General features: G+C 43.5%; 2 long non-coding RNA genes and 1 pseudogene across 11 annotated transcripts; 2 read left to right on the top strand and 1 right to left on the bottom strand.

Annotated features, from left to right (window-relative positions):
* The first annotated feature begins 41,477 nt into the window (after positions 1–41,477).
* LOC136545396 (uncharacterized) lies at positions 41,478–68,886 on the top strand. Of its 5 annotated transcripts, XR_010781013.1 has the most exons (7): positions 41,478–42,421; positions 42,516–42,597; positions 42,796–43,006; positions 43,649–43,738; positions 47,075–47,147; positions 55,773–55,841; positions 57,178–57,192. It is a non-coding gene; the product is annotated as an uncharacterized lncRNA (long non-coding RNA). The 5 variants fall into 5 exon arrangements; XR_010781016.1 differs by lacking the exons at positions 55,773–55,841; positions 57,178–57,192 and adding an exon at positions 68,872–68,886 and having other exon boundaries at positions 41,479–42,421; XR_010781014.1 differs by lacking the exon at positions 55,773–55,841 and having other exon boundaries at positions 41,479–42,421.
* A 7,037-nt stretch (positions 68,887–75,923) lies between these two features.
* On the bottom strand, positions 75,924–82,830 carry LOC136541547 (uncharacterized). 6 transcript variants are annotated; one of them, XR_010780391.1, is made up of 8 exons: positions 82,515–82,830; positions 82,100–82,272; positions 81,396–81,467; positions 81,118–81,222; positions 80,847–81,025; positions 77,060–80,763; positions 76,728–76,881; positions 75,924–76,380 (listed from the first exon to the last, which is right to left on the bottom strand). It is a non-coding gene; the product is annotated as an uncharacterized lncRNA (long non-coding RNA). The 6 variants fall into 6 exon arrangements; XR_010780390.1 differs by lacking the exon at positions 75,924–76,380 and having other exon boundaries at positions 76,390–76,881; XR_010780393.1 differs by lacking the exons at positions 75,924–76,380; positions 76,728–76,881 and having other exon boundaries at positions 76,888–77,596; positions 77,840–80,763.
* Positions 82,831–110,891: 28,061 nt separating this feature from the next.
* Positions 110,892–111,502, top strand: LOC136543475 (probable N-acetyltransferase HLS1; annotated as a pseudogene).
* Positions 111,503–144,179: the final 32,677 nt, after the last annotated feature.

Here is a 144,179-nt window from a genome sequence, read left to right as displayed (position 1 = left end):
GGAACAATGAAAAAGATCTATACGACGTAAGACATGCATGTGCCTATATATAAAGCTACAGACCCGGAAGGGATAGAAGATATCACTTGCTTCATGAAGCAACAGTGACCACACCCAGGCGGAAAAAGAAAATCAAACTACCTTGTTGCGTGGAATGAATCATGTTCAAACTCAAAAGGCGATGACTGATGAGTATGCTATGGCCGTAACATTCTAATTAAATCAATGGCAACTATTTGTGAGCGAGGATCATTCCTGTTGGGAATGTGATACATCAGGAGCTTCAGTCTCAGGTTGTCAATTTACAAAGGTCATCTCTCCGTTCCAGCAAAGCCTTAACATCATCTTTGTGCATCATCAAGTAATCCCAAATGGCGAAATTTATGTGCACCTGGCCAGCGATGGCTGAGCATACACTCGCATTGGGAGCCTTGCCGTGCACTACAGACTACAGACCCACCATATGTCAGCGAAGCAGCGAATTAGGCTAGAATCAGACAATTCCATCATGGTATTTGGTATTGGTGGACAGATCAGATATTTAAGAACAGCTTAAATCACATATTGCTCATGTGTTGATAAAGGTGCAACATGTGCATAAAAAAAGAACACACTAGTGTCCAGGGTAATTTTTTCTTCGTCTCATCTAACTGTAGAGGAAGATGACCAAGTTAGCAATTTGAGAACTACTAACAGTTGTGTTAATTCCCTAATGAAGCATGTGGTTCCTTGTTCTTCTATCATGTATTCTCATTTAGCACCGTTGGTCTTCCATTTCCTCTTTCCTTGGCAATAGGACTGGTTGATGTCATGATCCACTCCGATCCGAATTAGTTTCCCCTGCTATTGCTCTATTGGCATTAAACGTTCTTCTCTTGTTCGTGAAAGAGTGAACAATGAAATAATTTCTGCAATTGAGGTCAATAATTGCTCTTAGCATATACAGAAATTGTATGCCAATTCTGTCATTTGTTGAATCTTTAAGCGAGTCACATTTATCTCCTTCAGGCCGGAGCCTGAGTAAGGGCTAAGGCCTGTCACTGCCCACATAAATGGCAGACACTTTTAATCGATACACATATTAAGAAACTCATCTGATCCATTATTCTCTTGCACTCTGTTTTGGAATGACCAAGTTCCTAGTCGTTTGTTCATGCCCTAGCGCCTCGGTGGTGACGGGTGATGGGTGTACCGTGCTCACGGGGTCGCACCGCGGCCGATGGCGGGGTTACCATCGGCAACGGGTGCTCGCGGTGGCGCTGCGCAGCGAACCCGGCCATACGTGCCTCTACCGTCGCAGCCGTTAACGTGTGCGTGAGTGCGGGTGAGTGGTCAGTGTGGTGGGGGTGGTGTAGTGCCCTGGGTGACCTTGCCGGTGATGGCCAACGGCCATGGCGGCTCGGCGGAGCAGGGCACACAGTGGCAGCGCAACATAGAGAGAGAAGCGACTAACTAACTAGCAAAGGAGATAGAGGAGGGGCTCTGGAACTCACTGGTCACTCCAATCAGCCAAGGACACAGCGGGGAAGGAGAAGAGGGGAGGCGGCACCTATAGCGCCGACGAACTCCTGATTTGGGGGAAATTGGAAGGAGGTGGAAAGGAGAAGGGGAAAGGGGAAACAGAGGGGGAGATGGTGTTTCCCCGCCCTCGGCGGAGCTGATGGTGGAGAGGGCGAGGCGAGAGCATCGCTGGCCAGACCTATTTATAGGCCGGCTAGGTCGGTTCTCGGCGGCGAGATATTTCTCATGGCCGCTCTTATCCACCACGCGCGCTCGTGGTTGACCTTGTCAGGTCGGTTCGCCACAGCTGGTGCTTGCCCACGCGCACGCGAGGTGCCTTGGCGGCTACACTGATGGTTCGGCGCGGAGGCGACCATGGCGTCGACGTTGACGAGCTCACAATGAGGGAAGAGAGGGGAGAAGAGGAGAGAAGAGGGGCGCCGTGGGGTCCTAGGGTCTCGTTGTGTGGCCATTTACCTTCGCTGGCACCAAGGTGGAGCGTGGTGGGGCGTTGACGCGCGGCTGTGCCGCGTACGGCTGCAGACCGCGAGGTGGACGAAGAAGCTGACGAGCGGGGCCCGGGCGTCGGTGAGAGAGAGGGGGAGAAGGGAGGGGCGCGGGTGAAGACGCGCCGAGCGCTGGGCTGTGGCTACGACTGCGCTGGTTGGGCTGGCCCACGCAGGGGAGAGAAGGGGAGGGGGAGGAGTGGAGCGGGCTGCTGCGGGCCGAAAGGGGAGAGGGGGAGAGAATGAGGCCGTGGGGCCTTTATCTATTTCTATTTCCTTTTGCTTTTTCTCAGCCTTCATATGCATTGTTTAAACATAGCTTTTGAATTTAAATTTGAAATGCAAGTATGCAGTGAGTACCACCATATGTCCAGCAAGTCAAGCAAACATTCACACACAAGGTTTCACACATAATGTTTTATTTCCTATGTTGATTTATTTATAAATATTACCTATGTTGGTCGTATATTCTAGTTCATATGCAAAGTTTTGAAAAGTTCAAATTTTTAGTGATTTTTTAAACTAGGTCAATTTTTAGGGTGTTACACTAGACTACGTACGTAATGCTCGGCACTCAACTACTATATTATAGGAATATTTGAGGGCCTTTTGGCCTTTACACGGCCTCAACGGTAACACTCTATATAGCTGCACCACAGCTTCCAATCCTACATATATAGCTGAGCCGACATCTACAAAACTAGCAAAAGTAAAATAATGTCATCTCTTGTGTATGGGGTGGGCTAACAAAATCCAAATTGGAGAGAGGCTAGGATTCACAAAGATTACAGTGTGAATAGCGTGCTCGTTGTCTTCCTGCGTGGCGGTTCATTGGCATTGGCGACTGGAGGCTAGGCTTCAGCTTAGGGAATGTGAAGCATTGGGAATTTAAACTGAACAATAAGGATGTGTTGCTCTGGAAAGCTGATTCACACAACAACTGTGTTTTTTGTGATGACCGAATGATTGCTTTCGTTCAGATAAACTGGTCCTTTTTTAGCGCAAAACGGTTTTTCGAGCAAAGCAATAAAGGATCCATGCTGTTGTTGAGAGGAGCTGATCGTTTTTAAGCGTGAAATGGTAAAGATCAACCGCCAAGCTATAGGGCTCCTAGGTCTTTCTCCTTCGGAGTTACCTATATGGCTTCTTTTTCAGTTTTTCTTCACAAATGCACTCCAGCGTGCATCAATCAATCTCAACCCTTGGCTGATCCGGTGAACCAATTGATCTGTGCAAAATACTTCCCTGGTCATCACATATACAATTTTTCCTTCTATGATTAGCATAGCTCTTTCGTCTGAGATCTCACTGGCAGCCACATCCATAGGCTCTAGCACATCCTATCCAGCGCTAGCACCTGCTATTCCTGAAGTCAGTCCATGTTCTTTCCTGCCTGTCTCCTGCTGCTTGCATTGGATTAGCTAATAGATCAATACAAAATACGTACTCATTAGCAGCCAAATTAGCTTGTTCACAAATTAAACCTGCTAATGGAAAATTTTCAGCTAACAAATAAACAAGCTATTGCCAATGAGGGTGTGGTAGTAGAGCAGAGCTCAATGTCGAGTCAAGTGTGTAGATATCTTGTTCATCAAGGTGCTCATGGATATCAAAAAGTCACAACTGTTTGTATTTTATAAGGTTCCTTTGATTTCTCGTTCCAAGTGTACATGTATTTTATAAGGTTCCTTTAATTTCTTCTATCTTACAACTAAAAAACCTCCAGCGCAATCGTCTAACCGGCAGAATGAAACCCTTTGCTGAGATAAGTATAATATATATCGTCCTTTTCAACTACCTGAAAATTCAGAAGTTGAAGGTGGATCTAAAAGGTTTGCAATTCAGAGATGATATCTTCACTGCAATCTAAACAACTTAGGTGCTGATGGTAGACTTTTAATCATTGGCTCTAACTATCTTCCATGTAGGCTCTTAGCTCAAGTGAACTACAAGCTGTGCTTGCAAGACGTTTGACCATGCAAGGTTTTTCGGTCGCCGTGCTTCTACTCAAATAGTAATCATGATACACATAAAACATTTTTTTTCATATGTGTTTGCTAGAAAAAAAATAGGATTCTGTGTATTTTGAAACCCGTAGCAACACACAGGCATAAACCTAGTGTCCCACAAAGAGTGATGTTTTGGTTCTGCCTAAGTTAAAATATTTTAAGTTGGACTAAGTTTATAGAGGAAATTATCAACATTTATAGCACCAAATAGGTTTATCCATATGTTTTTAACATAAACATATTCAAACTTAAAATTATTTAACTTAGAACAAAATTAAAATAATACTCTTTGTAGAACAGAAAGGTAGCACCCACAATTGCAAACCCGGGTGGGCATCCTATATTTACATGAAGTTTTTACGGTAAGACATAGCATTAACTATCCGCATTGATCCAGTCATGCTACCCTGCAGCCATTTAGCACATGTCAAACAATGTATGTCATGTCTTTAGTACTTCCTCTGTCACAGGTTAGATGGAAAACTCAATGGCCAGCTTGAATGCATCTTGGAGTCAAATACTTTATTCATACCATTGGATGAACCCTCAAACAGACGGTCCAACTGTTTCATCGAATCGAACTTAATTAAAGACTCAAAGTGGACGCTGTGCAAATAAGGAATTTAGCGCTCGATATATACTATTTAGAGTTTCTCGGTGTCTAAAGAAGGTAGCCGTGGATGTAGGGGCGGAGCCAGGATTTAGATATAGGAGGGTGGGGCAGCTCACCAAGTGTCGAAAAAAATTATACGATACGACCGCCAGAGCTTCATATTGGCTTAAAAAATATCAACTTTGATGATGAATAAAAAGAATTATAATAAATCATTTTTGTCTCATCATATTAGATAAATGCTAAATGTCAAAATTAAAGATAAAAGAGACTTACATTGTATTTATTTTATTTTTGGACACTTAATATTAGACAATCAACTGAATCAAGAGATAACATGAGATAATCAATAGATGTATTTGCGAAAAAACAATCTACGATTGATTGAGATGACTTGTTTACTTATAATTTCTAGTAATTACTGAGGACTAATGATATGTATTAATGAAGATTATGCAAATTAAGTTAGGGGGCACGTCTCCGCCCCTGCATGGATGCACGATGCACCAAACTAAGTGTCTGTTCCATGTAGCATGACCCCTTGAGCCTTCAAACAAAAAAGAATATTTAATTATTATATGGTTAGAGTACTTGTTGGTGGGTGAAACATTGAAAAAGATCGATAAAAAAAACTCGACCTGCGGGGGTTATGACGGCCCCCGGGTTTTTTTCTTTAAGAAGAAGATCTTCTCACACAGATTGAGAAAACCCCCGAACCCCCGCCCCCATCTTGACGCAGGAGGTACCATTACCCTGTGAGAACCGGGCCGGGGCCTTCCACTGCGCTTTGGCACATGGGAACGGGCGAGGGGATTTTTTTAACCTCAGCCTGAAATCCGCTCCCACGGGGAGTCGAACCCACGACCTGAGGAGTGCCGCTGGGTCACCTAACCGTTTGACATTCATGCGCCTATATATAAATCTACACCCCCAAGGGATAGAAGAAATCACTTGCTTCCTAAAGCAACAGTGGCAACACACCCAGAGAAAAAAAAGGAAACTACCTTTTTGCGTGGAGTTGCTCATTGTCAAACTCAGGTGGTGATGATGAGTATGCTATGGCAGTAACAAGATAAATCAAATGGCAACTATTGGTGAGGGAGGATCATTTCTGTTGGGAATGTGATACATCAGGAGCTTCAGTCTCAGGTTGTCTAGTTATAAAAGTCATCTCTCTGTGCCAGCAAAGCCTTTATTTCATCTTCGCAGATCATCACACGATCCGAAATGACAAAATTCATGTGCACATGGACAGTGATGGATGAGCATACACTCACTTCCGGAGCCTCGCCGTGCACTACAGAGTACAGACCCAGCCACCATCTATCAGCCAAGCAGCAAATTAGGCTAGAATTAGACAATTCCATCATGGTATTGGTGGACAATTCTGATATTTAAGAACAAATTAAATCACATATCTCCCGTGTGTCAATAAAAGGTGTCCACCATGTGCAAAGAAATCAAAGATAGCATATTCCACTGTAAAAAAACTAAAACATTAGTGTCCATGGTAATTTTTTCTTCTCACCTAGCTAACTGAAGAGGAAGATGACCAAGTTATTAGCAATTTGAGAACTGATAACAGTTGTGTTCCCTAACGACACATATGTGGTTCCTTGTTCTTGTATCATGTTTTCATTTAGCACCATGCGTCTTCCATTCCTCTTTCGCTGGCAATAGTAGGACTGATTGATGGCATGATCTTTTCTGATCTGTATTAGTTTCGCCTGCAATTGCTCGATCAGCATACATCGTTCTTCTCTTGTTTGTGAAAGAGAAAACAATGAAATAATTTCTGCAATTGAGGTCAATAGTTGCTCTTAACATATACAGCAAGTGTATGCTAATTCTGTCATCTATTGAATCTTTAGAGATGGACAGTAAACAAAGCAAGTCACCCTTATCTCCTTCACTGCCCATATAATTGACAGACACTTTTAACTTAATAAATAGTGATGATATTTCATCTTTGCTCTTGAAAAGTTTTACTTGACACTCATATTAAGAAACTAATCCAATCCGTTCTCTTGGGATTCGTTTTGGAATGATGAAGTCCCTAGTAGTTCGTCTGTGCCCTGGCGCCCCATCACTGGGTGTGGACTATCTACATGGGTATGGGTTGCATTCACGGGCCAGAATCTCTGGTTCCACATGGGACTGATCCTTGGCAATGACCCCTCCTCACCAACGACCTCCTGATCTATGAGGGGGCTCCTCAGCAACAACATTGATGTGGCGATTCCTAGCCAACAACCTGTGCACTGGCATCCATGATAGGCTCGACAGCAGGGCGTCCATGTCGGGCACGAGGCGGGGATTCCGTGACGGTGGGTCTCCAAGGGTGGCTGGGGGAGCCTCAGTGGGTGATGGGCTCAGTAGCGGGCATGAAGGAGGTCCCTGGCAGTGGCCTTTTTTAAAATTATTTTATTTTGTTTTACTGAGATGACGTCATTCTCAATTACCTCTGTTAATTTTCACTAATAGAGACCTCTTGCATGAGGCGCATAAACAGCCCACCCTCTAGAACCCTTTTTCGCCTATCTCTGAAAAATATGTATTCTAGTAGTGCATTTGACCTGTCACTTTTGGCACAAAAAAGTAATTCATTTTAATCTCGTCACACTTTACAACAAAATGAGACCTGGACTGACAATCTCTTTTAACCGGTCATTAGTGACAGCTACTGTACTGGATGATAGGTGTGGTGCCATCACTTTATAGTGTTGTCCACTAAAAAAAATAACTCGACCGGAGGGGCTGGGGGTATGGCCCCCGGCCTGGCATTTTTTAAGAAGAAGGATGATCTTCTCACAGATCGAGAAAACCCCCGAACCTCTGCCCCCATCCTAACGCTGCCCTGTGAGAATCGGGCCGGGCCGTTCTGCGCATTGGCTTATGGGGACGGGCGATGGGAATTATTTTACCGCCAGCTTGAAATTCGCTCCCACGGGGAGTCGAACTCAGACCCGAGGGGTGCCGCCAGAATTCCCTAACCACTTGGGCTAGAGTCCTTTGGCATAGTGTCACCTGCTTAGCCGCACTCTTGTAGTTTGTATATATAGGTTCATTGTTGCCAGCAGACGTATCATGTAGTATTAAACTACCAATTAGCCACATACTTGATCATATGTGTTGTGTTAGAGACTCGAACCCATGTGAACATGATGTTGGGATGACAGGTCTCGCGCTGCCCTCTTCAGAGGAAAATGGCTACATGATTTAAATATCAACCAAGTAAGTAATTCAGCAGCATCGGGTTAACAAGTAAAATGAGACATTAGAAATAAGAGTTTTATTTTTCAGATTTCAAATCGTACACAATGCCATCCCACATTTATAGCCTAGGTAAGGCAGGGAGGGCAAACAATCATATTCCAGGAATATCCGAGGGCCTTTTGGCCTTTACACGGCCCCAAGGGTAACACTCTATATATAGATGCACCATTTTGAGGGCAGAAGCACATTTCCTTCCTGGTGCAAAGTAGGAACACACAAGAAAACTATATGGACTAGTCTGAAACTGGAGAGGGCGATGAGCTAGTATGATGGACTGAAACTAGGAATGCAATGGTGACAATTGAAGAGATGTCTAATAATAGGGATGGGAACGGGGTGCATCAGCAGTTAAAGATCATTTCGAGTTGCCGTGCCAAGCCCTGTGCTAGGCGTCCTGATGGGTTCACAACGGGAAAACGTACTGCTTGTTAGCACCGAGGTGGCAAAGCCATGTAGTTGTATGAGCACCAACTTGTTCCCCAAAACTAGTCATTCCTCTGCTCTCCCGACGAATCCTAGCGCACGAGGACGACACAGCTAGCTGAGGAGCAAGCGGCCAGCCGTCTAAAAAATATATAGCAACACACAAATCAAACAAGTGCTAAAAGATCACTACGTGCATGACCAAAATGAATTAAAGAACCAAGCAGTGATCGGCTCTTGTAGATTGAAAGTGACTACTCACAAATTGATTGTCCAGGCCATGCACGAGCTGCTGCACTTGCTGCAAGCCACCAACTCTTAAGCTCGTTCAGTGAACACAGAGAAACGCATGCAGAGAGAAAAGCAGCGAGGGAACGGAGGAGAGAGGGACCAGGGATCGAGAGAGCACGCGCTCCTGGAAACGTACGGCGCTGGGTGTTCCTGCTCGACTCAGTCGAATGCGCTAGGCGTTGGACGACAGTGCTGCCTGGACAAGCGACCGGCCACGGCAAGCGTTGCTCAGGTGAGCTCCCACGGCACTAGAGCACTCGGCGCTCATAGTGTTGCCTCCCTACGACCCGCATCGAAGAACAGCAGAACGATGAACGGAGAACCAACTGCACGAACAGAAAAATAGCTGACCATAGAAATCGATGAAAACCAAACCAAATCAAAAGGATTCGATCCCTAACTTTGCACAGGCCATCACAAGTGGGTTAGTGAGGATACTCCAAGAGATCATTGCCCAATTTCTACCCAATCTCTAGGAAATTTCAGATCGAGCCAAAAACACGTAAAAGTCCCCCAAAACGAAAATCGTTGATTTATCCGTGCTCGAGTCGATTCAATCAAATTAACTCTTAGGATAGCTTCAAATCATGTCATAGCACAAATCAATGCAAAAAGAACGAACAGATTTGGTCTCAAATCAACGAAACAAAAAATCCCCAAAAATAGCTCCGAAAATCACAGCAAAAGAAAAAAGTCAGATTTAGAGAGGAGAACAAGTGGCACACAAAATTGATCCTTCTATTAGCTCAAGAGGTTAGATTATAAGCCACTCCTAGCCTAATCAAAACTAAGATGACAAAAAGCTAAAGAACAAGAGCCACTTTTCTCTCTAATTCTAGCCTCCTCTCAACACCACACAAATGATAGTGACCCTTACAAGGATGGTTGCCCAACCAACCCCTTCACATATATATAGGCGTCTGTCAAAAGACAGAAATACCCTTACATGAAGCACACAACCCAAATACCCTTTAGGGGTAAAACTGTCCAAGTTTTTCTTCGTCGATCCAACGGACCTGATGCCTTCTCGACTTCGCTTCGCCTCAACGCAAGCTTCGAGATGCCACCACGTGTCCGTCGATCCGCCACTCCCCGGCTTTGAAGCCCAAACCGGTCAAACCCGCCGCCGATGGTTTTAAGGCACAAACCACCAAACCATCCACGCCTAATTTTGAGACCTAAACCAGCAAATCGTTCTCCGATGGTTTTGAGGCCAAAACCACCAAACCCCCCGATGGTTTCGAGGACGAAACCACCAAACCCCCATGCACGCCTCGCTAGGCGTGACTAACCGATGGCAACGCGTGTCCGACCTCCGCCAAGCTTGACGCCTTCGCCTTCCTTCTTGACTTGACCAACACCATCTACATCTCCCATGTAGATGCGTGTCTGGCCTCTGCCAAGTGCCACGACGCCATCGTCCTCCTCCTTGACTTGGTCAATGCCGTCTTTATCACCCATGTACTCTTGCACTTGTCGATTGTAAGGGACCATGACGCCTAAGAGGGGGGATGAATTGGCAACTTAAAATTCTACTTCTAACTAAGGCCTCTAATTTCACCTAGTCAAAACCTCTGCAGGAAAGTAATCTATCTAAATGTGCAACTACGGTTTTGCTAGGTGTGTTGCTATCTCTACCGCAATAGAGTGATGCAACCTAGGTTCCAATCCTATCAACTAGCCTATCAACTGCTAGGGAAGTAAAGCACACAACCAAGGTAGTAATGTAAATGCGGAAGGTAAAGATGAGGTAGAGGTGCAAACTCCCATCGACGACTCTAGTATTTTTAATGAGGTATCGAGAAGCGCTCAAGCTTCCCCCTAGTCCTCGTTGGAGCCCCTCGCAAGGAATCCCTCGCAAGGGCCAAGCTCCCGGTCGAGTAACTCCATGGATAGCCCCGGGTCTTCCCCACACGCAAGTGGGTCTCCGGTGTGCCTTCTGGCAAGCCTCTCCTGGACCACTCCCCTCCATCTTCACTATCAAGCTTCCGGTCAAACCACCGCGTATCTTGTTCCCTTCGGTACACAGTGGCGGCCACACCACAAACGCGGTTGGTGTGATCTCGCAAGACTACAAGCCCCTCTGATGTACAACAATGGTGCACGCAAGCACCGAGTGATAAGAGTTGTACAAACCTCACTAAACACTAGGCCTAAACCTAGAGCAAGCGCATAAGCAGTGGTCTAATCAACCTAAGCACTTCGCAAAGCACCTACGCTAATCACCTAATGAATCACTAAAATGGTATATCAACACCCTTGGTATGTTTCCTCAGCTCTCCACCCCTCAAATGGCCGGTTGGAGGCATATTTATAAGCCCCACAAGTAAGAACTAGCCGTTGGACCCGAGACCCAACTTTCTGCTAGTGACCGGACGCTGATCATGTCCTAATCGTACGCGTTCGGTCCTGCCGACCGTTGGAGCGTGCGTGTTGATCGAACTCTTGGCCAAGTCCGGTCTCACTCGATCGGACACGTTCGGTCACGCTGGCGCCGCTCTGGAACCTTTCTAGACATGATCGGACGCTACTTCTTGGTGCGTCCGGTTGTCCTACCGTCGTGTCAGGTGACGCTGAGAATATTGTGATGGGCACACGTCTATGGATCACGTGTGACGAGTAGTTGTGTCCCGATCTTCTCGAAGGATCCACGAACTTGATAACTTGTCGCTGCGTGACCTAGTGAAGAGGCAATGCACCGCGAAGGCTGCCCATGCGATGAACTACCGAGACAATCACCCTTCCACATACCGACGAAACAGCCCACGCAATCACGCCGTATAGATGTGAAGGCACAAACTGGGTGAACCACAGTTTGGCGTTCTACAACTCCCTCAGGAATCGAAAGAACAAGTTTGCAAGCCTCTCAAGACTCACGCTAGAACAAGAACTCAAATAGTTTGTATTTCTAAATTTGTAATCTCCATGTTACTGTTCACGTCACCCATTACAGGGATATATAATACTAGTTGAGTTTTAGTTTGGAAGAAATAAATGAGAACATGTAGTGGAAAGTTGTAACACTACATTTATTAATAGCCAGGCCTAGTGGGACGCATGGATGGTTGGCATTCTTCTGCATGCATGCTGGAATGTGTGTGGATAGCAACCCGGTTGCTGGCTGCATGCATTCCTAACTTCCAAAATATTTGCTTGCACTCCAACGACTGTTATTCATGGTAGCTGAATGTTCTTTTCTCTCTCTCTTGCACGTCTAGGTTCCTTGCTTATATTTGGCGGGCAGAATCCATCATCATCCCATGCTTGTTCATGCACTCCATCATTCCTAAGAACATTGAAACAAGTACTCAAAAGCATAGGCCCATTCAACATAATCTGATTATTAAGCATAAGGTTAGCGTTCACCTGAGAATGAATTTCCTTTTCCAATTGTTTTGCTCTACTCCTTGTAATCGGACCAGCTATATCAAATGTAGTTTCATTTGGAGATGAGTGAATGCTAGGAATGCCCTCATTAGCCTCCCCCTCTTGAGAAGGAGTCATCCTCGATTCAGGCTCACCAACAAATGGAAGCAAGTCTTTGACATTGAATGTTGTAGTCACATTGGAATATTCAGGTGGCAGCTCAATTTTGTAAGCATTATCATTTATCTTGTGTAAAACCTTGAACGGACCATCACCCCTAGGAGATAACTTACTCTTGCGCTGTTGGGGAAATCGATCCTTGCGTAGATGCAACCACACGAGGTCTCCGGGCTAGAATGTAACCTTCTTCTTACCTTTGTTCGCTTGCTTTGCATATTGTGCTGATTTCTTCTCGATATTCCTTCTTGTCTCATCATGTAGCTTCTTGAGAAAATCCGATCTCTTTGCTACATCCAAGTTAACTTGTTCCTGTAATGGTAAAGGCAAAAGATCCATGGGAGTATGCGGCTTAAAACCATAAACAATTTCAAATGGACAAAAATTTGTTATGGAATGGACTGCCCGGTTATAAGCAAATTCAACTTGTGGAAGCCAGTCTTCCCATAGCTTCAAATTCTTTTTCAGCACGGCACACAGCATGGTGGATAGGGTACGGTTGACAACTTTAGTTTGCCCATCCATTTGTGGATGACAAGTGGTGGAAAATAACAACTTCATGCCAAGTTTAGCCCATAAGGTCTTCCAAAAATAGCTTAGAAATTTTGTATCTTGGTCTGAAACAATAGTCTTTGGCACTCCATGTAGACGAACGATCTCCCTGAAAAACAAATCAGCAACGTGTGAAGCATCATTGCTCTTATGGCATGGAATAAAATGTGCCATTTTTGAGAAGCGATCAACAACAACAAAGATAGAATCCCTCCCCCTCTGAGACCTAGGTAACCCTAGAATAAAATCCATGGATATATCTTCCCAAGGTACAGTTGGGATTGGTAATGGAGTATAAAGACCACGGGGATTAAGGCGGGACTTAGCTTTCAAGCAGATTATGCAGCGCTCAACATGTTGCTGGACATCACGTCGCATATGTGGCCAAAAGAAATGATCAGAGAGCATGTCCAATGTCTTTTTTATGCCAAAATGACCAGCTAAGCCACCAGCATGTGCTTCCTGCAAAAGAACTTGACGAATCGAACAGGCTGGAATACATAGTTTGTTAGTCCGAAATAAGAAACCATCATGCACATAATACTTGTCCCAGCCTTTTCTAGCAATGCAATGAGAGAAAGGTTCTTTAAAATCAAAGTCATCAGCATAAAGTGTTTTAATGGATTCCAAACCAAGCACTTAATGGATTCCAAACCAAGCACTTTTGTATCTAATTGCATAACCAAGCCACATCTCCATGATAAAGCATCAGCAACAATGTTATCTTTCCCACGCTTATGTTTTACAACATAGGGAAATGTTTCAATGAACTCAATCCATTTAGCATGTCGATGTTTCAGCTTGCCTTGGCTTTTGAGATATTTTAAAGCTTCATGATCAGAGTGGATGACAAATTCTTTAGGTAACAAATAATGTTGCCAAACTACCAAAACTCGAACTAAGGCATAAAGCTCTTTGTCATAGACAGAGTAATTCAGATGTGGACCATTTAACTTTTTAGAAAAGTAGGCAACAGGTTTACATTCCTGAAGTAGCACACCTCCAATGCCAATACCACTTGCATCACATTCGATCTCAAAGGTCTTACCAAAGTCTGGTAGTTGTAGCAGCGGTGCTTCACAAAGCTTTCTTTTCAACTCTTCGAAGGCTTGGTCCTATTCATCTCCCCACTTGAATGGAACATCCTTCATTGTCAAATTGTTAAGGGGTGCAGCGATTGCACTGAAATCTTTAACAAAGCGCCAGTAGAAACCTGCAAGACCATGGAAACTTTGAACTTGGCTCACATTTTTAGGAGTAGGCCAATCCTTTATCACTTTAATCTTCTCTTCATCAACCTAGATGCCATCTGTAGTCACAACAAAACCAAGGAAAACAACACGATCTGTGCAAAAGGTGCACTTAGAAAGATTTCCATACAATTTCTCTACTCTCAAAATAGCAAGGACTGCACGGATATGATCAAGATGCTCATCAAATGATTTACTATAGATCAAGATATCATCAAAATATACAACCACGAATTTGCCAATGAAAGCTCTTAAAACATGATTCATTAAACGCATAAAAGTTGAAGGAGCATTCATCAAACCAAAGGGCATCACAAGCCATTCATATAAGCCAAATTTGGTCTTAAATGTTGTCTTCCATTCATCACCAATTTTCATGCGAATTTGGTGATGGTCGCTGCGTAAATCAATATTGGTGAAAATAGTTGAGCCACTCAATTCATCTAACATGTCATCAAGCTGTGGAATGGGATGGCAATATCTAACAGTTATAGCATTGATAGCATGACAATCAACACACATGCGCCAAGAGCCATCTTTCTTTGGGACTAAAAGAACAAGAACAGCACATGGTGATAAGGATTCACGAACATACCCTTTGTCCAAAAGCTCTTTTACCTGTCGCTGAATTTCCTTGGTCTCTTCGAGATTGGTGCGGTAGGCTGGACAATTTGGAAGAGAAGCACCTAGTACCAAATCAATTTGATGCTCAATTCCGCGGAGTGGAGGAAGTCCAGCTGGCACCTCATCAGGAAAAACATCTTCGAAGTCCTATAAGAGATCAAGAACAACACTAGGCAGCGATGAAGGTAAATCGGTAGTTGAAAGTAGGACCTCCTTGTGCAAGAGCACAAAGAATGGGGCTGTGGTGTTCTTCACTTCTTTCAAATCACTCCTGCTCACAAATATGCACTCATTTTGGCGTAGCTATTTTGAAGTGGAATGAGGCTTTATGTGGCTGGATGGGTTAGGAGTCTCTCCCTTACTAGTGTTGGGGGGCCTCACTCAATTTTCTTTTCTCAGATTCTTCTCTTTTCATGCGAGCCACATCTAAAGCATAGATCTCTTCTGGAGATAATGGAACAAGAACCACCTTCTTGTCTTTGTGAATGAAAGTATATTTGTTAGACCGTCCAAAGTGCACCGAATCCACATCAAATTGCCATGGACGACCCAGCGGTAAATGGCATGCTTGCATGGGTACAATATCACAATCAACCTCTCCATGATAGTCACCAATGGAGAATGACAAGTGGACCATAGCTGAAACCTTCACTGTCCCAGAATTATTCAGCCATTGCATGTGATACCAATGTGGATGGCGACGTGTCTGCAAACCAAGCTTCTCAACAAGCAAAGCACTAACAATATTGTTGCAGCTCCCACCATCAATGATGAAGCGGCACACCTGGCCTTTCACTTTGCATCGTGATTGAAACAAATTGTCCCGCTGGTCTTGCTCAGCAGCAACAAATTGTGTTGAAAGAACCCGCCGAACCACCAAAGAAGGAGCTGGTGTATTCAGAATAGAAGGCGCCAAATCAGTAAAATCAGCAAGCAACTTATCAAAATCAGCACAAGTAATCTCAGCTGGATGCTGAAGAACATCATCTTGGGATAAGTCATCTTGAGCAAAATCTAGAAGAGATTGAATGGCTAAACAATTCAGACCTAGCTCAAAAGTACCATCCTCTGCTGAATACTCACAAGTGTCAAGAGAAAGGTCTGCTAGTGCTTGGGTAATAGGCTCATCCTCACTTTGAGAATCATAAGAACCATCTGCAAGTGCAATAATAGTGCGTCTATTAGGACATTCAGCTTGCTTATGTCCATGACCACCACACTTAAAACACTCAATCTTGCTTGTCTTCTGTTGGGCTGCTGTAATAGAAGAGCTGGACTGATTGGAATTTACAGTTTTGCCTCTTGAATCAAAATGTTTGGCAGACGTTGAAATTGAACGAGAAGTTGCACGAGATGAAGGTGTGTGCACCCCTGACCCGTGCTGCTGTGAATGGCGCCATGGAGTAGAACTATTAGGAGCTGAAAATGAAGCACGGTTCTTATAAGATTCAGCAAGCTACCATTCTGCCCTTTTTGCAAAATGTAGCAATTCATCCATAGTGTTGTAATTAGTCATGCCCACCTTGTCCGCGATTGGTTTATTAAGACCAACCAGAAATCGAGCCATCGTTGATTCCTCATCTTCAGTGATACCGGTATGAAGTAGACACATTTCTATTTCCTGAAAATATTCATCCACACTACGATGACCTTGGACAAGATGTTTCAGTCTCAAATGTAGCTCACGAGAATAATGGGCAGGAACAAATCTCCGCCTCATTTCTCATTTCATGTCATCCCAAGTAATACGATCATGTCCAACACGGCGGAAATCAGCACACACTTGATTCCACCAAGTGATTGCATAACCTATGAACTCAATTGCAGCAAGCTTTGCTTTCTTGACAGGAGGATAAGTATAGAAATCAAAGATCTGATCAACCTTGGTCTCCCACTCAAAATAATCATCAGCACTTTCCTTTCCGTTAAATTTTGGAATAGACACTTTCACTTTGCTTAAACCATCACCATCACGACGACGACGGCGGTCACGATAACCATGATGGACACCATGCCAATGATCATCCATGTCGGACAACATATCATCATCACTATCATAATCTCCACCTCCAACTAGAACGCACCGAGCACGACCAAAACCATGGCCAAACCCACCACGTCCATGTCCATGACCAGCGGAACGACGTGGTGCCTCGTTATCCTCATTGTCATCATCCTCATTTGATGGTGGTTCTCTATGAGGCATGTTCAATTGGAGAGTTTGTAGTTGTTGCATCAAATCATTCATTTGTGTACGCAGCTCCTGGAATTCCTCCACCGAAACAGCGACACCATCTCCACGTCCTGCCATATTAGTAGAGGGGAAAAAATAGGACAATATATATGTGGAATATATGTGGAATCACTCCCTCACCACTTGCTGAACAAGTTCTTTCTCTTCCTAGAAAGGGCAAGAACCAGGGCTGCAATCTATAGTGGAAGAGTGATTGTACCAGATACTACGGTGCAACAGCTCACAGTGCTTTTTAGTGGAGCTTGGTGGGGATAAAATGTACAAGTAGTGCGCTGAAATTAGTGATGCAAAACCGAATAATAATCCAATAGAGAAATAACACAAGTCTAAGTTGCTAAATAGAAAGAAAAAGATGCAAAAGAAAGGAACAATATGGAAGAAGTGGAAACAACTCGCACCAACCAAAGTGCTGCTCAAGCCCCTTTTGGCGTGCTGATCACAAGTCTCTTTTGTTTCTTCTTTTTTTATATATATACTCTTGTTTTTTTTTCTTTTTTTGATATCTTTTGAGACAAACGCAGCACAACTTTCAACTAAGGGGGCGCAGCAAAGACAACATAGAGGGGTGGCGCATCCCAAAGAACAAGAAAACTCAGGTGGAAAGGGTGGGAATTTGTGGCGGTTAAAAAGCAATCAAGGGTGGGGCGGTTGGGGCTTTTTTTAATATATATATTCAGCTGATCAAGGATGAAAGTTAGGACGATGTGGAAAAGAAAAATTTCAGCAACTAGACAAGTCTCAAAGGATTGAAAACTCGATAATGCAAACTACAAATCAGGCACAAATGAGAGGTTGTAGGTTTTCTATTTGTCTATGTGTGGACTGTAGTTATATAAAAAAAACTATCCTACCAAAATAAGAATGATCCTAACGAGTAAACAGAGGCTCTGGTACCAGATGATGGGCACACGTCTATGGATCACGTGTGACGAGTAGTTGTGTCCCGATCTACTCGAAGGATCTGCGAACTTGATAACTTGTCGCTGCGTGACCTGGTGAAGAGGCAATGCACCGCGAAGGCTGCCCACGCGATGAACAACCGAGACAATCACCCTTCCACGTACCGACGAAACAGCCCACGCAATCACGCCATATAGATGTGAAGGCACAAACTGGGTGAGCCACAGTTCGGCATTCTACAACTCCCTCAGGAATCGAAAGAACAAGTTTGCAAGCCTCTCAAGACTCACGCTGGAACAAGAACTCAAAGAGTTTGTATTTCTGAATTTGCAATCTCCATGTTACTGTTCACGTCACCCATTACAGGGATATATAATACTAGTTGAGTTTCAGTTTGGAAGAAATAAATGAGAACATGTAGTGGAAAGTTGTAACACTACTTTTATTAATAGCCAGGCCTAGTGGGACGCATGGATGGTTGGCATTCTTCTGCATGCGAGCTGGAATGTGTGTGGATAGCGACCCGGTTGTTGGCTGCATGCATTCCTAACTTTCGAAATATTTTCTTGCACTCCAACGACTGTTATTCATGGTAGCTGAATGTTCTTTTCTCTCTCTCTCTTGCACGTCCAGGTTCCTTGCTTATATTTGGCGGGCAAAATCCATCATCATCTCATGCTTGTTCGTGCACTCCATCATTCCTAAGAACATTGAAACAAGTACTCAAAAGCATAGGCCCATTCAACATAATCTGATTATTAAGCATAAGGTTAGTGTTCACCTGAGAATGAATTTCCTTCTCCAATTGTTTTGCTCTACTCCTTGTAATCGGACCAGCTATATCAAATGTAGTTTCATTTGGAGATGAGTGAATGCTAGGAATGTCCTCATTATATTGCCGTGACGATGAACATTGTCACCTGTGCGTTCAATCACTGCTTCGCTCAGCGTTCGGTCATCGTGTCTGTTACTACGGTTGCACGGGCAACAATCGGACGTGTCTGGTGCCTTCGTGGCAGCGTCCGGTCGTCTCTATCGATCCCCTTCTTCATTCATTTCTTTGCGATCCTTGCATCTGGCTTGATTCCCATCTTCGTGCTTGGACTTTGCTTGATATCTTGGGTCTTTTCTTGTGTTTCTAGGGTCTTGCTTAGTGTGTTAATCGTCGGATCATCATGTCGTCTTCGTCCAAGTCATGTCTTGCACCCTATTGAACTACAAAACAATTACTTGCAAATTCATTAGTCCAATTTGGTTGTGTTGGTCATCAAACACCAAAATCCAAAGTAAATGGGCCTAGGGTCCATTTTCCTTACAATCTCCCCCTTTTTTGGTGATTGATGACAATACGACCAAAGCAACCAAATAATAAAAATTTTGGAATTAAAAAACTATTTACTTTCTAGGATGCAATGCAAAGGGCAAGATTATATGATGCTAAAAGATACCACATGTAAACATCTTTGGAAACTTATCTTGCCCTTGCAAATGTCCTCATGTGGCATTATGGATTTAAGCCTCCCCCTAACTCCATAATCCACTATCCTTCCTTTCTCGGACTATTACCACTTGTAAATTATTATGATCGGGCTTGCTTTTGGTCCTACAAATTCTTCCCCTTTGGAATCAAACACCGAAAAGGAAGATATTAGTAGCACAAGAGAGGGTCAAACTTTATGATCCTTTGTATGTGGAGTGGAATAGGTTACAAAATTTGACTCTCACATTACATAGACTAAGTTCCCCTAAATATATGCATACATATGATGGAGAATGTAGTTTATGCATAATTGGGAATTTAACGCTCGAAGGAGTTTAATCTATATAATGCATGGAGAAAGCATATAAATACCAAAGTGAAATCAACATGATGATATTGGTTTAGAAATACCATATGTGGAAACCAATTTGATTTATAGCACTTGCAATAGGTGGTGGATATTTGAAGTATGATGCTTAACTCCGGGGACTCCATTTTACTTGCAATGAGACTACTACACACATGATAAGCTTGAAAATGTGCTAGTCTCAAAGCATCCAACTTGTAGAGTAACCCCCCCCCTAAATTTGTGCACACAAGTATGGAATACTTGTAGGAGACATGCACATTGATTTTAGAATAAAAAATACCACTTGAAAGATGACATCACATGAATGTGAGAATCATTTTCAAAAGTGATATTCGGGAGAAATTATCTACAATTTGGACTTTGGCACATATTAGATGAACAATTGTAAAACAAGCTATGTGTCGTGCTCCTAAACAATTTAAACCATGTAGGTTTGCTCCAAGGGTTAAGAGTGAAACCGAGCAAGCCTACCATAAGATATACCTAGTGTATGCAAGACAAAAGATTAAACATGCAAATGCAAACCTAGGCATGAAAAGGAACTAGATGCTAATTGAAATTGCAAGAAATTAAATCTAGTTACATAACATGGGAAGTGGTCCATACTATTCACTAACCCACTTGGCAATTACCTTGTCCATAATGATGCACCCCATTAAATGCACCCATACTTTGCCAAGTCTCCAAATTCCTTGAAGTCCATTGGACTTCTCACTTCCCTTTCGGGATCCAAACTTCTTGGTGCTCTTCATGTTGGAAATGATCTCCTTTGGCACCCAAATGCGTTTGGCCCATTGTTGGCTTGCTTGTTCACCTTGATGGCCACCAACTTGTCATTTTTCTTCTTCAAGAGATAAGGTGTGGAGGCCTTTTTGTCCACCTTGTTGGTGTAGGTGTTGGAGAGCTTGCTTGTTTCCTTTTTGTTTTTCTCTTTCTTCTTAGTTCATCCCCCATTCTTCACCTTGCACTCATAGGACTTGTGGCCTTCCTTGTGGCACACGTAGCAAACCATGGTTTGTCCTTCATCAAGCTTCTTCACTCCGTTAATAGTGTTATCTTGATGATGTTGGGCTTGCTCCGTTTTGCCTTTTACTTGAGTCAAGTCCTTGGTAAGGCGAGCAACTTCTTGCTTGAGTTGCTCATTCTCCATTGTGACCTCTTGTGTGCATGTATCTACAACAACTTTCTCAACACAAGCTTGGTTGCACAAGGGTGAGTCTAAACATAAATCATTGCAAGAAGTAGAAGCATCCTTTTTAGGCATGTCAAATATAGAACTTTTCTTTTTAGGTGCCTTGGTGAGGGTTGTACCGATGGCTTCAAGATTAGCAACTTCATTAGATAGCTCATCATAATGTTTGTACATGGTTTCCATTATAGCAAGCAAACATTTATAAGCATCTTGTGAGCTAGCTAACTTTTCTTTTAATTTTTCATTTTTATTTACAAGTTGCTCATCATTGATTGTGCATGCATTTGTTGTTGCACTAGCCTCAAGTTCTCAATTTTAGTAGATAGTTCAATATTGATATTAGCAAATGTCTCATATTGTTCAAGCAAGGTTTTATATGCTTCTTGTGAACTATCTAGCTTTTCTTGCAACATTTTTAGCTTCTTTTGTTGGCTAGTGCAAGCCTTAGCATATTTAAGATTTTCTTGCACAAGTTCATTAAGAAAAGACATTTCATCATCACTATCACTCTCACTAGAGGATGAGCTTTCGTTACCACATGCCATAAGGCACACATGAGAAGAGCTTGATGATGAGTGCTTGTGGCCTCGCCTCTTGTGATGGTCTTCTTCTTCACTTGAAGAATCATCCCATGACCTTATTGATGTGAGGGCTTTATCCTTGCATGCCTTCTTCTTTGTCTTGGGTGTGGGCTTGTTTGGACAAACTTCCACAAAGTGCCCCAACTCGCCGCATCCATAGCATCCTTTCGTTATTTGCTCATTTCTTTGATTGGTGAAGATAAAATCTTGAATTTGGATGGGCACACCCTTGACATTGAGCCTTTGAATCATCTCTCCACCTTGTTGATAAGTTTGATTGATTCTTCATCAAGGTCAGAGGTGGAGGAGGAAGATTGATCATCATCACTACATCATCATCATCATCATCATCATCTTCTTCTTCTTCTTCTTCTTCTTCTTCTTCTTCTTCTTCTTCTTCTTCTTCTTCTTCTTCTTCGTCTTCACTTGAGGAGCTTGAGCTTGACCTTGTCTCAACTTGCTTGCCCTTCATCTTCTTTTTCTCACTACATGCGAAAGCTTTGCCTTTGCTCGATGACGAGGCTTCTTCTTGACCCATCTTCCATAACATTTCAAATGCCACTATCTTGCCAATGACTATGGCCGGGGTCATGGTGCTCAAGTCCTCCATGTTGTGAAGGATGGTGATGATGCTTGCATATTTCTTTTGTGGTAGCACGGAGATGATCTTCCTCACAATGTCCACATCATCTAGCTTCGTTAATCCTATTGAATGGAGCTCATTGATAATTAGATTCAAACGAGAATACATATCACGAACAAGCTCATCATCATTTGTTTTAAAGGAATCATAAATTTGTTTAGGTAGACAATGTTTTTACTCATGGACATTAGTTGTGCCATCATGGCGCTCTTGGAGTTTTAACCAAATTTCATGTGCCATATTTAAAGTGAACACTTGGTTAAACACATTCGTGCTAAAAGATTCAAACAAGCAATTTTTAGCTCTAGCATTAAAATAAATTTTTTTTTCTTCATTTTTTGTGGGTTTATCGAGATTCTTAATTGGTTTCATCCCATCACGAGTGGCTCTCCAAACACTCAAATCTACCACATCAAGGTGACAAGCCATTCTAGCTTTATAGTAGGGGAAGTTAGTGTCGTCAAAGTAAGGAGGCCTAGAGGTATCCATCCCAACCACTCTAAATAGCGTCAGCTCAATGGCGGTGAAGCCAAAGGTCCAAATTGAGCCAACTGGCTCTGATACCACTTGAAAGGGACCATGACGCCTAAGAGGGGGGGTGAATTATGCAACTTAAAATTCTACTTCTAACTAAGGTCTCTCACTTCACCTAGTCAAAACCCATGTAGGAAAGTAATCTATCTAAATGTGCAACTATGGTTTTGCTAGGTGTGTTGCTATCTCTACCGCAAAAGAGTGATGCAACCTAGGTTCCAATCCTATCAACTGCTAGGGAAGTAAAGCACACAACCAAAGTAGTAATGTAAATGCGGAAGGTAAAGATGAGGTAGAGGTGCAAACTCCCATGGACAACTCCGGTATTTTTACCGAGGTATCGAGAAGCGCTCAAGCTTCCCCCTAGTCCTCGTTGGAGCCCCTCGCAAGGAATCCCTCGCAAGGGCCAAGCTCCCAGTCGGATAACTTTGTGGATAGCCCTGGGCCTTCCCCATGCACAAGTGGATCTCCGATGTGCCTTCTGGCAAGCCTCTCCTGGACTGCTCCCCTCCGTCTTAACTATCAAGCTTCCGGCCGAACCACCGCGGGCCTTGTTCCCTTCGGTACACGGTGGCGGCCACACCACAAACGCGGTTGGTGTGATCTCGCAAGACTACAAGCCCCTCTGATGTACAACAATGGTGTCTGCAAGCACCGAGTGATAAGAGTTGCGCAAACCTCACTAAACACTAGGCCTAAACCTAGAGCAAGCGCATAAGCGGTGGTCTAATCAACCTAAGCACTTCGCAAAGCACCTACGCTAATTGCCTAATGAATCACTAAGAACTATGCAAGTGGAGATCACTAAAATGGTGTATCAACACCCTTGGTATGTTTTCTCAACTCTCCACTCCTCAAATGGCCGGTTGGAGGCATATTTATAGCCCCACAAGTCAGAACTAGCCATTGGACCTGAGACCCAACTTTCTGCTAGTGACCGAACGCTGATCACGTCCTGATCGGATGCGTCCGGTCTTGCCGACCGTTAGAGCGCGCGTGTTGATCGGACTCTAGGCCGAGTCCAGTCTCACTCGATCGGACACATCTGGTCGTGCTGGCGCTGCTCTGGAACCTTTCTGAACATGATCGTATGCTACTTCTTGGTGCGTCCAGTCGTCCTGCCGTCGTGTCCGGTGACGCTGAGAATGTTGCCGTGATGATGAATAGTGTCACCTGTGCGTCCAATCATTGCTTCGCTCAACGTCCGGTCATCGCGTTTGTTACTATGGTTGCACGGGCAACGATCGAAAGCGTCCGGTGCCTTAGTGGCAACGTCCGGTCGTCTCTATCGAGCCCCTTCTTCATTCGTTTCTTCGCGATCCTTGCGTCCGGCTTGGTTCCCATCTTTGTGTTTGGAGTTTGCTTGATATCTTGGGTCTTCTCTTGTGCTTCTAGGGTCTTGCTTAATGTGTTGATCGTCGGATCATCATGTCGCCTTCGTCTAAGTCACGTCTTGCACCCTATTTAACTACAAAATAATTACTTGCAAATTCATTAGTCTAATTTGGTTATGTTGATCATCAAACACTAAAATCCAAAGTAAATAGGCCTAGGGTCCATTTTCCTTACATCGATGTACCCAAGTGTCAGCCATCGCGGCTGGTCACCCGGCCTCCTGGTCCCTCGGTCCAAGCCTCACGTCCGTCCTTCACTGCTCCCAGTCCATCGGCATGACACGTCCCTACTTGACCTTCACCTCGCCGTCGACCACCGCCTCTGAGCTCCACACCTGCGCACCACAAGACAAGAGACATGTTGCACAACACACTTAACACAACACAACTCACACACAACAGCTACGGTTAGCCATTAGCGTAATCAAGCACAGATATATATATATATATATATATATATATATATATATATATATGACTTAACCGGGAAAGCCTCAAACCTTTCACACATGTGTCATCATTCATCACACACACATGGGCACATCTGCACCATGTGTTCACAGATTACATGTTGTAGTAGCAATGAACATTTGTTTAGATTAAACTTATCTTTATACATTTTTTCTTCACAGCGGCAGAAATATACATAATACCTCTGATTAATCTTATCTTCATACAATTTTTCTTTTCTTTTTAGATAATGGAAAGAAATATCTGGTTTCATCATCTACATGATTTAAATATCAACCAAGCAAGTAGTTATTTAGTAGCGTGGGGTTAACAAAAAATAATGTGACATTGCAAATAAGGTTTTTATTTTCTCAGATGTAAAATCAGATACAATGCCATCTTACTTATAGCCCACATAAGGCAGGTAAGGCAAACACCCATTCTATATAAAGCTGCACCATTTCGAGGAGCAGCAAAAAAAAACATTTGTTTCCTTGTGCAAGGTGGAAACACAAAAAGAAACTATAATTCAGACACCACAATATCAAATTGGAGAGGGCAATGAGTATGATTGGGTGACACCAGGAATTCACGATCGTGATCACTGAAGAGATGTCTAATTAATAATGGGGATGTGATACATCAGCAGTAAAAGATCAAGTGGATGTTCCACTACCAGTGCCAGCAGTACCCAACGCGTGCATCTTGGCTTTCCTGGAATTTTGAGATTGGGAATTTTGGTTCCTTCATCCACGGAAGCAATGGAGAAGACCTGTGGTCTGCCAGCTAAGCCAGAGGACTGGTTCGTAGCGATACATGTGGTTCCTTGTTCTTCTATCATGTAGTATTATTCTTGTAGCACTGTGCATCTTCAGTTTCCACTTTGGCTGGCAATAATATAGGACTGGTTGATGGCATGATCTGCTCCATTTCTTTTTTGTGGTTTCCCCTGCAATTACTCAGCCTACAGAGTTCGCTTATTCGGAAAAGGGAAAACACAATGAAAAGATTTCTGCAATTGAGGATTGAGTTCAATAATTAATATGAATCACTACCGGAGACCCGCTCTTTGCCGAGTGCCAAGTGGATTGCCGAGTGTTTTTTTCGGGCACTCGGCAAAGAGCTTCTTTGCCGAGTGCCAAAAAAAAAACACTCGGCAAAGAAGCTCTTTGCCGAGTGTTTTTTTTTACACTCGGCAAAGAAGCTTCTTTCCCGAGTGTTTTTTTTTACACTCGGCAAAGAAGCTCTTTGCCGAGTGTTTTTTTTACACTAGGCAAAGAAAATTTCAAAGCACATTTTGAAGCAGTAAATTAATTCAAATGAAAAAGTTTTCAACTACAAAGTTGTATAACCCATCAAGATGTGCAATGTTTGTTTTGGTCTTTTCTTTATATGACAAAGTGAAAGTAAATTTGTTCACAAATCTAACATATCTCTCTTGTAGTTTATAAAACTACAAGAGAGATATATAAGATTTGTGAACAACATTAGAACGACCATGTCGGATGAACAGATGACCAAACAACCAAAATAAACTTTGTAGATCTCAAAAAGTTATGAAACTTTGTAATTGGCAACTTTTTGATTTGAAATCATCTTGTCATGCAAAATTGTTTTTGAATTTTAAAAATTTAAAATTCAAACTTTTCAAACGACCTCGGATGGAAAAACAACCAAAATAAACTCTGTAGATCTCGAAAAGTTATGAAACATTGTAGTTGGAAACTTTTTGATTTGAAATCATCTTGTCATGCAAAATTGCGTTTGAATTTCAAATTTTGTAAACGACCTCGGATGGAAAAACTTCCTAAACTAAAAGTGTAGATCTCGAAAAGTTATGAAACTTTGTAGTTTACAACTTTTTTATTTGAATTCGTTTAGGGCATCAAACAAGCAATTTACACTCGGTTTAGTATAATATGTGGGGAACCAAAATAGAATCTAAACATAGGTGGCAGTGTGGTGCAGTGGTTAGAGGACATGACGCGCGAGGGAGAGGTCGCCGGTTCGAATCCCGCCGGCCTCGTAGCCATGAATTTTACGCGAAAAATGCCGGAGATGGGCGGGCGCTGGCCGGTGGGGCCTCCACCGATTAAAAAATTCCCATTTTTTTAGGTTTTTCGGGTTTTTTCGGTTCCAACTAGGCTTTGCCGAGTGCCCGACAAAAGACACTTGGCAAAGACTCCTTTGCCGGCCCATTTTTTGCCGAGTGCAGCACTCGGCAAAGCCTTTGCCGACTGCAAATTGGGCTTTGCCGAGTGCCCCTGGCATTTGGCAAAGTCACTGAGTCCGGTAGTGAGTCAATTGCATCCATGGTACAAAAAATAATCTAAAAGGTGTAAATTACCCCTAACAACATGTTAAATGCTTAATTTAGTTACCTATCAAACCGGTGCAAGTTCTGTCCTCAAGCTGCCAAAAGCCACAGTAGTCCTAGCTGTATTGCTCCGCTTGGCTTGCACATCGGCACTGCTAGCAGATTCAAGCATGTGCTCTGAACTAAAGGTTATTTTCATAAATCACCAACTGTGTGTGTGCGTGGTTAATTTAGACTAATTTTCATAAAAACGGTGTATTTTCCATGTGAGCACCGTTTTCATAAAAAATTAGTCTAAATTAACCCCATACACACACAGCTGGTGACTTATGATATTAGCCTTTACTAATCTCCTAGTATAGAAATCCATACAAAATTGCATACCTCTACCATTATAAAAATAAAAAATAATACTAGCCATTACACGAAGTTCTAATGCTGAGATTTAAATTTTAAAAATCTTCCAATTTTTAGTGAACTTTAACTGAGGTTAATAACTAGTGTTATAGACGCTTCATGTATTCCGGGTATTGATATACCTATTCTCATGTGCTGTGAGCTGTCGTGAAATGTACACACATCTGGTTCAGGTTACTAAAACAACCGTTCTAGCAACGTGCTAACGGTGCATAGCTCATGTGTATGTTCTCCATATATGCAACTTGCTCTGACTGTAACCTACCTGGTGGCTGGGTCAATCAATCAATGAGAGCATAATAAAATCTCAGTTTACTTCCTGTGCCTATATAGGTAGTTGTGCACCCTTTGAAGGGGGTGCACGTGAAATCACTTACTTCCTGGTTCAACAGAGAACAAGTTGCTGAGCATGATAATATAGCATGTCAATGGGGATTCAGTGGCGAACCGTGAAATGATTATAACTAGTGGGGATAGGATACGTCAGCAGTTTTAGATCCATCGATGAAATGGACGATTGAGCCAAAATACATCATAGCACCAGCAAGGCCTTTGGTGTAGTCTATTTTTAGCTGACCTCATGTGCAAATTGGTATGATCCTTCGAGATTACAAATTTGGGTTCCACCGTTCATAAAAAGCATAGCATGGAACAGTCAAGACATGAGCGGCGTCATCATTATGATCTGTAAGACCCTAGAATCCAGAGACACCACGGGAAGCTACTAAGCTTCACAAACAACAGCTTCACATGACCAATAAAGATTTTGCCAGCACCTCCTTTGTATCTGTAAGCAACGTGGAAGAAAGATATGTTGATCGATAGATGTAGCACTGTGCATATTTCATTTCGTCTTTGCCTAGCAACGGTGTCATGCCTTGATAGCATGATCTATTGATCTGTTCCTTATCTTGTTTGTAGTTTCCTGTAAAATAACTCAGCATACAGAGTTCTCTTGTTTGGAAAAAAAGAATACAATGAAATAATTTCAGCGGTAAGAGGATTGAAGTAAATAATTAATAATATGTGTACGTTGCATGTAGGGTGCAACAACCAGGATAGTAGTTGCAAATTACCCACTACGACATGTCAAATGCTTAATTTAGTGGTACAATCTAGCAAACAGGTGCCTGCTCGGCCGTCAAGGTACCAAGGGCCGTGGTATTCATATATAGCATATTGATCTGTTTCGGCCTTGCCTCAGCTTGCACCTATGTTCTGTTTGCTTTGCATGTGGCACGCCTGGCTGTTTGCAGCATGTGCTCTACACGATCTCTACTTCCATGTGAGTATCTGCAGCTCAGAAAAAATCACAACCAATGCAATTAGGCTGAATAAATTTGCCCTACTGGTAGCTGTGGACGTGTTACTCTGACAAACAGGTTACATATTCTGGTGATAGGAAAAATATATTTTTCTTTTATTTGTGACCTTGAACTACAAATATCTAATTTGATTACATGTTGTTGTAGCAATGAATATTTGTCTAGATTGAACTTATATTTATACAATTTTTCTTCACAGCGGAAAAAATATGCATAAAACCTGTGATTAATCTTATCTTCATACAATTTTTCTTTTCCTTTTAGATAATGGAAAGAGATATCGGGCTTCATCATCCAACAAGAGGACTACATGTTTTAAATATCAACCATGCAAGTAGTTATTCAGTAGCGTGGGATTAACAAGTAAAATGAGACATTGCAAATAAGGGTCTTATTTTCTCAGATGTCAAGTCATATATGATGCCATCGTATTTATAACCTAGGTAAAAGTCAGGTAAAGCAAACACCCATAGTCTAGACTACATCATTCTCTCGACTCAACAATCATATTCCAGGAATATTCGAGGGGCTTTTGGCCTTTACACGGCCTCAAGGGTAATACTCTATATATAGCTGCACCATTTCAAGGGCAGCAAAAGCACATTTGCTGCTTCCTGGTGCAAAGTGGAAACACACAAGATGTAACACCCCAAAACCTTCCTACCTAGGATGCCACCACAAAGGCTAGAAACCATAGCAATCTACAACAATTTTGGCAACATCTCCCCTTAAACAGGAGTAACGCGGAAGCAACAACGTAAAGAGATAATATAAGTAAGCTCAACAACAAGATATACCATCCTAATGAGCAGGTCATCATCAAACAAAGTCTAGAAATACTTCCCAATGACAACCAAAGCCAAAGTTAAGTTTAACCAATAAACAGGAACTCTATATTCTAGTAGTACTATTATTATTATTATACAACATGAGATTTCACACTAAAAGGCAACGTGAATGTGTTGAGTGTGCTGCTACATTCCCACCCTTCAAGCAAAAGCCACTTGAGTGCCTGGAAAGATAGAAATAAGGGGGGTGAGATACAAAAATCTCAGCAAGTAAACTGCTTTAACAAGCTATTTGAACTATATGTTCATTAAGCATCAATTTAAACGTCATTTTTGTTTAATCCAACAATAAGCATTTAGATGTGTCCAACAATTGATACAACCCAATACATGGTTAAGATTAATAACCACCAAACCTTGGAGAAAGAATAGCTTCTCACAAACTCTCCCAAAGCCTTAGTCCAAGGCTTTCATGCCATAGTCCAAAATCATAATGCATATGCAATGCAAATGCCATGTCTCCTGCCTTCATACCCAGCAAGGTATGAAGCCGCATCGTTGTGCCCAATAAACGATGCTATACCAGTACGGTCGCAGCTAACAAGCGGCGACATAACTCCATATGCCAATGAATGCATATGATGCAATGCAAATGTCATAAGAAGAATGATAAATCATCACATATAACACCATGAGCATCTCACCATGGGACAATGAGCCCCATTCCATTGTACCAACATAAGCATCATCAAACCATAATAAGTAGAGAAACAAAAGGATTCACATAGAAAGCATACTGGACAAGTCCAAATGAATAAAACATGATTTCAAAGGCCATATTATATCAGCTATGGATCTGGATTTTTAAGGTGGGGGTAGAATAATAACAAGTTCAAGCTTGTAGCAAACCACCGCTACGTTTACTTGCCTCCAATGAAGTGGTGATCGCTCTATGTGTGATCCGAAGCACTACCACCTGCTTAAGTAGTATAATGTCAGAGGTAGAATTCATTTCAACAAATATACATAGTAGGTAAAGCACTCCTATGCCCCAACCCGACATACAAGCAAAACAACGAACAATGCACCAAGTCAGATGCAGGAGTGCTGCTTCACTTTTTTGTATCTCCAATAATTAGTGATTGTCTTGCATAGTGAAAACTGGAATAAGAGTAGCTGCAGAACTAAGGCATCACTTAGTTGTTTTTCCAGAAATCATTCACTTGAGCATTTACTTGTACTTGAGAAGTGGACCATTTGTAAGATCTCTAATGGCGTAATAAAACCTTGCCGATGCAAGTCTTCTATACTTCTGCAGGTTTTCTTCAAACAAGTATGAACCTTGCGAAGACGGCACCGTGCAGGATAGGATAAATCAGTGGCGTGAAGATTCAATATTTTTTATAGATTAGAGTAGATTATTACTGTTTTGAGGCAAGTTGGTTTGTGCCAATGTACTTGTGAAATTACTAACTGTTGGTGCCATTTTTGAACTTGATAATTTACAACATGGATTGATTATTTTATACATGTATTTGAAGAATCTTGCCATGTGTGCCTTGTGTAATATGATCTCTTCATTGAATTTTAATGCAATATAAATGGTTCAAGTTAAATTTTAGATTATTCTATGGATTTCGGTATAAATTAACTGATAGAAATGGCTGCCTTATATCTGTCGGTTTATTTACTTTTTTCTTCCGGTTACATGTGATTCTAAACATAATGGGCTCAGAATTTTTCTGTCGGTGGCTCAGGATTTTCCTGTTGATGTCAGTACCAACAGGGAAAAATGGTGTACCAACAGAGAATTGGATTGAGCGACAGGAAAATTGTATTTTACTGTCGCTTTATTTCTGTCAGTGTTTTCCTATCGGTATATCGACAGAGAAATTAGTTTTCCAATTTTTCTGTCGGTTTTTGCTAGTTTGTTGTCAGTTTTGCCCCGACAGAAAAATTCGAGTTTCCAGTAATGTTGGAGGCATCGTTGAAGAGTTCATGTGCCTTGGTGTTTTAGTTTTTTTTCTCTCTTTTTTTGGTGTTTTGTGGACATCCCACAATCTAGCCCTGGTGTTGGGGCTGTTGTTTTGGCCGGGAATCAGGGCTCCATTAGCCCCTGATACTCAGGCTGTGTAATCTTAACCTTCTTACGAATCTTAATGAAATCCAGGCGGGGAATCTCTCCCCTTTGTAGTTCCTTTTCAAAAATAAATGAGGTGAAAAAGATTTTGTAGTTTTGTTCCTTGATATTTTCCTTATTAATCAATTCTCTCTAAATAAAAGAATGATTTGTTTGATTCTGTGAGTCTATCTTTCGACCTTCCTTCTTCGAGCGTCTCCCGACTTCAACAAAGTCTAGTAATGCCAAAGATAGCCCGACTTTCATCCACCTCACCTTGAGCCCTAGACTTGAGTCTCCTGGCAGCCAGCTTTCGTCAAGCTCATGGTTTCTTCAATCAGGGAATCGAGCAACATTTCAATGCTTTCTCTTTGACCTCTGTCCCTGTCTACGAGTTTACAACAGTTCGGGTTGCTTCTTTTGAGCAACTTCCATTTTTACAACTAAGAGGCAGCCATAGTACTAGTATATATGTAAAGGCCCATTATGCTCAACACCGTAGCAAACAATATAGCAGGGGTTATTATTTTCCTCAAACTCTTGGCTCATCGGCTCCCAATGTTGTCTTTGAGCTTGGTCTTTCAAGCTTGAGCTCTACCATGGCTAGATAGTTCTCGCTATCGGTATGTCGTGGAATTTTTCACTAAAACTATAGAAAATTGACAAATGGATCTAGAGAGACGATGAATAACAATGTCAATTGTGCCCAAGGGTTAGGTTTCTTGTGAGGATGGGGTACATCGGAAAATAAGATGAAGAGGCACAGTGTGAATTGAAAGCGATGGATGGGCCACAAAGGTAGGTTTTTACTTAGGCAGCTACACTGCACATCTCAACTGTACTGGAGAAGAACCCAACGTTGGTTCATATGGTTGCTTGGCAATGATTGAAGAGCTAATGGGATTTATGCATGAGTCCTCCGTTTGCAATTGTTACGGGTGTATGTAACTTCAAGGAGAAGTGTATGCATTTGTTACAGTTGTAGTGTATAAGTGCAACGAAAAGAAATAAGTTTATTGCAAATATTAATGTTTATAAGAAAATGTTTTGACCAGCTTGCTTAGACCAAGAGTTAAACAGACGATTAATATTCTGAGGGGTTTTGATGCCTAATACAAAATGAACCACGCACCACAAGGCTTTCGCATAATGACACTCAAAGAAAAGGTGTTGGATGGTTTTTGACTTACTGCAAAAATTGCATAGTTTGCTACCATTCCAGTTCCTTTTAGCTAATTATTCTTTGTGAGAATGACCCCTCTTTTAAAGTACCACAAAAATATTTTAATTTTAGAGGTAATTTAAAATGCCAAATTTCTTGTGTAACCTTAACACCGTTATTGACAAGATAACTATACATAGATTGGACTGTGAAAACGCCATCTTTGTGAAGACTCCACATAAAAGGATCCAAACCCTCTAACGGTGCTATTATTGTCCATGGCTTGTTCGCTTGAACTTATCAGCTAGAATCTACAATATTTTTCTCTCACAACAAAACAGTTTTAGCCGGCTTATTAGCTGGCTTTAATACCAGCCGAACATGGCAGTGACTGAACTAGATATGTTCTTGCTATATCGGACACCCACAAAATGTAGCAATATATAGAGTATACACTCAGGAAGTTTTACATGAATCCTTTCAAAAAAAAAGGAAGTTTACATGAAAAATCTCACTTCACCAATTTCCTCATCTGATTGGGAAAAGTTGTTAACACTACACAACGGAGAGAGGAGCTGCTAGGTCCCCTGCATCTGCCGGCTGCTTGTTGTCCCACAAATTAACTTGTTCGCCATTTGTGTATAGTCTCAATATGTGTTCTCTGTGGGAGAAAGCTCTCCACATACACCATCTGTTTTATAGTCAAAATGTTGCACCAGAGATACTAGAAGAATGTTTGTGAAGATAGAGAGATGCTAAAGCCAGGGCGCGCTGGTAGCAATATAATGCTATATGGGTGAATGGTGAATACTATAACTACCTGGTGGGAGAGAATTTTTTGCTGTTAATATTAGATATAGATATAGATATACAACATGCTGTCAATAATGTAACTACCTGGTGGACAGGTGAATAGTAAAAAAAGAACCTAAAATCTCAGTTTACTTCTTATGCCCCTATATATATAGCTAGCTGCACACCCTACAAAGTGGGTGTACGCGAAATCACACTTGTATATACTTCCTAGTTCAACAGAGGCAATAGTTTCCAAAATAGAGATGAAGGTGTTAATGAGCACAAGAATATAGGCATATAGCATGGCAGTGGGAATTGAGTGGCGACCCGGCTACAAAAGCATTCAAGTTAGTGGGGATGGGATGCACCAGGAGTTTTCGATCCAGCACAGATGTAAATGGTAGATCTAAAGAACCAGCAAGGCCTCTGCGGTAGCTTCTTCAATTGGAACTGGACTTCAGTCCAGGCCAAGCTTTCGCTGGCATGGTCGAGGATCGTTTCAAGAGCCCAGTTAGTTCCACCCCCTCCTCCCCCCGTTTTCTCCTTGTTGCAAGCTTTGGCCGATCGGCGATCCGCCTCAATGTCAACTTGGTGAGTCTCCTTCTGCAGTCTTGCCTTGGGGGCACTGACAAAGATTTTCATGTTCAACATCTCTCTGGATGGATGTATCGCTTCAGTGTCTCTTGCAAAAATGTTGGCTTGATGATTTATAAACTCAAATCTTTTCTCTGCAAATCTTTTGCGGTATTTGTCTTTCTCTGGGGCAATGGTGGCCCAAATTGGGTGGTTAAGGATTTCTCTCTAGCAAGGAGAGCAAGAGGCAAAATGGACTTATGTTGGCTAAATGTAACACCCTAAAATTTGATTCTTTTGAAATATAGCTAAAATGATTTAATTCTATATTTTTGTGCTCATGAAAGCATAGGAAAATAATATTTTTCATTAAAATAAAATTCATCATAAGGTAGCAACATGTTCGAGCATACATGCCGTTGCATTTTATTTATTGTGATGAGTGGTCTTGACCAAAGTTCAAAATGATTTCAAAGATTTTTGATATGTTTTTAAATGGCTTTGAAATAAAAGAAAAATAAAATAAATAGGGAAAAAACGCTCCCTCACTCTCTCTCTCTCTCTCTCTCGGCCTGCTCTTTCTCCCACCCCGTAGCCCACTCCCCCCATTCTGTAGGCCTAGAAGCTAGGCCTGCTCGCCTTCCCTCTTCCTTCTTGGGCCGAACCAGGCCAAGGCCCATGTCGAAGAGCACCTCCTCTCTCCCTCGTGTTGGCTCGCCGGCAGCCCGGCCCCACGCCCTGTGCCACTGCCACCCCAGGCCCACACGTCAGTCGTCCCCTACCTCCAGTCGGCACCGAGCGGGACTGCCCGAGTCGATTTCCACCGCCGTGCGCCGCAATCCACGGGGGTTTTGGCGTGCGTGCCACGCTGAGGCCCCTATAAAACGTAGCCACGTGCGCCACCTCCCCATCTAGCCTTAGTGTAGCGCCGCTGCAAACCCTAGCAGTCGTTGCCACCGGGCTCGCCTCGCTGTTCCACCGCTCCGCCATCGTTCAGGACTGCTCGCCGAGCTTCGCTAGGAGGTAAGCAAGCAGATGGTACCACGCTAGCTCTCTCTCTCTCGCCTTTTGTTACCGTAGTGCCATCATCGTTGTTTCGTCGGAGTCCCAATCCACCCGATCGAGCTCACGCGCGCCTCTGTGCCCTCGCATGTCTTCCCGATCCCCTAATCGAGTTCGAATCGCTCCGCTCTCCCTCCCCATGCTAATCCTGTGGCCGATGATGCCCGAAACGTCGAAATCGATGAACTCCGGCAAGGTCCGATCGCCGTCGGCCCTGGTGCCACCGCCTGGAAGTAACCGCCGACGACCCCATCTCCCTCCTTTCTATCTCGATCGTTCGATGTGTGATTTACGGCCCAGATTAGAAGATACCCCTTCGCCGGCCTTTTTACTAAAGAGACCTCCAGTTTCTAGAATATTCCGCCCATAGTCCCTGGCCCGAATTCAAAATCTGATTTTATTTATTTTAAATCAAAATTGAGTTCTGTTTATTTACAAAAATGCCACTGATCTTGTTTTAGCCATAAAATCTCCGTTCTAACTCCGATTTGATCCGTTCAAGTTGTGTTAGATTCATAATTATGTAATCTACATGTTCAAGCTACTATTAAATATACTTTCAACTTTTGAAATTCGAGGCTAGATTTAATCTATTATTTTATTAAAGGAAATCTTGTTTAATTCGTAACATCTTCGTTATAGCTCCGATTAGCATGCTTTTCACGTCTAAGTGATCGTAGTAACGTGTAGAACTTCTTTAAAACCTTTTTACTTACTGTTTCATATGTTTTGTGTAATGTTCTAATTTAGTTCTACTGTTTGCTTTGTGTATGATTGCATGGATATTTGTGTGGTGCTCTATGATCCTGTCCAGTCGGTAAGCTTTACGTGTTGATCAAGGAGTTCCTTGGAAGCTTTGGACTAGAAGAAGGATCAGAGTTTAAGACAGGTATATCATGGGATCTTCCTTGTTGTCCTATTCACCTAAATATCATTTTAATCATATGCATGTGTCTACCTTGGCAACCGTAGTACTTTTCCTAGCTATTTGATATCCTGGATTCCTTGACACCTTTGGGTTATTGCATTGGGTAATATGACACTAGTGTTCAACTGGAACCATGATCTTGTAACTTGACCAATGGATTATGCAATAAACATTAAAAGATGCTTTTTAGCAACGTGGAACCAGGGGGCTAGAGCATTGGACTATTTTTATGGTGCTCTAGATTTCTCTCCCTAAGGACTTATCTGTAAGTGATCATCCAGGACTTACAGTACAACTGTGAGGGCGACATGGCTCTGGCTTTAGTTCAGTATGAGGACCTTTTCGAGCTTGTTAGTGGTTACCTTTATTGACGTAAGAATGGCTTGACAAATCGGGTATAGTGCAGCCTCTGTCCCCTTGTGTATAGGTTGCGCGTCATTGTGCCATCGGGAAGGAGGTCTCTACATCCGTTTGCCGAGTGAATCTAATGGCCCTAACTTGTTAGACGAACCTTTAAAAGACTTCATAGTGAACCCTGCCGACCTTCCTTGGTAGTGGGTCAAGAGGCTGATCACCTCAGGCGAAAAGGTAAATCACGACTCATAGTGAAATTATACAACCTCTGCAGAGTGTAAAACTGGTATATCAGCCGTGCTCACGGTCTCGAGCGGCCTTGAAACCCTTATAGAATAGATGATGAACACTGATGATATGGATGATGAAGATGCTCACTAATGATTACTGTTTATGCAATTCATTATTCATGTTTACCTGATCATGTGTTTATGTGGGCTTGTGGATAAACTTATTGCCACCCTATTGCTAAAATCATGACTCATTAAAAGCTAATCGCAGTTAACCAGTGTCACCCTTTTGAGCATCATGAACCCAATGTTATATTTGTTGAGTACGACATGTACTTACGCTTGCTTTATTTTTTCAATTATTTAGATAAAAATCTCGGATGGGTAACAGATGGGTAGAGTTTGGAGAAATTAGGCTTGTGATCAATCAGTTAGTTGTCCTTGTGGAATTAGAGTCTTCACCCGAAGATTGGAGTTGTTTTTCCGCTGTTTGCTATCTAAGGTTATATTCTTTATACTAAGTACGTTATATATTGAGCATTGTCTATTGATATTACCCTTATTTATAGCTATATGTGAGATTTGACTTCCTAAGCTCACATATGGTGTATATCTGGTTTGTTCTCAAAACCGGGTGCTACACTGAAATTCAAAACCCCTCCCCAGACCTCCTGTTAGATCCTTTGCCGATGCCGTCAAAACCATGGCTAACAAACGCAGGGCTCCTTCCTCAAATCCCAATGTTTTCATCATTTGTCTTGTCGAGCCAATTACATGGAAAATTTCTCATAGGATCAAGCCTTTCAGCGTGTTCTTCGCAAGATTCTTTTTTGGATCCCAAAAAGGCACGTTAGTAACAGGATGTATCCCCGCGGATGCTGATCAACGCCCTGCTCAAATTTCAAATTTGAAGTCATCCTCATCTGTCGGCCCAAATCCCTCCCATGTTAACGGTGCTGCTGTTGGGCCTTTCCGCTCTAGATGCTTGGCCCATGGCCATCATTGGAAAGAATGCCGAAATTTGATAAGATGCAAGGCCTGTCACAATTATGGGCACAAATCTGCAAACTCCCTTTACAAAGCCCGTCAGCTCTGCATTTACAGGCCCAATCTAAAATATGCAAACTACCAATTATGGGCACATTATAGCTTCCTTCATCTACATATGCAAACTACCAAGTGAGTATGACCTCACATGGCGCATAAATCAAAAAAATCCACCATTACTCCCAATCTAAAATACCATAATTTTTTTCTTTTTCTAAACCATGAAATGAGCCATACCAGCAATGAAATAGGAGAGGATGAAGGTGCTGACCTTTAGAACCCAAGAATGAATAAAGGAATGAAGTCTTCAAAAATCCTGCAAGCATGAACTCCTTCCACGAGCAAGAACAGAGAGAAGCAGAGCTCGAAATGGCTTAGGCTAGGGGAGGAAGAAGGATAAAGTATATAGCCCGGGACCTGTAGCCCCAATTTATGGTTCAAACCCGGATTACAGGTCGCTTTATAGTCCCGGTTGGAGCCACCAACCAGAATTAAAGGTTTAGCCACGGCTAGTACCTCTAACCGGGACTAGAGGATGACCATTAGTCCTGGTTGGAGCCACCAACCGGGACCAGAGGTCCCCTCCTAGCCGTTGGGCAGGGGACTTTAGTCCAGGGTGGTGGCTCCAAACAGGACTAAACTCTCTTTATTCCTAGGCCTAAATATGCCCAAGACTAAAGCCAAAAACTAAAAGTCTGTTCTCTACTAGTGCACGGCCAGAAAATAAAAACTACAGGGATGCCTCCCTGACTCCCTACACAATTCACTACGGGAGAGATAAAATTCCCCGAGTGTCGCTGGCTTCCCCGAGTGCCAAAAATCGGGCACTCGGGAAAGAGAATCTTCCCCGAGTGTTGCACTCGGGGAAGAATTGCACTCGGGGAAGAGAGGCTTTCCCGAGTGCCGCAAAGATCCTGGCACTCGGTAAAGATCAGCACTCGGCAAAGGCCCTCTTCCCCGAGTGCAACACTCGGGGAAGATCGGCACTCGGCAAAGAAACATGTAACTTGACGGTTCACCCCGCCCACGCCGTTAAAACTTAAAAAATCAAAAATTCTTCCCCGAGTGCCAGGGAAGGCACTCGGGGAAGAGGCCATTTCCCGAGTGTTAGAACAGGACACTCGGGGAAGAGGCTGCCTTCCCCGAGTGCCCTGTCCTGGCACTCGGGAAAGGGCCTCTTCCCCGAGTGCCAGGGAAGACACTCGGGGAAGAATTTTTGTTTTTTTGTTTTTTTACCTCATTTTTTTTGTGAGGCCTTCCCACATTATTTGAAACTGCCTGTTCAAATTTGGGACAATTTTGACTTTTTTTGTTATATTTCGTTAGTTTTTTTCGTTTCGTTGAATTTTTTTGCATACTTCAAATTTGAACTGCAGGTGCATGAAATAATGGAATTTGGTGATTTAAAAAATTATATTAATGATATTTGGTGTATGTTGATGCCTTATCCAGGAACTCGCATGAAATGTCGAGCATCTTGTTGACGTAACATGACGAACAACTTGCAGGAAAAGTGTATTTAAATTATATAAAATCCGAACGAAGTCCGAAAATCACGAAACTTGTCTGGGCGTCGTGTTATCGCATGTAGAGGCTATGATAAAAAATCAAGAAGGTTTCGACGAAGTTGCGACGTTGGATGCCTAAAACCCAGACATCTCTGCATGCCTCTACAAGTGATCACATGCGGAACATATGTTCTACATATGTTCCACATGTGATCACTTGTAAGCCGGGATTGTGGGCTATGGTGTGGAATATATGTGGACTCATAAGCTGGGATTGGAGAGGCTTCCCTATTTTGATGACCTTTTCCTTCATGTGAACTTTATAACTAGTTTTTCTTCCTCATACTAACTCCAAATCTGATGATTTTTTTCCTAAAATTTTCTAAAATCATTCTCTATCAATTTATTTTGTTAGTTTTGTCAATATATACATATGAAAAGTTTGAGCAATTTAAATTTTGAATTTCAAAAAAATGCAACTTCAGACAAGATTTTGGTACCCCAAATGATTTCAGCTGAAAAAGTGATAAATACCGAAGTTGAATAAATCATCAAGATCTACAACTTTTGTATTGGTCATTTCTTCATATGACAAAGTGATAATGATATTGTTAACAAATGTGACACATCTCTCATAAGGTTTTATAAACTATATGAGACATGTGTAAGATTAGTGAACAATGTGTGCTAAGAATTTATCAAATGAAGAAATGACCAAAATAAAAGTTGTAGATATTCATGAGTTGAACAACTTTGGTATTCATCACTTTTTATGTTGAAATCAATTTGGGTCTCAAATTTTGGTTCGAACTTATCGTTTTTCAAAATTTCAAATTTGAAATGTTCAAATTTTGTCAAATGATAAGATGACTAAAATAAAAGTTGTAGATATTAATGAGTTGAACAATTTTGGTATTCATCACTTTTTATGTTGAAATCATTTTGGGTCTCAAATTTTGGTTCGAACTTGTCATTTTTTAAAATTTCAAATTTGAAACGTTCAAATTTTGTCAAATGACAAGATGACCAAAATAAAAGTTGTAGATCTTGATGAGTTGAACAACTTTTGTATTCATCACTTTTACATCTGAAATCATTTAGGGTTTTAAATTTTGGTTTGAACTTGTCAAATTTCAAATTTCAAATTTTAAAATGTGTAAAACATTGTCACATCCAAGTTTTATCAAACTTAAATGCTAAAGCATGATTTTAAAAATTTTTAGAAAAAAAAAACCATCATATTTGGAGTTAGTATGAGGGAGAACAACTAGTTACAAAGTTTACCCATAGATTAAAAAGAGAAATCACACTGTTCTAGATGATCCTTACATGATCATAGTGAACAGTATGATTTCTTTTTTTAATCTGTGGGTCAACTTGGTAACTAGTTTTTATTCCTCATACGAACTCCAAATCTGATGATTTTTTTTCCTAAAATTTTCTAAAATCATTATCTATCAATTTTATTTTGTTAGTTTTGTCAATATATACATATGAAAAGTTTGAGCAATTTAAATTTTGAATTCCAAAAAAATGCAACTTCAGACAAGATTTTGGTACCCCAAATGATTTCAGCTGAAAAAGTGATAAATACCAAAGTTGAATAACTCATCAAGATCTACAACTTTTGTATTGGTCATTTCTTCATATGATAAAGTGGTAATGACATTGTTAACAAATGTGACACATCTCTCATAAGGTTTTATAAACGATATGAGACATATGTAAGATTAGTGAATAATGTGTGCTAAGAATTTATCAAATAAAGAAATGACCAAAATAAAAGTTGTACATATTCATGAGTTAAACAACTTTGGTATTCATCATTTTTTATGTTGAAATCAATTTGGGTCTCAAATTTGGTTCGAACTTGTCGTTTTTCAAAATTTCAAATTTGAAAGGTTCAAATTTTGTCAAATGATAAGATGACTAAAATAAAAGTTGTAGATATTAATGAGTTGAACAACTTTGGTATTCATCACTTTTTATGTTAAAATAATTTTGGGTCTTAAATTTTGGTTCGAACTTGTCATTTTTTAAAATTTCAAATTTGAAAGGTTCAAATTTAGTCAAATGACAAGATGACCAAAATAAAAGTTGTAGATCTTCATGACCTCTACAACTTTGATGTTTATCAAATTTTCATTTGAAATCATTTGATGTCTCAAAATTATTTTAGTAGTTTTGATTTTAATTTTTAAAATTTTTAATTTTTTTCCATTTTTAAAGGTTAAATTTTGCAATTTTAAATTAGTGTAGTTTATTTAGTTATTGTATATGTAAATATATTTATAAAAAAATAATTATAAAATTTTGTACTGTATTATTTATTATTTACATGATGCAAATACAGCATCCAATGGAATTTTGCGTTTTGCCGCGCATAGAAATCGGGTAAAAAGAAAGCGCCAAACTCTCCTTCTGCTCCCGCGCTGGATTTTGGCCCAGCTAAAAGAAAAGCCCGAAGCTGGCCTCCATCACACACACGCTCTCCGTACATGCCTGCTCGGGCTTATCCACTCGTTCCCCTCCGCGTCTCGCTCCCAAATCGAGCGACTCCGTAAAAAAAATCGAGCGACTTCCTATGCGGCGGCGGTCGGCGGCTCCTGCGCGGGCGGCGAGCTGGCGACGTGTCCTGCGCGGGCGAGCGGCGACTCCTGCGTGGCCGGGCGGCGTCTCCTGCGGCGGCTGCGGCTCCTGCGGGCGAGCGGCGGTTCCTGCGGAGGCGACGGGCGGCTTCTCCTGCGGCGGCTCCTATGCGGGCGACCAGCTTCCTGTGCGGGCGGTGGGCGACGGTTCCAGCGCAGCTGCGCTCGTGCTCGGCGCCGACCTGCCCCGCATACGGCCATCCCCTTCCTTTTGCGAGGGCTGCCGGGGCTCCACATCTACACAGCCGCAGATCCACCGGGTACCCAGGCTACCGGCAGCCTGCACAGACCACCCTCCGGCTTGATGGCGCCCTGGAGTTCGTTATTTTAGTTGCTATAGGTTCTTTTTTATCTAATTCGATAGTAGGATCTGAAACCTACAGATTCCGAGGTCAGTTCTAAGATGGGGACATGGTATTGTTTTGATTTCAGTTTTGGTTCAAAACTAGTGGCATTGCTGGATTCAATTTCAGATAAGCTACAAATTTAGTGTATTTTTTTTGTGAGTGATCTGAAAAGGGTTCTTTTTTGTGGTAGCAACAGGTCTATATATTTACGATTAGTAGTTGTGAACTAAAATATTTATGTGATATAAAACACATGTGTTCTCCGAATTGTTGGGTCTCACAGCACTTTAGATCATTGCTGAGTTAAGGAACTGGACATTTTGTGATTTCTGCAGATAACATCCATATATAGCTAAATAGATTGTTGTACCTTTTTTCAGGTTTGATCTGAGTAGCTTGTGCCTTTTGCTTGGCTGGTAAGCTCCCTTCATTGCCCATGTGAATGGTGAATGTCATTCATTTATAGCTTCCTCCTATGTAAGAATCTGATTGTCTCTAGCAACTTTTTAGGTATGAATTGAGGATCTGTGGAGGCAACGATCTGTGTACCGTGTAACAGTACTAGCATCGACAGATTTCAAGCAACAAAGCAGTAAGTATCATCAATTGTGCATTTGATTGAGATGACATTTGTGTGTTAGACATTAAGTCGAATGTATCTGTTTGTAAGATGCATGCTTCGTTATATCTTTTTCTGACATTAACTACAATGCCTCTATTGGTTGATTGCTGTGCCAATTTGTTGTGAAACTAAAATATATGTGTTGTTTCTTGTCCTTGTTATGTGCAGAAAGTGTGATATATAGAACAGTACTTGACTTGTTGGGTGGGGTGGTGCAACAGGGCAGTTTGGGCCTTGCTTGCCAAATACTGGACTTCTGATGAGTACAAGACTGAGTACAAGACAAAGAGACGCAGAGGCCAAGAATCGCGCATGAGTTCTGATGATCCAGCTCAAAATAGAGGAGGTTCAATAAATTTTGCAGACACAACAGTTCTTGGTATGACAAATGCTTGTGTCTTGATTATTTTAGTTAGGAACCGTTGGAATCTGCAGCTTATAATTCTTGTGCAGCTTATAATTCTGCAGCTAGCTTATTTTAGTTGTGACAAATGCTTGTGTTTTGATTATTTTAGTTAGGAATCGTTGATATATGTAGCTTATAATTCTTGTGCAGCTTATAATTCTGCAGCTTACAATTCTGCAGCTTATAATCTGCAGCTTATTTCAGTTATGACAAATGGTTGTCTTTATTATTTTAGTTAGGAACGGGTCAAATCTGCAGCTTATAATTATTGTGCAGCAATTTTTCACCAACGTAGCAATTTATGCAACTACAACTGCATATTCCTGTGAAAATTCTGTCTCTGAAAACTGAATGGAGACTGAATGATGAAAACTGTCACTTTTTAAGGCTTTTTTTTTATGTTCATGCTGCTGGACAAGGACCGAGATCATGTCATGCTGATGCATGATATTGTTTTTTTTTTCTTTTAGATTGGCTAAGATCATGTTATCTACCTACTGAATGTCAATGTGACCATGCTCCTGTAGTCCTGTTATCTACCTACTGAATGTGAATGTGACCATGCTATCTGCTTATAATCTGACCGACGCATAATTTGTGGTTTTAATCTTACAGGAATCTAAATTTGGTAGAGGGCAGAGTGGGATAAACACATTAACTCCAAGGAGTGCTCCAATCCCTAGCTAGAAAGCACAAAACAGATTGGTATGCTCTGCACAACATGATTTCATTTGTTCTGTAAACTGAATTGAGGCATCCTTTGATATATTTTCCTGTTTCTATGTTATGATGAGTACATGGCATTAGCTCCAGATTAGTGTGAATTGGTGTACTTCCTGGAAATGCTTAAATATATGTTAGAGTTGAGAAAAGATTGTTGTTACTTGATTTGAATTATATATATATATATATATATATATATATATATATATATATATATATATATATATATATATATATGCTTTGTTGTTTACATGGAAAAGCAAAAAACAAAAAAAAAAATTTAGAGGTGGCTTCCCCGAGTGCCTGTGCTGTGGCACTCGGGGAAGAGGGATTTTTTTAAAAAAAACAAATTTCTTCCCCGAGTGCCTGAACTGTGGCACTCGGCAAAGAGTATTTAAAAAAAAAATTCAAAAATCTTTCCCGAGTGTTGCACTCGGGGAAGAAAATCAAAAAAAAAAAAACGACGTCGGCCGTCGGCCAACGGCGTCAAGTCTTCCCCGAGTGCCAGCATGGCACTCGGCAAAGCCTTCCCCGAGTGCACGATTTTTGACACTCGGGGAAGGCGACTTTCCCGTGAGAGGATTAGCCGGAGGCTCTTCCCCGAGTGTTGCACTCGGGGAAGGCTTCCCCGAGTGCAACTGGGCCTTCCCCGAGTGCAACTGGCACTCGGGGAAGCCAGCAGTTCCTGTAGTGATTCCACTTCTGCGCTCCCCAAAAGAGGCCCAACTCGCGCGGCCTAGTGAAGAACAAAGGACAAGCCCCCCCTACCATAACGCACCCACACCACACCCACTCAGCCACTCGCTCACTGCCCACACGTGGCATGCCACATGAGAATCCCTAACCCTACTTGCTCTGCAGCGGTGATAGCGGCAGCCGGCCTACCAACCAGAGCACTGTAGCTCAAGCCATACCTTGAACCGGTGTCGCGGTAGGGATGAGCAGGAGAAGAGCTGGGAGCGGCACAGCGCCCCCCCCCCCCCCCCCCCCCCCCCCCGACGACTTGGTGTCCAGTGGAGTTCGAGCCTTGCGGCTTACTACAGACTACCCATAACGTGTCGCTCTGTTAATAAAGGTGTAACCTGTACAGACAAATGTTTTTCTGTGTCACTTTAAATTTACATTGGCGAAGCCAAATTTAGAATCTGAGAGAAAAAAGAATCTCAAAGAAGGCCTAGCCAGTTTTGAAATTTAGCTAAGCCGATTTCCCCAAAATCAAGAGTTGGCCAATTTTGGGTGCGAACGAATATACTTTAGTATGGGGTAAACTCTCCCGTTTGTTGAGAAAAAGGCCTCAAACAGGAGGTATCGAAATATGTCTCACTACTACAACAACTTCATCACCGTGGGCTCTAAAGTGCTCATCACCACCGGTTTTTGCCCTTGATCATGAAAGTCGGTCGCAAACTGGCAATGAAAATATGCATTAGTTAGCTGGGCTAGCTACCCAAAATTGGGTGTCATACTGAAGACTATCATGTCATAGACATAACATGAAATTTATGTGTAGAGTACTAGATAAAGTACCCCTCCGATTTGTAGAATTATGTATTGGCTTTCAAACAAACAATTAAATATTCTTTGGTGACCAAAACAAACACTATATAGAGAGCCAATATATTACTATGTAACACCCTAAAATTTGCTTTTCTTTAAATAGAATTAAATTCATTTAATTATGAATTTTTGCGTACATTTAAACCTAGGGAAAATAATAATCTTTATTGAAATTAAAACTCAACATAAGTTTAGCAACATGGTTGAGTATTCATGCTGTTGCATATCATTTTTGTATCGTGTGGTTTGAAATCGAATTTCCAATTGATTCGAATTTGCATTTAAAAATTGTTTGGAAATTGGTTCAGAAATAGAAAATGAAATTCTCTCCCTCCCTTGGCTTTTGGCCCCAAGGCCATCTTCCTTTCTCTGGTTCCTGGCCGCAGGCCTGTTTCCTCGCCCCGCTGGCCCAGCTGCTCCGCTTGGCCTGGCCTGCTTTTCCTCCACGACCGCGGCCCATTCTGCTTCACTGCGTTGGCCGCTCAGCCTTCCCCTGCAGCCAGTAGCCGGCCCATCTCGGCTTGGACAGCCGCCCCGCGCCCTCCGTCGCTACCACCCCGGGGCCACGCGTCAGAGCTTTCCCCTACCTCGCAACGTGGCCGCGCTGGACTGTGCTCCGGTTGAGTCCGCTGCCGCACCGTTTCCCCTCCGTCTTGCGTGCGCTCCAAGCCAGCGCCGCCCCATAAATAGCAATCCCAGGTGCCTCCGCCCTCCCTTGACTCTAGTGCAGCGCCGTCCGAGCCCTAGCCTCACCATCCCGAGCTCGACGGATCTCGAAGACGAGAAAAGCGCATCCGCCGCCACTGCTGGACGCATCTCCGTCATCACGCTCTGCCTTCTGCTCTCCGCATAGAGGTTACAAAGCCACAGGATCCATTTTCCCCCTCTCTCTTCCGGTCTCTGTGTTCCTCTCACCGCCGCCGATTGTTCGCAGGTGCAGAGCTTCCCGTCGAGCTGCACATCACCACCGAAACCTCCCCGGCCGACGCAAGTACCCTAGGTGAGCTCGCCTTACCATGCTCTATCTCCTGGTATTTTTCCCGTCAAGTTTGGAGCTCGGTAACCCGATTCCGGTGAGGTCCCGCCGCCGTCAGTGGCAAGCCACCGCGCCGGAGTTCTGTTCCGGCTGGCCTGAACTTCCCAATCCGCCCCGGCCGTCCGATCTAAAATCAAAGTCCAGGATTAGAACTTACCCCTTCGCTGGTGATTTTACAAAAAGGCCATTATAATTATTTCAGTCTTAACCCGCAGTCCCCGGATTATTTCAAAAGGACCCCTGCGCTTTTCTGTTATCGAACCCACAGTCCTTCGCGCATTCCACAGATTATGCCTTCTTGTTTTAAAAGCGAATTCTTTCCGGTTACTTAAAAGTACGTTTTCACCTATTTACAGTTTTGCCACTAATCTTGTTTTAGCCGTAAAATCTCCGTTTTAACTCCGATTTGACTCGTGCAAATTTAGGTTCGTAATTAAGTAACCTACATGATCATACTACTGATGAACATGTTTTCAACTTTTAAAATTCGAGGTTAGATTTAATCTATTATTTTACTAAAGGAAAACTTGTTTAATTCATAACTTCTTCGTTTTAGCTCCGATTTTTGTGATCTTCGCGTCTGTGTGATCGTAGCGAGACGTAGATTCATTTTACAAACTTTTCATCTTGATTTTATGTTGATTGATATACTATTCTAATCTATAGCTTTGTTTGCTATGCATGATTGTATGGATGCCTGGGTGGTGCTGTTTGATCTCGAGTAGACAGTGAGTTTTGAGTTGGTGATCTGGAGCAACACTTTGAGGATCAAGACCAGCAGCGATACTTTGAATTAAGGCAAGTATAATATGAGGCTCCTTGTTACCTATTCACTGTAATGAAATCTCAATTCATGTGCATATGTTAATGAACTGCTTGGAGTCTACCTACCTTGATATTGATTATCATGTCCTTGATATACCTATGGGTTTTGCATGTGGGTGGTATGCTCAGTTTGCTCCAACTAATATTTATTAAAGGTATATGCAACATGGTATTAAAAGATGCTTTTAGCAACATGGAACCAAGGGGGCTAGAGCATTGGGCCTTTTCTTAGGGTGCTCTAGTTTCTCTTCATAAGGACTTAACTTTAAGTGATAACCTAGGACTTACAGTACAACCATGAGGACTATATGGCTCTGGTCTTAGTCTAGTACCTTGCTCTTTCTAGTTTGTAGCAGTTTACCGAAAGGGCAAGAGGGGCATACCGGGCTGGGTATGGGCCTCATCCCGAGGGTGTGTACTATGCTGCGGGTATCAGTGCCACTTGTGGAGATGACTCCATAACACTTGGGAGATGGAATCCTTAGCGACTGCTCCTTATTAGAACGACTGGGGAAAAGCTTCGTAGTGTACCCTGCCTGCTCACCTTGGAAGTGTTTTGGGAGTTGCAAACCCAGGCATATGGGTAACACGACTCGTGGTGAAAGTGTACAACCTCTGCAGAGTGTAAAACTGATATATCAGCCGTGCTCACGGTCACGAGCGGCCTGGACCCTTACTGAATAGTTGGTTACTCGGATGGTTTGGGTTATGATTAAAATTGCTGATATCTCTAATTATTTATATTCGGGAGCCTAAGCATAACTTAGCAACTTATGATTAATAATAAAATATGACCAACTAAAAGTGCTTACCGCAGTTCAGCCGTGTCAAGCCTTTTGATCCTGCATCCCCTCATGTTATGCTTGCTAAGCGGTAGAAGCTTACGCTTGTTTTATTTCAATACTTCGGCAAAATCCCGGATGGGTACCAGTTGGAGGTTTTTCAGTGGAGTTTTCCAAGTGGTGTTAGGCTTGTGATGAACCAGTTGAAGATTCCTGTGGTGTTGGAGGCTTTGCCAGAAGAATAGAGTTATAGTATATACTGTAAAGTAAGACTATGTCTTTTGTAACAACTACTTATGCGCTATGTAATAATGGCATTATCTTTGATATTACCCTTTCATTTGTAACTTTATGTGTGAATTGAATTTCTGGGCACACATATGGTGTGTATCTGGTTTTGTCCTTAAAACCAGGTGCTACAAAGTGGTATCGGAGCTATGTCGACTATAGGACGCAAGCCTAGTTAGAAAAGGGTCGTTTTAAGGTTCAGAATTCGCTATGAAATCCTTGATCTATAAACCTTGCTATTTTCTCCTATACTATATTATTGTCTTTGATGTTCATCTCCTCCTTGTTGCTATAAATTTTGTCCCTATCTACACCCCTTGTTTTGAATTGCTTTTAGAGCTATCACTTACCACATTCTTGCGCAACATGAAGGTGAAGCTATAGAGTTTTGAGCCCTTTATACAACAAGAACGCTAGTAACATGAGTAGAGTCATTGAGTCCTAATGCTTGAGATGTGAACCTGTAATGATTGAATGGTTGTCTTGATGTTCATGCTTGATTTGGATCTTTGTAATGATTGTAATGATTTTGTGGGTTATGCTCACAATTTCATTTAGTTTACATGATAAGGCATAAGGACGAATGATTAGATAGTTGGGTTGGTCTTTTTCATCTCTGCGCGTGCTGTTTCTGAGCAGTCAGTGTTCATCGGGTTATATCTCCTAAGGTAGATGCCCAAAAGTCATGGATTACAACCAATAATTGTGCTAAATGTTGCAAACAGATGGTTTCTACTAGGAGAAGTGCTTCACGTGATGCCAGAAGGAATGCCCCTAATGTTAATCCACCGCCACCAGAACCTCCAACTATAGAGCAATCTATGATGACACAGACTCAATTGCTACAGACCTATGTTCAGAATGTATGCATCAACCCATATCAAGTACCACCAAGGGACAAGCGTGGTGAATTTATGAAGGGACATCCGTTGACATTCTCTCATGCAAGCAACCCACTAGAAGCTGATGACTGGCTTAGAGCCGTGGAGCGACAACTTAACATAACTAAGTGTAATAACCATCAGAAAGTGCTTTATGCATCCGGTCAACTTCGAGGAGCAGCTTCAGACTGGTGGGAATTATTTCAGGTTGGGAAAGATGTAAATCAGATTTGTTGGGAAGATTTCAAGACTGCCTTTCGATCTTATCATGTTCCATAAGCTTTGGTAGAAATCAAGGAGGAGGAGTTCCTCAACTTGAAACAAGGTTCCATGACAGTGTGTGAATATCGTAACAAATTCACTCTGTTGTCACGTTATGCTCCAGGAGAGGTGGTTAGTGATGCTAAGAAACGGAAACGCTTCTTGAAAGGATTAAATGATGGACTTCAACTATAGTTGATGACTGTTGAGTATCCTGACTTCCAAACTTTGGTGAATAGAGCCATTTTGATTGAGAATAAGCGTCGGGAAATAGAAGAGAAGAAAAGGAGAATTCAAAGCCAATCTATTGGTAGCAACACACGCCCCCGCTACACTCCCCAGCAAGAATTTCAGCAGAGATACCAGGAACCAGCTAGTCAGTGGGATTCTGATCCTCCTCAACAACTCCCTCAACACCAGCAAGAGCAACAGTATGTGAACCAGAGTCCACCTCAGGAACCCATCATCAACTCCCCAATGAAGGATAGTGTGCCCAACACCCCCTCTTCAGGCAAGAAGTGCTACCATTGTGGTGATCCCGGTCATTGTGCGGGTCAGTGTCCAAAGAAGCCAAATAAGCAACAATCCCACAACGGAAACCATAAACAACGGACTCATGTGCAAGGCAGAGTCAATTATGTGGCGATAGAATCTGCACAAGAAGCCCGCGATGTTGTGTTTGGCACATGTCTAGTCAACTCAAGCCCTACATCGGTTTTGTTTGATTCTGGAGCTTCACATTCCTTTATTGCACATCGTTTTGTTAAGGAGCATAATATACCAAAGTGTCCTATGAAGAAACATATGTTAGTTGACTCACCTTGTGGGGATATACACGCTACACTAATGTGTCCTAGTGTAAGAGTTGAAATAAGGGGGGTAGAGTTTGTGGCAAATCCGATTGTGCTGAAGTCTTCAAGCATAGATGTAATTCTTGGAATAGATTGGCTAAATCCATGAAAGGCTATTATCCAAGGTGAGAATGGTACAGTTCACTTGACATCCAAGTCAGGAGAAGAAGTTATATGCAAGGCAACTACAAAAGGAAGAAAGGTGTGTAGTGTCAATCAGATGGAATGTGTAACCATAGATAAGACTAATGTTGTTAATGAGTTTCTAGATGTTTTTCCTGATGATTTGTCGGGTATGCCGCCAGATCATGATATTGAGTTTATTATTGAGCTTTTACCTAGAACTGCACCTATAGCCAAGAGACCATATCTGATGGGAGTCAAAGAGCTAGAAGAACTTAAGAAACAGTTAAAGGAGCTACAGGATAAAGGTTTCATACGTCCTAGTTCTTCACCATGGGGAGCCCCAGTTATATTTGTTGAGAAGAAAGATGGTACTCAGAGGATGTGTGTGGATTATCGCTCTCTCAATGAGGTAACCATCAAGAACAAGTATCCTTTGCCTAGAATTGATGGTCTGTTTGATCAATTACGAGGTGCTTGTGTGTTCTCCAAGATTGATCTTCGCTCTGGTTATCATCAGTTGAGGATTCGTTCATCGGACATTCCCAAGACTGCCTTTACCACTCGGTATGGATTATATGAGTACATGGTTATGTCCTTTGGATTGACTAATGCCCCCGCATACTTCATGTATATGATGAATAAGGTGTTTATGGAATATCTCGACAAGTTTGTTGTGGTCTTCATTGATGATATTCTAGTCTTCTCCAAAACAGAAGCAGAACACGAAGAGCATCTGAGATTAGTTCTGCAGAAACTTAGAGAACATCAATTGTATGCTAAACTAAGCAAGTGTGAGTTCTGGTTGAAGGAAGTCTCTTTCCTTGGGCATGTTATCTCTAATGGTGGAGTAGCTGTGGATCCTAAGAAGGTTAGTGATGTGTTGAGTTGGAATCCGCCTCAGGATGTAAGTGAAGTCCGGAGTTTCCTAGGAATGGCCGGATATTATCGAAGGTTCATTGAAGGTTTTTCTAAGATTGCCAAGCCTATGACATCTCTACTTGAGAAGAATGCTAAGTTTGTATGGACTGAGCAATGCCAAGCTAGTTTTGAAGAGTTGAAGAAAAGGTTGACTACAGCTCCGGTGCTGGTACTACCAGATCTGAACAAGAGTTTCTCCATCTACTGTGATGCATCTCGACTTGGTCTGGGTTGTGTTCTTATGCAAGAAGGATGAGTAGTGGCTTATGTGTCTAGGCAACTACAGAAGCATGAACTAAATTACCCCACCCATGATTTGGAGTTAGCAGCTGTGGTTCATGCGTTGAAGATTTGGAGATATTATCTCATTGGGCATAAGTGTGACATCTATAACGACCATAAGAGTTTGAAGTACATTTTCACTCAGTCAGATTTGAACTAGAGGCAACGTCGTTGGTTAGAGCTAATCAAGGATTATGATTTGGAGGTACATTATCACCCTGGCAAGGCAAATGTTGTAGCCGATGCTTTGAGTCGAAGGAGCTATGTTAATGCAGCCCTAGTGACACAGTTACCTAAGGAGTTATGTGCTAAATTCGAGCATATTAATTTGGGAATAGTTGCTAATGCAATGGAATTAGAAGTGGAACCTATACTTGAACAAGGGATCCGCAAGGGTCAGTTGGAAGATGAGAAAATCAAGGAGATAGCAGAACTTATTACAATTGGCAAAGCACCCGGTTTCCGATTGGACGATCAGGGGACAGTGTGGTTCGGAAAGAGAATATGTGTGCCAGCGATAAAGTCCATTCGAGAGATTATTCTAAGAGAAGCTCATAACTCAGCATACTCTATCCATCCAGGTAGTACCAAGATGTACCTAGATCTGAAGGAGAAGTATTGGTGGTATGGTTTGAAAAGAGATGTGGTCGAGTATGTAGCGATATGTGACACATGTCAACGAGTCAAGGCAGAACATCAAAGGCCAGTAGGTTTACTTCAACTTATGAAGATACCTGAGTGGAAGTGGGAAGAAGTTGGTATGGATTTTATTGTTGGATTACCACGCACTCAGGGTGGCTATGACTCAATTTGGGTAATAGTAGATCGGTTGACTAAGGTTGCTCACTTCATACCAGTCAAGACTACATATACGGGTGCAAAGCTGGTAGAATTATACATGCAACGGATAGTATGTTTGCATTGAGTTCCTAAGAAGATTGTGTCAGATAGAGGTACTCGGTTTACATCACACTTTTGGAAGAAATTGCATGAGTCTATGGACACTAAGTTGAATTTCAGCTCAGCTTATCATCCACAAACTGATGGACAAACAGAGAGAACCAATCAGATCTTAGAGGATATGTTGAGAGCTTGTGCTTTGCAATATGGTACAAGTTGGGATAAGAGTTTGTGTTACGCTGAGTTCTCCTACAACAATAGTTACCAGAAGAGTCTCAAGATGGCACCATTCGAGGCACTATATGGTAGAAAGTGCAGAACTCCATTCTTCTGGAATTAGACAGGAGAAAGTCAAGTGTTTGGACCTGAGATTCTCAAGGATGCTGAAAGGCAAGTGCGGACTATCAGGGAAAACCTAAGAGTGGCACAGTCAAGATAGAAGAGTTATGCTGACACTCGGAGAAGGGAATTGGTTTTTGAAATAGGGGAGCAGTTTACCTAAAGGTGTCACCAATGAGAAATGTGAGAAGGTTTAATATGAAAGGAAAATTAGCACCAAGGTATATTGGACCTTTCAAGATTTTAGAGAGACGTGGAGAAGTAGCTTATCAGTTGGAATTACCTGAGAGTTTGTTAGGTGTACATGATGAGTTCCATGTGTCTCAACTAAAGAAGTGTTTGCGCGTACTCAAGGAGCAGATACCGTTAGAGGAGCTTACAGTTAAGGAAGATCTTACGTATGAGGAATTTCTGGTAAAGATTTTGGAGACGGCGGAAAGAGTTACAAGGAGCCGAGTTATAAAAATGTGTAAGGTTCAGTGGAATCGGTATACAGAAGATGAGGCTACTTGGGAAAGAGAGGAGGATCTAAGAAAAACATACTCGTAGCTTTTTGAGTAAGTATCGTCCGAATCTCGAGGACGAGATTCATTTTAAGGGGGGTAGAATTGTAACACCCTAAAATTTGCTTTTCTTTAAATAGAATTAAATTCATTTAATTATCAATTTTTGCGTACATTTAAACCTAGGGAAAATAATAATCTTTATTGAAATTAAAACTCAACAAAAGTTTAGCAACATGGTTGAGTATTCATACTGCTGCATATCATTTTTGTATTGTGTGGTTTGAAATCGAATTTCAAATTGATTCGAATTTGCATTTAAAAATTGTTTGGAAATTGGTTCAGAAATAGAAAATGAAATTCTCTCCCTCCCTTGGCTTTTGGCCCGAAGGCCATCTTCCTTTCTCTGGTTCCTGGCCGCAGGCCTATTTCCTCACCCCGCCGGCCCAGCTGCTCCGCTTGGCCAGGCCTGCTTTTCCTCCACGGCCGCGGCCCATTCTGCTTCACTGCGTTGGCCGCTTAGCCTTCCCCCATAGCCAGCAGCCGGCCCATCTTGGCTTGGACAGCCACCCCGCGCCCTCCGTCGCTACCACCCTGCGGCCACGTGTTAGAGCTTTCCCCTACCTCGCAACATGGTCGCGCTGGATTGTGCTCCGGTTGAGTCCGCTGCCGCCCTGTTTCCCCTGCATCTTGCGTGCGCTCTAAGCCAGCGCCACCCCATAAATAGCAATCCCAGGTGCCTCCGCCCTCCCTTGACTCTAGTGCAGCACCGTCCGAGCCCTAGCCTCACCATCCCGAGCTCGACAGATCTCGCCGACGAGAAAAGCGCATCCGCCACCACTGCTGGACGCCTCTCCGTCGTCACGCTCTGCCTTCTGCTCTCCGCATAGAGGTTACAAAGCCACAGGATCTGTAACAACCCAAAAATCCACACACCAAAAATCACAACTACAAAATTTTTGTTCTAGCCCTATGTGATGTTGAGTGACACATGTAGAAGCCCAACCCTAGTTTTGGATTGGATGTGACCCAACTAGGTTAAAATTATAAGCATAGTTTGGTTTTATGCCACATGTGTAATTAAATTCCTAAATAAATCATGCATGCATCCTTAAACCCACTTGTGATTTGGATTCTTTTGCCTTATGTGATGTTTAACTAACTTACTTAATATTTATGATAAACTCTAGCCAAATTGGCAACAAATAAAAGAGAAAGGAAAGAAGAGGGAGCAGCCTAGGCACGCTCACCATGGCCGAGAGCACAACCATGGCGAGACCACCGCATCTTCTACGTTGCGGTAAAGGCGACGTTGACACCTCGACTGGATCCGCCACGACGAGAGACACACTGCGCTCACCTTAGCCGAGGAAGGAGCCCACTGGAGCCCTATGTTGCCGCACCGCACCTCGTCGGAGCGCCACCACCTCTGTTTTGCCCCCACCACCGTGGCCAGAGCCACTAGGAGCACCAGGAGCTCCGTCAACACACCCACCATGGCCATAGAAGCACCGGGGAGCTCACACGCTCCTCCAACTGGGCTCTCGCTACCATCGCAGCCCTGTCCATGCACGCCGACGAACCCATGCCACCGTTCGCCGTGGCCAGAACCCTAGGAAGCCCTAGTCACCGACCACACCGACCACGTCCCGAGCAACTCCGCCGAGCAGCTCCGACCACGACCTCGCCGACCACGACCACGCCGACCACGTCCCGAGCAGCTTCGCCGAGCAGCTCCGACCATGACCTCGCCGACCACGACCATGCCGACCACGTCCCGAGCAGCTCCGACCACGACCACGTCGTACACGTGAACTAAACCCTGGGAAGGAGTCAGTGGACCATGTCCTTCATAGACCGGCTCTGCAGTCTATGGACCAACGCAGGCGGGTTCACCATGAACCGCACCTCACCTGCGCCCGCGGACCACGGCCCGTTAGTGGCCCAGTAAGACAACGTGGCCGCACCAGCGCACGCCACGTGGCGGGCCAAAGACCAGCCCATATTCAGGCCCAACCGGCCCAGTTTGGACCCGGCCTAAGCTGACCGTTGACTGGGCCCACAATTCAGCAACACAGAGCCCTGGCCCCACCTGTCAGCACTGATAACGCTGATGACGTCATGCTGATGTCAAGATGACGTCAGCAGGACCCCCACCTGTCGGCTCGAAGCCGAGCCGATGATGTCATGCTGACGTCAGCAAGCCACGTGGACTAGTCACAGTGTGACACGTGTCAGCCCTGAATTAATCAGCCTTAATTATTTTTAGAGATGATTTAAACTTTGGAAATTCATAACTAATTCATACGACCTCAGAAAAATATGAAACTAGGACCAAAATTCATCTAAAATCGAGCTTTATGCAAAGAACCCATGTTTAAGTGCATTTGGCTCTTTTGAATTTTCATTGCTTCTTTGTGCTACTCTATAGACGTCGCTAACGCGACTATAACTCGAATATATGTAGACTCGGAGGAGAACTAGACGGACGAGGATCGTGAGTACCATGAGGAGTACAGAGACGACTACACTGAAGGTGCCATATCCCACCCAATCTCGTAGCACCTATTACGCATGACTAATATAGAACTGCTTTTGCTTTACTTTAATGTTATCATCATACTATGATAGAACTTGCATGGTAGTATGCTTACTTGATGGCCTTTACCTTGACGCAACCTTACCCCTGCATACCCCGCTATTAGGCTAGACACACGCTTGCTGCTATATTTCATTACCTATACTTCTACTACGCTTATACTACATCAATGCGTGGTGGAAACTGGTGTTATCTGGACTATGGGGAGAGTGTTGCGTGTGTGACTTGGGTGTGTGGAGGGCGAGGGTTGTGTCGACCAAGTTAGAGTATACGACGAACCTGGGGCAAGTCTTGCCATGGGGTGCTACCTGGGCACCCCTAGAAATGGATACCTGTGGTGGGTAAATGGTATATGAGGTGGACCTGGGTGTGAACCTATGATGGGTGGAGCTCGAGATGGAGGTGCTGTGGTGGCACGATAAATAGAAACCCTGATGGAGACATTTTGGCTTGGTCATCCCTAAGGACTTACTAGTACTCAGATTCACCGGGAAGCCTTACGTACCACTCGCCCTATATGGTGCGGGACGGCTGGACTACTTGGTAGGATTTTGCCACTACTGCTAGGTTGATAGCGGACAGTGTAAGGAGGTACGGGGCGTGGAGGATTTCCCCCACACCCTTCTGAGACTTCATGGAGACCTTGTGGACCCGGCTCATGACTCACAGTTTTAGCCACCCCAGACTGGACTTGGGGTGTACCAGGGCTGAATGGTAGAGTAGCATTATCCTAGGCTAGCAAGCGGCCGGAATCAGCCCAGTTGACGACGGTCAGCGAAGAAGGTAGATCTTGTGGTTATGTGAAACCTCTGCAGAGTGTATGGTTGATCGATCGATACATGTGCCGACTTGTCGGCTATGGACCTTTCCTGGGTTTCGCTTAAACTAGATAATGAGATGAGTCTTTCTCTTCTTCCCCCGTAAGAGAGTGTTGGTCGTAGCCTGGGGCTATGGGCCTTGAGATAGTGCCGAGAGGGAGTTGGCCTGTCGACTGAGCGATGGTATTGTGGTGATGTGGCGATGACATGGAGATGGTGGTATATTGATCCTAGGAGCGAACCTGGCTTGGGAAAGGGAATGGGGTGGAATGTGTGTGGGAATGGTATTAAAACTTGACCAACTATTATTATATACTTGATATGCTAAAACATAGGAAACCCCAGCCCTATAGGTTCCTTTTGATTATATCCAACTTGCATCCAATTTCTACAAAGCAATGCTCATAGGGTGGGAGTGGCCAGTACAAATCGTACTGATACATTTTGGCACACAGGTTCTGCTGAGGAGTTTAGCTCCGAGGAGTTTGACGGTTGAGGGGTTCGTACCTACGCTCGAGTTTGGCGATCTTATCTTTAAGCTGTTCTGAATGAATGCTACTTTTGATTCCGCCAATACGGTGATGTAATAATTTATGTAATTCCGCACTATTTGTACTCTGATATTACGTTGTATGGATGTGATATTTGACTAGAATTCGGGTAATATGATCTACAATGGTCTTATTACACTTCGACTCTGTGGATTTCCCTTCGCGGAAATCAGGTCGCTTCAGTTGGTATCAGAGCCATACTTGACCATAGGACGAAACCCTCCGAAATGGACGATAGAATAGGACATGAATAGCCCCTCTTTCGGTTATATACCGACCCTGCATTTACTTTTATGCAAGGCTTATCTATTATTGACCTGCTAACACCTGTTCCTTAAAACATGCAGATGGCAACGAACGTCGACTGGCCGCCTCTAGGACCGCTACCTCTAGACCACGCCAAGCTTACCTTCAACCTACGTGAGCTCGGGGGTTTTGCACAGACCCTCTACCGAGTTCTCGTCACGTTAAGAGTCCCCAACGAGCTTGTCAAGGTCACCTGCACCGGGAAGCCAGCTTAGGAAGGAGGAATCGAAGGACCGATTGTCACCTCAGCCCAGTTCCTAGCTAGCACTACCTTACCTTCTGTCCCAGCTTTCACCGAGATGACTATAGAGGACACAGTCGAGGAGGGACTGCAAGCTATCTCACACAAGGCACTTCGCAGAGTGATAAGGGACCACTACGAGCACCTGAAGACGACAGAGTTCCATCTACTTCCCTAGGCCCTCGACCTCAGCCTTACCCCTAGTGAGTAGAGTTTTGCAGCCGGCAGAGTTATCTTTGTCGAGGAGGACAGATGCCTTCGCATCTTAGCTATTCACCTACTAGAGCAGGACAGGTACGTGACCCAGCTGGAGCAGAGGAGACATCAGAACTAGGCCCTTCTGTGGGAGTACCAGGAGCGAGACTCGTAGGGAGCATAGGAGCGAGCTAGTCTACTAGAGACAGTTGCCAAGCTATAGGACGAGCTCAACCGTCGTGAAGAAGTCCATAGAACCAAGGTCGCAAACTTACAGGACAAAGTCGCCGACCTAGGCAACAGGAACTGCTAACTCGACAGCAAGGTCTTGGAGTTGCAGAGAGAGTTGGATGACAAGAAGGCCGAGTTCAACCGCAGAGGAGATAGAGAGAGGTCCAAGTGGATTGGTATGCTGAAAATCCAATCTCAGAACAAGACCATGACTCAAGAGCTAGAGGAGTTTAGGTGGAATGCCGTTCGCAACTAGGGTCACCTGATCGAGGCACTCAGGCAGAACGAGTACCTATAGGACAAGTGTGAGAGGACATGGCAGGCTTGGCAGAAGTCTGATAGGAAGCGCCTCAGGGAGATGAAGGGTATGTGGGATCAGCTACCCAAGAAGATTCGTAGCAAGATGAAGCCTAGGATAGAGGAGTTTGAGTTAGCCTCGACTCGCCTCAACCTAGATGCCTACCCTACCCTACCTGAAGCCAAGCCTACTGAGGAGCTCACCGAGGCCCTGAAGTACGTGTCCCGACTTCACAAGTCAGACGAGGAGATCGAGATCGAGAACAGTCGTATCCCAATTGCGGTGTACGAGTTAGAGTAGAATGACCCTACATGGTCATGAGTCATGTTAGTAGCTTCCATAAGCTATACCCCATGATGTACCCCTTATGAGATGTAATATGAGACACTATGTGTAGTACGATTCTCGCAAGTCTTTAAGTGTAGCTACTGGAGATGATGCTATGCAATAAAAACCCATGTAATGAATGTTTTGGATCTTATTGCATCTTATGGATCTTATTGCTTCTTTGTAATGAGTGTTGGATAGAATAAATGTTTCTTTAAATCGTCAAAATCATATAATCATACTAAGTTATAAGCACTTATGGCACAAACACTAAAATTCCCATGATCCGTGTTGCAGATGTCAAACTGCCGATCTGATCGCCTAATGAACCATGGACGTGCACCCACCCCCGAACCAGTTGAACCAAATGGGGGGCGTGGTGGCAACAACCGTGGCCGTGGCCGTGGCCGTGGATGTGGACGTGGACGTGGAGGGATACCCTTCAACCTGGAGAATACCCCGCCACCTGAGGAGAATATTCCACCACCACCACCACCGAACCAGGTAGAAGTGATGGCACAACAGACCCAACTTCTTGCAGCTCTGGTTAACGGAGCAAACCGTCGCTAGGGAGGTCAGCAGAATGACTTCCAAAGGAAGCTAGAAGGATTTCTGAAGCTAAGGCCACCTACCTATGATGGCACCGACCCTGACCCGCTTGTAGCCGATGACTGGCTCAAGGAGATGGAGAAGAAGCTTGACCTCACTACTTTCACCGATGATGAGTGTGTTGGAGCAGCCGCACACCAGCTCACAGGTGTAGCACATGCCTGGTGGGATAGTTTCAGTGATTCCCATGAGGACCCTGCCAACATCTCATGGGATGAGTTCGCTGAAGCATTCACTGAGTATCACATTCCCAAGGGTATCATGGAGGCCAAAGCCGAGGAGTTCTGCAACATCAAGATGGGAAAGGATAGGGTGACTGAGTACACCACTCGTTTCACCAATCTTCTTCGCTATGCACCTTCCTATGTTGTGAACTCTGAGAAGGAGAAGTTGCACTATTACCGCAAGGGACTTAACCCGCACATCAAGCTGAAGTTTGGTGGTATTGAGAGTAACACATTGCGTGCTCTGGTGGATCGCTGCATCCAGATTGAGAAGGATCATGCTGAAGCTAGAGAGGAGTATAGGGAGAGGAAGCGTAAGCCTGAGGAGTCCTTCTGTGGCCGTGATCGCAAGAGGTTCCACAAGGATGCACCATCCAGGGAACGCTCTCGCCACAATAGGGATGACAACCCCAGATCGAGTAAGAGTAGTGGAGCCTACACCACCAAATACTCCCGCCCTGCTCAAGATCATTATACCCAGGACCGTTATGCTCAGGACCGTAACACTCGGGACCGTTTCAACCGTTCCCGCTCTGTGAATGAACGCCCAGCATAGAACCGCTCCGCACCAAGCACTGGAAACTAGAAGGCACCCGCGCCAACCCCTACAGGCGGTATGCCTTTCACCTACTTCGCTTGTGGCCAACCGGGTCACAAAGCTGCTGAGTGCCCTCAGAACTCAGCCGCTCAGAAGTCTTAGTTCAAGGGATCTACTACCCATGGACATCTCAACCATCTGGACACCGAGGAAGCACAGGCTGCCCCTGACGTTGTGTACGGTATGTTTTTAGTTAATGGCAACACTGCATCAGTTCTATTTGACTCTGGAGCAACTTGTTCTTACATATCATCCAAGTTTGCACGAGAGCATGACCAGCCTGTAACCCCATGTGGAAAGCCTATCATCACCAGTTCACCTTTAGGAGACTTAAAGTGCACCCACATCTATAAGGGAGTAAGTCTTACCATTGAGGGTCTTATCTTTGAAGCCGACCTAACCCTGTTACTTTCCACAAACCTAGATGTCATCTTAGGCATGGATTGGCTAACCATTCATCGAGGTATCATATCATGTTCACCTAGATACGTCCAAGTGACCCACCCATCAGGCCAAGTTATTAGATGTGAACCCCAGTCCAGAAAGTCCACCTCTATCCTATGTGCCCTTAAAGCCAGTTTAGAATCATAGAAAGAGGAGAAGACAGTTCATGATGTGCCTGTGGTCAGAGACTATCCTGATGTATTCCCTGAAGAATTACCAGGTATGCCACCAGACCGTGATGTAGATTTCATCATTGATCTTCTGCCGGGAACAGGACCCATTGCCAAGAGACCCTATCGCATGTCAGTTGATGAACTGGCCGAGCTCAAGAAACAGCTTGATGAGCTCATCTTGAAGGGATATATCAGACCCAGTGCTTCACCCTGGGGATCCCCTGTTCTGTTTGTTAAGAAGAAGGATGGCTCAATGAGAATGTGCATTGATTACCGAAACTTGAACGCAGTCACCATTAAGAATAAGTACCCTCTACCAAGAATCGATGATCTGCTTGATCAGCTTCGAGGTGCCAAGTATTTCTCCAAGATTGATCTCAGATCTGGTTATCATCAGATGAAGATTCGAGAGGGTGACATCCCGAAGACAGCTTTTGTGACTAGGTATGGGCAGTTTGAGTTCACTGTGGTATCCTTTGGACTCACGAATGCTCCCGCCTACTTCATGAACATGATGAATAAGGTTTTCATGGATGATCTGGATAAGTTCATGGTAGTATTCATTGATGACATTCTTGTTTATTCACCCACCATAGAAGAACATGAACATCATCTGAGAACCGTGCTTGAGAAATTAGCACAACATCAGCTCTACGCAAAGTTTAGCAAATGCGAATTTTGGCTACAGGAAGTTGCCTTCCTAGGCCATGTACTGTCAGCTGAAGGTGTTGCAGTTGACCCAGCCAAGATTGAAGCTATGAAAGAGTGGGATCAACCCCGTAATGTGACAGAAGTCAGAAGTTTCTTGGGATTGGCTGGATATTATCGCCGATTCATTGAGAACTTCTCCAAGATAGCCCGTCCAATGACCAACCTTCTGAAGAAGACTAAGGAGTTTGAATGGATGCCCGAGTGTGAACAAAACTTCCAGAAATTGAAACAGAAGCTTACCACAACTCCTGTGCTAGCATTGCCTGATATTAGCAAAGATTTTGTGGTCTATTATGATGCATCCCGTCAAGGACTTGGTTGTGTATTGATGCAAGGTGGAAGAGTGATAGCATATGCTTCCCGACAGTTGAAAGAACACGAGAACCGTTACCCAACCCATGATCTTGAGTTAGCAGTAGTTGTGCATGCTTTGAAGATCTAGAGGCACTACTTGATAGGCAACAAGTGTGATATCTATACCGATCACAAGAGCTTGAAGTACTTTTTCACTCAGGAAGATCTGAATATGAGGCAACACCGATGGCTAGAATTGATCAAGGACTATGACCTAGAGATTCACTATCATCCGGGAAAAGCTAATGTAGTCGCAGATGCTCTCAGTCGTAAGAGTTACTGTCGCACTTTGATCACATAATCCGTACCACCTGAGCTCAAGGAAGAGATTGAAGATTTCCAGCTTGAGATGCTACCACATGGCTTGTTGAATGAGCTCTGCATACAGTATGATCTCACAGATCGCATCCGTCAAGCTCAGGAAAATTGTGAAGCGATCAAATATCTCTGTGGTCTGATGAAACTAGGCTACAAGACCAACCACCATGAAGATGAACAAGGAACCATCTGGTTCAAGGACAGAATCTATGTTCCTTCTGATCCAGCACTACGAGAGGAAATTCTGTCAGAAGCTCACGATTCCAAGTACTGTATTCACCCTAGAGGTTCAAAGATGTATCAAGACTTGAAGAAACACTTTTGGTGGAAAGGCATGAAGACAGACATTGCGGGACTTGTGGCACAATGTGACACTTGTAATAGAGTCAAGGCAGAACATCAAAGGCCTGCAGGATTGTTAAAGCCCCTTGACGTTCTCGAGTGGAAATGGGAGAACATATCCATGGATTTCATAGTTGGATTGCCCCATTCATAGAAAGGCAATGATTCCATCTGGGTGATTGTTGATCGTTTGACCAAGATTGCTCACTTTGTACTAGTTAAGACCAAGACCAATGCCGAAAAATTAGCAGATCTATATGTTGAGCATATTCTCAGACTGCATGGAGCTCCCTCTAGAAATGTGTCTGATCATGGTCCTCAGTTTGTGTCCCGATTCTGGGAAGCCCTGCACAAGTCCATTGGAACCAAACTTGATTTCAGTACCGCTTACCACCCACAGACAGATGGACAAACTGAACAAGTAAATTAGATCTTAGAAGACATGCTTCGCGCTAGTGTACTGAATTATGGCTCTAATTGGGAGAAATGCCTACCCTATGCAGAGTTCTCTTACAACAACAGCTACCAAGCTAGCATCAAGATGTTGCTGTTTGAAGCGTTGTATGGCAGACCTTGTAAGGCACCTTTGATGTGGTCTCAACCGGGTGAAAGATCATTCTTTGATTCCGCTAAGATCCAAGATGCAGAAGAAGGAGTTGCTCAAGTAAAGGAGAATTTGAGAATTGCCCAAAGTCGATACAAGAGCTATGCTGACAAAAGAAGAAGATAACTTGAGTTCAATGTGGGAGACTTCGTCTATCTCAAGGTATCCCCGCTACGTGGAACTGTCAGATTCCATGTGAAAGGAAAGCTAGCCCCTAGATTTGTTGGGCCATACAAGATACGCAAGAGAATTGGAAAACTCGCTTACAAACTTGAGCTACCCGAGGAATTGGCGGGTGTACATCCCGTATTCCATGTCTCACAGCTACGCAAGTGTTTGAAAGTGCCTGATGAAGTAGTTCCAACTCATACACTTAACATTCAAGACACTCTCGAGTATAAAGAACATCCTATCAGAATTCTGGGAAGAGATACCAAAGAGACCCGAAGCAAAACTATTCCTATGTGCAAGATCCAATGGAGCAATCACACTGAGAGAGAAGCAACATGGGAGAAAGAGTCTGACCTCCGGCTACAATATCCTTACCTTTTCGAAGAGTACGTTACGCTTTAATCTCTGGGACGAGATTCTGTTAAGGGGGTAGGACTGTAACAACCCAAAAATCCACACACCAAAAATCACAACTACAAATTTTTTGTTCTAGCCCTATGTGATGTTGAGTGACACATGTAGAAGCCCAACCCTAGTTTTGGATTGGATGTGACCCAACTAGGTTAAAATTATAAGCATAGTTTGGTTTTATGCCACATGTGTAATTAAATTCCTAAATAAATCATGCATGCATCCTTAAACCCACTTGTGATTTGGATTCTTTTGCCTTATGTGATGTTTAACTAACTTACTTAATATTTATGATAAACCCTAACCAAATTGGCAACAAATAAAAGAGAAAGGAAAGAAGAGGGAGCAGCAGCAGCCCAGGCCTGCTCGGCCTTGCGAACCAGCCTCGCCTGCCCTTTCACGCATGTAGCCCACGAAGCCAGCCCAGCATCGCCGCCCGCACGCGCACAGCCGCTGACAAGCCGAGCCCACTCGTCAGCCATCACATGCAGCACGCAGCCACATCGCGCCAAGCGCCTGACGACCTAACCCCGCTTGTCAGCATAGTAGCATCTTCTCCCTCTCACCCATGCATTCTCCACCACGCGACCAGGAGCTGACCAGCGTGGCAGGCGCGGGCCTAGGGTCATGCAAATCGCATGACCTTGTTCCCCTACGCCGCGCCTACGCTACCGCATGCGGGCCGTCGGATGCGCTACACGTATCACCACCGCCCAATCGCCGTCCGCCATTGGAGCCCTTGGAGCTTGGCTATAAAAGTCAACATTCGTGAGCCCTAACCCTCAGCCCGTTCACCGCCGCCGCTGGTGGCACAGCACCACACAGCGTCAAGCCGAGAGAGAGGGAGGAGGGAGAAGCAAGGAGGAGAAGGAAGCCGCTGCGGGGAGGACCTTGCCGAGACCTAGGAGCGTCGCCCCGATCAGCTACAGCGACGTAGCTGCTCGGCACGGCACTGCATCGCCTCATCACGGCCTCGCCTCGCCACTACACCACCATCCTATCGCCTTCGACACCCTGCGGTGAGCCATCTTGCTGAGACCACCTCCCTAGCCAAATGGAACGTGCACCGCCATGATCAAAACCTTGCTAAAGCTTCGAGCTCCATCCTAGCCCAACTAGTTAGATAGGGAGACCACCATGGCCACGCTTGCCGAGACCCAGGACGCGCCATGTGCGCTGCCATCAGCTGAAAGGAGGACCGAGCTATGACGTTGTACATCGGAGCAGGAGCGCACATGCATAGGCACGCTCACCATGGCCGAGAGCACAACCATGGTGAGACCACCGCATCTTCTACATTGCAGTAAAGGCGACGTTGACACCTCGACTGGATCCGCCATGACGAGAGACACACTGCGCTCACCTTAGCCGAGGAAGGAGCCCACCGGAGCCCTGCGTTGCCGCACCGCACCTCGTTGGAGCGCCACCACCTCTATTTTGCCCCCACCACCGTGGCTAGAGCCACTAGGAGCACCAGGAGCTCCGTCAACACGCCCACCATGGCCGTAGAAGCACTGGGGAGCTCACACACTCCTCCAACTGGGCTCTCGCTACCACCACAGCCCTATCCATGCACGCCAACGAACCCACGCCGCCATTCGCCGTGGCCAGAGCCCTAGGAAGCCCTAGTCGCTGACCACGCCAACCACGTCCCGAGTAGCTCCGCCGAGCAGCTCCGACCATGACCTCGCCGACCACGACCACGCCGACCACGTCCCGAGCAGCTTCACCGAGCAGCTCTGACCATGACCTCGCCGACCACGACCACGCCGACCACGTCCCAAGCAGCTCCGCCGAGCAGCTCCGACCACGACCATGCCGTACACGTGAACCAAACCCTGGGAAGGAGTCAGTGGACCAAGTCCTTCATAGACCGGCTCTGCAGTCTATGGACCAACGCAGGAGGGTTCACCATGAACCGCGCCTCACCTGCGCCCATGGACCATGGCCCGTTAGTGGCCCAGTAAGACGACGTGGCCGCACCAACGCACGCCACATGGCGGGCCAAAGCCCAGCCCGTATTCAGGCCCAACCAGCCTAGTTTGGACCCGGCCTAAGCTAACCATTGACCGGGCCCACAATTCAGCAACACAGAGCCCTGGCCCCACCTGTCAGCACTGATAACGCTGATGACGTCATGCTGATGTCAAGATGACGTCAGCAGGACCCCACCTGTCTGCTTGGAGCCGAGCCAATGACGCAATGCTAACGTCGTGGTGACGTCAGCATGCCACGTGGACCAGTCACAGTGTGACACATGTCAGCCTTGAATTAATCAGCCTTAATTATTTTCAGAGATGATTTAAACTTTGGAAATTCATAACTAATTCATACGACCTCAGAAAAATACGAAACTAGGACCAAAATTCATCTAAAATCGAGCTTTACGCGAAGAATCCATGTTTAAGTGCATTTGGCTCTTTTGAATTTTGATTGCTTCTTTGTGCTACTCTATAGACGTCGCTAATGCGACTATAACTCGAACGTATGTAGACTCGAAGGAGAACTAGACGGACGAGGATCGTGAGTACCGTGAGGAGTACAGAGACGACTACACTAAAGGTGCCACATCTCACCCAATCTCGTAGCACCTATTACGCATGGCTAATATAGAACTGCTTTTGCTTTACTTTAATGTTATAATCATACTATGATAGGACTTACATGGTAGTATGCTTACTTGATGGCCTTTACCTTGACGCAACCTTACCTCTGCATACCCCGCTATTAGGCTAGACACACGCTTGCTGCTATATTTCATTACCTATACTTCTACTACGCTTATACTACATCAATGTGTGGTGGAAACTGGTGTTATCTGGACTATGGGGAGAGTGCTGCGTGTGTGACTTGGGTGTGTGGAGGGTGAGGGTTGTGTCGACCAAGTTGGAGTATACGATGAGCCTGGGGCAAGTCTTGCCATGTGGTGCTACCTAGGCACCCCTAGAAATGGATACCTATGGTGGGTAAATGGTATATGAGGTGGACCTGGGTGTGAACCTATGATGGGTGGAGCTCGGGATGGAGGTGATGTGGTGGCACGATAAATAGAAACCCTGATGGAGACATTCTGGCTTGGTCATCCCTAAGGACTTACTAGTACTCAGATTCACCGGGAAGCCTTACGTATCACTCGCCCTATATGGTGCAGGACGGCCAGACTACTTGGTAGGATTTTGCCACTACTGCTAGGTTGATAGCAGATAGTGTAAGGAGGTACGGGGCGTGGAGGATTTCCCCCACACCCTTCCGAGACTTCATGGAGACCTTGTGGACCCAGCTCATGACTCAGTTTCAGCCACCCCAGACTGGACTTGGGGTGTACCAGGGCTGAATGGTAGAGTGCCATTATCCTAGGCTAGCAAGCGGCCGGAATCAGCCCAGTTGACGACGGTCAGCGAAGAAGGCACATCTTGTGGTTATGAAACCTCTGCAGAGTGTATGGTTGATCGATTGATATATGTGCTGACTTGTCGGCTATGGACCTTTCCTAGGTTTCGCTTAGACTAGATAATGAGATGAGTCTTTCTCTTCTTCCCCCGTAAGAGAGTGTCGGTTGTAGCCTGGGGCTACGGGCCTTGAGACAGTGCCGAGAGGGAGTTGGCCTATCGACTGAGCGATGGTATTGTGGTGATGTGGTGATGACATGGAGATGGTGGTATATTGATCCTAGGATCGAACCTGGCTCGGGAAAGGGAATGGGGTGGAATGTGTGTGGGAATGGTATTAAAACTTGACCAACTATTATTATATACTTGATATGCTAAAACATAGGAAACCCCAGCCCTATAGGTTCCTTTTGATTATATCCAACTTGCATCCAATTTTCACAAAGCAATGCTCATAGGGTGAGAGTGGCTAGTACAAATCGTACTGATACATTTTGGCACGCAGGTTCTGCTGAGGAGTTTAGCTCCGAGGAGTTTGACGGTTGAGGGGTTCGTACCTACGCTCGAGTTTGGCGATCTTATCTTCAAGCTGTTCTGAATGAATGCTACTTTTGATTCCGCCAATGCGGCGATGTAATAATTTATGTAATTCTGCACTATTTGTACTCTGATATTATGTTGTATGGATGTGATATTCGACTGGAATTCGGGTAATATGATCTACAACGGTCTTATTACACTTCGACTCTGTGGATTTTCCTTCGTGGAAATTAGGTCGCTTTAGGATCCGTTTTCCCTCTCTCTCTTCCCGTTGTTCGCAGGTGCAGAGCTTCCCGTTGAGCTGCACGTCACCACCGAAACCTCCCCGGCCGACCCGAGTACCCTAGGTGAGCTCGCCTTACCATGCTCTATCTCCTGGTATTTTTCCCGTCAAGTTTGGAGCTTGGTAACCCGATTCCGGTGAGGTCCCACCGCCGTCAGTGGCAAGCCACCACGCCGGAGTTCTGTTCCGGCCGGCCTGAACTTCCCAATCCACCCCGGCCGTCCGATCTAAAATCAAAGTCCAGGATTAGAACTTACCCCTTCGCAGGTGATTTTACAAAAAGGCCATTATAATTATTTCAGTCTTAACCCGCAGTCCCTGGCTTATTTCAAAAGGACCCCTGCGCTTTTCTGTTATCCAACCCGCAGTCCTTCGCGCATTCCACATATTATGCCTTCTTGTTTTAAAAGCGTATTCTTTTCGGTTACTTAAAAGTGCGTTTTCACCTATTTACAGTTTTACCACTAATCTTGTTTTAGCCGTAAAATCTCCGTTTTAACTCCGATTTGACTCGTTCAAATTGTGTTAGATTCGTAATTAAGTAACCTACATGATCATGCTACTGTTGAACATGTTTTCAACTTTTAAAATTCGAGGTTAGATTTAATCTATTATTTTACTAAAGGAAAACTTGTTTAATTCATAACTTCTTCGTTTTAGCTCCGATTTTTGTGATCTTTGCGTCTGTGTGATCGTAGCGAGACGTAGATTCGTTTTACAAACTTTTCATCTTGATTTTATGTTGATTGATATACTATTCTAATCTATAGCTTTGTTTGCTATGCATGATTGTATGGATGCCTGGGTGGTGCTGTTTGATCTTGAGTAGACAGTGAGTTTTGAGTCGGTGATCTAGAGCAACACTTTGAGGATCAAGACCAGCAACGATACTTTGAATTAAGGCAAGTATAATATGAGGCTCCTTGTTACCTATTCACTATAATGAAATCTCAATTCATGTGCATATGTTAATGAACTGCTTGGAGTCTACCTACCTTGATATTGATTATCATGTCCTTGATATACCTATGGGTTTTGCATGTGGGTGGTATGCTCAGTTTGCTCCAACTAATATTGATTAAAGATATATGCAACATGGTATTAAAAGATGCTTTTAGCAACCTGGAACCAAGGGGGCTAGAGCATTGGGCCTTATCTTAGGGTGCTCTAGTTTCTCTTCATAAGGACTTAACTTTAAGTGGTAACCCAGGACTTACAGTACAACCATGAGGACTACATGGCTCTGGTCTTAGTCTAGTACCTTGCTCTTTCTAGTTTGTAGCAGTTTACCGAAAGGGCAAGAGGGGCATACCGGGCTGGGTATGGGCCTCATCCCGAGGGTGTGTACTATGCTGCGGGTATCAGTGCCACTTTTGGAGATGACTCCATAACACTTGGGAGATGGAATCCTTAGCGACTGCTCCTTATTAGAACGACTGGGGAAAAGCTTCGTAGTGTACCCTGCCTGCTCACCTTGGAAGTGTTTTGGGAGTTGCAAACCCAGGCATATGGGTAACACGACTCGTGGTGAAATTGTACAACCTCTGCAGAGTGTAAAACTGATATATTAGCCGTGCTCACGGTCACGAGCGGCCTGGACCCTTACTGAATAGTTGGTTACTCGAATGGTTTGGGTTATGATTAAAATTGCTGATATCTCTAATTATTTATATTCGGGAGCCTAAGCATAACTTAGCAACTTATGATTAATAATAAAATATGACCAACTAAAAGTGCTTACCGCAATTCAGCCGTGTCAAGCCTTTTGAGCCTGCATCCCCTCATGTTATGCTTGCTAAGCGGTAGTAGCTTACGCTTGTTTTATTTCAATACTTTGGCAAAATCCCAGATGGGTACCAGATGGAGGCTTTTCAGTGGAGTTTTCCAAGTGGTGTTAGGCTTGTGATCAACCAGTTGACGATTCCTGTGGTGTTGGAGGCTTCGCCAGAAGAATAGAGTTATAGTATATACTGTAAAGTAAGACTATGTCTTTTGTAACAACTACTTATGCGCTATGTAATAAAGGCATTGTCTTTGATATTACCCTTTCATTTGTAACTTTATGTGTGAATTGAATTCATGGGCACACATATGGTGTGTATCTGGTTTTGTCCTTAAAATCAGGTGCTACATACTACTAACAAATATGCCCGTACGTCGCAATAGGAGAAAAAGACTATTAAACATGTGGCAAACACAATATAAATGTTATATATTTGTTAATTATGTTTTATCATTTTTTTATAAAATTAAAAAACTAACTTATTTTATGATGACCATGGCATTCATAATATAAGTTAATATTTACAATACTATGATAATATATTTTTTCCTAATCAGAACTATATCAACAACGACCAGCATCTCTATCAGCTTTAGTAGTTGTTTTGTGTGCTACCTGGTCCTTCGTCGTTGCCTCGTCCATCACTGCCACTACGGCAAGAAGCGCAACGAAACCATCCGTTGGTCTTTAGTTGTCCCTGAATATGGCCGTTTGGTGCACCATGTGGGGCTTGGAGCACGCACAGGGGAGGGCACAACCAGGCTCGCGAAGGCTGGAAAGCGTATGTGTGCGCGTGCGCAGGACTACGGAGCCCCGGAGGGACTCATCTCCGGTGCCGATACCCAAGCGCCCCGCTGCCGATGCCGAGGCACACTGCGTGTTGTTCGGAGCTCCATATGGCCTCTTTTAACTCGATCTTGTTGTTTTGTGGACGATCGAGAGTGGACGGTGGAGCTGCCCCTCACTACTGGAGTCTCGCTTTTTTCTGTGTGTGCGAAAACACACAGAAAAATGCGAATACCGTCAGAAAAATATTTTTATGATGGTGTACCCTTAGAAAAATACACACAAAAATATAATGACAGAAAAATCAAATTTTTCTGTGGGTTCACCATCAGAAACAATTTTTCTGTGGGTATCACACGCATAGAAAAATTGTTTTCGTCCAGATTAAAACTAATTTTTCTGTGTGTTAATCCACACAGAAAAATGAAATAAACGCACAGAAAAAACACATGTTTTTTTTCTATCGGTCTAGGTGAACTCACAGAAAAATTCATTTCGCCCAGATTAAAAATAATATTTCTGTGTAGCCAGCCTCACAGAAAAAAGAGTTAAACGCACAAAAAAAATTATTTTAAAACAGTAGCAACAGCATATTAAAATATATATTTTCCACACAGTAATTTATGTGCATGACCAACAAGGTTTCATTCAAATAATATACAAATACAGTACTCGAAGGGACCTGCTATTAGATAAAAGAAACGAAGCATTACTGATGGACCCGCTAGTAAATAAAAGAATCAAAGAATTAACTGCTGCTGTGAAACAAACCGTCAATCAACACTCCATCACCATCTCTTAATCAAGAATGGAGGTGCTGGGCTTGAAGTTGAACGAGGATTTTGGTGGAGTGATGGTTGGGGTATGAAGATGAAGCATATCTGTAGATTTACTCGTCTGAGCCACCAGTATTCCTTTTGACTTGCTACCAGTAACAGAGTAGTCTATTACACCATCTGTTAAAATGAACGAGTTAGCTCAAGGTACTGCACATGATAAAATTCTATGAAACCAATTGCACAAGTATATTACATTGTTAATATAGAATGGAATCTGGTTTCTAATGCATCACAAAATGTGTCTAGTTAGAAGAACCACATATAGAGACAGCTAGTGAGCAGCGGCTTTTACTTTCAACGATATGTATATTTTGCTTCACAAATAATGATATGGCAAAAGGTAATTGAAGAAAGGAAGCTTCACTCATCCTAATTAAGCAGCAAACACGAAATTACAATGTTGTCATGATAAGACCTTCTCATCTTGTATAATTCAATTGTAATTTTTGCAAGTTTCATAGAAGGAAAATAGATCTCACTCGGAAGTGTTGTCATTTTAAGGATGGAAACATGTAAAGATAAGCATATAGCAAACATGTATTAAGCACACCTTAGGCAGAGATGGATAGACCGGCCTGCTACAGACAATACAAAGACGTTCACTCAGAGTATTCAGTGTCCTAGCAACTGGGACATCCACTTTGAGTCTTCCAAAAGCTTGGCAGATTAAGGTACTTCCATTTGCTAAAATAGCAGTACATGCAGTCTAAATAGTGCAATACCTGAGTACACTGAATCTATAAGTGATCCAGATTCAGGAATAAGCGGAGGAGACACCAGACCTGCTCATTTAGAAGAATATGATAGCATTAATGAACAGGAACATGTATTAGGGAACATGCATTATTTCAACCAAGGCCCCAATAATCTTTTGGATGCCATTGCAGTAATTATACAACCGATAGAGATCTAGTGGCATGAAATTGGAAATTTAGAAGTAAGACACATGCATAACCATGGTTCGCATGTACCTCGGCAGGTTTTTTTTTTCACAATTTCATGATTTAAGGACATACCATTAAGAAATCATGAAGGGTACCTTGAAATATGATCATTGTGTGAGATTGTAATAAACTGTGCTCATGTTCACAGCTTATTTAGACTTAAATATATACGTGCATGTCTTACATACCATTAACAAAAGTTTGCGCAAATTGCTGGGCCTTTGAAAACACAATTTGATAGCAAAAAAGTTGATCACTAAATACAAAAGAAAAGAACTTACTTTGGTGCCATTAGGAATTAGCTGCTGCTGCGTGCTTAGTCTTTCATTGATCCTCTGGTGACTGGGGAGGCTGCGAATGATTCTGGTGACTGGGGAGGCTGGGGTAGTGGAGTTGGAGCTACTGCAAAGCCAGCAGATCAAGATAATTCATGGGAAGTGCATGCTAAGGTGCAGGACAATTCCACTGATTGGGGAGGCTTTGCTTGGAATGCTAGAGATGGTTGGAAGACCAAATGCCAAGTCTAATGCAGGATCCAGTTGGGGTGTGAAAGATAAGATGGAGTCTGATGAGCATCTGAAAGTCCCAAAAGAATCAAACACATGGAGTAATCTGTTGCAAAAGACTCCTAGGGTAATTTGGCTGCAACACCAGTGGGCAATTCAGATGCTAAGCAATCAGATTCTTGGGATGGCTGGAATGTTGTGCCTGCTGAGAACTCACAAGGTACTGCTCAATGGAAAGAGACAGCTGATTCTAGTAACAAGGACTGGAATGTAGATGGATGGGGTGCCAAATCTGGTAACCGGAGCAGCCAAAGAAATAATCCTGGGAGACCCCCAAGGAGACCGGATGAGAGGGGTCCACCTCCACCAAGACAACGGTTTGAACTAACAATAGAGGAGGAGAACATTCTTCTAGAAGTTGAACCCATAATATTCCGTGTGAGAAGTTGAGTAATCTTGAGTGGTTTGTCACATGAATGCAATAATAGAAAGCTAACATGGTAGAATGGGCAAGTTTTCTTATATGAGAAAGATGTCTAAAAAATCTGTAGACCAAAATAGATGCAGGTATAGTTCAGTAACGGTCTTGTGACAATGGAAATGACTACACATACATAGCATTTCAGTACAACAGAGAATTAAGTAATGTGAAACGCTAACCCAAGATAGATTGAGAATTAAGTAATGTCAAAAGATTAGAGTTTTACCTTATTGGCAAGGATCCCAGTATCACACCACTGCAGTTGAGCGCAGCAGTAGCACTTTCAGCCTAGAAATTAAGAAACAAATGGATCTTATTGAGATGGGGTTTTATTTCTTGAAAAAAGAGGAGAAACAACAATTACTCCTATGTTACAACAAAAGCACCATCTAAAGGACCCAGCTTTTACAAATGTATTGAATTAAGCATTGCCTTCAACAAATAATCAGCACGAGAAGGCTCAAGAAAGTAAGGCAGTGCAAAGGAACAGATCAGTTATATACTAGCACATAGTAGTGATGATATCTCAAAATAATAATAAGAAGAAAAAAAACAGGTCACGAGCGCTGAACAAAACATGATGACAAGGCGCTGGTATTAACAGTTCTACTAGAGTTAGGACCCACTTATAGTACTCAAAGTCTCAGTCTTAAACAGTCAGCGTAGATTAGCACGCAAAATTACACATTTGAATAGCATACCTTAACTCGGAGGCACTGACCAATCAAGTCACTCAAACCAGCAACAAGTAAAGCTTTGTTTGAGAAAATAAAGATCCAAATTCATTGTTCTAATGTTCTCCAGTTTTGGCTCAAAAATGATAGGTTGTGAAACTGTTCTCTGCCTAATTAATTTGGGTGATGAGAGCTAAGCTCAGTACATAGGACAAATCCTCTTGCACATCCATTTCCACCTCAATTAATTTGGGTTTCTAAAGCTGAAACACTACCTGTCTAGAAACTGAAATCAGTGATGCAAATTTCTTCTTTGTGAACAGCACAGGAATATTCTACTGCAATGAAACTTACTTGCATGCTTCTCAAGCATATTCTTAGCATTTTAGTATTTGGAGACAATATAATGTGTCCTCACCCATCAAACAATGCTAAAAACAGGAGCGTGCTTTTAATTCTAAAAATAGCACACGTGTGACAGGTTAATTAAACATGAACCAGGTTTGAGCAACCGCAGCTCGCACACATTGATCTATCAATCCACCCCCCAAATCGAATCCTAAACCGAGCACAAAACCCCAAATAGATTACGTTAGCTAGGGTTTGGGTGCTCGGTTTCAAGGGAGAGCAAAGGGGTGGGCGCATACCTGGTCGGTGCTCGTCGCTGGCGAATGTCGAAGGCCCGATGAAGACCAGGGTGAGCGCAGATCTGGAGGAGGGAGTCGACGCCGGCTGGAGGAGGGAGGCAGCGCCAGCCGGATGTGGGTGGAGGAAGGGGCACCGGTTGGATCTGGTAGGAGAGGGAGGCGCCGCCAGCCGGTCTGGAGGAGGGAGGCGCCGCCATCCGGTCTTGCACAGGCAGCCACCGCCGTCTTCCGAGGGAAGGGAGGGGAGGAGTTGTAGTGGAGGAGGGGGTGGTGGCCTCACCGGTGGAGGAGGGGGTGGCCGCCGCGACGGTGGAAGAGAGGAGGGGGTGGCCGCTGCGAGACCTAGGAGCGATGGGAGTGCGGGCGTGGTCTCGGGCAGGTGCGGGCGGCGTGTTTGGGATAGGGATGGGCGGCCGCGTCTGGAGATAGGTTTAGGGTTTTTTTTGCATGTATATAGTTTTTCTGTGAGTTTTGAAAAGACCGACAGAATAATGTCAATTTTTCTGTGTGTATTGACACGTACAGAAAAATCACGCAATTTTTCTGTGGGTTTTCGAATATTTCTGTCGGGATTTTTGAAACGCACAGAAAAATTACGAATTTTTCTATGTGTATAGAGAAAAACGCACAGAAAAATTCATCACCCATAGAAGTATTCGAGTTTCCAGTAGTGCCTGCCAACTCGGCGAGTAGTACACACTCCTTGCTGCTTCATGATTTGCATTGTTTCTATGATTTTTTTGGCTTAATGTATGCCATTCTTTTTGGTTTGGTGTTTGCTTCATTGGTTAGATTGTATCTAGGACTGCGCTAGTTAGTACCCAGGGTACTGATTATTATTCAGTACCCGAGGCCATCCCCATGCCCGCAGATGACGCACGATCGCCCGCGGCCCGCCTAAGCGATGCTCGTTGATTTTTTCATGGCTGTTGCCTACTTACGCCTGTGTTTCTGGCCTTTTTTTTGTTTGTTTTTTTGTCCTTTGTGTGTTTCTAACCTATTTTTTTTTGGTCGGACGTTTTTTTGGGTCCGTTGTGCGTTTCTAGCTGATTTTTTTGTTCTTTTCGTGTACATGGACAGAATTCGGTTATGGGGTCATTTTTTTCTGCTAGGCCTCCATGGATGCATATATTTGGCCGTTAATTTCTTTCTACACTGGGTTCCTTCTTTCTACACTAGGTTCCTTGTGATGAATTACTTCTCAACAATGATAATTCATTATCTAAACTATAAATATTATTTTAATTTTACTAAGAATTGTGAATCGGTCCCAGGAGACAATGTTCTCGTAATATTTTACAATAGTACATGATGCTAATCACAAATAGTACCATTTCGTTCGTTATCATAGTTACAAAGATGATGCACAGACATCCATTTGTTTTTGTAGAACTGCAATGATGACGCACAGACATCCAAGTCTTTCATTCTGATGAACTGAAATCTGCATCATTGAGAGCTTTGGATGTCATTTGTAGAATGCAGCAATGCAACACAGCTTTTCTGGATGATGGCCTGTTATCATGTATATTTTCCTATCTGATTATATTATATGTCCCCATTCAGCAAACACTTGGGATGCTGCTAACATTGACCTTCATTTGCATAGCACCCAGACCCGACTTGTTAACACACCAATTAAGTACACAAGCACTATGACAGTCGCTTCTTAAAACACCTGCAATAAGATACATGTATAAAATTCATGAAGTAATTGATTGCCTATCTCAGAGACAAATTCAATAGTCAATAAAAGCTAAGAAAATATTAGCTTGTATTTCTTTAATTTTTTTCCATTGCTAATTTGATCTGCTTGTGCTGAAAAAGCTAGGGAGCCATAGAAACCTCAAATATTTGCGGCCAAACTAGCCTAGTCACAGATATTGTTATGTGTGGCCAGATAAGACTTCCATTATATTTAATCTAGCATAGAATTAGATTAATTATTGATAATGAATATGTACATGCAAAAACCTCTCTATCTTACATAATGAAGTGAGTGAACCATAAAAGCCTCAATATTACCTTATCCTTACAGTTTGGTTAGGAGTCATGAGATAATTCATAACAGAATGGCTGGTTACAAAAAGAAAATGGAAAAAATGACACTGATTCCAACAATAATGGTCCACGCAGTGCTTGAATGAATGAAATGTTTTATTGAGTCCATGAGATAATTCTGCAATGGATATAGTGAGTACTGGTAAGAAAAAAAAAACATGTATCATACATTTTAATGTATATTTACAGTATGTGTGAAAAATATAGCTATCTTCCAGATGAAAGGAGTGAGGGGAGGGAAAGCAAGAACAACCATGACTATAATGCAGAGGGCAGCCAAGCTTGTTGATTCTCACCTGGCTGCAATGACAGGATCTTGGAGTTGCAGGTAGATGACTACAGCTCAAACCAAAGCATGCTTTCCATGCCAAATATTCAGCAGGGTGATAAAAAAATTCCAATGTTCAGTATAAGGAGTCCTAATATACGGACAAAATAAGGTATATGATTCAATTTTTATTGGTGCTAGGTGCAGAAAGTTTCAGGCCCATGCACTAAAACATCTCCTGATTTCTCCAATGAAGCAAATTATCACTCTGTATTTAACATTTTAATTTATTCTAAGATTCCATAAGCCATGTCAATCTAGCCGATGCCATTCCATATACGAAATCATATTGACCATGTATGAAGGGATCTAACATTAACAGTACTAACTTTTTCTGCCTGTTGACTTTGTTTCATTACTAATTAATGCAGCTACTTTAGTTGCAAATTATTGCATTGTACTTCAAGGTAAATAAGACAAATAGTGCAAATTCAATTCAAAAGGAAAATTGTTACCTAGGTAGAAATGAAATGACTCATTTTTCATAAGGAGGAAGAGCCATAATCTGCTATGAAAAGTGGAGCTGTTCTCAGAGGTAGAATACAGGTGCGGTCTTTACTTTTTTTTAGTGCACTGTATGATTTTGTTTCATTACTAATGCAGCTAGTTTAGTTGTTCAATTCAAAAGGGAAATTGTTACCTAGGTAGAAATCAAAATATAGAGCCATAATATTGAATGAAGTGAACAGGAAAGGAGTAAAAATTTTCTATTTCATGAAGAGGAAATACTTGGAGATGTTTACTTAACTAAGAAAGATTAGTGAACTGGATCATCAAATAAGAAGCAAATCACTGTTGTGAGTATCTGCAGCTCTTTATTCTGAACGCACAGAAAAATAGAGATCAGGATATTAGGACTGAGTGTTCCTACTGAAACATATTTCATATTTGTACTAAAGCATTCTCAAGTGGGCAATAGGTAGAAGATAAAAACAACAATATGAGTAGCAGTTTATTAGATTAAACAAGCAAAAAAAGATTAGTAAAACAGGACAGGAGATCAGGTCTCACAAATGTTGACTGAAAGTAAAAAAAAAAAGGGGGTAATAATAAGCACAGCTAAACTGAAAAGAAAAATGCAGAAGAAAGGTCCGGCTCCTTGTCAATCCTCACTATACAACCTGTAGTAATCTGTGAACTATAAATATAAATAAGGTATCTCTAAGTAAGCTAAACAATCTGCAGGCTCATTTCATGCAACAAGGAAAAAGACAGAGAACAGAAGAACCGAGGGAAGCAGAGCAATTTGCAGATGGTACAAAAAAACTAAACATCAACATCATCCAAATTAAGGGAATATTTTAGGACCAAACTAACATGATCCAACAATGAGAGCACCTGAAATCACACCTTTTTCATGAATCGATAGCAAATAACAAGTTCTCCACAACAAGCAGTCAAGATCCGGCTCAACGTCCAAAATTGTCCACAACCAAAGAATAGAGCTCGCGCAGGACCACATCAGCAATAGGACAGGAGAAGGCATAGCAGATAATGCTCATGGCCACCTCACAACAATTGAAACGAGGAAAAATATTTTTGGAGGGAAATTATTTTTGGAACAAAGAAATTGATAATAGATGCAGAAAACAATTAGTGCTCGGGAAAACGAACGATTATAGTTAAGGACAAATTATTCATAATGATTTGGGGAAGGGACATAGGAAATATGAACAGTGATTTCAACAATGAGATGTGATGGTTAAAATTCATCATGACTACAAATATTGGTGCTGCAAATAGGTTTATATGGTTGCAACAGTACAAAGAGCTTTGGTGCGAACAAATGATTCTTAGAGCACAAAACTTAATTTTTACTCTTGTCACTCATCAGAATGCAGAAAACTAAGAAAAAAAATTAGAAAAATCTACTAGATATATTTGAGTACCTACACTCCAAACAGGGTAGCATAAAATGCAAATAAGTAGCAGAGACGACATTGCCAAGTTTTCTTTAACATATTTATGTTCACAAACATTGACCATAGACTCAGTCACTTGAATTTCGTCTAACTAGATTCTCCTTAACTGAAACCTAAACTTAATAGTGCAACAAAAGAAGCATAAACATAGACAAAACTAGCACGCCATCTGAACTGATCCCTCTGGTCGACAATCGACTGAACTGAAGCCAGTTCGACAATAGACTGAACTGATCCCCCTGAAAATTCACAGACTAAACTGATCTTAAACTACCAACTGAATCGAACATGAATATGAGTAGCAGTATACTGAACTGAATAGCAGTACACTAACAAAAGCAACAGAAGCATTAACTATTTGATGTCCGAGAATAGTGCAACAAGAGCAGCAGACAAGCGCACTGATCTGATACATTTCCAACAATAGTGAGCTTAAGTTGTTATGAAATGCAACTGTGTTTTGATATATGAAATATTAATTCGTTGTTCAATATATTAGTTACTTAAGTTGTAAAGTGGGTTTTAATGAGTACTGTAGGTGCATGTTTTGATGGGGAGTAGATGGAGGAGGTTGCTTTGATGGCAAGCGCCCGTGATCTGCACTGATAAAAATATGATAAATAACACTGATGAAACTATTAGCTCTAACCAGTAAGCATAATTAATAAATATTCAGAATAAATCGGATTTTGAACACAGGATGGAGATCTCTAGGATCTGACATAGATCATAGGCAAGTAGAATTTATAGATGTGTACACAAGAAGGAAATTGATTTGATACTGCAATCTCTAACGAAACTGAAATATGAATCAACAGCATGTCCAAACGAGCAAAGCAAATAAAACAAAAGGGAAGACAACCTGGGGACTGGATGCCATTGTGGTGGTGGGAGAAGCCAGTGATACAGCCAGACGATGGGAATCAGCTGCTCCGCAGGCCTACTGCGCCTGATCCGTCGCTATCGTGGGGACAAAGGCTGAAGTCGTCAAACATCGGGAAGCAGGACGGGGCGGAGGAGCGCTGCGGAGGGGCCCTGCGGATAAAGTGCCGCCGCCGCCTCTAGTGGAGGAGATGGATGGAGGGAGGAGGACAAGGAGGAGGATCGAGGTCGGAGTGGGTGGAGCTGTATGGTACCGCCAGTTGTGGAGGGGGCGGAGGGCGCCCTCACCGAAGCCACATCCGCTGAGCAGAGAAGGAACTGGCGCTGCCCATGATTGGAAAAAAAAGGAACACTCCACGACTGAAAAATAAAAGGGTGAAATGAAAAAAAGCGGAGGAAAAAACCAACGGGGGACGGGACGTGGGGCGCCGGGATCGCGGCAAAAGGAAGGCGGGGGAGGTCACGCTTGGGTTGGGTGGCTTGGGTACTGAATATTATTCAGGTAAACATATGAACTTCCATGATAAAAGTTGAGGCAGATGTTTTCTATATTAGTAGATATTAAAGACAAGCTTCTTAAAGTGATTTCTTCGAATCTATGACAAAGTACATTCTAAAGCATAAAACATGAGACCAATCAAACCAATTAACAGCAAGTGTCCCTAAACGTAGTTTAAAAAGGACATAAAAAAGACTACTGAGATTTGTAAGACATCACATGCTGCGCATATAACCAAATCATTTGAGGTTTGGAAGTAATAAAATACCCGAGATAAAAAAAGGTAGCTAGTTAACATAAACAAAATAATAAGCAAGAAAAAAAATCAATGATGTCAATTACCTCGGGCTGAGGAACAGATTGTCCCACCTGTGGCAAGAAACCATCATTTTAGAGTTCCATATTTAATAGTTTTTATATTCAGAAAGATGAGTCCGTTAAAGGAAGAATACCTCTATGTCTACCCCAGTCAGCAAATACTCATGTGTTGTTGGAGAATTTATCCGTGCAACCTTCCTCCTAATTGACGTACGGCTATCCCCCTGAGCACCTCTCTTCCTTGGATCCGGTGTAGAAGTTTCTACCCAATGCAGATGACAACCTCTTGTCTTGACGTAGTGGAACCTCGAACCTAAAAAGAGAATCAACAGATTAACAAAAACCAAAAGGGCAAGGCAGGTCCAACACATGAAAAAGGCACAAAAAGTTTTAACATTTACCGACCTCTGTTGTGTGCTCTCTCAAATACAACCCTTTATGTTGTGTGCTCTCTCAAATACAACCCTTTTTGGGTTATCAGGGATCTTATCGACCAACTCCATCCAATAACTGAACACATTTAGTCAAAATCATTTTAGAATACCACATTTCTGTCATGTACATCGTATATTTACGAATGCACTCAAAACAAGAATGCAGTTGCAACTGGCTCATTATGTATTCTGGAAATGAGAGTCCAAAAGGAAATCAATATAACAGGGTGAGATTGTGAAAGAAAGAACCTTTTGGATGAGTGTCCGGGGCCTTGTCCGGCATGCACATCATCTGTGGCAATGGTGGCAGTGACCGATGATCTACAGATGCATAAATTTAATAGCTTAGTAAAATTATAATTATGCCATAACTACTAACATAAGTCAAGGATCTCAGGAAAGAGCCACTGGCGCTAGGCAAACTATAGCATGACAGCATGAATGTTAAATGCCACCATGTACCAAATATGAAATACCTATATACAAATTGATGTATATAGATATTTGAAACTAACGGGATCAGTCAGTCACACACTAAGTGGATAAGAAATCACTCCCTCTACCCACATATGTTAATTAACAACTAGATGCACAAAACTGGTGTTTATGAAATAAGCTCTAAGCATCAGAATTGGAGGTGAAAAAATTCCATCTGTGAATAAATTCAAAATAAGTAATATGTTGGCATATCCATATATAATCTCTGATGTTTTTTTATGAATCTCTATAAAAAAGAGATGTTCAATCATCTGTACTATAGATAAGTAGACTAATTTATTTAATAATTATCACACAATGGCACTGCATATGAATTAAACAAACAAATAAAAATGATTAGATCTGTTAATGCACCATTATAATTCCCAGCTACGTATAGATGTAAATATGTAATGAAAAAAATATAAAAAGATCAATATCTGACATTGATAAGAATTAAAGAGTCTTGTGATTACTTTCTCAATCCTATTCTGTAGCCTAGTGACTTTGGAAAATCAGCAGATAATGCGAAAGTTAGAAGCTCTATGTTTGTCCCACTTCAATTCTGAACGTGCAGGCGGCACTACAGTAAGAACAGACAGTCTGTCGAGCCCTTCCGCAAAGCCACCATGACCGCCTTCACCTATGACTGAACAAGAACAAAATTATGAGAAATTACCATTGGGTAAGGCCAATAGGATTGCCACAAATGACTAATCGAGACCATATTTAAAAGATGAGGGGAAGAGATAATTTCCGAAGACTTGATGTCTACCCAGTCTAGATGGAGTCTAGATGGAGAAGGGTGCCTCAGCATATGGATCTGGATCATGGGAGAGTTGCAGGACGCGACGATGTCAGATGAAGATGCGGGGGGACAGAATGGAATACCTGTGCGCCACCAGCACTGCAGGAGCCATGGCTGTGATAGCTGTGGTTGGATCTCATCGGGCTCCACGCTCCCCAGCAGGCCACATGAATGTCGGCTGCTTGGCCTCACCGGCATTGGACCAGATCGCCAAGGTCAGTCCCGGCACCTGCGCCTCGCGGACCCAGCCCCAACCTTGCAAGTCTGCTTTGTCAACACCCTGCGACCTGCCTCCGGAGGGGTGAGGGGTGGCGCCGATGGGTGCAGGGTGGTGCCGCGCCGGAGGGGTCAGGGGCGCGGCGCCGGTAGGGTTGCGGACGGAGCGAGCTGTTTTTTTTTTTTTTTTTTTTTTTTTTTTTTTTTTTTTTTTTTTTTGCCTTTTACCTGTATGTCATTATAAAAGTTCAAAATGATCTACGTGCCATTGAAATTTTGAAAAGTTCCTCAGTACCCTCGTCCAAAGTTTTTTTTATCTACGTGCCACTTTCGTTAGTTTTTCTTGTAACAGCACGCGGAAAAGACGATTTTGCCCTCAGTTATAGAATGCATCAAAATTTTCATTCTTTCCTCATGTGTCACTGTAACATCCTGTGATTCAAAAAACTTCACTTTTTTCTCTGTACCATTATGAAAAAAATCATGGTAACAGCTTGTACGTGTGCATGTGAAAAACTTTAATAATTATAATAAATTCGAAATGCATCGATGCATTTCGAATTTATTATAATTATTAAAGTTTTTCACATGCACACGTACAAGCTGTTACCATGATTTTTTCATAATGGTACAGAGAAAAAAGTGAAGTTTTTTGAATCACAGTAAGTTACAAGTTACAGATGCATTTCGAATTTATTATAATTATTAAAGTTTTTCACATGCACACGTACAAGCTGTTACCATGATTTTTTTCATAATGGTACAGAGAAAAAAGTGAAGTTTTTTGAATCACAGGATGTTACCGTGGCACCTGAGGAAAGAATGAAAATTTTGATGCATTCTATAACTGAGGGCAAAATCGTCTTTTCCGCTTGCTGTTACAAGGAAAACTAACGAAAGTGGCACGTAGGTAAAAGAAACTTCGGGCGAGGGTACTGAGAAACTTTTCAAAATTTCAATGGCACATAGATCATTTCGAACTTTTATAATGGCGTACAGGTACAAGGAGTTACAGGTGATCCACAAATGCAAATAAAATCACTTAGGCCACGAGTTCCACTGCGACCACTGTAACACCCTAAAATTTGCACTCTTTTAAAATAGCTAAATTTGATTTATTTACGCAATTATGTGTGCATACAAATGTAGGAAAATGATAAATTTTGTGAAATCAAAATCAAATATAAGGTTAGTAACCTCTTGATGCATACATGCTGCTGCACAATTATTTTGTAACGATTGGTTTTGACCAAATTTGAATTGGATTCAAAATCAATTTGAAAATGGTTTGCCAAAACTCTAGAAAATAAAAAGAAAAAAAAGTTTTCTTCTTTTCTCTCCCCTCCCTTCCTTGCTTTTCAGCCTGCTGGCCCAACCCCCGCCGGCCCGTTCTCCTTTCTTCCCTCCCCTCCTCCGGTTTCCCTTCTTGGGCCGGCCCAGAGGAGCCGACCTGCTTCCTCAGCCGCAGCCCAGCATCGCCAGCAACTGTCGCCGCGTCCTTTTCCGCGCCTCAGCCGCTGCCAGCCCCGGCCCGCGCATCAGCGCCGTCTCCCTCCTCCCGCAACCGCCGCGCGAGTCCAAGCCGCAACCGTCGTCCGCTCCTGGCGTCGTGGGCGTGTTGCCCCGCTCCTCGGCCTCATTTAAAGGGTGCCGAACCCCCCGCGCACACCCCTGCTGCCTCCCCGCTCTCTTCTTCGCGTTTGCCAGGCGCCGAGGAAGCCACAGCAACCGCCGCAGCACGCGCCAGGATCTGTCGTCCGCCTCCGCGTGGTCCGCCTTCCCCGAGCCGTCGACGACCCCGTTTTTCCCCGCCGTGAGCTTCGCCGTTCTCCCCTCTCTCTCCCCGTGCAGTTTATTTCTCGTTTCATGGCTTCTAGAGCCCGTTTCGCGTGCGGCCGTGTGCTCCCAGCCGTCGGCCATGGCGACCGCCGCCTCGACCACGTTCTCCGCCCGCCGTATCGGCCTGGCTGAGATCCCCTGCTCCCTCTCGTTCTCCCAGTGTCCTCGGTTCTTCGAACCGTGGCCCGTAGGCCCCAAACCGCGCACTCCGGCGAGCTCCACGCCGTCGGCCATGGAGCGCCGCCGCCGGAGCCGCTGTTCCGGCCAACTCCTTCTCTCTCCTTCCGCTGATCTAATCCGAGCCGCCCGTTGCTTGATCAACGGCCACCAAAGGCCGATATCCCTTCGCGTGGCAGTTTTGCGAAAGAGTCCCTGAGTTTTTCTAAATCCTAACCCGCAGCCCAAAGCACGTTTCCTCAGTACGCTTTCTCCTTTTGAAAACGTAAAGTATACGGTTTTAGTCCAAAATACATTTTCACTATTTACAGAAATGCCACTACACCGTTTTGTTCATAAAATCGTCGTTTTAGCTCCGAATTGACCCGTTCAAATTGCGTTAGTTTTGTAATTTCATAATCTACGTGTTAGTACCACTGTTAATCATGTTTGCAACTTTTAAATTTTAGGGTTAAGTTTAATTAAGTAAATTGCTATAGGAAACCCCGTTTAATTCATAACTTTCGCGTTTTAGCTCCGTTTTTCGTGAACTTCGTGTTGACGTGATCCTAGCGAGACGTGGACTCTTTTCATAAAAATTTTATCTTGTTTTCTTTACTGTTGGTGTACTGTTCTAACCATAGGATTGTTTGCTTTGCATGAATGTTCCTGGAATGTTGTATGTTGTCGTGTTGGTCGTGTTCAGACGGTGAGGAGAACGTTGGAGACCAATAGTTCTTCGATGACCAGCAGGACCAGCAGGAGTTTACTAACCAAGGCAAGTATAGCATGGGATCTACCTTGATGCCTATTCACCTTTATTAATTACTCATTTCCATGTGTCTAATTTTGATACCCGTAAGGACATCCTAGTGATTGATTATCCTGTTCCTTGTCTCCTATGGGTTATATGCATATGGGTAGTTTGTTAGTGCTCAACATAACTATACATGAGCTACATATTGAATAATGATTCTATGGAAAGAAAAGGTAAAAGTTGCTTTTAAACAACTGGATTATAGGGCGATGGAGCAAATGACTTTCGATCATGATGCTCTCGGCCCTCCATAAGGACTTATCTGTCGGCAAAAGCTGGGACTTACAGTGCAACCGTGAGAGTCACATGGCTCTAACTTTAGCTCAGTAGTAGGACCTTTTCTAGCTTGTTAGAGGTTACCTTTATGGCGCAAAAGGGGCTTGCCACATTGGGTATAGGACTGCCTCTGTTCCTATATGTATAGCCGCGATGGATATGTGCCATAGGAAAGGGGGTTCCTACATCTGCCTGCCAAGGAAACCTAGCGGCCCTAACTTGTTAGAGAAACCTATGAAATGGCTTCATAGTGTACCCTGCCCGCTCACCTTGGCAGTGACATGGGAGTAATTAACCCGGGCATATGGGAATCACGGCTCGCGGTGAATGTGCACCACCTCTGCAGAGGGTAACAAACTGTTATAACAGCCGTGCTCACGGTCACGAGCGGCCCGAAAAACTCACAGAATAATTGGATACTCATTATGGTTCATTTATGATGGTCTACGATAATAATATGATGCAAATAATTCTGATATCTGATTATGTGGGTTTAAATGGGAGCTTAAGCATAACTTGATAATAATTGGTAATAAAATTCTGATTTACTAAAAGTGCTAACTGCAGTAAGCCAGTGTCGTCCTTTTTGAGCTACATAACCCCATGTTATCTTGTTAAGTACGGGAAGTACTTACGCTTGTTTATTTCTTTATTTGGACAAAAATCCCGGATGGGTAACTGATGACAACGGGTATGAGGAATTTCCTGAGGATTATTAGGCTTGTGGTCAACCAGTTGACCTTCCCTGTGATGAAGTCCCACGAGAGAGTTATCTTTTTATATTCCGCTGTGTGATGTAAGACTAAGTTATATTATGGTCCTTGATGTAAGAGACACCGTGATGATACGTTATGTAATTTGTCAGCTTGTGTTTGTGATTGATCCCTGGGCACACATGGGTTAGTGCATTCAATTTTATCCTTAAAATTGGGTGTGACAACCACGCTGGGTCATGAGGCTCATTCGATGCCGTCAATTGACGCTGCACAAAGGAGAAGAGATTGCATATGTGAGTCAAGATTGAACAACACGAATGGTCTCTCTGCTGCCTAACTAGTATAACCCTTTAACTATCAGCAATATCTTCTCAGTTGCATTGTGCTCTAGTATGATTGCTTAAGTACTAGTTGGTAACAAACATATAGCATTAGTCACTAAGTTTCTAGTGTCTGGGCATCTTTGTAAGATTGATTCTGCATAAACTAGAAACGGTGATTATAAGGTTGTAAAGCGACTCATAGTGCCTGAAACAGTATTTGGAGCAAGTTGAGGAGGAGGGACTGGCATCATGATTTTTAGACTTCGTTTGCTTTTTTTAGAATTTAAAAACCATTCGGCCACACGTTCGTGGTCGTGTTTCCTGAACAAGATGTTCGAAATTTCTTTTCATGTCCTGGGTAAGGCCTCACACCGGACTCAATAACATGAATATCATTTTTCGACTCATTTTATTCTATTATTTAAATCACTTGCTGTTCAAATTTGACTTATACCAAAAAATTCCTTGAAATGCAATAAATTAAAAACGGATCCAAAAATATATCAAATCTTAACATGGAGTACCACATGTTGTATGTAGAGAGTAGAAACAGTTTTGAGGGCAGAAGAGGGAAAAAAGTTTAGACTTTGCCGAGAGCCAATAAAAAACACTTGGCAAAATGATTACTTTGCAGAGTACCATAACGAAACACTCAGAAAATAATGTCTTTGTCGATTGTTACTAACAGGCACTCGGCAAGGTCCTAACGGCAGGGCGCTCCAGCTGGCGGCCGTTGTACGGCCGGCGCACGTGCTGGTATTTTGCCGAGTGTTTCATTATTATTTACCGAGTGTTTATTTTAAGGCACTCGGCAAAGAGGCTTTTTGCTGAGTGCAATATGTTTGCCGAATGTTTCCACGGCGGCACTCAGCACACTGCAGGTTTGGCGAGTGCCTGATGGGATGAACTCGACAAACCCTCATGCACTCGGCATACCTACTGTTTCCGGTAGTGTACCAAGTGAGCTCATGCAAAAGTGCTTCAGAGGCGTGCAGATTAGAGATGTGCGTATGCTAAGCATGTCTTTGATTAGTTGTCACCTATCGCCAATGGTCCAAACTTACCACAGAGACATGTCAATGAGGTGCAACTCTGATGATAAGGGATCTTACTAGAGATATCTTTCAACAAAATATAATTGTGACATAAGAAACTCGGACTAAAAAAAATGAAATCATCAACCTAATAAATGAATTCACTAGTGAAGTTCGAACTCCTCCCATCCCCACGTACGGGGTCTTGCTACGGTACTCTCTTATTACTTTGTAGGAACTAATAGCTCAAACAAATCACAACCGTTGATTTTTAATATTTATAAAACAATTAAATAATTAAGAACCCAGAAAAATAAAAAAGAATCTTGGAAAAAATCTCTGAAATTACGGCATTGACGCCAAACATCATTTAGCCTCCAGTAATCTCGTGCATGATGGCAGCAACACTTCCCCCACACTTGACATGCAGGTTACATTGTTGGGGGAGCCAATATTTATATGGGCCAACTCCCCCTAGAAGAGGCCCAATAGGGGTTAGTGTAGTGGCACGTCAATTTCACCCCAACCGAGGGGTCAAATGTAAATCGCCGTTGCCAATATATAATGCCAAGAGTATGAGGGCAGGGAGGCTCTCCCTTCTGACACTTGTTGATAAACCCCAGCCACCTCTCTCTTCTCTCCTGTCCTAAACCTGTTCGGGAACCGTTTTCACAACATTGGCACCCACCGTGCTCGGCACACGAAACTTTTCAGAGAGCTGGAAGTTGGTACCTTTGTCAACAGACCTTCTCCGTCTGGGCCTTCATCAATAGACCTTCTCCGACCAGCCCTTCGTCAATGGACCTTCTCCGGTCAGCCTTCGTCAACAGACCTTCTCCGGCTGGGCCTTCGTCGGGAGACCTTCTCCGGCTGGGCCTTCGTCAACAGACCTTCTCCAGCTGGGCCTTCATCAACGGACCTTCTCCGGCCAACCTTCGTCAACGGACCTTCTTCGGCCAGCCTTCATCAACAGACCTTCTCCGGCCAGGCCTTCGTCGGCAAACCTTCTCCGGCCGGGCCTTCATCGAGACCTTCTCCGGCCAGGCCTTCGTTGGGAGACCTTCTCCAGCCGGGCCTTCATCAACAGACCTTCTCTGGTCAGGCCTTCATCAACAGACCTTCTTCGGCCAACCTTCATCAATAGACCTTCTTCGGCCAGACCTTCATTGACAGACCATCTCCAGCCAAGCCTTCGTCAATAGACCTTCTCTGGCCGGGCCTTCGTCGGGAGACCTTCTCCGGTCGGGCCTTCGTCGGTGGACCTTCTCCGACCAACCTTCATCGGGAGACCTTGTCCGGATGGGCCTTCATCAACAGAACTTATCCGGCCTGGCCTTCGTCAATAGACCTTCTCTGAACAGCCTTCGTCAACAAACCTTCTCTGGTCAGGCCTTCATCAGCTAACCTTCTCTAGCCAGCCTTCATCAGGAGACCTTCTCCAGCCGGGCCCTGAGACCTTCTCCGGCTGGGCCTTCATCGGTAGACTTTCTCCGGCTAGGCGTTCGTCGGCGGACCTTCTCCCACCGGCCTTCTTCGGAAGGCCTTCTCGTCTCTCCGGACTTCACCGGGGTGCCTTCTCCGGGAGACCTTCTTCCGTCGGCCTTCTCCGGATGATCTTCTCCTGTAGGCCTTCTCCGGGAGACCTTCTCCTGCCTGCATTCACCGGGGCGCCTTCTCCCGCTGGAAAGTCTTCTCTTGCAGGAACACGTCACCTGACTAAGTATACTCGTGCAGGAACCAAACTAGAACAAGTGAGTATTTCTCATCGGTCTATAAATTCTCAATAACTTATTGTGCCAAATGATTTTTTGCTCTTATGATTTACTTCATCATAATTTCGATCTAAACTTCGTCTCTCAAAACAAATTTCTAAAATTAACCTTCACATACAACATGTCACCATTGTGACCAAGCAAGTTGTTGTGGCCTTCACCACATCAAAAGCATGGCCTGAATGGCTATACATGCTTGGCCCTAACTGGCTAACTTAAAACGCCTTTATTATTATTATTATTATTATTATTATTATTATTATTATTATTATTATTATTATTATTATTATTATTATTATTATTATTATTATTTATTTTCTACATCTCTACTCCGTTACTAACATGCAGATCACTATCACTGTAAGTATCTCTTATCTTCCCAAGCTAAACCCCTATAGAGTATATTTTCTTCGTTATATGCATGTTTTCATCTTCTCAAGCCAAATCAGTCAGTACTCTCCATCAACCAGTGGTTCTCATTTAGTGTTTAGCCTTCGTCACAAATCTATCCAATGGCTCTTAAGTTCGCATCAGTTAGTCAGTGGCTTTCATGAAATACTCAACCTTCGTCAGATACTTTAGTGATCCTCTATTAGTCAGTGGTTTCCATCAGCTAGCGGCTTTTGTTATTCAGCATCATTCGTCAGTTATTGGCTTTCAACAGTCAGCGGTCTTCGATAGTCAACAGCCTTCATCAGTCATTACCATTAGTCAGTTATTGGCTTTTGTCAGCCAGTTGACTTAGTCAGTTATTGATCTTCAAATAGTCAGTGGCCTTCATCGTTAGCAAGCTTCATCTATAATTGATTATCAACACTCATCAGCCTTCATTAGTGGCGTTCATCAGTCATCGGCCTTCGTCTATCACTAGTTATCATAAGCCAACAGTCTCTGTCACTCAGTGGCCTTCATCAATTAATCAATGATCATCAAACAACAACCTTCGTCAGTTATTGGCCTTCATCATCTGTCAGTGGACTTCATCTATCATTGGTTCTCAGTAGCCTTCATCACTTATTAGCCTTCGCTAGTGAACAGCCTTCGTTAGTCATTGGCATTCGTTAGTCAACAACCTTCGTCAGACAGTTGCCTACATCAGTCACTGGCCTTCATTTATAATTGGCTATCATCAGTCAACATCCTTCGTTAGGCAGTGGCCTTCGATAGTAAGAGGCCTTCATCAGTCAGTAGACTTGATCTATAATTGGCCATCAACAGTGAGCAGCCTTTGCCAGTTACTGGCCAGTGGCCTTCATCAGTCGGTGGCCTTTGTCAGTCAGTTGGTTTTCATCGGTCAACAGCCTTCGTCAGTCAGCGACCTTCATCAATGATCGACCTTCGGCAGCAACCAAACCTTTGAACTGTTTAACGCTAACACTTTTTCTTTTTTTTTTGCAGGTTGTATTGTTCAATCTTTCTTTTTTTATGTTTTTATAATATGAATCAACCCAATGTTATTTGAGGTAACCTTCGCAGGGAACTAATCCTTTTTACATTCAATACTACAAGTCATATCCATTCATGTGCAGGTTCTTAAATGACAGCCTTCGCTAGCCATCCGTAATTATGTCCCTCATTCAAGGGCATCATTCTTGGTGTACAGAGCATAGCGTTTGCTCATGCTCGACCATCATTTTTGCAGGGCGCATGATATGTTTACCCCTTCCAATATTTTCATGCAAATACATTTATTCTACCATCACGTATATACATACATTACATAAATGCATTGCATTGCATGGCCCGGGTCACCTGGAAGAAGTCCCAAAAATATACGGGCACTAGGACTCTATGCATCAAAATCCTGAACCTACATGAGCACCAGGTCACGAAACTGAGGCTTTCGTGCTACCCCCACATATCAAATAATTGACTAACCATCTTTTGCAACAAGTAGAAAAGCTAGTGTCATTCTGAGTGTCGAAAGACTTGCAAGCAAGTCGATATTCGATGAAGCTATAACGCCCAACCTAAGTCCTGAAAAAATGAAGGAGATCAACTCAGGTGCATTTTCAGGCGACTTCTCTGGCCTTCGGCACACGGTGTTGGCGTCTACATCGGCATTGCCTTCTTCAACACCTTCGCACAAGGGGCTTCGCCACCATCTTCGGTGACTTCACAAACATCGCCTCCGCCAAAACAACTTTTTCAGGAGGGCTTTCGTTAAACAACTTTGCAGGAGGGTCTCTGGCAAAACCATGATGACTCACCTCCGCCAACATGTCGGCACGAGGTGGCTTCGCTGACACCTTCGGTGTCTACACCAGCATTGCCTCCGCCAAACACCTTTTACAGGAGGGCCTTCGCAAACATCTTTGGCGAACCACAATGACATGCCTCCACCAACTCTTCGGTAGGTAGGGCTTCGCCAACAACTTCAACAAACTTCGATGACACACCTTCATCAACCACTTCGGTAAGAGGGGCTTTGCCACCATCTTCACCCACTACAACAACTCGAGAGCCTTCGTCGACACCTTTGACATCAACACAACAATGACTTGCCTACATCGCCAAGTTCAAAGGGCCACATCAACTCCTACGACACCAAGTTCTACCACACCTTTTTTCAGTGTCTACATCGACCACTTAGGTCTGAACATCTACTTCGACAAGTTCGACTACGACGACCACACCAAGCACGGTGGAGGATTTAGTCACGATCACTGACGAAGAGGGGCTAGGGGATCACACCAGAAGGGCCAGCCACTTTGGGGCATAAAGTCTTTTTTTTGCCCGGCGCATGTGAGCGAAGATTGGAGGCCTCATAGCAACCTTCGACCACAACTACTTCAACTACATCGACTACTCCAACCATGACAGCTACATCCATTTTCGAAGAGAAGACACATCATCAAGTGAAGCATATCACGCGATTATCCGCTTGGCCGGAATATTATATTCTTTCCATATAATATAATAGTTTGTATAGTTTAGCACGTTTAGGTGCGCACATGTTTTAGTCACGTTTAGCATGGTCTTGGTCGACTTCGACATGTGTCAAGGTGTCCTACGCCTGCGTGCGTATAAAGTGCTGCTAGTCAGCCATGTATCAGTCAGATTGGATTTTTATAGTGGAGTTATTCCTCATCGAGCCGCCACTCGAGAAAACCTAACACTACACCACAACACCGCTTCACCGTCAGACATCTGACGCTAAAAATTATATTTGGCGATGGATGATCTGACGCTAAAGATAACTCAGAGATCATCTGACGCAAAATCCTCATTTAGCGATTTAGTGTCTGTCACTATAGGTATTCATATTTAGCGTTGAACCGTCTGTCGCTAAAGCCAAGTGTACCGTCAATCTGTCTATCCCTAAAGAAAATGGGCCCCACCCACTATGACAAACCCTAGGTCCTTTCCCAAATCCTAAACGTAGCCACCGCCTCCTCTTCTTTCGTCTCCCGCAAGCCGCCTCTAGCTTTTTCCTCTTTCGTTGCACTCCACTCTCTCTCCGGTCTCTCCCTCCTGATTCCAATCCACCCCATCCCACCCCATGCGACTATGGTGGAGCTCTGTTCTTCCTAGGGCTCGGCGAATCTAGTCCTCAGAGCAGCGGATCCGGCTGGCGAGCGTCCCTAAGGCGATAGCTCCTTCGTTGTTGATTCAGAGATGGCGAAGAAGGCGCCGGAGTGGTGGAGTCATGGAGAGCACCTAGCCCCGGCCTCGATCCACCTAGATACAGCCAAGGGCGCTCGACGGCGGCACTCCAATCCAAGGCGGTGCCGGTCGGTGCGGTGCCGCGATGGCTCCCTCTTTCGATCCCGCACGCTCCCAGCTCCCCCTCCTGGTCCCGCGTGCTCCCTACTCTCGGCAGACAGCAGCAAGCTAGCAGTAGGCATGGCTGCGCCCAGTGTCCAGCACGCGGTGCCGCATTGTGCCTGGAGACTGGGGGCTATGGCCTGCCCCTGGCGCTAGCTTGGGCGCTAAGCTCGTCCCTCGATCTTCAAGGTACTCACACATACTTACATTGGGCTTGCTTGTCACAGTTTTGCCACGAGTTCATCTGCGGCTGTAAGCCTGTAATGTGATAATAATGTAGATTTGCGTCAATGTAATCTTCCTGGCCTACGCTGCTACCTGCAGGATCGCACAATGCACGATACACAGATAGTATTAGAGTGTGGAACTTTGTTTGATATTTTGTGGTAAAAAAGAAGAGAAGAAACTTTGATTATATTTTAATTTTATAACCGCAGTAGGTGTAGCTCACTAGAATTGATATACATACATGATTAGACCAGTTAAGTTTGGTATTTGTATGTAGCAACCTGCCCTAGCTGAACTTTTCAGCTGCGTCCGCCAATGTCTATACTGCTCTCTGAATTTCTCGTACCACCTAAACTAAAGCCTTGTTTAGATTGCAAATTTTTGCAATCTGGACACTGTAGCACGTTTCGTTTGTATTTGACAAACTTTGTCTGATCATAGACTAACTAGGCTCAAACGATTCGTCTCGTGATTTACAACCAAACTGTGCAATTAGTTATTTTTTTTACCTACATTTAATGCTCCATGCATGCTTTTAAAAATTGATATGATGGAGAGAGAGTGAAAAAACTTAGAATTTTGAGGCAATCTAAACAAGGCCTAAGGATGCCATGGTTTTAGATGGTTAGAAGCCCCCAAAAAACTGAATTAACAGTATACTAGTGAATCAGTTCTAGCTAGCTTGTGTCTCAGCATTTTGATTCTCACAAGAATCTGATGAACACTGCACCAAACAGTGAGATGCTTTTGAGATACTCGTAGCCACGTCTTTTGAGCTTCACGTTGGTGTTTCTTCATTTTACTGATTCTTTGATTTTTTTATAGTATCTGTGTGTGGTCCAGACTGAAGAACAAAGCCATTTTTTACATATTCTTTCAATGGCTATTTGCATTTGTAAAAGCATTTTGTGCTAGTTATGTTATCTTGTCTGGCTCCATTTGTTTTGACAGAAAATATTCTGGCCAATGTACCTTGCATGATTGTAAAAGCATTTTGTCCTAGCTATGTTATCTTGTCTGGCTCAGTTTTAGGTAAAGGCACAATGCATTTACAGTGCTAATGCTAGACATCTATTGGTTGATTTAAGTTGCCTGTTAATGGAAATTAGTAAAATTATTTGAGAAAAAAATAGAAGATTATGTGAGCATAGGTATGTAGCTTGTTTTTGAATAATATATCATTTTTAGTTCCCTTTTACAATATTAGACCTACTGTGACTGCAGTTTCATAACATGTTGTTTGATGTGTGTAGGACTGCAGGTAGCAGCTGTCTACTAGCTGCTAATATAACACCTTCAATGTACATAAAGGTAAATAGTACAAACCTATGGCTATTTATCTTGCTCCATTTCATTAGTATAGACCTATAGCTAGCATCTGGCATTCATGTGGACACTAAAGCTAGCAGTTTTCATTTTTGTTCAGACTTAAAAATGTTTGATTGTGGTAAATGAAGGCAGCCAAATTAAAAACAAATAAAAATATATTTATGATGTTACGCCTCAGGATTAATTAATTAATTAATTATATTGAAGTTGGAGATATGGCATGACATGATCTTGCTTTTTTGGCTGAAGTAGAAATTTCAACAGTTTCCTTTTGACTTTATCTGCACTTGACTTTATTTGAGAATCTATGTTGTTCAGACTAGTAGTGAAGAACTGAAAGTTCTGTGAGTCTGCACTTCCACAGAAACAAAGTGATATCTGCTTAGTCATTTGCACCCTTTGATCTGATTACTTTTTTGGGACCTGATCTCATCCTTGAAAGATGATGCTTTTGCTACATACATGGTTCACTCAAGTACACAGGAAGCCGATGTAACTTTGTTGATTCCTAACAGTGGGGTAGCAGACTTCAAGTGGTGATGGGTTGAGTGGGGAAAAAGGTTCGTGATTGTACTAGCTTCCCTTCTACTGGCCTCAAATCCTAGGCAAGTAGTTGGTTAGTCCTCAATCTGATTTTTTTTCTTCTGCATGGCCATTGCATCTGGTTCAGGCTGCAGACTGCATGCAACATGGTAGTATTAATCTGACTATCTGAAGCAAATTTTGGTACTTGTACAGATGGTGGGACAGGGGAAGTGTTATCTTCACTTATATTTTCTTGAGCTACAATCGTTGACCTCAGATTTGTCCAGGTGCTGCAGCCATCTCCTGCCTGCCCTCACTTAAATGATAGGCATTTTGAATAGCTGATAATTTTTCATCTGTGATATCTTGCCTTATATGACTTATAACTGATGACTTTATTCTCATGAAAACATTGAGACTTCAGCTGTTGCAAAATTAGTTGCATAATGTTACCCAATTGGGATTGGAGAAAACATCCTGTGGACTACTTGTGTGTGATAAACTGCTTGTCACTACTAGCTGTTTAATTGGTCTATAGAAAATTTGTTACTGCTAATATCAAGTTAGTTTCGTACTGCAGTGCTCCTTTCATAACAGTGTGGCGTGTACTGAACAAAAGGATGGAGTTGTCATGATTATCACCATATTTTTTCTCTTCTTATGAATTGATAGTTTTTGCTATATAGAGTAGTGGATGGCTGAATTATTCATGTCATGTGTCATGTTTGTCGTTAGGCAAATTCAGACCTAGCCAATGGATAAATAATTTAGCAATTTCAGAATTATGGATGTTTAGCTGAGTTAAAGCAATATCTAGTGATCATCATATTAAGTAGAGTACTATCTGCAGTGCTCCTTGCATTCAGAGGTTAAGGATGACGGAATAAAAATGGTCTTGCCTTGATTCTGTGACAGTGTCCTTTTTCATCAGATTCTTGTTGCCCTTTTTCCTCACCTTACAACAACCTGTTGATGCTAGCTTCCTTTTTGTATTATTATTAGGTTCATGTTTCACAAGTCAGAGAAGACAGTGTTAGTCCAATTGAACAGGTAAGTTACTGAATAATGTTCAATGATATTTATACATGAGAAAATAATTCTTGAGAATCCAGTTACTATTTCCTTTTGAAATTAACATGCATCAGTCGATGTTACATCACATGATCACTGTTGGTCTTATGGTGTAAGACTAGTGCTGTTCCATCACAAGCGCCTCCACAAATGCTCCCATCTACACAACTAACAGGTACCATATCCTTCTCTGTGTACCACAGGCTCTGCTTTCAATTTTACACAGATTTGGAACTAACTGCAATCTATATTCTTAGTCTGTACCACATGACTTGCTTGTTTTTGCTTTTGTCAATTTTTCTTCCATGTATTGTGGTCTCAGAATTTTTTGTTTTGTCAATATATGATCTATAAAATATGTTTGATACCAGCTTGTGTCTACGAATTCAGTACCTAGCAGATTCGAGTACTGAACATAGCTAGTCTCATTGTTCCTTCAGTGATTTAAGTAGTGCACTAGCGTTTTCTGCTCATTTGGAATTGAGTAACACATAGTATTGAAGTAGCAGTAACTTGCTCGAGAAATATTATTGTAGAAAAATAAGACTTAGGGTAAGTACTTGGTACGCTGTTTGCTATTTGACCAACAGCTCATTTTTTCACATTGATTCTATACTGTACATTTTCTTCAAAAAAATGTTGGCTTTCTGCAGATCTGTTTACATTATATTTATTCATCTATGCAATACTTGGTTTTTACAAGCAAACCAGATTTTAAAATTGTTGCCAGGTTAATCCTTTGAATGTTACTAATTAATTGAGCAAATTATGAATTGTACCTATACATTTTCATCTGCATAAACAGACCTAGTATAAATCGATAAGTAGCAAATAGTAAGGTTTGAAAGTTTTAGTGTTCGAGCAAATTGAATATGTGAATTATATTTGTGAAACTATGTCATCTCATTCTCTCATTGTAAGTTGAAAGTTGCAATTTGTAACCGAGTTATATTTATCATTCTGTTATTGCACTGCAGTAAATCAATTGAAATAGCAGCAGCTCATCTCGCTTTGTTTGGCAACTTGGTCTTGGCTTGTTTCAGTTCAGCAACAGCTCAACCATGTGTTTCAGGTTCTGAATTTTTGAGTAGCAGGAGAAATGACAAGCCATCCTTGCTTTTCATCTCATCAACTACTTAGACGAAATCAATAATATTTATATCCTGTAGTGAAAGAGTATAGACTTGTTGATTGTGCAGGTTTACAATTTTTACAGGCATGTAACTTTGCTTCTTTTGAAAGCAGTGTTTATATGCATCTAAAATGGAGTGATTCATACTTTTGTAATAATACATCATACTGAAGCATAGTAACTTTATCTGATCATGGATCTATGTTAGCATGTTGCTGATTGCATGTTAGTTTTGGTTTTAGGGGCTGCTAGGGTGCTAGGTAGCAAGTTTGTGGATGACTTGCCACTCAAAGCTGATTTAGGTGCTAGTCGATCTCATTTGGATACAGGCAGCTGATACTGTAGACTTATCATTGATGAATCATTGATTCATGTTTGTAATGGATGACCATATATATATGTCTTAGTGAGTGTTTGGACTTGGTCATGAATGAATCTATTTGTATGAGAAACGTGCACAATGATGTTACTTTTGTATTAATTTGCAACCAAATGGCCTTTTATTTTTTTAAATGCATTTAAATGATCTTGTCAAACCATCGGTCGCTAAAAACATTTGTAACTTTAAATTGTCTGTCGCTATAGAGTACTGGCAGGCTATTTGTCGCTAAAGAGTAGCAGCAGACTATCTGTCGCTAAAAAATTCAAGGCAATGGGCTATCTGTCGCTAAAAGTACTATCTGTCGCTAAAGATTTTTAGCGACAGCACTTACACCGTCTATATAAGTCTGTCGCTGTAACTTTTTAGCGTCATATTATCTGTCACTGTAGCCGCTTTTAGCGTCAAACCGTCCATCGCTAATCTTGGTGTTGTGGTGTAGTGTAAGGGTTTATTGTTCTGGATCCCTGCGTGGATTTGTGTTGATACGTGATCAGGGAATTGATTTCTCTTGAGTTGGTTCCCAACGGAATCCCCTCTCTGGATGGTGTCCTATTTGGTGCACGGGTTGGAGAACATTGCTGCTGTTCGGATTGCATCTACTCCAAGTATTGTAAGAGCCCAACCTTTTATTATCTATCTAGTATCGCTGCTGCTTGTGTTGGATCAATTCAGATTGATCAAACAAATTATTTCGGATTATTCTGCTATTCTGTTGCTTCTGCTACACTGTGTGGCCGATTCCTCATTGGTCAATTCATAAGCTCGTACTGCTGCTTTGCTGGTCTATCCTGCCGTGGTCCACAATTATTATTCGGCCGATTGAATCGCTGCTCGTGTTGGTCGAGATTATTGTTCAGCTCGCCCCAATATTGAACCGAGAGGATTATTTCAGATATTATTTGTGCTCACTATCGCACCGTGAAGATTGGGCTTATTCTTGGACATCGTAGGCGAGTCCTCATCAGGGAGCTAATATTCATATGGGCCAACTCCCCCTAGAAGAGGCCTAATAGGGGCCAGTGTAGTGGCTTGTCAGTTTTACCCCGACCGAGGGGTCGCTTGTAAATCGCCGTTGCCAATATATAATGCCAAGAGCACGATGACAGGGGGCTCTCCCTTCCGACACTTGTTAACCAACCCTAGCCGCCTCTCTCTTCTCTCCTCTCCTAAACCTGTTCGGGAACTATTTTCCTAACAACGTAGGCCGTGGCCACGCCTGTTCACATTTGGCACCGTCACGCATGATGTCGGGTGTGCTACTAGCACCATAACATGTTAGGCTAACCGTTATTATTTTTTGCCTTTAATTAATATAATTGTTGTATCCCAACAAAAATTCAAGGGAATAGATTATTTGGCCTCTTATTTTCATGTCTCAACTAACACACATGTTCTAGTCTTCTAGGCGTAAAAAAGGCTAACATGTGTGCTCCAATCAAATTCCTTCACGTTCCAGGCATAAAAAAGCTAAAACACTCTCCAACTAATCACAACCAGTAACGTTTCAAACTTAAAAAAAAAGCAATTGTCACATCCAAGAAATCACGCATGCATGCAACAATGAGATCTAAAAGAAAATTTTTCTTACATATAAACAAAGATTTTCTCATGTTTATCCTATTTTATAAATATTTTTCCGTTTTATCCTATTATCTTCTAGGAGTTAATTTGTTATAATAACTATCTAAATCTAATTAAATGGATGGCTCATAGTTGTTTGAGAGTGCCACAGTAAAACCCGTACGGCTGTACCACAGTGGTAGTACATCTATGAGAGCGCAAGCAGTGGGGATGCAGTATTCGAAGCCAAAACGATAGCAGAAGACTAGTGCATGTCCCCTTAGCATACACGCAGGCGGCGATCAGGTGACATCTATAATTTCGGACCGGTTGCCGAGAGGAAAATCTGCGGACCAGCAAATGGTCAAGTAGTGCAAGCCAGGAGAACATCTTCAGCTTTCGGGGAAGAGGCCTTCCACTGTTCTTTTGGTGCTTCCATTTAGATGAAGGCAAAGAGAACAATTACGTGTAGAGTACATACTACATCGATTGGGTGTCATATATATTGAAGATTATCATGTGATAGCAACAACATGATATTTATAGAGTACTTGTTGACGTCGGAAGTGATCCGAATCACACACCAGCAGGGCATTGGACGCCCGGGCCGCTACGGACCGAAGAACGCAGCGAGGATGTCACTCTTTCGTGGTGAAGAACGGAGAGGTTTACAAGCAAACCACCAAAGGATAACCAACGTGCTTACGTGATGAAGAACCGACTAGTTTTCAGACAAACTAGCAAAGAAACCGTCGAAGCTCTCGCCCGGGAGGGACCCCGTCAAGGCAAGGACGTCGTCGGGTTGCCCTAGGTCGGCCGGCAAGCCTAGGGCGCCATCCTTGGTCGTCGGATCAAGGGATGAACAGCATGGGGGTTGGAGAAGAGGGCAAAAGGGTTGGAGTAGAGGTAGTAGATTGATTTGTTTGACGATTGGATAGATGGTTACTCAATCGGCCATGATCCTCTCATATATATAGAGGGAGTGGTCTTATCCTAGTAGGAAACCTCTCCAAGCCTTATTTTTCAAGTTTCCCATGAGTTTGGAATAGTTCGGATCGGAATCCAAAAGGCTAGATCCGAACAGGATTTTCTGTCAGGTATGTCGGAAGTCCAGTCGGAAGTCCCGACTTGGGTCGAAAGTCCCGACTTGAGTCGGAACTCCTGATAGTCAGAACTTCCGACTTTTGTCGGAACTCCCGACGTAGGGATAACCCCAGACACCTAAGCAGATTTCTTCAGGCTTTCCGGAAGTCTCGACACACGTCGGAAGTCCCGACTTGGGTCGGAACTCCCGACAACGAGGCATCTTTCCGAGGGCATAACTTTTTCATACGGACTCCGAATTAGACATTCCATACATGTTTCTTGACCGTCTCGACGAGAGGAATGCAATGGTGAAGTCCATTTCATATTTTGACAACTTTACAAAATGAACATTTTTGGTTGTCAACATATGCCCCCCCTGTTTTCAGGTGAATGATGCATAAACCTGAAAACACTTAATCAAATAAATTAAAACCAAACAGCGACGATTCCCATCTCATCGGCTGCTCAGCGGCTAAGGGCGATGTATACATCGGCCATTTTTTCTAAGGGCGATACATGTATCGGCCATTGTTTGGTGACCACTTAGGCTTCTTGCCAAACACTTGGAAAGTACCTTTTCAAGTACCTCCCGTTGATTGCTCTCGTGAGACATTCACCTTGCAATGTCTCTAACACATGAATTTCCGAATATAACTTTGACCACTTTGTAAGGACCTTCTCAATTCGGTGACCACTTGCCAAACTGATTGCTCTTCGATCCAATTGGTAGTATGGTTTTCCACACCAATTCTCCCACTTGGAAGGATTTGCTCCTGACTTTCTTGTTGTATGCTTTGGCAACTCGAGCTTTATCTTTCTATATTTCCTTGAGAGCTTGTGTCTCACATCAGTCACCTCATCGATATTATCCATCATCAAATCATGATACACAACAGCTGATAAATCATTTTGTTTAGCAAGCCTGTATGCATCCAAATTCACTTCGATAGGCAACACGGCCTCTTGGCCATATACTAACTCAAAAGGAGTAACCTTTGTAGCACCATGCCTTGAAATGCGTTGTGCCCATAGAGCCTCAGACAAAACTTCATGCCATCTCCTTGGATTCTCCTCAATTTTCTTTTTGATGAGCTTGATCAAAGTCTTATTACTAGACTCAGCTTGGCCATTGGCTTGAGCATAGTATGGAGATGAATTGAGTAACTTGATCTTATATAATTCGGCAAATTCCCTCACCTCTTTAGACACAAACGATGTCCCTTGATCTGTAGTTAATGTTTGAGGGATGCCGAATCTATGAATAATATGCTCAGTAATTAACTTAATTACTTTCTTGTGTGTTATATTCTTCAAAGGAACTCCCTCGACCCACTTAGTAAAGTAATCTGTAGCAACTAACACAAATCGGTGTCCCTTCGAAGATGAGGGATATATTTGGCCAATGAAGTCTAACCCCCAACCACAAAAAGGCCATGGTTTGATGATAAGATGAAGCATAGCAGCAGGCACAAACTGCATATTTCCAAACTTCTGGCACTCTGCAACCTTTATAGTAGCGAAAACAATCAGCCCTCATAGTAGGCCAATAGAAACCGGCTCTACGCAATAACCACTTCATCTTCGGGGCCGATTGATGCATACCACAGATGCCTTCATGGACTTCTCCCATAGCCACTCTTGCCTGATCTGATCCCAAGCACTTAAGCATCAAATCTTCGGCGGTTCTTCGATAGATCTCATCATTATGCAATACATATTTGAAAGCACTCCGCCGAACACTTTTATCAATTTTGGCACTTGGATCACGTAGATGTCTCAACAAGGGAGTCCTCCAATCTTCTAAATCGGCCCCAACATCACTGGAAGTTATATCGGACCGATTTGATAGCTTCTCAGGCGAATTCACCGGGCTGGTCATAGGAGAGTCGATTGAACCAACTGGGCCGGTAGGCTTAGTCAATTTAGAGGTGTCGGCTTGGCCAACTAGGGCAGTCGGCTTAGCCGACTTGGCCACAGCAGGAGAGTAGTCGGCTGAGCCAAGTTGGTTAGTCAGCTTAGCCGACTGGTCTGTACCTACATAGGAAAAATTGAAATCTTCATGCATCGGCTGTTCTTGAATATGAAAATTATGTCCGCTGACATCATAGCCAGATCCTTGCTGAGCTAACATGTTGGCCTTTTGATTTTCATGCCTCGGAATATGCTGAATTTGAAATTCGGCAAAATAACTAATAACATCAAGGCAAGCATCAAAACAAGCTCTTAGCGATCCTTCTAAATATTGAAATTCATTAGCAACTTGTTGTACCACCAGCAAGGAATCACCATAGGCTTCAACATGTTATACCTCATGGATTGCAATATAGCCAAGCCAAATAAGAAAACTTCACATTCGGCTCAAATGTTGGTGTAGATATAATTTTAATCGGCTTGATGTCTCCAATAGCACTATTGTGAGAAATAATGATTATGCCAACACCTTGGCCTTATTTGCAAGCCAACTAACCATATTGTCACATCCATGAAGTAAATCAAAATGCATATATCATGCCCCCCGGGCCTTAAGGCCACCAAAGTAAATTCCATGGGGGGCTTTGTAATAGCATGATGGTTGCAAGCATTCATCGACTATATTTTACACTAAGGGCGATATCAAAATATCGGCCATATGAATTCATCCACATAAATATGCATAGCTGAAACAAAATATTTTGGCTCTCGATCATTGGTAAGTAAAATAATTTGGCAACCCTCCATAACATAAAGATCCACACCAAGGATCAAAATAAGGAACTGAAGGATAACCATGCATACCAGGGGATGAATTCCACATAGGCATAGGCAGAGAGTATGGATGGTGCCATGACCAATGATTTTGATGATTTGGTGCAAACCTCCAACTTGGCAATTGTTTCTTGAATCTCTTTCTCTCCTTTGCTTTTGTTGCACCACTTGCTTGAACATCATCCTTCCGAGCTTGAATACTTCCCTTAGGAACCCATGCCAAGACTTTTCCTTTCTGCTTCTCTGCACTAAGCTTCTGTAACTTCTTCTCTTGCCACTTTGGGAAACCGATTGAGCATATCGGTTTTATTTCTGTTTTGGACAACGGCAAATCTTTTTTGATTTTGGGCACTCCCACCTTCTTTTGTTCAGATTTGGCACCTACAATATCAATAGATGATTTCCCCACTTCTTTGCCATCAATAGCCGAATTTTTCAGCAATGTAATCGGCTTTTCAATAGTTGAATTCAGATCTGAACTCTTCTTTTTTCGGCCATCATACTTCACGCGGTAAACTTGCTTTACCGCTTTCTTCTTTGGTTGAGCTCCAGACCAATTTTTGATCAAAACGGTCTTTACAAGATGATAGTCTCTCTGAATGTCTAGGAGATGCATACTCTACATATTCTGGCCTCAAATATGGTGGAACATATGCCTCTTGATCAAACTAGCCCCAAGATGAATAAGGATGAAAATATACGGGCTGTGGTCCATATGACATGGTAATTGGCTGCTCAAAAAGAGAATATGTTGCTGTTGTGTGAGATATGTCTCCTTGCCAATTTCACTCTTGAGGCTTGTGCTTTGGAGGTAATTTTGATAATTGGATTTTCTTTGGCCAATTGGTGACATTTGTTTTTGCTATCTTCTCAAATTTAGCTAGAAGTTCCTTGAAGCTAAGCTTCGGCCTTCTACTTCTTTGTTTGTCACAGTCTTTACCTCCATTAGCTTTACGAGCATCCTCCTTCTCCCCATCTTGACAGACATGCTCCAAAGAAGGATCCTTAGTCGATTCCCCTTGCTCAACGAGATCAATCGGCTTTTGCTTTGGTTGGAGAGATTTCCACTGCCCCCCAGTGTCTTCTGGAACTATGATAACTTTGTTGTCCTCTAGAATATCTTCTATTTGCAATTCATCAACAACAACCTTTCCTTCACTTGAGGGCTCCACATCTCTCTCTTGGGCGTTCAAGCTTTGAGCTTTGAGTGAATCGGCTAATACAAGCCGATTCGAAACCTGTTTGCCATCAAGACCAATTGAATCCAATTGGTCTATGTGTTGAGCTTCAGAAAATCTCAATCGTCCTTTATGAATAGCCAATTGGATGACTCGACGAAACACATTGCAATCAGAGGTATTATGATCAGATGAATTATGCCATTTGCAATATGTAAGCTCTTCTAAGTTTTGAATAGATGGCAAAGCATTGTGATCAATGATTCTAATAAAATTATTTTTAAGTAGGATAACAAAGATATGATCACAAAAAGTAAAGTCAAAGGTGTACTTTGATTTCTTGAGCCAATTCTTTTGTGGAGTTGGCTTTAAAGCTAGGCAAACGAATGGATCGGATTTATTATCAATCCATTCGGCCACACCTTTGCAATTGCTTACAGGAAGCTTTAACTTTGATGAATTACCACTATCGGCCTTGCCATATGGAACAATGTCTTGGCCGATAGAATCTGAATTTATTTTTTTATCAACAAATAAATTGCTATTCTCAATCGGTCTATTATAACAATTAGCAAGGATATCTCTAATAGATGCAGAAATTGAAATAGTATGACCAGATTGAAATTTGAGGAAAATATTTTGTTTTCTACCTTGTTGATCATGTTGGAAAAGTGCACGTCCTAGATTTGCATGATGTTGCTCTTCATATCTAGAGATTGATCAACAATAGGTACCGAATCATCCGAAGATGCATCGACAGCTGCCGAGACCGAGAAAGTCGGCTTAGCCGACTGGAAGCCGGCTAGGCCGACTTGGGCACTAGCAGGGGCAGTCGGCTTGGTCGACTGGGAAGTCGGCCTAGCCGACTCAGGGAAGGCGACAGAGGTAGTCGGCCTAGCTAACTCAGGGCAGGTGGCAATCGGCTCAACTGACTTTGAAGTCGGCTCAGCCGATTCTGAGTAGGTAGGCAGGCCTCCTTTGTTGCTTGTAGGGGCTTGATCCCCATCAATGATGCGGTAATTACTAGATAAGTGTACAACCCCTTTAGCTCCTGAAAAATTAAGTCTAGCTGGTTTCTGGCGTTTTCCATGCTTTTCTATAGCAAGACTTGTTTTTTGAGATGTGATTGATTCGGAAAGGATATTGTATTGTTTGGCTTTTGTAGCCGAACCTTTGCTTACATCCGAATCAATTGTTTCTTTCATGCCCACTAGCAATCCTGTTTTAGCCGATGGCTCAACTGTGATCGGCCTTTTCTCTTTAGTCTTCCCAAAATATTCATAGAATTGCTCCTCTAATTGAGACCATGAACCCACGAAAAAAATAGCGCGCTATTTTGCCGCTATAGCGCGCTAATAGCGTCCCAGATAGCTCGCCGCGACGATATCTTGCATTTTCACGCTATACGCGCTATTGCCGCTATAGCGCCGCTATTGCCGCTATAGCGCCATAGCGCGCTAAATCGCCGCTATTGCTGTTTCATGTGCTGACAAAAAAAAACGAGGCAGAGTCAGATTTAGGCCCATCTTGAGCCCTCTAACCCTAATCCAGAGTACACTCCTTTATTGTTGTTTCATGTTAGCTACTGAATATTTGAACCTTATGGATGTTTAGACTGTATGGAAGTATGAAACTATGAATATGTTGCTTGTTTGGACTGTTTATTATTTTTTTGCCTGGCTGTATATAAATAGCACGCTATAGCGGCGATATAGCGTGAGCAGCTATCTCACGCTGCGGCGCTATAGCGGCGCTATAGCGGCGCTATAGCGGCGCTATAGTGGCGCATAGCTCCCAGGAGTGGCCGCCGCTAAATTATATAGCGCGCGATTTTTTTCATGGCCATGAACCAATAGTACATCGTGACAAAGATGTAAACCATGTAAAGGCAACACCGGTGAGAGATAAAGGAAAATTTCGCACTCTCATATAGTCTTCTTTACCGGCAAAACCCAACTGTGAGAGATATATACTAATATGTTCCATAGTGGTTTTATCATCTTCACCATTAAATTCATAAAAATCAGGTACCCACCAACCATTAGGAGTTTTCAAGTAATCATAGCATAATGGGTACGGTCTATGATAAGTGGGCACCTTCCATTTAGAGGAACCATATGGATTCCTAGCATGGGCTAAATCTTCATCGATTCGGCTTAATTTGAGAGCAACAAATGAAGCCGAATCATGATTGTTTGCAAGTACACACATTGCTAAATTTTCATTGATTCGGCTATAATTATTAGCATTATGTGGAGCCGAATCATAAGTTTTAGCACCGGAATGCCTTGCTAAAATTTCACTAATTCGGCTATGGTCATGAGCGAAATACAAAGCCGAATTGTGAGCATTGATCTTTGCATAAGGTGCTGAATTTTTGTTGATTTGGCTATGGTTACTAGTAACACGTGAAGCCGAATCATAAGTATTAGCACTTAAACACCTTGCTGAATTTTCATTAATTCGGCTCGAGTTGGGAGTAACATATGGAGACGAATTATGAATAGGAGCATTAGCATATGATGCTAAATTTTTTGAGCAATTGGCTAAATAATTAGCATTGTTATAGCCAATTCTCTCATTCATCGGCATGTCTTGTGGTGGAACCACATATTGTGAACTTATAGCCGATGAATAACAATTTACGTGTTGTATGTTGCTAGTAGCATCAAAAGTCGAAGAATTTACAACATGCATCAGCTCTTGACCACAATATTCGTAATTATGATGTGTATGATGAGGAGCATTAACAAAAGTATTAGCCGATGTAACATATCTAGTATCATTACAGCTAGCAACACCAACATGAGAGCTCATAGAACTTGCAAAATAACTATTAGGATCATAAGATGCATTTGCAAGTTGTACCTCAGGGTGATTGTAGTAATATTGTGATGCAATACATTGGTACTTCATGATTTATAACTTGACCGCCTTGCTAAATTTTCCGATAAGTAGCGCAACTTGTTGCAAAATCGCAAACAAGTTCACAAGGGGTCAAAACCAGATGCGATCGGCCTTTTGGGCTAGATGCAAAAAAGTGTGTTGACGTCGGAAGTGATCCGAATCACACACCAACAGGGCATTGGACGCCCGGGCCGATACGGACCGAAGAACGCAGCAAGGATGTCACTCTTTAGTGGTGAAGAACGGAGAGGTTTACAAGCAAACCACCAAAGGATAACCAACGTGCTTACGTGACGAAGAACCGACTAGTTTTCAGGCAAACTAGCAAAGAAACCGTCGAAGCTCTCGCCCGGGAGGGACCCCGTCAGGGCAAGGACGTCGTCGGGTTGCCCTAGGTCGGCCGGCAAGCCTAGGGCGCCATCCTTGGTCGTCGGATCAAGGGATGAACAACATGGGGATTGAAAAAGAGGGCAAAAGGGTTGGAGTAGAGGTAGTAGATTGATTTGTTTGACGATTGGATAGATGGTTACTCAATCGGCTATGATCCTCTCATATATATAGAGGGGGTGGTCTTATCCCAGTAGGAAACCTCTCCAAGCTTTATTTTTCAAGTTTTCCATGAGTTTGGAACAGTTCAGATCGGAATCCAAAAGGCTAGATCCGAACAGGATTTTCTGTCAGGTATGTCGGAAGTCCAGTCGAAAGTCCCGACTTGGGTCGGAAGTCCCGACTTGAGTCGGAACTCCTGATAGTCAGAACTTCCGACTTTTGTCGGAACTCCCGACATAGGGATAACCCCAGACACTTGAGCAGATTTCTTCAGGCTTCCTGGAAGTCCCGACACACGTCGGAACTTCCGACAGTCGGAAGTCCCGACTTGGGTCGGAACTACCGAGAACGAGGCATCTTTCCGAGGGTATAACTTCTTCATCCGGACTCCGAATTAGACATTCCATATATGTTTCTTGACTGTCTCGACGAGAGGAACCCAATGGTGAAGTCCATTTCATATTTTGACAACTTTACAAAATGAACATTTTTGGTTGTCAACAGTACTACACTGAGTACCACTATATATTGCCTATTACTATTCAAAGCAGGGAAATTAATTGTTGTTGTCTGGTGTCTATAGAGCACCCGAATATTGGATTTCAATGCATATGCAAAATCACGTGTGATACGACTTCTCTCTGTCCTATTTAATTCTTTATCATGTCAGAAATAAATCAATTGGGATTCCTAATTAATCCTTACGATACCTTGCAAAGGGAGGAGGCTTATATAAACTTGGTCGACCTTAGTGACTACGACAATTTACTTGTATACATACTATGTGTTTTCAGTGTAGCGCCGGCGGTGGATCTTAGTCCCTAGGCATCAGCAAAAAATTTAGATTCACTTACATATCTCAAAAAAGGATCAGGAGTTTTTGTGCAAGCTTGAATATGGATGCCTGACCGGCCTGAGCATGCAACGTGCTGGAACAGAACTTGAGCTTTGTCATATACAACGGGCCTATTCGAAGCAGACCACTGGAAAGTTAACTAGTGCAGGAAACAATCTCAGGCATCCCAATTTGAGTGCCCATGGACTTGTGTTGTCAGATGTATGTTGTTGCCCAGCCTAGGCAAGCTGGCCGAGGCCAAACATACCTCATGTGGCCTCGTCATCTTTACGAAGCTGTTCATCCTGTTTGAACTTGTCGTGCTTATCACCATATTGCTGAAGCTGGGCTACCTATTTTCTATCGTTTTTAACAGTCCAAAATTAAACATTATATAAGAGCAAATTCATCAATGTCTGAACAAGAGGTTCCTGTCCTTTTATTCATACATAGTGAGCAGTCACAGTGAAGTGGACCTATTTCTGTTAACTGATTCAAAACAATGAGTGCAATAAGGGGGCGTGAATCAGCTATACGGCTGGCCTTCTTTTAAGCGCTGCTGCAGCCACAGTACACAGTGCTACAGTGTTTCATCTCTCTAGGTGCAAACAGACGCAGCTGCAGCGGCTGCCATTCAGTGCAAGCGAACAGGCTAATAGCTTATATATAACTACTAATGGTGCTATAGTCCATTTCAGTGACAGAACTTCGGTATGTTCTTGCTATATCGGACGACACCCACAAAATGTAACTCTATATAGGGTATACGCTCAGGAAGTTTTACCTGAAAAATCACACTTCACCAATTTCCTCACATGATTGAGACAAGTTGTTAACACTAGACTAAAATAGGCAATCAATGCCGGAGCATCAGTGCCGGTTGTGCTAGAGCCGGCAGAGATTACTTGTCACTATCAAGTCGTAAGCATAGGATCAACAAAATTTGGAGGAAGCTATTCACCATGTAGTGAAGGCAGCTATCAATATCGACTCAAACCACCACTCAATAGTGACATATTACTGCCGGATCAAGCCACATCCCAATAGTGATAAGTGTGATACCACTACTGGGTCAAACCACCACCTGTTAGTGATATTTTCATATCACTGCCAGTTTTGTATTGATCTGCCAGCGTTCTCTACCGTTGCATCCACCTAACTATTAATTCATTGATTCTCCACCGTTGATCCCACATACCACCACTGTTTTTCTGGACTCCTCCACCTACCACCGCTGCTTCTGCTTATAAATCCAAAATTTTGATTTCTTCTACTCCCCTCGCGTTCCCTTCGTTGTCACTTGTAGTCTGAAGATGCAGTCTTTGTCAGAAGAACCCTGTTTCTGGGAGAATGCCCTCCATATATACCTTCCATTATTCATAGTGGAGATGGTCCACTAGAGGTAGTAGAAAAAGTTTTGTGTAGATGGGGCAATGCCGGATTCAAGGCACAATTGGCAAAATGCCAACGTGATTTGGTTGTTTGTTGGGCTGCAGGGAGTACTAGACCTCCAGATGGTTAGGTTCTGGAAGAAGTTATTTCGTGAGGTGGTTGTTCGAATGTCATCTTAACAAAACATAGCCCATACTCGTTGTAGGGGTTATCATGTGCTTGTATGCTTCGACGCTAACATTGGCTGGCCAGCCACGCTACAAATTGTTGATTTCTAGAGACGGATGGGTAGGGGCGGCGAGCCTAGCCACCCCTACAAACCATCTAGAGTCGCCCCTACAAACTCTCACTGCCATAGTGATTTGACATGTTCCATTTTCTATAAATTGTAATTATCCTTTAAAATGGGTGGTGGGTACTATAGGTACTTTTGAGTAACTAAGCCTCTAATTTATTCTGACTATCCAATGTGTGTAAAATATTTTCCTAATTAATTTTATTTCCTTAGGGGTCATTTAGTGCTCCCACGCCGACTTCGGGCGTGTCACAGCCTGCGCTTGTCGTCTGCGCATGCTCACCATCGTTGATCGCCCCGCATCGATCTCTTGCACATCGTGTCCCTTCATGTCGCAGCTGGTGCGGCAGCTGGAGCAGTGGTTTGAGCTCATCAGCACCGAGTACGCGTACATGGCCACGGGCCACTGACAGGTCCCATGAGGCAGTACTACATGCGTCTCTTCACCGGCCTCTGCGGCTATACCAAGTTCCAAACGGACGCTGTCTCTGCTGGTGCACCCGGTGCACTCGCAACAGGTCAAGGCGCCGCGTCGCGCTACGGTCATTCGCCTCCTGGTGATGACTACGAATGGTGTGATGTTGACCGCTTCCTGGCATCCCCCCGGTGTCATGGGCTGTTGCAAGTGCGTGGGATATTGCGACGGCATGTTCTGGTTGGATGTGCGCGGCGCGGCGCGCCTGCGCCCTGGCCGCTAGCCGGGTGCTGGACCGTGTGGCCAGGCGGCTGTGTGTGCCATCCGCGTCTGACTTGTTCCGCCCGGCCATTCCCGGGGTGGTTCATGTAAGGCTTCCCAGGGAGCGGCCAGGACGCCGTGCTGGCTGCAGAGGCGGTGTTGGCGTTGATCGTCAACATGGCACACAGCAGGACAGCAGCAGCAACAGAAAATAAGAATTTAATACCTTACGCTCAGTTATATAATAAAAATAATAGAAAATGATAGTACTGGTCCCACTAATTTAGTATGCATTTCGTATACTCTGGTACTTTTCCCCTTGGTACATCTTAGTACCTCTGTTTTCTAGCCACACGATCACTCCTCACCAGCAGTCCTTATTTCTCCAACCATAATATAATTTCTCTTGTAATAAAACTAATCTTTGGACTTCACATGTAGGAATTAGATTTGATTCATCATATTTACAACATCTTTTATTTATAAGAAAATATCGTGATCAAACCAAATAACTCTATTCATTGGCTTGCCAATTTTATCACGAAGAAATCATATCTCCAATGAAGAGACGGTGCAAGAGATTTTGATGGACCCAAAATCAGTATCAAAATTTTGGGACTTGAAACTTAAATTTGTACATGACTCCCGAGTTAATCTCGAGTATAAATCAAACACACATTCCTGCAGTGCGTCTTGCCTTTGCCAGGCTTTAGATAAGGTTTATACAATAAAATATTATATTGTGCAACGACAACTAGATTATGAGAATTGTGAGTCATTAATATAGCTATTGGCCAAGGCCACTACTGACTAGAAAATAGTCACGGTCTAATACTCTTTCCATCTCCATTTATTACTTAATTAATAACATGGCAATGTGTGGTCATCACTGACCATCACCTTCTATTGCAAAATGTGACAGGCCAGTCACTGTTTAGTTGTTCTATGTATAAACCTTCTGTTTATACAGGCAAGACATGTGTGGAAGAAAGCACTTCACAAACACCTTCTGTTTTGTAGTCAAAATGATGCACCAAAGATAATAGAAGAATGTTTGTGAAGATAGAGTGATGCTAAAGCCAGAGCGCTGTGGTAGCAATATAGTGAATATATAACTACTTGGGAGGAGAGAAATTTTTGCTCTTTTGATAGGTATAGATATAGATATACAACACGCTCTCATAATGTAACTACCTGGTGGACGGGTGAATAATCAAAGAGGCCTCTATATATAGCTAGCTGCACACCATATGTATGTGAAAACACACTTGTATACTTCCTGGTTCAACAGAGACAATAATATCCAAAATAGCGATGAAGGTGTTGATGAGCACAAGAATATAGGCATATGGCATGGCATTGGGAATTCGGTGTCGACCCAGCCGCAAAAGCATTTGAGTTAGTGGGGATGGGATGCACCAGGAGTTTTAGATACAGGAGAGCGATAAAAGGTAGAGCTATTGGGAATTCGGTGGAGACCCAGCCACAAAAGCATTTGAGTTAGTGGGGATGGGATGCACCAGGAGTTTTAGATACAGGAGAGCGATAAAAGGTAGAGCTATTGGGAATTCAGTGGAGACCCAGCCACAAAAGCATTTGAGTTAGTGGGGATGGGATGCACCAGGAGTTTTAGATACAGGAGAGAGATAAAAGGTAGACCCAAAATTACACCTTCTGCCAGCAAGAGGCCTCTGCGGTATCCTGTTCGTAGCAGATCCCATGCACATCCTGGCTCGGTGCTCCTCCGTTCAACAGAGGCACAACGTGGAACAGTCAAGACTTGAGGAGACACGTCCAGCACTGCGCAGGTCCCGTCTGACGTCGACATGGACCAGACTTGACTTAACCTTCTTTCTCTGACCCAAGTTGTATCAATGATATATGTTTTGAAGCCTATGATAGGCTGGAGAACAATCGTAACAGCACATTTGACGATGGATTCTATACATATCTCTGTTGTATATGATCTTTTAACAATTTTCATCACTTGTATCTCTTGGTTTCTAAGATTATCAGCCGTGAAAGGATAGAACGAACGGATCGGAATTTCTTGGGGACGACTGTTCCATGATGGGTAGCAACCAGGACAGCACACAGCTAACTGTTGTTCTAATAATAAACTAAGTTCATCATGCCAACGTGTATGCCCAGTCCTCCTGTTTGGCTGGGACTGTATGCTGATTCCATCACTGTTAACCATAACATACAGGATATAGTTCATCATACCAACCTGCTGTATGCTTACATGTTGTCCAAAACAATCCGTAATAAACTCACACCATCACGCATGATGCAGCAGGATAGATATATTAGATGCAACTGAAATATTTTTTCCAACTAACTTCCCTATTTTCCCAAATTGCTCAATTAAAAAATATATAAACATACAAATTTTCCATTAGCTTCTATATGAGGTAATATGATACTGTCGTTTTAGAGTACCATATATAGCAGAACTCAATCCTGAAACAGGTGTAGCACCGTGTTACATTACAGTGCTTGAGAGCTAGTGACTGAGTTCCCAGATCATTGGTGCTTGGCTGATCTTCATCATGCATGTAGCATTGTGAATCTAACTTTTACTTGTCATCTATAAAGAAAGTGCCATCGATGCAACAAAAAATTTGTTCCGGGCATGCCATGTTTCTTTTTATAAAGCTAGAGTTCTTGTGCAAATGTGGTATGCTCTAAATGCAGCTATTTGTTGTCAGGTAAAACAATGAGAGCATAAATGTTTGATGTAAAACATGCGCCTATAAATAAAGCTACACTACACCATCGAATTGATAAAGAAATCAGAGAATGATAATTATTTTTGCAGTAGAATGTGATACATCAGGAGCCTGAGCCTTATCAGCACGGAGAGCACATGTCATCCACCATCATGTTACAGCCACTGTCCAGGACATCAACACTGAAGAAGATGCGTCTGAGGATAATGGGCCGTCCACTGTAGCCCAAGCTGCCCAACCGACTACAGTGCCCAGGCAGAGCAACCGCACACGAGTTCCCAGCGTCCGCGTCCATGGGCCACAGTGGGATTGATCCTAGGCTGTAGAGACAGCTGCGCTGTCAGACAAGCCCTCCGACTAAGCCGGGTGTATAAGACTAGAGGAGTACAACCTGGAGAGAAGGGTAACATGTAATGAATCAACAGAATTCTAGTTAATCTGCCCTCCTATATATCTCTTCTCGCCTCTTGCGTGTTCCTTCTTTCTTACTTCCACTTCCTTTCCCTCTGTTAATGACTGGTATCAGATACACCGATCCCGATCGCGAGGCCAATTCCATATTCCATCGATCGATTGTCAACGGCTTCGGGTTAGATCGAGGACGCAGGCGATTAGTGAGCTGCTATCGTTGGTGTCTTCTCTGTAATTCCCCAGCGCGACGATCGATTTGTGGGGAATTCTCCCGGTTTGGAGCACAATTCTCCACCACCACCACCCCTGCCACATCACCACTACACTCGACATCAACGCCGATTGGGCACTATGAGCCACGAATACAAGCAGCTCATGGAGGAGATGCAGCACTTGTTCAAGAAGCAGAACGCCCTCCTCGACAAACGCTTCTCCAATTCGGAAGTCAACTTCGAGCGCCGGATCACTAACTCCGACATGCACTAGAGTGAGCGTCTTTAGGTGATTGAGAAGGCCACTGGAGATCTCGAGTCGTGGTGCCGTGATCATGAGGGCGTCGTGGTCCCGTGGATGATCTGCACCTCGAGGTTGGAAAGCTGAACAAGCATTGGGAGCACGCCATCCGCGACCAATCCTCTACTTGGGCCGGCCTCATCCCCGTGCCATTGCCTCTAGAGCACGCGGTTCAGCGCCCACCTGCTGACATACAGGCTGCTCGGTCAATCAGGCACCGCGACAACAACCACCACTGGGACAATGAGTTTGGGGTCCACTCTAACTCATTTCCCGGTCAGGGGTAAGCCTACGTGCATGTGCCCCCAATCACCCAAGTTCCATGGAACCGCGTATGATCTCTCTGTTGCATGGAATCGCCCCCCGGACTACTTCTCTGGATCGACGGGTGAGCTTCCCAAACTGAATTTCACCACATTCGATGGTACCCACGCTCGATTGTGGATCTCTCGCGCTGAGAACTACTTTGATATGTACGCGGTAGAAGCTTCTCGCTGGGTTCAGATATCTCGGTTGTATGGTAGGGACTTTATGCCGAGTCCATCACCGTTAACCGTAACATGAAGGATAGTTCATCATGCCAGCTTACGTGTTGCCCAAAACAATCCATAATAAACTCACGCCATCACGCATGCAGCAGGATAGATCTAGTAGATGCAATGTAATTACATTTCCCAACTATCTTCCCTGTTTTTTCTGAATTTCTATATTAAAAATATATAAACGTACAATTTTTCTGTTAGCTCCTATGCGAGATAATATGAGACGGTCATTTTAGAGTACTTGCAGAACTCGATCCTGAAACGTGTGTATAGCTTTGTGTTACATTACAGTGCTTCAGAGCTAGTGACTGAGTTCCCAGATCATTGGTGCTTGGCTGATCTTCATCATGCATGTAGCATTGTGAATAACTTTTCCTTGACATCTACAAAGAAAGTAGTGCCATCGATGCAACAAAAAAAAAACGTTCCGGGCATGCCAAGTTTCTTTTTATAAAGCTAGAGTTCTTGTGCAAATGTGGTGTGCTCTAAATGCAGCTATTTCTTGTTGGGTAAAACAATGAGAGCATAAATGTTCGATACAAGACATGCGCTTATAAATAAAGCTACACTACACCATGGAATTGATAAAGAAATCAGTGAATGATAATTATTTTTGTAGTAGCAGATCAACAGCAACATTGCCGGCTCCCGCTGGGAATGTGATACATCAGGAGCTTGAGCCTTATCAGCATGGAGAGCACATGTCATCCACCATCATGGGAGAATTATCCCAGCACTACTTGTGGTACAAATACCACCATTTCCTTGTGCCTCCTCGGTCAAGCTGTTCTTCCATCTGTCCTACTTCCTCTGCCATAGTTCTCTGGGAGAATGCAGAACTGAACTCCTCTGCAAGGTCGTCCTTCCTCCAGCAGGTCCAAGACACCGGCCAGCTCACTCAACCAATCTCGCCTTCCAGCTAGATTTATTTGAAAAATATGTAGTAATTGTAAATGTTTCATCCTACATTTTTATTAATATGAAAAATAATAGTATTGATCAGACTTTATAATACAGTACGCCATGATTAATCAGGTTTTAATTATAATATCATGAGAGATTTTACGGTGTTTGGAAAGAAAGGAGCTATCCATTCAGATGGGTCAATTGGCTATAAAATGGAAAGAACCAATTCAGAGGAACTTAAGTTGTGGACCGAAACTAAAATCTATGGGCCAAGATCTAGATCAAAGTTAAATTCGAAGCGTATAATAATATTTTTACATCTTAGGATTTCTGGCATGGCTGAAGAAGTGTAGGCAGGCGACAGTTCGGAGGAGCAGCAGATCAGCGATGGGACGAGGCGGTGGTGGAGATCTTCGGACAACATCCGGCACCAGTGAGCCCTTGTAGGCGGGAGGCGGCGGCGAGGCCTTTCCCGCAGATCCATGTGATGTTTGGTGATACAATAGAAAGAGAAGAAAGAAGATATTTTTACGCCTCGTTGTGCTGCTGAACATAGCATGAGAGTCATCATTGCAGGTGGTTGTTTTAGTTTTTGGAATTTTATTTCCTGCATTCTTCGGTGGCCGATGCAGCCTTCCCCGCGCTCGCCGATGTCCTGCGGCCCCTCCCCGCCGTTGGCCGGGCATCTCCCTCCCAGTCTCCGACGATGGCCGAGTTTTCAACGGCGACAAGCTAGGGAACGAAGAAGATGACATATGGGTCCCACATTTCATACTCGACTAGGATGGATTTGTTGGAGAAAACAACAAAATATAGGTAGTATTAAAATGAGTGGCTACCCAAACAGATAGTACGTAGTCTGTTTTATGTAGTATTGCAGGAGATCCTCTTACCATGCTGGTTCCAAATTGTTTTCTCGCTCACGGGACCTATGTGTTCAAGGCTCCACATGTTCTAGTTTTTGGAGATTTTTTTACGCCTCATTGTGTTTCTGAACATAGCATGAGAATCATTATTGCTGGTGGTTATTTTAGTTTTTGGAGATTTTTTACCCTGCGTTGTGCTGCTGAGCAGAGCATGAGAATAATGACAGAAAGACGTGCACAGGATAAATGACCCTTATAGTGTAAGTTGGAATACTGACTATAGGATGTACCACACTTTAATATTGTTATATAGGCTGGTGGATGGTTGAATGATCAAAGAGAGCGTAAAATATCAGTTTACTTCTTACGCCTCTATATATAGAGCTAGCTGCAGACCCTACGAAGGGGGTATGATTGAAAACACACTTGTATACTTCCTGGTTCAACACAGACAATAGTATCCAGAATAGTGATGAAGGTGTTGATGAGCACAAGAATATAGGCATATAGCATGGCAATGGGAATTTGGTGGCGACCCGGCCGCGAAAGCATTCGAGTTAGTGGGGATGGGATGCACCGGGAGTTTTAGATCCAGCAGAGATGTAAACACTACCGGAAACACCTAAGTTGCCGAGTGTCCCCACCTTTGCCGTGGGCACGATTTCGGGCACTCGGCAAACATGGTGTTTGCCGAGTGTCCCAAAGACGACACTCGGCAAAAATAACACTCACGGCATAACAGTTTATACCGAGTGCCTACACTCGGCACAAAATAGGCACACGGCAACATCATGTCCAGTAACACCGTCGATCTCCGTTATCCTATATGCCGAGTGCCAAAATACAACACTCGGCAAACACACATCGATACCGAGTATCACCTTTTGACACTCGGCAAACGGTGTTATATGCCGAGTGTCAGAATCTTACACTCGGCAAACATTTTTTTTTATTTTGCCCCCCCAAACTTTTTGTACTGTTGTCTTACAATACCTGTTGCTCTCTGTTCAAGTAATGTACATTTCTGAGTTATTTTACTATATTTCATCAATTTATTTTAGTCAAATGAATTTTCGGTAATTTTTTGGATTTGAACTGCAAGTGCTTCGAATATCCGAAAAAAGTGAATAAAAAAATGATATTCTTTTCACTGAGTTTGTTTTGATACCGTATCCAAGGCCAGACCAGAAATCTCGAACATTGTGTTCGCGAAACATGAGCAGAAACGCGTGGCGGAAACGTCTGAAAATTCTATAAAAAACAAACGAAGTCTGAAAATCATGAAATTCATCGAGTTGTCATGATATCATACGTGGAGGCTATGGTAAAAAATTGAGAGTGTTTCGGCAAAGTTGACACGTACGTTGCTTACAAATCGGATCATCTCCGGAGAAGTTTCTGAGATGTGAGAAAGATCCGGTAAGATGAGGAGACAATTTGAATGTCGATTTGGAGTTTCACTTCAAATTTTTTTTGTATATATAATAGAGAACAAAGATCACTTCTTGTGAATTTTTGGCAATTTTTCGAACCCATTTCGTAATTTTTATTCTTTCGTCGTAATTATTGAATTTTATATGCGTGATATACAAACACAGGAAATAATAGTCCAATTTTTGTACAAGCTTGAAATATACATTTGTGAGTGCACCTAACAAAGTGTAGTGCAAGTTCATTTCATGAAATTAGTGAAACATGAAATAGAGGAAAGTAATTAAGTAGAGGAAAGAAAAGGGTAGCATGAAATATAGAAATAAGTTTGCCGAGTGCTGCATAGATGGCACTCGGCAAACTAATGGAATTTTTTAAGGGAGAACAGGGATTTTAAGTAGTTTACCGAGTGCGCCATCGGCCGACACTCGGCAAACTGATGGAAATTTTTTTTAAAAACGTTGCCGAGTGTCGTATCGGGCCGACACTCGGCAAACAGGCCGCAAAATAGATAGGCCGCGGGCCGGCTCTGGCCATTTCTCCATTCCTCCCCACTCCACTCCCTCCCCACTCGCGCCGCCGTCGACCTCCCTCCCCTCGCACCGCCGTCGAGCTCCCCCCCACGCGCCCTCCTCCCTCCCCACTCCATCGTGCTCCCCACGCCCGCCGCCGTCGAGCTCCCCCCCACGCGCCCCCTCCCTCCCCACTCCGCGGCCCCCTCCCTCCCCACCCCGCCCGCCCGCCCGGCCGTCGACCTCCCCCCCGCCCGGCCGGTCTGCCACAGCCACCGGCTGGCCCACGCCCCTGTCCCCGCCGCGAAACCGAGCGCGGGCGTGAGCACGCCCACGAAACCGCCCTAGGGTTGTGGAGAGAACCTTGAGACTTCGCCGTCACCGCAGGAGCCCACCGCAGGATCCCACCGCTTCCCCCATTCTCCGGTAAGCCCCATTGTATTCTCACTGCTTCTCATATTGTCCTGCTTAGATAGTTTAAGCATTCATCAGAGTGATTTCAAAAATAGCTGTTCATTTGAGGATGGAGATAGTTTATAAATTAGAGTTGATGGCTGATGAATGCTTGAATTGGTGTTAGCAGGTTGTCATGATTTGTGATTATTAGTCTGATTATGTTCCTACTGTCCTTGATATCCTTTTTTGAGTTAGATTTGCCTTTTGAAGTCTGATTGCTAAAAGTTTAATCTACAGTTGATTTGTAAATATCGTTTTGAAACCCAGAAGGGAGGAATGGACTAGATATTCCTCTTTTGAGCATGTCTTTCATTGTGTATGCGTGATCATGGGTGCGAGTCTTATGGTTGGCCAACTAGTGAGGAGTGAGTTAGTTTTTTAGCGAATATTATTTGATCCTACAATTGCTCAGGTATCTCGTATTTCAGGATGAAAAGGAGTACTAGGTACTACGGTCTATTTGGATCTTGCTAACTTTAGCATCCTATAACATACATTAATACTCGATACGTTTTAAATTATAAGTTATTTTAAATTTTATGAAGAGTCAAGCATCTCAAGTTTGATCTCTGAGAGTTGCTAAAATTAGTAGTAGAGCAGGTGCTAATTTTAAGTTTTTTTAGAAGCAGACGGGACCTTAAGTGGATCCAAGGAGGCCATCTATGCGATAGCCCAACACGTAATAGATTCGCAGGTGTGAGCCACAGCTGTTAACTAGTGCCTGACACCCCATATTTTGAAAATTTGTAGGCTGTTTTTTTCATTAGCAATCTTCCTAGTTGTAGCATGCCTATGAATATAGTCGTATGTCTGTCTTTACAAAGCTCACTTGGTGGACTAGCAGCTGTTCTCTTGGCCATTAAGTGTGTGTGTGTGTTGTTTATCTTAAAATAAAATCCTGTGGATTTTCCATTTGAGCTAGTTGTTGGTGACACACTACTGGTGCCATCCAATGAGGATAGATGCGCAAGGTCAATCCTGTTATAGATGTGGAGAAAAAGATGCTAACTAGATCATATCCTGTTGAAGTGAAGGAGAATAAAGCCATTTGAGGCTATAGTGCAGTTGCAGTTGCAATGGCAAGCATGAGATGACACCACTCAGGCTAAAGAGAGATCTGCTTTACTGCTAGCTGTTACAGCCTCACTTTCTCTTCTTGTGTGGTAAGGGTAGAAGCCAAAGCATGCTGTCACTTGCAAGCTGTGCGTGATGCCCAGCACCAGCAGTAGCATTAGTGGATTGAATAAGGGCAAAGGAAGAGAAGGGCTAGAGTCATGAATATACGGGAGAGACATTCCTGTAACTAACCACTTTGTTGTTACCAGGACCAAGATCTTTTCACTGAAAACTGAATTTTTCCTTTTCACTGAAGACTGAATCTTGATCATCTAGTTCCAAGTGTATATGCAACTATGCATGTATTATGCCTGCTAACTTTGATTGTTTTGCAAAAATTATGGGGGTGTACATATGCAAATGGACACAGCTCTGCCTTTCTAGAGTTCAATTCTCCTGATGCAAATTCGACATAGATAGTACTGGTGGCCGGTCTTATTCTAGTATTTTATTTTGGAGTGAGTGAGGATGCCAGTATATTAATTATATTCTAGCTACTACTTTGATCAATTGCTCTACTCACGCATTTCCTTGTTGTGCAGGCTGCAGCAGGTCCTCCCTTCTTCCGACCAGCAGCAACAACAAAAGGTTCAGATTTGAGCCGCCAGTCGCTGCAAGCCTCAACACCACCACCTGGCCCACTGCACTGGTATACACTGAGGCCGTGGAAATTCTTCTGCAGTAATATTTTATTTATTTATTTATTTCCGCAGCATATTATATATAAACTACATTACTAAGTAGAAGTACGTGTAAGGGAGCATATATAGAGAGAGGTCTACATATGGTAGTGCAATCATCCCCTGGTGTTTCTTTTTTGGGTCTGAACAGTACATGTGACCTAGTCAGGTAGTATGTTTCTGTTGAAACCAAGAAAGTGCACCTCCATGAGACGTGAACTGCCCATCAATAATGACTGCATGCTTTCTAAAACATCACATGCATGTAAACGAGCAAGCACATTGTGCAGTTTCTGGTGTCCACTAAAAAACAAATTTAAATCAATTCCGAAGATCATTCCTGGTGGGAACAATAAATTCCCTGGACTTTAGAATTTGGTAGAAGACAATAACGACAACACTGGTGCTATTGAGCTGATAGCAACCGTCCACAGAAATTTGTGCTGCATACTAATAATCTCTCAAACTAGAAATCTAGAATCGATAGGAAGAAATAGATCACATTAATAAGGCGGCATCATCTAGTGTGTAGCCACAAGTTTTATCTAAGTTCCTAAGTTCCTCAATCCTGATCACAACATCTGGCAAGCTGAAAACCTGGACGAAGTCAAATGGAAGCCCAGACCAGCAGCAGCAACATATTGACCAGGTTCAGAAGCATCTTAACCGCATAAAGCGTGTGAGAGCATGTAGTGCTTGTGAGGCCAGTCTCAGTCAGACTGCAGTGCAGCAGGGTGCTGAGGGCAACTCCAGCCAAACTCCTACTTAGCCCTCGTCCTATTTTGAGAGCTCAAACTCATAAAAAAAACTGACTGGGCTGAATTGCCATGTCCGGCTGCTGACTGGGCTCAATTGGAAGCTGACAAGTGATGTGGTGGTCCATGATTGGATGAACATGCTGACTGGATAGGAGTTTTGGCTTACAGTGACTTAGGTCAAAGGCAAAGTCTAGCTTGCTGTCGGTGGTTAAATTCATACATGTTGATACTATTTCTTATAAATTCGGTTAAATATAAGATATTTTAAATTTGAACAGACTTATTCTTTTAGGGAGGACTGAAGCTTCTGGCTGTTTGTTGGTGTTCCATGGACCTTGTAGCGGTTGAGGCTTCTCCTGTTTGCGGGACAGCGAGGTGAGGCATAAAACACCCCTCTTTTCTGTATCATGCATGTTTGTAGAGCACGTAACCCGGTTAGGCGTCTCCCGTTCGAAAGAGATACGGTTAGAAATATGCAGCTCTTTGCATGTCGATAACCGTATCTGTTTCGAATTGTCCACGTTTTTTGGACAGCCCTAGGATGCATAGATGGGGTTAGTCTCCGTGGTCTACTCCGTTCCGAGGCAGAGTTTCGGCAGCATCTCCCTGTTGTTCTCCGGATACACAATCTCCCTACCGGGACGTGTATTTGGAGAACAACGGGGAGGTGCTGCCGAAATTCTGTCTCGGATCGGAGTAGACCATGGAGACTAACCCCAGCTACGCATCCTCGGGTGGGATTAGGACCTATCCTGACCTATTAGATGGTAGGAACATCGTGTACATGCAATTGATTCTTAATGTCTCGCTCGTATATATATATATATATATATATATATATATATATATATATATATATATATATATATATATATATATATATATATATCAGAGGATGGATGACCGTGAGTGGATGTACACGGGCCGCCCAAGTCAGCGTGAAGACGAAGGCTTTCATAGATAGAGCATTTGCCCTAGTTCCAGGAGCGTCAGCCATTTGGTGTCCGTGTAGTAGATGTGCAAACAGGCGTCGGCAACCAAAGGATGTCATGTCTACTCATCTTTGCAAGAATGGATTCACGGCAGATTATACTCGGTGGATCTACCACAGTGAAGCCGATCGGATGAGAGAGGAGGTCGTGAGAGCACGCATCAAAGATTTCGATGCTGATGCCGGGGTAGGTGACTGGCTAAATGACTTTCACGAAGCACACGTAGGTGAAGAAGGTGGGGAGGAGGAGCCAGAGGCAACCGCAAAGGCGTATTATGACATGTTGTCTTCGGCACAGAAACCCCTTCACGGCCACACAAAGGTTTCTCAACTGGATGCCATTGGACGGGTAATGGCCTTAAAGGCTCAGTTTAGCATGAGTCGAGATTGTTACGATGCTACGTTGGCAGTTATTGGCAGCTTGCTTCCAGAAGCTCACATTATGCCAAAGAGCATGTACGAGTCGCAGAAACTCCTTCGTGCACTCAAGATGCCATATGAGCAGATACTTGCTTGTCCGAAGGGGTGCGTCCTATTTAGGAAAGGACACGAGAAAGCAAAGTACTATCCAAAGTGTCAATCCTCTAGGTACCTAGAGGTAGAGTCTGGTGATGGTCAGAAGAGGCAGCTTGAGATCCCCGTGAAGATCCTACGGTACCTTCCATTCTTACCGAGGATCCAACGGCTATACATGACCGAGGAAACCGCGAAACAGATGACGTGGCACAAAAATGGCACTCGATACAGTCCTGAGAAGATGGTACATCCATCCGATGGTGAAGCATGGACCCACTTTGATGGGATTCATCGTGAGAAAGCTCTTGAGGCTCGTAATGTACGTGTTGCGCTAGCAACAGATGGGTTCAATCCTTATGGACTGATGGCTGCCCCATACACTTGCTGGCCAATCTTCGTTATCCCCCTCAATCTCCCCCCCGGTGTCATGTTTCAACGACAGAATATATTCTTGTCATTGATAATTCCTGGGCACCCGGGGAGTAAGATGGGTGTGTTCATGGAGCCTCTGATTGATGAGCTGGTCCGTGCTTGGGAGGAAGGGGTGTTGACATACGAAGAGGAACTTCAGAATGCATGTCTGGTACCACTACTCCCTGCACGACTTCTTGGCATATGCGATATTTTGCGCCTGGTGTGTTCACGGGAGGTTCCCATGCCCATTATACAAGACAGCTGTGGAGTTCATTTGGTTGAAGAAGGGTGGCAAGTATTCTTCGTTCGACAAGCATCGACAGTTCCTCCCTGTTGAGCACGCATTCAGACGAGACATGAAGAACTTTACGAAAGGTGTGGTAGTGACAGACCCCGCACTGCAGATCATGACGGGTGCCAAGGTTCGTGCTCAGATAGATGCTCTCGTCGTCAACCCACAAGGCGATGGTTTTGTGGGATATGGTCGTCAACATATGTGGACGCATAAGTCGGGCTTGGAGAGACTCCCCTATTATGATGACCTCCTTCTTCCACATAACATTGATGTGATGCACACTAAAAAGAATGTGGCCGAGGCACTTTGGGGAACACTCATGGACACTGAAAAGTCAAAGGACAACGTTAAGGCTAGAGTGGACCTAGCAACGTTATGCGATAGACCAAAGCAAGAAATGAAGCCTCCTAGAGGCGGCAAGACATGGAGCAAGCTTAAGGCCGATTTCGTCTTGACCAGGCCCCAAAGGAGGCAAGTTCTTGAATGGATGCAAACGTTGATGTTCCCTGATGGGTATGCAGCGAATCTGAGGAGGGGAGTGAACGTATCTACTCTGCGAGTCAAAGGGATGAAGAGCCATGACTTCCACATATGGATTGAGCGGCTTCTTCCGGCGATGGTTCGTGGCTATGTCCCTGAGCATGTCTAGCTAGTGTTGGCAGAGTTGAGCTATTTCTTCCGCCAGCTTTGTGCCAAGGAGTTGTCTCGAAAAGTGGTTGAGGACTTGGAAAGAATGGCGCCGGTGCTTCTCTATAAGTTGGAGAAGATATTTCCACCCGGCTTCTTTGTTCCGATGCAGCATTTGATCTTGCACCTCCCGTATGAGGCACGAATGGGGGGGCCGTGCAGGGCCGTTGGTGCTATCCAATCGAGAGATGTCTAAAGGTTGTTCGAAGTAAATGTAAGAATAAAGGCAAAATTGAGGCTTCTGTTGCAGAGGCATACATTCTGGAGGAGGTGTCAAACTTCACAACAAGTTACTATAGTGACAACCTTCCCAGCGTGCATAATCCACCCCCTCGCTACAATGCGGGCGAAAATGAATCGAACCTCAGCCTTTTCCGAGGGCAGCTTGGAAGTGCAAGTGATTGGAAACCCAAGACATTGAGACATGAAGAGTGGCGCACTATCATGCACTATGTGTTGACCAACCTTCCCGAAGTGGAGCCGTACATGCAGTAAGTTCACAACGAACTTGTTAAATATGCTGTCACTATTTGGTATCCAACTCTCTTGTTTCTCTTTGTTATAGGGAATTTCTTGATCACTACTGGCATGTATCAAGGGAACCTACCCCGCAGGAATGTGATACCCTTCTTAAACAGGGTGCAGGAAATGGAATGCCCGATTTCATTTCTTGGTTCGCACAGAAGGTATTGTCCAACTTTGCTCGTACTTAGTTTGACATTACAAGTTGCTCGTACTTAGTTTAACGATATATCCTGCTTGAGCTTGCAGGGCCAAACCGACGAGTCTATGGATCCCGAGTTAGTACAGGTGTCCAGTGGCTTTCTGTATAGGGTCAGGTCATTTGCCGCTTATGACGTGAATGGATATCGCTTTCACACGACAGCAAATGAGGAAAGTCGGCTCAATCGAAGAACCACAAATACCGGAGTTCTTACGCCCGGCACTGATGGGGCCGATTATTATGGGAGAATCGAAGAAATCTACGAAGTCAAATTTCGTGGTTCCAAACCCCTTAAGCCCGTCATATTCAAATGTCATTGGTTTGATCCTGCAGTAACGAGACGGACCCCTAATCTTGGGCTGGTCGAAATTCGTCAGGATTCCGTCTATCTAGGGGAAGATGTCTATGTTGTTGCTCAACAGGTGACGCAAGTTTATTATCTGCCATACGCGTGCCCAAACGACGACCGTCTTAAGGGTTGGTATATTGTGCAGAAGACATCGCCACATGGTAGACTACCTCTCCCAAATGATCAAGATTACAACTTAGATGGGGAGTTCTATCAAGAGGAGGGGCTAGAAGGGAGTTTTGAGATAGACGTAACCGGTGCGATCGAAATGGAAGTAGATAATGAAAGGGTTGATGAAGAGGACGACGGAGATGAGGTGGAAAATGTGCAAGACTTAGAATTACTTGAGCGAGTGCGTATAGGCAATGCCGATGATGACAACATTGGTCCTTCGGATAGTGTTGATTATTTCGACATGTGTGATAGTGATGATGAGAGTTATGATCCGGCTGATCCCGATCATGATGCCTATTTCTAATACAAGTAATACTATCATTTTCTAATTATGTTTCATTTATTTTGCATTTCTTTTTTAGGTTGTCCTGTTTATATGTGCTTATTGGTTTACTCTTTTTAATTGCAGGTGATTGACAAAAGATGGTGGGCGGTATGAGGTCCGTCGGGTCGTTTTATCGGAGCTCGGTGTCCGCTCCAGCTGAGGAGGCTCCTGCAGCTGAGGAGCCGCCGCGGAGGCGCAGGGGTCGCCCGAAAGGCCAGGGTCGGCCGAGAGGCCAGGGTCGGCAGGCGCGTGCAGCGACTCGACCGCCGTCGCCTGTACCTCCCTCGCCTCAGGAGGAGGAGGAGGAGGAGCAGCACGAGCATGAGGAGCAGGCCGAGCAGGAGGAGGGCGGGCACGAGGAGGAGGGCGAGCACGAGGAGGAGGGCGAGCACGAGGAGCCCTCGGCGGGGGGTTCCTCTTCCTCTGCTTCGAAGATCTGGTTGCGAGGCCCTTCACGCCTCCCGGAACAGGCTATACCTTTCACGAAACGGCCGGTGATTCGCCCCAATGGGCCAAGGTAAGTATCTTAAGATGTTATCGCTACTTCATTTGATATGTTTAAAATGGCAAAATACAAACTAATATTTTTTCGTTAATCACTTGGATAGGGGATGGAAGGTTGTGGCTGCAGGTGATCACAAACGCCTTCCTGGTGGAATCCTGGGCCTTCTGTGTAGGGAACACTTCCCTGGCCTAGTGGCCTGGGCAGGAGGGGTGGAGCCGGCCTACACGTTCGAGCACTATGCCTCTGCCCCCGATGCACGAGATCGGGAAGGCAGGAAATTCGACAACAAGGCGCAGCGGGTTGTGAAAGAGCTGTGGGTAAGCCTTCCCCGCACTATCTTGCTCAATACATCACATTCCTATCACATCCTTGAAATAATGACTACATACATAATGTTTATATGCAGGATTACTACAGATGTGACGAGGGATACGAGGAGAGGGCCGAGAGGCACGCTCACAAAGCCTGCTACAAGCTCGTGTAGGACATGCACTACGAGGCGCGTATCCTGGCTGTACAGCAATACAAAGCTGTCTTCGAGGAAGTGAAGATTGACAAAGACCTCGCAAGAACCTTGACGCTGACCAAAGAGCAATACATGCTGGTAAATACTGTTTCTTCCTGAGATTAAGTACACTTACTGTGTTCTTATATGACAAATGCATGTTGACGTGTAGGTGCCTCCAATTTGGGTGGCCGGTAAAGGCGAGTGCTGAAGGAAAATGGTGGACAAGTGGTGCTCCCTGGAGTGGTCGGAGACACACGCCGCTTGTCGGGAGCGGCGTTTGATGATGATAGGTGCACCACACCATCAGGGGAACCTTACCCTTGCCGAGTACGCGGAGAGATGGGTACGTGACTTCATTTATGTATTCCAACGCTTGCTTCTGCATAGTTTCTAATGATCTTACTGTTTGTTTCACAGTCAGCGTCACATGGTGGCGCACCTTGCTCCCAGGTGAAGGCATGGGCTATGGCCCACAAGGGCAAGGCGACATCCGCCGCCGACTTCAACTCGGAGGACCCCCCCTCGGCGTACAGCAATCCCTCCATCCAAAGCCGTCTCACCGAGTACACAACGGCGGCCAAGGCGGTCCATGGGCCGGAGTACGATCCGAGCACCCAGGATTTCGAAGGTGACCTTGTCATGAGGGTGGGAGGAGGCAAGAAGCATGGCAGGTACTGGCTTGGCGACAGCGTCGTCGACACGGCCACTACCCCCACTCTCTCCCAGATCCGAGCAAGCGACACGGGCCAGAGGCCGCCCATACGCCCACGGCCGACCAGTACACAGCACGCCATGTAGACTTTGCAGGTTATTACTCTTTTATTCGTCGTTCATTATTTCTTACATACCTTTGACTTCCATTGTAACAGTGGGGTGAAATTTTGTAGGCCGAGCTTGAAGAAGAGAGGAGGCAGAGAATAGCGTTGGAGGCGAAGATTGACGCTGATCGGCAGAGGCAGGAGCACATGTTTCAGTGGATGCACCATCTCGACACGAAGATGGGTGAACCTCTGCCACAAGCGCTATTCCTTCCTCCTCGTCCTCCTGAAGACACTCATGTGAGTACATCTATCCCCAGTGCCGATTAGTCTTTAGCAATGGGTGTTAAGTTTTTGAACATGGAGAATGGCGGTGGTAGCCGACCTGCACTATAAGGACTTGTTTGGATCAATTTTACATTACTAGAATCTGAACTATGAATGAGATTATAATAATCTAGATTATGAATTATGATAATCTAGCTAGGTTGTTTGTATCCTTGGGGTTTATTATAGGTTCTGGATTACAAAATTTGTAAGAAACAACAATGTGAGAAAAAAAAAGAATAAAGCTAGACTGACTGGAATATATAGAAGGAAAGAAAAAAATACCCGTAACCGGCCGGTCATACCGTATACGGCCTATCATATAAGTCGTTTCTCGTCTTCATAATTGCCTCTTGGCCTCGGCCGCTAGTTTAAATTTACACTTGAATTTGCAGTTTGCTTGCCTGAACAAAACTCTCTGATGCATTGAACCACACTTCGCAGTGGTTGACTTGAGATTAGCGTCATATATCAATATATATCTGGCATTCTTATAGTAAATGTTTTTCTTACAAATATTTGTGTGCAACTTGAGAATACTTTAAAAATTGCTACTACTAACAAATTGATAGATGCCATCGGTCTGGAACTGGGCCAAATTTTGTGCACATATGTGGCTCCTCTCGGGATTTGTAGTGTTCAAGAACTTTGGACCATGGTGCTCTGGTGCAACTTCGGGCAAAAAAAAAATGAGAGTTTATTGTTTGCCATTTTTTTTACCTGGGTAGTTTGGGACATGAAGAAAGGCACATTTTCAGTGTCTGTTGCACTTTAACGAAACTAGCTGCAATCAATGAATCATAGATCTATATTCCAAATCAAGGGTTAAGGGTTTTAAAGATAGTACAACTTCTGCAATCCTATTTCCTAGAAGTATCTGATAGACCTCTAATTTTTGTATTGTACATTTTCACAGTCCTAGCTCAAAATTCTGCTTGTAACACCTGCCAATCTGAGATGGATATTAAAATCAATCATGATAGAGAAGATCATAAAATCACTTAGCAGTTTTCCAACTGTTGGTGCTTCTGAATTAATTTATAAACGTAGCACAGTAGTAGTAGTATTGCTGCTGCTACAGGCTACAGCATTGAGCAGCAGCAGCTGCTGACTGATCGAACAAGAACCAGCTTCCTCGCAGCCTGTTCCACGAGCTTATTCAGAGCTACTCCGTACTTTTTAAGTTATGAAACAGTGTTTTTGCCTCGCTAACGTTTCAGCACCAAAAGGACCCAACATATACAAAGTGACTATTAAAAGAATTGAATAGGGCATACTTACCATCAAATAAACGACCCTAAGCTATATATGTCTCAACAATTCCTTTTGCAGCTATCAAGTAATCTTATCTATTCTTTGTGCAGGGTCAATCGGCGGCATCAAACGATGTACCTCATGACCCACCGCAGCAGTCGCCGTGGTCTAATTGGTGATTTGCTTCTTTTCATGTGTTGAACTTATTCCTTGTGTTGCACTTATGCTTGTAATGCACTTATGGTGGATACTTTAAACTCGAACCTTATGTTGGTATTGTGGTGTGACATTTGTGTACCATTGTGGATTATTGTGACATATGTGATGTGGTGTGTGGAGATGATATATATATGTGATATATGTGCTGTGAAACATATCTGTGCTGTGAAACATATCTGTGCTGTGATATATATATATGTGCTGTGAAATGTAATGCAAAAACAAAAAAAAATCAGATTTCTGAGGCTTTGCCGAGTGTTATGACCAAGACACTCGGCAAAGAAACATAATTTGCCGAGTGTTATTACCAAGAAACTCGGCGAAAAGCTATTTAAAAAAAAACCAAATACTGTTTGAAAAATATTTACCGAGTGTCTTACAGTGCCACACTCGGCATATGTTTATTAGTTGCCGAGAGCAACACTCGGCGAAAAGGATTTTTAAAAAAACCCAAATACTGTTTGAAAAATATTTGCCGAGTATCTTACAGTGCGACACTCGGCATATGTTTATCATTTGCCGAGCGCAGCACTCGGCGAAAAGGAATTCTAAAAACCAAAAAATATTTTTAAAAAACTAGTTGCCGAGTGCCTTGCCGTTTGACACTCGGCGAAGTAACTGTTAACGGCGGGTCCGGCGTTACGACCGTTTACTTTCGCCGAGAGCTAAACTGCACACGGCAAAATGTTTGCCGAGTGCCCGATAAATGGCACTCGGCAAAGTTGGCTTTGCCGGTACTATTTATGGCGAGTGCTATTCGCCGAGTGTGGCACTCGGCGAACAATTTGCCGAGTGTTTTACGTAGTTTGCCGAGTGTTTCGGGCACTCGGCAAACTCAAGGAGTCCGGTAGTGAAAAGGCATAGCAAAGAAACACTCTTCTACCAGCAAGGCCTCTGCATGCGGTAGCTTGTTTGAATAAGACTCCTTGCGCATACAGGTTCGGTGCTCCTCCGTTCAAAGAAAGGAATAGCATGGAACAGTAAGACTTGAGGAGAGACACCCGACGTTGACGTGGACCAGACTTGACTTAACCATCTTTCTCCTACCCAGGTTGTAGGCATTCAATGATATATGTTTTGCAAGTGACGATCGATTCTATACATATCTCTGTTGCATGACCTTTAATTTTAACAATTCGCATCACTTGTGTCTCTTGGTTTCTAAGATTATCAGCCGTGAATGGATAGAACGAACGGATCGGAATTATCTTGGGGACGACTATTCCATGATGGGTAGCAACCAGGCCAGCACACAGCTAGCTGTTGTTCTAATAATAAACTATAAGTTCATCATGCCAACATGTATGCCCAGTCCTCCTGTACAATTGCATTGAGAGCCCTGTCTTACTCTTTTATTCTTCCCCCATGTCCTTCCAGCTCTAGATGGGTTGATTGAAGCGCGCGTATATTTCCGCGTGATTGAGATTTTCCCAATGTAGAAAGATTGGGAGTCGAGATAAGGAGTTGTTGGAGAGTGGATTTCTTTCAATACTGGCAAAAAAGTCAAAATTAGGAGTGGATTTTGGAAACTCTTGAAGATGCTCTACAATAGCGTGACAATGTGTTATTATGTTCCGAAGAAAAATAAAGGATCGTTGTGGATGGAAGAAATATGGACCATCAATCCAGAGAAATCCAATGGTGGAAAAATAGGAAGTACGAAACTAAAAGTACCCCAAAGTACCAAAAAAGTGTAGGAGTAAGTACCAAAATAGGTGGGACTAGTACCAAGATATGTGGGGCCATATCTAGCTTTTTATTAACTAACTAAATTTGCTGAAAGGTAAAACAGTAGTTCATTATCTTCCAAAAGGGGTATGACTGTAATCGCCCATCTGTTGTCTCCTCCGTCACTATTCTTCCCATAGCTTGTCCACCGGCCATCAGGCCCGCGACAGCTGCCCGGCCACAAGCATGAGCTTGGGGTACGCCGATGGCACACGCACCATGGCTGACGCCACGCCGAGCTGATGCCGCGGATTGATCGCTCCACCCCTAGTGACGAATTGATGACTGTGCGAGCAAGGTGGTCGGCATATCCACGATGGTCACATTCACCCAACGACAAGCAAGCTGAGGAGGCAGATAGCATGCAAGCCGGCTGCGCATGGGCTATAGGTCGTGTTGTGAGTGCCACCAGGTCGCGCTAGCCGGCACTACCCTGCCACCCTGGTGTTTGGCGCGGCAGCGACGATGAGCAGTTGCACGACAGCGCTTCTGGCAACAGTGAAGGCCGTGGCAGGCGTGCCAAGGTCGGCATCGTCAGCGTTCAGTTTCCTATTCATCCTGCGGTTCTTCATGTTCCTGCACCTAGTCGAGCTGATGGATATATGTTCTCGTCGTCAGACGCGACACACCCGAGAGAACGGCGGCCGCAGGTGATCATCTCCAACACGAACACATCCAAGGCAAACACGACCATTACTCGGGTTGTCTTTCAATTCCCGTGCACCCCAATTCTGGATTTCCCACTGGATGACAATCTTCTCCCATTCCTCTTGCAGATACAGCAGGCCGGACGGGACGACTCCCTTGATTATCTGAAATCTCTGGTCCCAATCCAGGACTGGCTTTGATGAGGTCGGCTTGTTGCACACACAGCTCTCGGTTCAATGAGAGGAAGAGAGAGAGAGAACGCTACGTACTACAGAACTAGTTGGTAGCAATGGCATCTTTTTTTGGGTACCCTAAAGTGCCCCCGCTCGGGTCCCATGAGCCCAGCCGCCCCTACAAATAGCACAATAGGGACGGCTGGTGATACGAGCCGCCCCTACAAATGGGTCAATTTGTTGGGACGGCTCACTCACCAGCCGCTCCTACTATTTTGATTTGTAGGGGCGGCTGAATCACCAGCCGCTCCTACAATGCCCCACGTATAAATAGCTACAGTCCCTTCTTCTTCCTCGGGTCACTCACTCCAACCCGTGAAAAAAAGGTAGTGAGGCCTTGGGCACCTCCAAAAAATTGCTCTACTAAGGGGTGGTTTTGGTCTCATTTTCTTTGGTGGAGATGTTGTAGAAGGTAAGAAAATGCTATTCCAAACATTTTTTTTGAAGTTTTAATGATTGGTTAGTGAGTAATTAGAGTTTTGCTTTTCTCTCTCTTCTATGGTGTTTGACCCATGTATGAAGCAAATTAGACCCTAGTTTTGATGGTAGTAGGGTAAATTAGTTAGAGGAATAAGATTATACCCTTTATTAGTCGATCTTTCTTTGATTTTAGTGGACTATTAGTAAAGTTTTATGGATGTGTCATGGTACATCGAGAAAGCACAAATAGCCAATTAACACGACACCCTCAATAATAAATTTTAAATTTTATAAATATTTTTTCTTAATTAAATAGCCAGTAAATAAAAAAATAAGTACCTGGAAGCACCCACGGTACATTTCCAACCGTTATAAAAGAGCTCATACTTATCTATTTATTTATTTATTATTGAAAAGAGAAATGCCATCTATACGTGGACCAGAAATCCAAAGCATCGATCTTTTTCTTCTGATGTTTGTTCTTGTTCTAATTAGAGGATGCTCTCTATTCTTCGTTCGTGCTTTTTACCTGGTCACTAATTACGAACTTGGCAGTCCTTGTGCATCAATCCTACGCACGAGCCAGCAAAACGAAGAGGTTCGAGTAAATGTTTTCTCCCCGTCAATTTATTTGGAATCGTAGCATAGCAACAGTATTCCTGTGGATTTCCTGAGTTATGAACCAAAGATATCTGAAGTACAAAATCATTAGGATTGTTTAACTCTGTAATTTTCCTACAAAAATCCTCCGTTTCAAAGGAGGCCTCACTCTCTCTTGCCCCATTAGTATTTTGCATACATGGTAGGTTCAGTTATTATCACGAAGACAATGTCCATCACTGCATATAAACTTCGTCAACCTCACTGGCTGAGTCAGAGTTACATGTATATATATATGTGTTTTTTTAGATAAAACTTGTATATATGTGTTGCCAACGTAGCACCGGTGGGTCTTATAAATTCAAAGATCTCAAAAAAGAAGAAAATCCACGCCTCCTTTAGTATGGAATGACCCGACTGAAATAGGGTAGGTGATCACTGATGAGTAGGGATGAAAACGGATCGGATACGGACGGATATCACCGATATTACATTTGTTTTCATATTTCTGTCCGGATTTGAACGGATAGTGTCAACTATGTCGGATAGGATACGATTGGATATCGACATCATAAATAAGCGATTTGAGTATTCGGATACGGATATGATATCAGATGTTGGATATCCGAACTCGGATACGGACAGATCTCAACCCCTCTAAACGGATTCGGTTTCGAATACGGTCGGAAAATATCCGTACCGTTTTCATCCCTACTGATGAGCATGCTGATTTGCTGACTAGTACGGTTCTCGGAGTTTAGTGGCCGCCCATAGAGAGGATTCTAATGGTGATGAGATGCATCAGGAGTTTTAGCGCAAGCTTCAACATGGAAGATAGAGCTGCCTCAAATACATGTCGTGCTCGTGTCGTGCATTACCTGAGAGCCCAAGTACGTGTCGAAGAACACGGAGTTTAAGCAAGCCCGAACACACTGGACGAACACTGCAAGACCATCGTGTTTGGTGCTGCAACTATCAGTGTTTTCTGTGGACACCATTCAAAATGAGTAGAGCAGCTTGATTAAAACTGAATGGCCGCCAGCCTTCAAGGGCCGACATGTGCACGACGACATCCATGCGACGAGTTCCTTCGCAAATGCGTGCTCGTGTGCAGACCGGTGTATGTCAGAGCTCAATGCGCGCATAGCTGAAGACTCAGCCATACGCATAACTAACATGTGGAGAAATAGAGCTTCTATTGCACAAGAATTATTCAACGAATCTCTTCCTAAGTTTTGTGCAACTAAGCATTTTGTTGATGCCGAATCGGGTCACACACCAGCAAGGTAGCACACGCCTAGCATGCCGTAAGAACATGATAAAACCAGCTAGACCGCGACCAGCAAATCGGTCAGGCCGATTCGGGATCCGTTGTTCGCTTGGTAGTCTTCTGAGCACCTCCCGAGAAAACCCCACTAGTATAGAAATGATTTTTGCAGACGTCTTCTATTTCTTTCACGGACGGTTTACTTAGCAAACCGATTGTAACTAGCAACAGAAGCACTGTTGCTTATAAACCGCCCCTGAAAATACTTGGCAAACCGATCCGCCCATTAAAATCGATTTTTTAGGATGGTTGTCTAAGAAAATAGTCCCTGAAAGTAGGGACACTTTTAAAATCGTCTTAGAAAATAACTTATTTATGCGATCGATGGTATATAGTAACGGTTTTGCTAACCGGCTATGAAGATCATTTTTGACAGTCTATAAAAACATTTCTGTACTAGTGCCCATCAGATAGGGGCATAGCGAGGTTGCTCTAGGGTCCGTAAGGCCACCTAGAACGTTGTCAAATGTCGTCAAGAGACGTGACAAACAGCAAGGACAAAGAGAGTTAGGGAGGGAAGTAGATGTGTTTTTTGGTGATTGGAAGTTGGGTTCCTCTATCAGTGTCATCCTCTCGTTTATATGAAGGGGTGGTCTTATCCCAATAGGAAACATCTTTAGGATGTAATCTTCAAGTTTCACATGACCAATATGGGTCTAGAACGAGTTGGACTCAACCTGGTCACAGAATAGGGAAACCGGCATGACCAGTCAGCCGTGCCGGGTAATGCATATGAAAATTGGCTTAGCCGGTTTCAGAACACGGCTAGTCTGGTTTTGGAAGATCAGGAACAAAATGGCCCTTTTCTTTATTTGAGCTCCAATTTTATTGTTCTTAATATTTTCTTTATCGCCTTGATGAAGGCTGATCTTGTTGAAAAGCTCCTGGTCAGAAACCTTGTGTCTATGTGTGTACTCTAGTCATGATGCACTGGATTTTTTTTATCAAGGAAATAGCGGACTTGTTGTTATCCACCCTTAGCACCGGCTTGGTAGGCTCCGTTATGTTAACCACACTCCTTGGCAAGCAAAGGTTGCAGCAGCAATGTACTCGTCATCAAAAAGACACAATTTGATAACGCCACCACCTTTTGCATTGATGCCTCAGGAAGAAGTGTACTCCAGTCATGCTCTTTCTGTAATAAATGTCCCCTTCAATAAGATGACTATCACTGAACCCATGTGGTGCGATTTTTTTTAATTTTAACACTTTTTGTAAAATAATTTTAAATCTAACATTGTTTGTTTGTTTTTTTAAAAACTAACACTTTTGGCCGCGCCTATTGTCATGGCGCGGTGAAATGCCTGTGCCGCGCCATGCATGGTGGCGCGGCAGGAGGGTGACGTGGCGAAGACCGGGGCCCGCTGACTGGTGACGTGGCAGGGTCTGCCGCGCCACCGTTCTTGGCGCGGCACTGACGCGCCACGGCGCATGGCGCTACAGAACCTAGGCGTAGACAGAAGATCGCCTGCTTTTGGTTGAGGATCGGCAGCGACGCGACCATAGACCATGGACCCCGGCTTCATCGACCCCTTCCTGGTGGGCTCCAACCAGGTGCTCTAGTCCGACATAGGGTCGCGCAGCACGGTCGACTACTGCGCGTCTAACTAGGGTGCCTTCTTCGGCGATTTCGTGGCGGCGATGACCAAGCTCGGGAGGATCAGGGTCAAGACGCCGGCCACCGGCGTCGAGATACGCTGGGACTGCCGGTTCCCGAACTAGTTGCTACTTAATCTCGCCGGCAGTGCTGCTGCGACGCATTGAAACAAATATGAAGCAAATAAATGGAGTTCGTGCGCAAGTTGACAAGCTACCACATAAAATTTTCATTGGTTTGACATAAGTTCGACATAACATAACCAACTAAGCCTGTAAGTTGCGGACGCCAATATTCGTTTGACCGAACAAACTAAGACCCAGGAGTGTAAGGATCCCTCGGGCGCCTCTGTCTCTTCGGATATGTTGGCAACACATTGGGAGTGTAGCCAACGTCGGTGTGGTCGCGTCGCCGTTGCGTACGGCTCGCACCCTGCAAGTATATGATATGCACAATTACTTATAATCTTTATGATTGTTAGTTCATGGAGCCTACGTATTTAAAGAAACTACCTTTGTTAGTACCTATGAGGCTCCTTGGGTACCAAGCGGGGCACCACCTAGCTGAGACATGCTGATCTCGTCCTATGGCCAATCGTCCCACTAGCCATGCTGTCTGTGGAAGCCCGGGGGGTCGTCATCGTCGTCATCGTTGTCCTCGGTTGCAGAGTCCTTTCCAGCGCTATGATGTGGTGGTGTACGCACTGCAGAAGTGGCACCTATCACCGGCTAAGAAGAGCCGGCTGGTGTTCTCAAAGAGGCTAAAGACGTGCCACCCGACCGCGCCGGGAGTGGCGGTTCCACATAAGGAGTGTCCACGCAGCTCAGCTTCTGAGCTAGCTTCCTGCAGCTCTTCTTCACCTTCTGCATAAATAGACGTTAAAGTTAGTGCATTTCCCAAACGCATATACAATAAAGAAATATTTTTGGAATGGACAAATTTATGTTTACCTCCACAAAAGCCTCGAGAACGCCTGGCCCTGCCCTCTAGACTCGTGAAGACGAAACGCTGCTTCGTTGGACATCCTTGACAATTATGTCGCCTAGGTACAAAGACACAGTTGGACAGTTTTAGTATACATACTTAATACCAAAAGGATAACAAATTATACCATTCAAGTATCTTACCATGTATCTTTGAAGCGGGGCTCTCTGTAGTTGTGTGTCCTCCCTAGTGGCAACGTCGTACACATCTTCGATCACATCTTCCTCTGAGTCCTCGTCAATCGCCTCCTCAGTGTACGAGGGCTTGATATGTGTTCTCATAGACCTGTGAAGCCACCGCAGGTACTCGTCGAAGATGTGCTGGTCGTGTGGAGGACCCGCATGGACCGGCTACTGTTCCCTGGTCTCCCACAAGTGGATGTGCGCGTTGTGTGTCACGCGCTAATCCTTGGTCTTGTACCTCTTCCTGCGGTCATACCTGCAACAAAACGATGTTAGTTGTACCACATAGACCTTTGAATTATAGCTTTGGTGTACAACAAGGTGGAGCGGGTGAAGCAAGAGCTGTGCGTAAGTCTTTCTCGCACTACATTGCTCAATACATCGCATTCATTGGACATTATTGAAATAATGAATGGATACATCGTGTTTGTATGCAGGATTTCTTTAGATGCTAGGACGGACATGAGGCCAGGGCGGATGCGGTGGGTACCAAATGCTGCAAAAAAATCATCATGGACATGCATTACGAGGCGCACATCCAGGCCGTCATAACTTACCATGGGACCGTCCTTGGAACGAAGGTCACCAAAAGGGACGCAAGAACCATGACGCTGACCCAGGACTAGTACCTGCAGGTAAATACAGAACATTAATACTGATTCCTTTTGAGATTAAGTAGGCTTAATTTCATCTTCTGATATGTCATGTACTTGATGGCCTGTAGATGATTCCTTATTGGTGCGCTGTGCATCCCCAGTGCTGGGTACAGATGGTGGACAAGTGGTGCTCACGCGAGTGGGAGGAGACGCACAACTTGTGCCGGGAGCGGCGTTTGATGATGCCAGGTGTAGCACACCATCAAGGCAGCCGCAGCCTCAGCGGATACACAGAAACATGGGTACACGAATTCATTTATTTATTCTAACGCTCAATTCTGCATGATTTCTAATCATCTTGCTATTTTTCTCACAGTCGGCGTCACATGGTGGCCAGCCTTGCTCCATCTTCAAGGCATTTGCTATGGCCCATAAGGGCAAGGCGACGTTCGACGTCGACTACAACCCGGAGGAGGGCCCAAGGCGTATAGCAATGCGACCGTCCACAACCACCTCAGTGAGTACACATCGATGGCAAGGGAGGTCCATGGGCCAGAGTACGATCCGAGCACCGATGACCTTGATGGAGAAGTCGTCATGAGGGTGGGAGGAGGCAAGAAGCATGGGCGGTACTGGATTGGCGACGGCGCAATCAACTCGGCCTCTACTCCCAGTCTTTCCCAGATTTGAGCAAGCAGCACGAGCACGAGCCCAACCATACGAGCTCGGCAGGACACTTCACACCACCGGATGGAGGCACTCGAGGTTATTCCTAGTTTATTCGTCGTTCATTGGTTTTTTCATACCTTTCCTTTGCATTATTGTAACATTGGGGTGAATATATTGTAGGCCCAGCTGGAACAAGAGAGGAGGATACGAGAGCAGATGCAGGAGAAGATGGAGAGGGTGGAGGCCGAGCAGCGGAGGATGGCAGAGATTCTTCAGTACATGCAAAGTCTTGGCGCCGCTACGGGTGTAGTTCCGCCACCTTCGCTATTCGCTCCACCTCCATCTCCACCTCCTCACTATTCTACTCCTGTGAGTATAAATGTTTTAGTTTGTATGTTCATGCTTACGGTCAAACCTAGTGGAGTATGAAAGTTTTATTCATGTATGGTATATATTTATCTTGTCTCACACATGTAATCTCTTTCCTTTGTGCAGAATCAATTGGCGGCATCGAACAATCCTCATGCTTCAGCGAATCCTTCACCAAATCAGTCTCATTGGCCATCTTGGTGATGATACTTGTGGTTGTTAATGGTACTTCTATTTGCAATTGTGGTTGTAGATGATGGAGCACTTGGATTACTTGTGAACTTATTTGTGATATATTGTGAGACATGTGACGTTTATGATATATATGTGACGTTTGTGATATATATGTGGCGTTGGTGATATATATGTGCTGTTGATGATATATATGTGATGTTGGTGATATTTGTTATATGTATCTTCTGTTTGTTTGGATGGGATGTAAAAAACAAATAAAAAGGTTGTTTTCAGTCACTTTGCCGAGTGCAATGGCCATGACACTTGGCAAAGTGACTACCTGGGAACATGCTTTGCCGAGTGCAAAGGTCATTGCACTCGGCAAGCATCACAAATTTGCCGAGTGCCACGGGCCAGGCACTCGGCAAAGGTCGCCTGTTTGCCGAGTGTCTTGCTGGTGGCACTCGGCACAGTGGCCACCTTTGCCGAGTGTCTGAGTCAACGGCGCTCGGCAAAGCGGTGACCTTTGCCGAGTGCTTGACCTTGACACTCGGCAAAGCCGCCGTCATGGTGGCGCTCGCCGTCACGGTGACTTTTCTTTGCCGAGTGTCAGATTAGCACTCGGCAAAGGCTTTGCCGAGTGCCCGATAAAGTGCACTCGGCAAATAGGTTTTTGTCGATAAATTGTTTACCGAGCGCCCTTTGCCGAGTGTATATCGGCCTTTGCCAAGTGCCTGAAGCACTCGGCAAAGAAGCTGAATCCGGTAGTGTTTTGCATTGATGCCTCAGGAAGAAGAGTACTCCAGTCGTGCTCTTTCTGTAATCATTGACCATCAGTGAACCCATGTACGTAGTGATGTACCTTCCTCCTTCTGGGCTATAATAAGAGACCCCAGCGTCTATTCCCAACTATGAACCTCAAATTATGTTTCACTGCTGCCAGATGCTCCTCATGGGGCTCGTCCACAAACCTGTTCAAATACCCATGTCGGGCCTTGTGTGCACCAGGTACCCCAAATGAGTGTGCTAAGTTGCTGACTAGTAGTTCAGTGGCGAGCCTTAGAGAGAGATTCTAATGAGGATAGGATGCATCAGGAGTTTTAGTGCGAGGATGAAATTGAACTACAGATGGAGCTAAAATACATGGGCACCACAGAGAGTGCTGAAAGCTAGCGAACCCGTTTCCCTATCTTGGGGCAATGGGGAATGATGAGACTGTGAGCTTGGGTTCTGTTGCTTCATGGAGTGACTTGATCATGCAACTGAAATGAGGAGAAATTGAGCATTATCGCATACATACCACGGGCCCATCTGCCACTGGTGGACTCATAGAAGCGAACATGTCTATGTCAACTGGCTCGAAACACATTGTTAAACAAGGAGATGATGGGGCAGCTATTGGTTAGAACCACCAACAGTGCTCTAGATATTTGTCCATTTCAGTGACTGGGACTTGGTGTCTTGCTACATGGACAGCAGAAAATGTAGCTACACCCAGAAAATTCTGCCTGAAAAATGCCACTTCATCAGCAAATTGGTCACCAGATCGAGAAGAAAAAGCTCTCCAGGTGGTAACTACATTTATTCTTTTGATCTCCAATCACGGAAGGAGTGAATAACAATCATATCGGATTTTGTAGGATCGATATAACTTAAATGTCATGTAAAAAGGTGTGGAATCAAAGAAATCGCGTCTCATTCTTCTCCTTAGCTTCGGGTGCTTTGAGAGAACCTTCAATTCTCAGTGCTCGTCCTTCTTGTCGTCCTCTGTCCATTGGTCGTTCTGTTAGCTACTTTACTAGAATTTATATCTGGTAGGTAAATTAAAATAAAAAAAAATCCACTATGCCTGCCTATAAAGCTATACCCATCAAGGGTAATAAAATCACTTGCCTCCTTGTGCAACAGTGGCAACATAAAAAAAATAAACAAAATCCTTACCCCATCGTTTACTAGAGAATGGAGCTTAATTTGCCATCTGAAAGCAAGGGTCATGACTACTTTGAATAGTATGGCATAATGGTTATATATTTCGATGGTGATACTTGAAGAGATTTCACGTTCACGTGGGGATAGGATACATCAGGAGTTTTCACATGGGGAAGAAAGTATCAGAATCTACCACCTTGATATGTATATCACCTAGGAGGATCAGCAAATCGATATATATCTCCTCAACCATTAGTCCGTTACCCCACCAAAATTAAATACTCAACATCTTTGAGTGTGCTTAGGTGCTAAGTTATCCTACATAATCTTTCACCGCACTCGGTCCTCTCATATGTATGCGTATGTCAATCTTGGCTTACAGGAAGGGTCTTAGTTTGTCATCTCCTAACTAGATTGTTATTTTGCACATATCGAAGTCTTCGCTACTACAGCCTGTGCACCGCATTCCTCTGCAAACACTACGCTGCAGAACCGATATTTACTAACAGTCATCCATTTCTATAAGCGGGTATATATAGCAACCACCTTTGTGTATGCAGCCAAACATTATACGCCTGTAGAAATCGATTTCCTCACATTACCATCCACGTCTACAAATAGTCAGTGCACTAATGTAATTTGACCGAGCGGGAAAGTACATATATCATCGCTCCTGCACATGGTGAACGCCGCTCCTCAGGCACAGATGATCAGCAACTCTGCCCGTAGATCGGCAACTGCGAACACAGCGAGCTTGAAGGAAACATCATAAATCCATAATAGGGACAGCACCAGCACTCATTTAGCATGCTAGCTACACCCTGCACCAACAAGTAGCATTGCCATGGCAGTCGAACTACTTTTGAGATATTATTACAGTCCAAGTTCAACTTGTGTTTGACATGTTCCCTTTTTTATAGTAAAACTAACATTTTGACTTTAAATTTAGAAATTACATTGATCCATCATATTTGTAATTTCTTTGATTTATACGAAAATATCTATTTCAAAACCAAATTACCCTAATTTACTGGCTTGCCAATTTTATCACGAACAAATCATAGCATCGAAGCAGCTATCAAAAATCCCTACAAGGGAAAGGAAAAAAATAAAGAGACGGTGCAAGAGATTTTGACGGACCCAAAATCACTATGGAAAGTTCGTGACATGAATCTTCAAGATATGTATGAATCTTTATTTCATCTTGAGCATAGTCAAACACACATTCTTGCAATTGTATCTTGCCTTTGCCAGGCTTAAGATAAGTTTTCTACTGTCTTACCTTGTGCGAAAAAGACTAGATCTGGGTCTAGAGTATCTTGAGTCATTAGTATATGTCACACCCAATTTTAAGGATAAAATTGAATGCACTAACTCATGTGTGCCCAGGGATCAATCACACACACAAGCTGACAAATTATAAAAGAGTATCATCACAGTGTATCTTACATCACGATAATAATAATACTTAGTCTTATATATCATAGCGGAAAATAAAAGATAACTCTCTCACGTGGAACACCATCACAGGGAAGGTCAACTGGTTGACCACAAACCTAATAATCCTCAGGAAATTCCTCATACCCGTTGTCATCTGTTACCCATCCGGGATTTTTGTCCAAATAAAGAAATAAACAAGCGTAAGTACTTCCCGTACTTAACAAGATAACATGGGGTTATGTAGCTCAAAAAGGACGACACTGGTTTACTGCAGTTAGCACTTTTAGTAAGTCAGGATTTTATTACCAATTATTATCAAGTTATGCTTAAGCTCCCATTTATACCCACATAATCTGATATCAGAATCATTTTCATCATATTATCATCGTAAACCGTCATAAATGATCCACAATTTGTATCCAGTTATTCTGTGAGTTTTCTGGACCGCTCGTGACCGTGAGCACGACTGTTACAACAGTTTGTAACCCTCCGCAGAGGTGGTGCACATTCACCGCGAGTCATGAATCCCATATGCCCAGGTTAATTACTCCCATGTCACTGCCAAGGTGAACGGGCAGGGTACACTATGAAGCCATTTCATAGGTTTCTCTAACAAGTTAGGGCCGCTAGGTTTCCTCGGTAGGCAGATGTAGGGACCCTCCTTTCCTATGGCATATATCCATCGCGGCTATACACATAGGAACAGAGGCAGCCCTATACCCAACGTGGCAAGCCCCTCATGCGCCATAAAGGTAACCTCTAACAAAGGTCCTATTACTGATCTAAAGTCAGAGCCATATGACTCTCACGGTTGCACTGTCAGTCCCAGCTTTTGCCGACAGATAAGTCCTTATGGAGGGCCGGGAGCAACATGATCAAAAGTCATTTGCACCTTCGCCCTATGGATCAGCTGTTATAAATCATGTTATACTTTTAGTTCCATAGAACCATTCACCATCGCATAGATCATGTTCAGTTAGAGCACTAGCAATCTACCCATATGAAATTAACCCATAGGAGTCAAGGGAACAAGTCATCAAGTGACTAGAATGTCCTTATGGTTATCAAAATTAGAC

This window comes from Miscanthus floridulus, chromosome 3 (assembly GCF_019320115.1).
Source record: "Miscanthus floridulus cultivar M001 chromosome 3, ASM1932011v1, whole genome shotgun sequence".
Classification (NCBI taxonomy): Eukaryota; Viridiplantae; Streptophyta; class Magnoliopsida; order Poales; family Poaceae; genus Miscanthus; species Miscanthus floridulus.
The sequence above is the reverse complement of the archived record's forward strand: the minus strand, read 5'-3'. Positions and strand labels throughout refer to the sequence as shown.